This window comes from Podarcis raffonei, chromosome 8, assembly GCF_027172205.1.
Source record: "Podarcis raffonei isolate rPodRaf1 chromosome 8, rPodRaf1.pri, whole genome shotgun sequence".
Lineage (NCBI taxonomy): Eukaryota > Metazoa > Chordata > Lepidosauria > Squamata > Lacertidae > Podarcis > Podarcis raffonei.
The window spans coordinates 27,624,856-27,735,902 of record NC_070609.1 but is presented as its reverse complement, the minus strand read 5'-3'; the positions used below and the strand labels follow the sequence as shown (position 1 = coordinate 27,735,902).

Genomic DNA, 111,047 nt, shown 5'->3' with positions numbered 1-111,047 from the left:
AGCTGCTCCACTACCAGTTGGGTCAGGAGAGGCTGAGGTGGCCTCTGGGTCTAGTAACCCACTGACATCTCCCAAGTTGCAGAGACTCAGCTCTGAGAGAAGTACTTGCAGGAGGAGTGCTCACCTTCAGGCGAGACAGGGAGGTGAGTCACCGGGGGATCAGGACCAGCCGTTAGCCCAACAGAGATAAAAGGCTGTTGGACCCTGCCCAAGGTTGCGGGAGCAATATTGCTGTTTGCCAGAACCTGCCTGTAATCCTGTGCCTGACCTAGCCTGGTTTCCTGCCTTGTGACTTGCCTTGGCCCTGTTGGACTGACTCCTCGCAGAATCCTTGGATTCGGGACCGGACCAGGACTGCGTAGCTCAGGTTTACCTCCAGCCCAGTACAGTTGAGGTCCAGGTTTGGCTATAGGTGCAGTTGGTAAAAGGTATTTCTGAGCCTCCAGAGCTGGATTCAGACATACCCCCAAACTGCAAACCTGCTCCTTCAGGGGGAGTGCGAATGGGTGTATGAATTGCAGGTGTTACATGAAAATGTTGATTTTTTTCTGTGGTATAATGTATTTATGTTTATGTTCTTAAACATAAAAGCTTGGAGACCTTTTAGGTATCAAGCAACTAATAAGTCTAAATAATAAGGATTGCAATAACAACCACCTAGACTACCTTACAGGGTTGTTGTGAGGATAAAATGAGAGGGAAGACCCTTGAATGCCTTGGAGAAAGAGTGGGAGAAAGTGCAGATAAATAGCCTTACCAGAATGACTAGAAAAAGCCTGTGATGCTTCCCTTTCTTTGAAGGGACAGCTGAGCTAGTGTTATAGCTTGCTCAAAATACTAATTAGTATTGGGTTCTTTTAAAAAGAAAAAGAGCAAATCTGAAATTTCTTTGTACCTTAATTGAATCCCATTTCCTCTGATATGCTGCCTGATAAATGCCACAGAAGCATTGCGGCAAATCATCTTTAATAAGAAAGTGGGGGAGACCAGAGAAACTAATCCAATAAAGTTGAAAGGGAAGTCGACTCCCTCTTTTTATTTCCTCTCTCTGGCAGTTTGAGCAAAGCATTGTTTTAGGACTGTGTTGTCAGAAGGGAAAAAAATCTTCCTTTCCGCCACTTAGCAGCTTTTGACATCTCCTCTGCAGATTGAAAGGAAGCTTCTTGCATAATTATTGCAATTATTTTCCCTCTAAATTTAGGCGGGATGGCAATGAATGATGGCTCAAGAAGAAATGTAAGCTATACTTGGATAAGTGTGTTTTAATCTGTATTTGGAAGCGTGCTGGGTGTTTGGAAAGGTGACATGCATTTTGAAAATTGCTGCAGTTAGGTCAGGTTTGTCTGTTCTATTCTCATGTGAGAGCCATAATGATGGTGTGTGCGCACACTCACAAACACACACACACATTGGCTATGTCTAAATATATAAATGCTCAAGCTTACGCCTATATAATTTTGTATGTGATTGAGTGTTTGTTCCCCTAGGTGCTCTGGTTTTTGTTTTTGTTTTAATCACACATCAAATTTAACTGTAGAAGGCCTGTAGCTTAATGGAGAGAAAGAGAGAAAGGCCTCTGTTGCCAGCATTTTCCAAATGAATGCAGGTCTGCAGGTTTTTCTGGAATCTTCAGCTTTTGCTAAAGCAAATAAATAAATGTGATGGTAAGCTAAAACAGGCTTTTACTATCCAGCATTTCTGGTTTCCAAACTTGATAGCTTTATCCTACCAGTATTTTCTGCAGCAAACATTAAATATCTAGACACCACCTGTGCATTTTGGAGAGTTTATTGAGGTAGGGCTAGCAAAGGAAGATGTGTGAATACAAGTTTATGATATCTCTGCTTTACCTGCGTGCTGTGGGAAGCACTCTTGTGGTCTTCCGCTGGTGGTCCGGTGGCCTATCCCTATGTAAAAATATATGGTCTGAGAAGTAGGTCTGCAAAAGTGTGTTTGGAAGGGCTGGTGTAATGCTGACATGTCATCAAGGCAGGACCCCTTGGGGCAAATGTCCAGGGCCCCACTCAACAGAAGGAGCAGGAAAGCGCCCCCCCAAGCTGCTGAGTGAGGGGAGCCAATGGGTTTCAAACTCTGGGTGAGTTAGGGACTTCTTCTGCATGCGAAGACATTCATGCGAATGAAACCAATAGTGGGTCCAATGGTCAAGATGGCAGCAGAGGGAAGTGAGGGACAGATGGGGTTTGTCCACCTAGGAAGGTAGCCCATCGAAAAACAATGGTGAAGCATTAAACCATACCAGAAGAGAATTAAAATTACACCATTACAGCAACTCGTTGACATACATCAACATTTATTATCATCTGAAAGCATAAGTGACTTCTGCTTCCTTAAAGCCAATTTAACAAGATTTGCAGACCTATATGTTATATAATAATCTGTGCTGGTCAATATGAATAAAAAAAAAATACTTAGAGAGTTATTTCTAATCCCAGCCATAATGGGCAAGTGGCATTAGATCCTCGGGTCTGAATACAATTAGCATTCCAGTAAAAAGTTACCAGGTCCTCTACTTCAGGCATTTAACTAGGCAATGACTGCATTGCAAGAGCTTGGGCTAGATGACCCTTTGTGTCCCTTCCAACTCTACTATTCTATAATTCTATGATTCTAAGACTAACTAGCCATCCTACACCAAGCACCAAAAGGTCCCTTCAGCTCCATCAGCTGTAAGGGATTCAATTTACATCTGGTCAAAAGCCATCACACCTCATAGGAGCAAATAAATGTGAAATATGGAGGCAATTTCCCAGGAAGGACGGTGGCACCTCACTAGTATGATAGTATTGGAACAGCAGCCAGCCACAAATGTCATGGTGGTCCGATGCCACATGATGTCAGGTGTAAAGCAGGTAAAGATGGGCTTGGGTCTTAAAAGTTCCTCAGTCCTGTCTAAAATTACCTGACGGAGCTAGTGACAATGCTGTTCTCCTCTCCCCCCCCCCCCCATCACAATGTTGTGAGCTGTCCTAGAACAATGGTGGGTTTAAGCGATCTCAGTGACGTGTGTGAGGAAGGAAAGAAATAGGAGGAGAGCAACGGGAGTCCAGATTAGCTACAGATGAGGGAGGCGGTTAGAAAAAGGAGCCTCGTCAGTCTTTTTGCTATACGTCCACAGCGTGAGGCACGACATCAGCAGCCAGCCTCCGTCTCACGCTGTGATTCTCCACTGCCGCACTGTGGGACTTTGAGCATTTCACAAAGCAGCATTCACACAAAAGCAAAGCTTACGCACTGGAGAAGGACCCTTCTCCCCCGCCCCCGCTCCTTTTCGTCTTTTGTTAAATGGATGCATTCCTGGTCATGTGTCCTGCTCAAAGCCAGGACATTCCATCGACAGTTCATGTTGCAGTCTACCTGCCATGACCGGTCTGGACCACTAGTAGGGATGGACAGACCTGTCCTTGCTGGTTCTTTCAGCTTCTACTTCTTCCAAACTTAAGTTTAGTGGTCCACATTTCTGCAGCAATTTTCAGTTGCAAAGGGGCTTGGGATCCTTGGGATCAGGTGGCTAGATATTGCCTAGCCAGATGCCAAAGAGAAAACATGGTGCTCTGTTCTACTGGGATGCTCCACTATCTCTAGCCACTTATTGCTGAGAATAGAAATAACTCTCTCTTAAGTAAATACTTTTTTTCATATCTGGTCATATTCAACTTACCAAATATCCACACTTCCTCTTGTCCCACTGCTTTCCTCTGGGGAAAACTGCTCTTTAGTGCTCAGTTGGAGCAAATGGCAATCGGGTTTTGCTGTGTGTTCTGACTTAGAGCTAAAGAGTGGGTTTTCCCTGGGGAAAAAGTGGAGCAAGGGGGGGAAACCTATTGAACTCATGTTTTCTAGGCACAGTGTGGTTTTACTCACAGTAGACCCACTAAAATGAAGGAACATGACAAAAATAGGCCCATTAGTTCCAATGGAACTTACCTGAATACCACACATTGGCTGGAACAGATTATATGACTTATAGGACTTTCAAATTTGTTAAGGAGGTGGAGATGGCTTACCTTTTCAGATGATAATAAGTGTTGATATATGTCAATGAGATACTGTACTTGAGAGCTCTAGCAAGGGTTGCCAGGTCAGGAGCATTTCAAGGCCTAACCTGAGACCTAGGAGTGGCCCCTGGTGATGTCATGAAGGCAGGCCCTGGAGACGGAGGTTAATTGGGACAGCAGAGCAGAGGAGGGCAAACCCCACAAAATTGCTATAATTTGCAATCTCTGCTGGACTGAAGCTTGCAAGTTGCCTTCACAGTCTTCTTTTTAAAATTAGAGACATTCTTCCTCACTTGGAAATTCAAGGCCTCCTCCTGGAGGGGCCCAGGCAAACGCAAACCTAGAGACTTCAGGTTAGACCCGGAGTTCTGGCAACCTTAGTGCTATCTCCATTTCAACTAATGCCAAGGAGGCTGTGGAAATTCTGAACCACTGCCTGGGTGGATATGGTGAAGGGATGGATGGGGGTTACCAAGTTGAGGCTCAAGTCAGAGGTACCATTGTCCAGTCGATGGGTGAATTCAGCATGGAGAGTACAGCCTGTTCTGGACAGAGTTGCACTCTATCTGAAAGATCCAGTTCACAATTTAGGTGTGCTTCTGAAACCAACCACGTTTTTGGACGCCTGGGGGGGGGGGCTTCTGCAGCCAGCCATGCTTTTGCCCATCTTCAGCTGCTGATGCACAAACAGCTCCCCTTCCTGGAGTGCACAGATCTGGCCACAGTGCCTTGCTCACCTCCTGGCCAAGGAGAAGGGAGGGGAGGGAGGAAAAAATGGGCAGATGCTTCCTCCCATTGCTTTACTGCAGGGGTGGGAGATCCTTTGCAGCACAAGGGCTGCATTGCCTTCTGGGCATTTTTCCAGCGGCCAATGAATGGGAAATGTACAGTAGGCTTGTTTCTACACCCCACCCCCTCTATCCTCCATCCCTGTGGACTCCAGTCATTCAAATTTCAATGGCGCCATGCGCAATATTTGCCCCCCAGCAAATCTCTCACCTTCCATTCTGCTCAATTCACTACGTCATAGTTGCAACACCCCCCTAGGCTTGGCATCCAGTGCAGCAGATCTACCTCGGATCTAGGTGAGCAAAAGGTATGATCAGATTTCAAGGACACCTTCCAGCAAGGCAAAAACACCCAAGGAGGGTGCCATGCAGGGCAGGAGGGGGGGTGGCCTTGCGAGGGAGTACCCTGGGAAGAGTCCCAAGAGCCAGACAGAAAGACCTGAGTTATCTCCATGGCGACTTGAGTCTGATGAAGAGCTCTAGCAAACTTGAAAGCTTGCACACAATTTGGTGAGCCTGTGGTTGGTCTAATAAAAGTATCGCCCTAATGTTGGTTTTAATTTTTTCTTTTTATTTTCTTATGGGCCAACTTAGCTGAGTTTGCTGCTAAAGAAACAAACAGATTGTGAAGCCTCTGCAGTAGATATTTGTAGTATGTCGCTGCTACTAACCCTCAGTGCACCTTTAAGAAAGAAAAAAAAAAAGGAGGGGAAATATGTTTGAAGCTTCCAGTAATGTCACACACTTTGGGCTCTAGCTGTTGATGATCGTTACCTCGACAAGAAGCCACAGGCTGTAAATTCACACTTTCTCTCTCCTCCGGGGACAAGTGCTCATTGCTTCACCCCATGGACCTGAAACGGCAGTGGAATTTAATTTTTGAAAGACTTGTTATTCAAAACGTTGCCTGTGGATTAATAAAAGCATCAATTATTAAAACCCAGCAAATGCTCCCTGGTGGTTGTTTTTCTGCAAAGTTAATGTTTAAACGCAGAAGGTCGTTTGCAAGCTTAAGCAGAAATGTCCTTTTTTATTATTGCAGGCAGGCAGGAGACCCCTTTCCAATCTCCAGCTTGGTGCTTTTTCATTCACCCTTTTCCATAATAAACTCTGAGAAAGAGGGAAGTCCTCAACTGTGTGACTGCAAGGCTGCTTAAAGCCTCATGAGGAACAGTTGAAGGAGCTGGGTGTTTTTAGTCTGGTAAAGAGGAGACAGATATGCTAGCCATCCTCAAATATCTAAAGGACTTGCCACATGGAAGATGGAGCAAGCTTGTTTTATCCTGCTCCGGAGGCTAGGATCCAAACCAATGGATTCAAGTTACAAGAAAGAAGATTTTGACTAAAAGTCAGGAAGAACATTCTGACAAAAAGAGCTGTTTGATAGTGCAATAGACTCCCTCAGGAGGTGGTGGACTCCCCTTCCTTGGAGGTTTTTAAGCAGAGGATAGACGGCCTTCCAGGGATGCTTTAGCTGAGATTCCTGCATTGCAGGGACTTGGACTAGATAGATTATCATTGGGATGTCTTCCAGTCTTCCAGTTCTACAAGTCTATGATTCTATGATGTTAACTTGAGTCACTAACATAGTAATGGGGTAGATATTCAATTCCATTTGCATTTAAAAGCTTGTCAACCCAATTCACGCTTTCTGAAACAAGATATGAACTGCAACACAACTAGCCTTCAAAACTTGCACTTCTCCATATTATGCTGTCCAGCGAAGTCATGCATACAAAAATGCATAGACTGGGGTCTTGTGTGCATTAACATGCATATATTAGTGATGGTAACACCAAAAAATGCATTATATTAGGGGCAATTTTGTTGCAAAGATGTTATATTAGCCATAGGTCTTCAACCAGTGGGTCAGAACCCACAGCTGGGTCACGAGGCCATACCACATGGGTCTCAGCAAAGCTGTGTCACCAGGTTGGATTCCAGCTTAGGCTGACCTGACCAAAGGATAAGGCATTTCTGGATAAGGAAGTGCTCCTCTCATTAGAATTACCAATTTCCACGAGTGCTGCAGAGTCATTTTTTAATACAATGCATATTTCTGGCCAGCCACATGCTCATGCCTTTCTCTTGCCACATTGCAGGATCGGTTCTCATTTAGCAGTCATGCTAAGGTAACACTGTACAGTATATTGCTCTGTGGGTTGCCATTTTAGGATTAACAATGTGCATTATTTGCAATACGTATGCATCAAAAGTGAAAATTTGAAGTGTGTTCCACATTGTACTCTGGGAGTCAGAGGTGGGTCCTGGGTCCCATCCAGTTGAAAGCCACTCTATGAGGTAAAAACGCAGACAAAACTATGTATATTGAGATAAATTCACACTAAAATGCTGGTGGTTTTTTTAAAAGGAAAATCCCCAGAAGAGCAGCATACAGGTCAGTTTTCTTGTGAGGAGTAAATACTGGAGATTTACACATATTTTTTTAAAATGATAATAAACTTATTTTTAAAAGCATACATAGGACCATCTAAGACGAGCCCTGGTGGTGAATTGAGCCAAAGGCCCATCTATGCCATCATCCTGTTCTCATAGATGATATTTATTATTATTATTATTATTATTATTATTTATTTATTCCATTTATGAATCACTTCCAATAAAATATATTGAAGTGTTTTTCACACTAAAAACACCAATAACAAAACAAAAACTATTTCATATGTGAAAACCATCCCAAATCCATGACAGATACAGACTAGGATAAAGTTCTCCACTTAAAAGGCTTGTTGGGAAAGGAAGGTCTTTGACAGGTGCCGAAAAGACAGTAGAGATGACACCTGTCTGATATGTAACAACAGAGGAACCAGATGCCTATGAAAAGACTGCAAGCAGGACCTGAGTGCAATGGAGCTCTGGGCACTTGCAGTTTCCCAGCTACCGGCATTCTGAGGCATCCTAGCATCTGGATGGCCGCTATGAGAACAGAATGGGAGACTAAATGGGCTTTTCCACCTGAACCAGGCTACACAATAAATGTGAGAGAGAGGGAGATGGGTGTGCTATTTTTCATACCTAAACATCAGATTCAAATCCTTGGGCCATGCAGATGTTCTGTAGTAACACCTGGACAAAGCCTTTTTCTCCCCTCTCTTCTCCAATTTCCTAATGGTTCGCAAAGCACTACTTGCTTCTTCATGTTTTTTTATTATTATTTAAGGCCTTGCCAAAAGGTTAAAAGACATGAGCTATGTTCCACAGCTTCAGGTTTGTTTCAAAGCCTGTCAAGGGACTCAGAAAGTGCAGTGTCACATTCTCCAGATGTTGTTTGTTACAAAGAAATCTACACCTTCTGGTTGTAGCTGCTGCTGCAGCAGCATCAGCAGGGTAAAATCAAAAGAGAGGCCAGGAAAAACTAAAATACTGAGATAGAAGCTTCTGATGTCAAGTGAAACAATGGCTGCCTTTTGTAAAGCTTGCTTGCTTGCTAATGGCACCTGATGTTAGGCTGCTGGGGGGGGGGTGTGACAAAAAATAGCCAGCTCAAGAGGCTTAGTCAATGGCTTTTGAGAGCTGGAAGATGTTTGCTTTAATTAACAGTGATGGCTACCAGCTACCAGCAGTGGTGGTTGGGACTGGTAGGGCAGAAGGCCAGGAGACCAAACTCTTTTTAAAAAATACTCTTTAAAAACAACAACTGGGTTTTTAAAAAACCCTTTTTAATTGTTTAATTGTATATTTTAATTAAGGATGCTTTCATGGTACTGTGCATTTTGATGATGGATTGATTCTACGGTTGTAAAGCGCTTAGAAGCTATTTATCACATAAGCAGCATATAAATTAATAATAAATGGGTGAAATTCAATGCCATGCTAAAACAATTGTTCCTTCAGTGCAAGCATTTCTGCTTCCCACACTAAATGATTTTTCCTCTCCTCGCCCCCCACCATGCACTGTTTCTCGGGGTTCTCCTGACCCTCCAGAGCAGAACTGGGGGAGTTAAGCACCATTGCATTAACAGGACACATTGTGCTGGCTCCCTCTAGTCCAACTATTCAGTTGAATCTAGCCCCAATATTTATTATTACTACTACTACTACCTTCTTCTTTGGTGATCACTCGTAGCCGAGTAAGATTGTCTTCTGTGTGTCTGTGGAGGCCAATCTTGGATCCACACATCCTTCCACAGTGGGGACATAGGTTTCCGGGTGGAAGTTGATCATGGTGAGGGTTTGCCAAATGTGCCTCCCTCTTAGCTCGTTTCTCCCTTTCGTCCTGAGTTCGAGCGTCTTCAATGTCCATGGCACCTTTGGTAAAGTCTGTTCTCCAATTGGAGCGCTCGCAGGCCAGTGTTTCCCAATTGTTGGTGTTTATGCTACATTTTTTTAAAGATTTGCCTTGAAAGAGTCTTTAAACCTCTTTTGTTGACCACCAGCACTACGCTTTCCATTTTAAAGTTTGGAATAGAGTAGTTGCTTTGGAAGACGATAATCGGGCATCCAAACAACATGACCAGTTCACCAAAGTTAGCTGGTGTCCAGGATGGAAACATCTGTATTATTAATGGTAGTTGTAGTCCAGTCCTGGACTGGATTGGACTACTGCTACCAATAATACAGATGTTTCCATCCTGGACATCAGCTAACTTTGGTTGCCTCCAGATTCTCAGTACTTTGTGTGAGGGATTCAAAAGACATATTGAAACTTTAGGTTTGCCCCAAAAAAGTGGTTTAAAGTGAATTAAAGTGTTCTAAACACCAAGCAACAAATGATTATTATTACTATCATTTTAAAAGAACAATTTGTGGTAAGGAAGCTGATGGGGGAAATGTACTGAGAAGTGTGTATGGGAAGGCCTGTAAACACTGTGCAAGCAAGTCAGGATGAATGCCAATTGTCATATGACCTCCCCACAAACAGATCAGATCAAAGACTCAATAAAGACCAGATATTGTACAGGCCACTCCCCATTTACACGGGGATTATGGTCCAAGGCACCACGTGTTTAAGTGAAATTGTGTATACAATGGTACTTCGGTTTTCGAACATAATCCGGTCTGGAAGACCATTCGAGTTCCGAAGCATTCGAAAACCGAAGCATTTACTTCTGGAAAACTCAACATGGAAGCCGCGTGGCATGTTTGACTTCCGAAAAGCGTTTGAAAACCGAAGCAGTTACTTCCGGGTTTTCAGTGTTTGAAAACTGAAACGTGCAACTTCGGAGACGTTCGAAAACCGAGGTACCGCTGTATTTGAAACACCATTTTAAAAGCCTGCAAACAACCTGTTCTGCCCCTGCCCCGTACCTTTTTTTTGTGACTTTTGGGGTTCAGAGTGATGCGTGTGGTCACAGTCACACACATATCGGATGGGCCTAAAACGGTCGCTGCCTCTATATTCTCCATGTAAGCTTTGTGCAAGCAAATCATCATGATGCATGCTCCATGAATAAGTCATTTTAAGGAGCAGTTTATCACTTAGTTCATGATGGACCACCAGGAAGTCTTGCTATCCTGGTTACTGCTTTATTACTTTCCCTTTGTAAAATGTAACAAGGAACCCTAGCATATTTGCATCTGAAAGGAGCAATCTGAAGAACCCAAAGGGGTAGCAGCGGCTCAGAAAATTAGGCCTTGATAGGCTCACTCCTATGTTTTCTGGCACATCTACCACAACTTACCTGAGCTGAGGGGAGTGAGGAGAGGGGGGAGAACAATTTGCTTCCAGCTTCCTTAAGCCATGAATATTTCATACGACCCAGGTAAATCCCAGCAGTGGCCGCCTCCACATGTGTTCTGAGCACACATCGCATGAATGAAACCTGTATATTAATTATTAGGATGCAGCCCTCAGAAACAAATGGAATCAGAGGTTGCCATGGAAGCGCTGGCAGGGACAATATCGCCTCATTTGTAAAAATGCTTGAAATGTTCCAAGTACAAATTACTGCTCTTTATAATAAATGATATTATGCGCTAACAAAAAGTCCTCATCAGCTAGGGAGCAAAGGAAGGAGCTCAAAAGGGTAGGAACCAAGGAAGGTGGGGGCTGTTACAGTGAACCACGTAATAGTGAAGTTGACCTATAGGAAAAAAGAAACCCAGTGCTCTTCCACAGTTTCATAGAATCATAAAATTGTAGAGTTGAAAGCATAGCTGTCAACTTTCAGATTTGAAAATAAGGGATCAGCAGCCTCACCTGTCCTGGGGACAGTCTACGGGATATCTAACAATCTGGGATAGCAGTGGGAAACGGTGCTGGAATAAGGGAATTTCCCGCAAAAAAAGGGAAGGCTAACAGCTATGGTTGAAAGGGATCCAGAGGGTCATCTAGTCTTTGCCAGGTATTTGCTGAAGGTCCTCCACCAGCACCTCATTTTTTGCTAGTTATCAGAGATACTGAGACCATTTTTCATCTATTTAAGGTCAGGCCGAACTCTAGGTGGACTAGGGTCTAGTCCAGTGGAGGATGGTCCCTTAGGACAAATGAGGCACTGCCCCGCCAACTTCAGTCCAGCCTCAGCTAGCCTGCCCTTGCCTGCCTTCTTTCTTATAACCCCTCCTCCTCCTTAGAGTCAGTGTCCTAGTAGAACTCAATGGAAAGAAGGATGGGGACAAACCTAGAATTAGTTGTCTTTCCCTGCTACTGGCTCTGACTTCTGTGGGAATGTTCAGGGCGGCAGGAGAGGATATATTGTTTAATTATATCCTTCCCAACTTATGCTAACAAGTTCTACAATTTAGCAGAGTAACATTCCCCTTTTTAAATTTGCACAGCGGATAACGTCTTTGCCAGGCTTGCATAAGCCTCTAAAATAAGTTTCCTGGTAATCCCCTTTATTCCTTCTTAAAAGAATGGACATGACACAGACTTGTATAAAAGTATATAAAATAGTTTACTCACATTATGTTCACAGAAGGATCCCAGAGGGCAGACTTAGGTTACAGAATATATACACATGGAATCTATCCCATAAGGAGATAGTTCCTTTGTCCTTTTTATGATTCTATGATTCTATGATTCCTCTCTTGGCTGGAAGCCAAGAGAGCATCTCAGGCTAAGGAGATGTTGCTTCTTCGAGGAATGGAGACAGAGAGAGATGGCTGCCTCCCCTGTGCTATTTTGTTACCTGCACAGGTGAGGTGACACCCACCTCTGGTCACATGTAGAGGAAGTTTGTCCCAGCCCAGGAGGAAAAAGGAAGTTCTGACTGGCTGGTCCAGACACCCCCTTTTTATGTCCACTCTAGGAATGTTTCACACCCCACAACTCCTCCTCCTCGCCTTCCGTGCTACCAGCCGCAATGGGCGCAAGCTGCCATTTGTCCAGCCTGAAAGGGAAACCAAGATTGGTTCAGAATGTGGGCAGCGTAAAGAGCGAAGAGCCTTCCTACACCTGAATCCAGAGTGGTAAAGTAAGCACTTTCTTCCCTTCATTATCATTCTCTCCCCATCTTACTCTAAGTGCTAAACTATCAGCCCAAAGAACAGCATTTGCAGTTATTAACAGCAAGCCGTCAATCTCTTTTGCCACTGCAGCTGGCGCTAACCTCAATCCGTCTCTTTTGCACTCCCGCTGTCTTGCATCCTCACCTCCTGAGCGATCAGCATGGGGTGCTAATTTAAAGAGACACGAGGCAGATTGACATTGGCTAACACCAAAACAAAAAACAGGAGGAGGGATCAACACTACGGACAATCATTTTTTCATCCTCATTTCAAGATATTTTATAAACTTACAAATCAGTTTTTCTATACATTAAACAAGCAAAAACAATTGCAGCACCAAAAGCACTTTTTAAAAAAAAACTATAACAATAGTTAACTGTTTAGGGAGCATTCATTTTGATTGGTTTGTGGGGAGGTTATGTGATGTTGCATAACCCTGAAGAGCCACTGTCAGGAGGTAAATGCTAAGCCAAAGGTCTGATTTCGTACAACAGGGATGGGGAACCTAAACCTCTCCAGACAGGGTACACCGGCCCACCCATAATAATAACAATAAATTTTTATCTATACCCCACCCTCCCCGGCCAGAGCCGGGCTCAGGGCGGCTAACACCAGTAAAATTACAATAAAAACATAATAGGGGAGGGGGGAAATAAACAACTTAAAATACAGGTTAAAAATACAATTTAAAATGCAGCCTCATTTTAATAATAGCCCATAGATCAAAACCATAAGGGGAGGGAAACCTAAGGGTCAGGCTGAGTCCAGACCAAAGGCCAGGCGGAACAGCTCTGTCTTGCAGGCCCTGCAGAAAGATGTTAAGTCCCGCAGGGCCCTATTCTCTTGTGACAGAGCATTCCACCAAGTCGGGGCCCGTACTTAAAAGGCCCTGGCCCTTGTTGAGACCAATCTAACCACCTTGTGACTTGGGACCTCCAAAATGTTGTCATTTGTGGACCTTAAGGTCCTCCGTGGGGCATACCAGGAGAGGCGGTCCCATAGGTACGTGGGTCCTAGGCTGCAGAGGGCTTCAAAGGTCAAAACCAGCACCTTAAACCTGACCCTGTACTCCACCGGGAGTCAGTGCAGTTGGCAAAGCACTGGATGAATGTGATCCCATGGCAAGGACCCCGTAAGGAGCCTCGCCGCAGCATTCTGCACCCGCTGGAGTTTCTGGGTCAGCTTCAAGGGCAGCCCCGCGTAGAGCGAGTTACAATAATCAAACCTGGAGGTGACCGTTGCATGGATCACTGTGGCCAGATCAGGGCGAGAAAGGTACTGAAGCAGCCACCTTGGGTGGTGGAATCCTGTGGGGTGGACACCCGTCCCGCCTCTACTGCTGCTAGAGTTGCACAGCTGCAGCAACTTCTGGGAAGATTTGCAGCAATTGCATGCCACTGGTAAGCGACGCTTCAGGCAGGGGGCACCTTCCTGTTTCGCCTCAAGCAGCCACATTTACAGGAAGCACCAAGTATTTTTCACTGAATCCTTGGGCACACACAGCAGGAACCCCTGTAAAAATAATAGCATGCTGGTAACAATAGCTGCAAACTGCTGCAAAGAAAATGCATTAAGCATGATACTCTTGTGTGATATATTGCAGTAGTTTCCAACCTCTTTGGCAACCCATCGATTTCCTGTCACATGAATGTTGGACCTTAGGGTCTTCGGCAATTGTCAGTTTCATGCATTCTAACTGAAAGAATGCCTATTTTATAACCATTACTTGAGGCATCTAAGCAAAATTTACATAACTCCCCTATTAATGTGAAATTTGTTGCAATATTTATAGTACTTACGAAGCTATTCACAGTTTCAGTTATGGGAACGAAAGAACACCAACCATCTGACGGCAGCATATTCCTGTATATCGGAGGGGAGCTGTAAAAGTCACTCAGAACAACTCCCTGTATGAATACCTTATGATGAACTATCACCGCACCTGCTGTCAGCCAGCAGAAAGCAGCTCCCAAGGGTTCAAATGTTAGACTTGAGCCTTTCTGATGTTTGGTGGCAATTTGTAACAGATTCGATTGCAAGCTGTAAGTGGTATTCCTCAAGCTTGTTAAGGACTGAAAGCAATTATCTGGTGTTTACTTATAAGCCCGTGACCCACTTGCACAGGCCTTGTGACCCATTGTGGGTCATGAACCCACAGGCTGGAAAATGCTGATATATTGGGCACCTGACTCTCTGGGGGCAGCTAAGTTGCAAGGCTGCGAAGCAGCGAAAGAAATGGGGCTAGTCCTAAATCATTTCATGTTTTCTTTCTCCATTCACAACAGGCAAAGCCTCCAGTGACCCAGGATCTCAGCTGTGTAAAACCTGGAAAGGAAGGAGGTCACACAACATAAGGGCAGAACAGATGCTCTGCATGGAGGAAGGTCTCCAATTCAATCCCCAGCATCTTCCTGATGCACCTGGGGAAGGTCCCTGTCTGAAATCCTGGAGAGCAGCTGCCAGACACTGTAAACAACACTGAGTTTGGTGGACCAAGCATCATGGCTTGGTGTCATGGAGTTGTAGCTTGCCAGCATCTTGAGGACACCAGGTTGGGGAATCCTTATCTGCATGGACTGGCAGGGGCTCTCCAAGGTTTCAGTAACTTGACCAGCACTACCTGGAGATGCCAGGGATAGAACAGAGGACCTTTTGAATGGAATTTACCACTGAATTACAAGCACCTGCACCTTGTCAATCAGTCACATGCCTATATAAATGCATCCGCATGAGCAACAAGGCCTTATTTGGAGCACAGCCAGCCGTTCCATATGCTATAGCAGGTGAGATTTATTTTAACTGTTGATAACATATTGAGGAATATATATATATATATATATATATATATATATATATATATATTCTAGTGTATCTTTAACAAACATCTACTCAACTTTTAAATTAAAGTAAAAAGGTAAAGATAAAGGACTCCTGGACGGTTAAGTCCAGTCAAAGGTATGGTGAGGTATGGTGTTCATCTCGCTTTCAGGCCGAGGGAGCTGGCGTTTGTCCACAGACAGCTTTCCAGGTCATGTGGCCAGCATGAGTAAACCGCTTCTGGCGCAACGGGACACTGTGATGAGTGCTAGACTAAGGCTGGGGAGTCTGGGATTCAGATGTGTACAAAGCTTGGTGGGTGACCTTGGGCCAGTCACTATCCTTCAGCCTAGCCTACTTTGCAGGGTTGCTGTGAGGATAAAATGGAGGTGGGCGGGGGAGAGAGTTGTGAATGCTGCTTGGAGAAAGGATATAAAAATAGTAAATAAATAAAAAATAGAAGGTATGAAAGAAAAAAGAAAGAAAATGAGCACAGATGGCCACAAATTGACAAAGCACACTCCTCTCTGCCTGGCAGCCCAGGGGGCAGCTGACATGAAAGCAGTTGTTCCACAGATACATAGTTTGTCTGATAAATTGACTCGTAGCATCTAACAACAAGATGGGAACCATTTAACCGAACAGCAGGCAATACAGATTTCCTGGTACATTTTTGATGGATCTTTTTTAAAAAAATAATGAGGTTTGTAATAAAAAAAATAAAAATCCAAACAGCTCTTAGTATAATAAAGCTCTCTGGTTCACACCAGGTCCCTTTAAAAAAAGATTTCTTTTCTCCTACTATCAGCATGTTATTTCCTGACCTGCCGGCCAGTGACTGAAATGTAATGTTGCCTCTTCCATTTCCAGCTGAAAGAGGAAGTGGGAAAGCATGTCACTCTTCTAACTTCTTCAGCACTGTGCACTGTTGAAGGGAGAAAAAGATAGCCAGTCTCCAGCTCATGACAGTGAGTGGGAGGTCTCAGAGACTTCCTGAGCTCTGGAGAAAGACCTCAAGGCCCCTATGAGAACCATGGCTTAACACCATGTGTGAACTGGGCTCTCAACATTGCATAGATACCATACCCTTCAACATTTCTCCATTGAAAATAGCTGAATCATATTTAACAACAACAACAACAACAAATACCCTGCCCATCTGACTAAGTTGTCCCAGCCATGCTCGGCATCTTCCAACATATATAAAGGCATAATAAAACATTACAAAACTTCCCTGTACTGTACAGGGCTGCCTTCAGATGTCTTCTAAAGGTTGTATAGTTACTTATCTCCTTGGCTCAGACGGTTGCATAACTCCAACATTCTCTGATGAAAACAGGGGCATCATCCTAAGGAAAAGCGGGCGATTCCAGGATCAAATCAGAAACCAGGATGGCTTCTGTAAACCTGGGACTGTCTCTGGGACTGACACTTGGCAGGTCTGAGATACCGTGTATATGTTTGAAGTGAAAAGACCAGGATTCAAATCCCTGCCAGGCTATGAAGCCAAATTGCCAAACTTAAACCACTGGTTATCTCTCAGCCGAACCAACCATGCAGGGTTGTTGCGAAGCTCTGATGCCATACTCATGTGAAACAAATAAGGATTTAAATATTGTTAAGTTATATAAGCATCTGTCTCCAGCTACGAGAAGTAGATGAAAATGTCAGATTTGGTTTTTCTCTCTCTTTTTCCTTTTTAAAGCCCTCATGAAAATTCACCAGCAGTTTAACGCAACTTTCTGCATCCTTGTATGCAGTTTTAAACGATATACACATGTTTGCAAGCAATTTCTCCTAACATAATGCATTTATTGTCTGAAATAGATGCATTGTATTCCTCACTTCCCTCTCTCCAGTATGTGCATTTTCACACACTTTCTTTGGACAGCTGCATTGCAAAGATAAAAAAATAAACAAATGCAGAGGCATGCAAATCTCCAAGGATAGCCGTGTTTCATTTCACATATTGTTTCAGATGGTGCAAATTCGTTAGGTCCGCATTAAAATCTGAAACTAAACCTGTGGCTGTGGACTAATGGGTACTGAAGTCCCACAGCATCCAGAAACCCACAGGTTCTCTCCCTATGTCCTGCTCTTCTCCCTCTCCTGCTTATTTCAGTGGGGCTCATGAAAGACTCCTTCCCCGTGGATTGTGGCCCATGTTAATTAGCATGCGGCAATGGATGCCGTTTGGACCGTCTGCCTCCAGTGCCAGAACGCCACAGTCCAGCTCTGCGCATCCTGTTGGGATTTCTAACATTTCCTGATACTTGTTTTGTTGCTCAACTAAAAAGCCACAAGCGCTCTCAGCTCAACTGGGGGTGCCCATCACAGCTTGTTTGCAGATAAGAAAGGTTTGCGGATGTTTCCAGGCACTGGAGGCGGTTCTGAGGCTCTGTGCTTGCAAGATGAGAGGAGGAAGTTAGCTGTGTGTTGTCAAACATTTGGTCGTTGGAACTGACTCCCTTGGTTGAGATCTCTTTGTAGCAGCAGCCCTCCCCTCCCCCTTGGTTTATGCTCCTTGATGTCCTGGCACTTAAGATGTCTATGGGGATGCAACTGTGTCGATATGCCTTCCATTCTCAGCGGGCCTCCCTCTTCTGAAGGCCTTAAGATCATTCCCAACACAACGTCGGTTTTTTATAAACTCGAGGAGGACGAAGAGCAGGCATGCGGGACTGGATGATGTGCTCCCCCTCCCTGCAAACGGTCTGCAGCCATCATTTATCCACTCGCAGGACTGCCCGTCATTCAGCCACTAGCCAAAGATTTATCAAGTTCAGGCCCAAAGCCAGAAACATAATGTGGTGGTCACGCTGGGACATGCGAGGAGCTAATGCAGAAGGCCAGAACTGAAATACAGTGTGGTCTAATTTGTGTAAATATCTTTTTAAAAATATGCCCTTTTAAAATGTGGTTGGTTTTTTTTTATTGGGTTGTAGATTTTATTTTCATTATGTATTTTGTGGATTTATATTCTGATTTTATTCTGTGAACCGCCCTGAGACCTCTGGGTATAAGGCGGTACATAAATTCAAATAATAATAATAATAATAATAATAATAATAATACAGTAATAAATGGTATGGAGCAATTTGATACTAGCGTAATTGAAATAAAAAGGGTCTGGTGATATATTTGTTTATTTATTTTATATCCCACTTTTATTCCCAGAACCGGGACTCAAGAGGACTCACAATAAATAAAACAAGCATGGATAAAACACAGGTACCTAAAAACATATAAAAGATAAAAGAGTAGTTTAAAAGTAATTAAAATATAATAAAATGAAAATGATGTAAAAACAAATCTGTTGAGATGCATATATTAAAAATGGCAAGTACTATTAAAAGCTCTTTCCTTAAGAGCAATTATTGTTTTGTTTATTTAGTGATGGTCAGCTCCTGAATTTATATGTGGCTCATAGTGCAGTTATCAATCATATTGATAACTACAAATTCTCTCTCTCTCTCTCTCCCTCTCTCTCTCTCTCTCAATAAAACCTGCATAGAGAAATGCCTGTTTTAAGGGGAAATGCATATAAAATGTATATTTTAGAGGAAAGCATACAAAAATATGCATTTGAGGGGTGAAATGTATGCAAAATGCCTATTTTAGGAGAAAACACATTCAAAAATGCATATATTAGGAAAAATGCAATTTAAATGCAGATGTTCGATGCGGTTTTAAAAATATCCATGGAAAATAGGTTGGAGCAGACTCCAGGGATGAATGTGTGTGCAAGTGGCACAGAAGGAAAATAGGCTGATCTGTCCGTGCCTCAATTTCACATGCTGGCAAGATGCTTTTTAAATTGCCAGTAACAGATTGCAGGAGAATTATGCTTTTCCTAGCATGTCTTTAACCTAAAGAACAAACACCTACTTGACTTTTAAAATAGTGAAAGACCAGCAGTTTCTGACTAAATGAATATAGCACGAAGCAGATGGAGTAATCTGTTGAGGTGGAGGAGTGGCAGGGAGGACAACCTTGAGCTGGGAAACAAGCCCTGGTGAGAGACTAGGAATATTACAGACTTGACTCTAGTCATAGCCACATCATACTGCTTTGACAGTCACGGTTCCCACCCCCACCTCCCAAAGAATCCTGGGAACTGTAGTTTTACACACACCCAGCTGCAATTCCTAGAACCCTTAACAAACTACAGTTTCCAGGATTCTTTGAGGGAAGCTGTGTGCTTTAAATACGTGGCATGGGTGTAACCCCCTGTTTCCCTCTGTGAAACTCTGGGACATAAGTCTACAGTTATATACCTACTTACCAGAGAGTGAGACCCATGGGACTCTATAGGACTTACTTTTGAGTAGACATGTGCAGGAATGTAGTGCAAGCCAGCAGGCAAAGTTTTAATGGCATGGAGCTGCTCAACATGATGGTGATGATGGTGATAATATTTACGCTATATGCTGCCCATCTGACTGGGTTGCCCCAGCTGCTCTGGGTGGCTCCCAGCAAAATATTAAAAACACAATAAAACCTCAGACATAAAAAGCTTCCCTCTACAGGGCTGCCTTCATGTAGTTGCCTATGTGTTTGAAATCTGGTGAGAGGGCATTTCACAGGGTGGGCACCACTACTGAGAAGGCCATAAATCAGCTACTAGCTGCCCTACTTTACAGATGACCGCCCTCCATTTTGAAAAGCTGTGAGAGGACAGCCCTCCATTTGAAGGGCTGGCCAGTCCTCAAGAGGTCTGGAGGGTGGCAACACAAGAACGGGCCTTCTCTGCAGTGGCTCCCCGTCCTTGGAATCTCTTCCCAGGGAAGTTCGCCTGGTAATAATAATAATTTGGTGCCTTCATTATACACCTTTAGGTGCCAGGCAAAAACGTTCCTTTTTAACCAGGCCTTTGGTTGACCTGATCAACATCCCATACCCTTTTAAAACGTGGCTCTCTTTTTTTGGAGGGGTATTATTGGGTTGTTGCTTTTATTTTTATTTTATATACTGTGATTTTTTTATGTGAACTGCCCTGAGACCTCCAGGTATAGTGCGGTATATAAATTCAATCAATCAATCAATCAATAAGATAAAGAACCATAAGAAAGGAGAGCAGGCTCAGACATTTCTTGGGCCCCTGTTTTCACCTCCCCCATCCTGCTAGGACCCTTCCTCAGATTGTCCAGCTCCAGCTCCTTTATCTCCTCCCAATTCTCCTCAGGATCTGCCCATCCACTTCATGACATCCCCATAGAGTTCACGATGCCATGTTCCTAAGAAAATGAGCTTCCTGTGGTGGCTGAGTGGTAGAACGCATGCACAACCCGCAAATGGTCCCAGCTCCAATCCCCAGCATCTCCAAGTAGAGCTAAGAAGGACCTCTGCCTCAAACCCTGGAGACTGGCTGCCTGTCAGTGTGGGCAACAGTGACCTAGATGGACCTCAGTAGCTAGGGTTTCAAACAGTTGTTGAACTTTTGGGGGGGGGCAAAGGTTTTTTTTAGTTTTGCCTTAAGAAAAAATGCCAAAAATGACACTGCCGACGTGGGTTGCCATACGTCTGGATTTTCATGGACATGTTAGTGACTTCTGACCACACACTGCTTCATTCTGCAGTATTCCAGATATGTCTGGGAAATTCCAGACATATGGCAACCCTATCAATAGCATCGCTTTGTGTAAGACTGATTCCTATGTCCCAGGGTCACAACACTGGCAGTGAATGCTGGCACTTTGCTTGGGGCCCACTCAGACCTGAAGCTGGTCCTTCTTGCTTAGCTGGGGAAATTGGTAACCGAGAACGGCTTGCAGTGGGAGAGAGGCAGCGGAGGTGCTCCTCTTAACGAAGGTTAGATGCAGAGTACCAATTAGGTAATTGATGCCTGTGGATTGTTCACTGCAAAGAGCTCCAAGACAGGGGTTAATGCACTGGGTGAGCACGAGCACTTTATCCAATCCTGCTTCACACCTCGCAGGGCACTTAGAAACCACCCGTTGTCTCAGCCCCCTAAATCTGTCTTCCGGAGCCTGATCAGCACTTCTGATGGAGGGCGGGGAAAGAGGAAGGCTAAAGATTCAGGCTGTGAATACTCCATATATTTAAAGCATGTTGAAAGAACTGTAGTTTGCTAAGGGTGGTGGCCCCAGTCCAGACACAAGGATGCAGTCTGCCATGCCAACTTCAGCCAGCCAGTGAGCAGGGCACAGATTCAGGGGGAAAAGAGTCCCCCTTCGAGTCCTGGGGAGTCTTGGAGCAGCAGGGTCCCATGTATGGAACTTAATTCTGATCCAGGAGCTAGCAAGCTGTTAAAGTGTTATAAGAGTGCTTGAGATTTACATTGTAGATGTGACCCTAGCTTCGGGATCCAGCAAGAATAAAAAATCAGGTATTGAAAGCTTCTTGATAAAGGGCTCCTTCAGATGTCTTTGGAAGGTCGTATAATGGTTTATCTCCTGGACATGTGATGGGAGGGCGTTCCACAGGGTGGACGCAACTTCTGAGAAGGCCCTCCACCTGGTTCCCTGTAACCTCATTTCAGGGAAATGACCCGGAAGCTGTATGCCGGCTCCCTCGGCCAATAAAGCGAGATGAGCGCCGCAACCCCAGAGTCGGTCACGAATGGACCTAATGGTCAGGGGTCCCTTTACCTTTACCCCTGACTGCTAGGTCCAGGCGCGGACGACTCTGGGGTTGCGCGCTCATCTTGCTCTGTGGACCAAGGGAGCCGGCGTTTGTCCGCAGACAGCTTCCGGGTCATGTGGCCAGCATGACTAAGCTGCTTCTGGCGAACTAGAGCAGCAAACGGAAATGCCGTTTAGCTTCCCACCAGAGTGGTACCTATTTATCTACTTGCACTTTGATGTGCTTTCGAACTGCTAGGTGCGCAGGAGCTGGGACCGAACAACGGGAGCTCACCCCATCATGGGGATTCGAACTGCCAACCTTCTGATCAGTAAGCCCAAGGCTCTGTGGTTTAGACCACAGCGTCAACCGCTTCCCTTAGCGGGAAGATTATACACCAATAAACATTCATCCTAGTTTGCCTGTGGGATGTTGACACATCTTCCTGTTTATTATTCCTCACTTTTCAATGCATTTCCCTGTCACTTTCCTAATCGCGACAAGGTCTGTTTTTTCTTTAAAGTGGATTTGTTGCATTCAGGCAACAGGTTGCTTTAATCCACTTTTATTGTGCAGACCCACTTTTATTGTGCAGTCTTGGGGCGACTCACATTCTTGTTCCCTTCCTTCTCTTGACAAAACACCATCGTAAAAGGAATCCACCTCCCAGCGTGTCTCCAGCAGCAGGGTTGATTGGGCTTCTTTCATTAAGACATATCCCAATTTACATCTGATTAATTAAAACCTCCCACTTCTGGGAGCTTGCCCTTTGCAGGAGCCCTTTTCTTTATTAACCTTCTTTTGTTCCATTAATTGCAGGTGCAGACAAGGGAAGTGGAGGGGAGAGGAGAGGAGGGGGAGAGGGAGAAACAGGAAATAGAACTACCAGCAGCAGTAATAAAGGCTCTTTTTTTTCCTTTTTAATAAATACACCACCAGCTCCCACAGACAGTGCGAGAGAAATAATCTGCTTTCAACAGATTAAGGAGCTCTCAGACAACACAGGGAGGATGAGTTGATGGGCAGGTGGTTGTTCTTAGAAAAGACTCCTTCAGAGGTTTGGATTTAGTGTGAAGTGGAGAAGTTGTGTGTGTGTGATGGATTTACTAAGCGCCATGTATGAACAGCACACAACCGGAGCCAGCCAATCCCAAATTAAAGCCACAAATCAAAAACACATTTGCTGCTAGAGATGGCCGTGTGTTTTAGCCAGATTGGATTATTGTAATTATTACTCACTTCTGCAGTGTCATAAATATGGATGACCCTCAAAACATCCATGACAGGCCCCAAACAGTTGGTGTTCTCAAACAATCCCTTCCCACTTGCTGGAGGAAGGACAGATAGAGGCCGTGGGGCCAGGTTTGTCAGGTAGTCAGCCAATTTACACTCCCACTTTTAAAAACCTGTTGCCTCACTAGTCCCTTTCTGGGACCCCACATTTAAATTCTTCCCTGGTCTCCTACCTGGCCCTAGTAGGACCAACTTGGCCAGTTAGCCCTGATGATCATTTGATGTCTACTGACTGGGGGTTCCCCAAAATGACCCCTGGATTTTTGAATTTTATTGATATTGATGCTGCATTTATGTTGTGTTTTATGCTGTTTTTAAGTCACATTTTAATCAGTGTTTTATATTTGCTGTTAGCCGCCCTGAGCCCGGTTTTTAAACCGGGAAGGGCGGGGTATGAATGAACAATTATTATTATTATTATTATTATTATTATTATTATTATTATTACTATTTGGATGCTCATGTGGGCAGGAGCTCTGGTGTATATATGGAGCCCCTACATGTGCCAAGCCATGTTCATGGGCTTATCAGAAGGAGCAGCCTCACCAAGGCATTCAGAATTCTCAGTTTGACAATTGTCTTACTCTTGAGCAGTGATGGGTGATTCTGTCCATTTCAGTTTCTCTCAGCTTCTCTTTCTGTCCGTGGCTACTAACCATGATGGCAATGCTCTACCTGCACTGTTGGAGGCAGTGTGCTTCTAATTACCAGTTGCTGGAAACTGCAGAGTGCTGGTGAGCTCAGGTCCTCCTTATGGCCTTCCCAGAGGCATCTGGTTGGTTGCCATGAGAACAGGATGCTAGACAGGATGAGCCACTGGCCTGGTCCAGCATGTTCTTAACTACCTTCTCCACCGATTTGCGATTATTATTATTTTTAAGACCTCATGAAAATTCATCATTGTTTTAGTGTGCTTCTCCTAATCTACAGCAGTTTTGTCTGCAATTTTGTCTAACATCACTTCCAGGTGACTTGGAATGAGTCTGGAAACCAAGCCATATGAGGAATGGTTGAGGGAGTTGGGTCTGTTTAGCCTGGAGAGAAGCCTGAGAGGTGATATTATCACTATCTTCAAATTTTTGAAGGGCTGACACATGGAAGATGGAACTGCTCCAGAGGGTAGGCCCCAAACCAGTCAGGATTCAAATTGCAAGAAAGGAGCTACCGATTAACTATTAGGAAGAACTTTCTGTTGGTAAGAGCTGTTTGACAGTGGATGAGACTACCTTGGCAGGTGGTGGCCTCACCTTCACTGGAGGTTTTTGAACAGAGTTTGGATGGCTTTCTGTTACAGACTGAAGGGGGGTGGACCTTTGCGAACACCTTCTAGCCCTACAATTCTATGATACTACGACCTGTTTATTGAGCGTTCATTCTGACTTGTTTGTTGGGAGGTTATACAACATCACATCAATCAATTGTTATCTCACACTTCCCAGTGCATTTCATAGAATTGCAGAATTGGAAGGGGCTCTGAGGGTCATTTACCCATTATTTTTCTTTCTGCAAAAAAAAAAAAAAAAGTATGGTTCTTAATAGTGTGGAGGAGGGGAGCGGGTCTGTTGTGCAAGGGTGCCAAATCCACTTGTACCAAGTAACCTGAATTTGCCAGCTTGCAGCTGAATCCGTGCCAAATCCACTTGTACCGAGTAACCTGAATTTGCCAGCTTGCAGCTGAATCCCACCCACAAAATAACAATCGGGAAGTGCCCCTGGAAACATGCTAACCTACATCAGCTTCCTTAGATTAAAGCTGATCCATTTGTACTTTGCTGTTTTTCTCCCCAGGCCTGGTGATAGATCTGAAGAGACTTACTGAAAGATCTTTCAGGACGAAACAAGAAATTACAAAAAGATAATGTGTAGCATTACCCCATGCTCCTTTAAAAAATTTTTTTTAAAAAAACAAAACTGTTTCTGGAGGGGTGCATAGGAGCAGAAAAGCAGCAGGATGCTCAACCCTTACACCACCTGCTCATATTTGGTTCCAGATCCCTCCATCCCTTTCTCAGTATATGTTTTGCCCTCACCAACATTGAGCTATCGAATTCTGTACAAAACATCTATCCAGCCGGCTGCCCTTGAGTTGAGGAGCTAACGTCTCTTTCTATCCTAAATGTTTGTTCAAAGCAGTTATCTTTGACTTGACAAAGCTATCAATATCATCTCACTGTCAAGGGTCCTTGGAGGGTCGAAAACGGATAGATTTCCAAAGAGTTAGACTGATTTGGCCTGAGCAATACCAGGATGGTGGAAAACATGAGGACCTTGCTAAGCATAGTGCATGGCAGGCAGATAATGAGAGGCCTATAGCCATAGACACAGCACACGATGTGATTCCTTCATGCAGTTTTACTTCTCCTCAGACTCCTCCTGGCTTTCTCCACCAAAACAGGGCTAATGAAATGAGAGGAAGGCTTAGGGGAGCCCAGAAGTTTTACAAAAGTACAAAAACGCTTTTAAAAGTGTATTTTTAATGAATCTATACCTATATCTGTATCTATCTATGTGGCAGGTAAGGGCTTCCAAGGAACAGCTGGGAACTTAAAGTGATTGTTTCATTGCATAAGGGGTTCAGACAGTTGTGCAGGGCTGTTTAAAAGCCATTTTGTAAACAGCCCTGTGCTGCTCTTTGAACCTCCTGACAGATTCTACCACCATTTTATCTTGAATAATGCTCCACCTTCCAAATATATTTATGATACTTGAGGGGGGGAAATCCAAATGATTGTATCATATCCCCACTACTTAACGTGCAGCTCAACCCAACCCCATTGAAATGAAAGTAAGCCGTGCAAGGGTGCTAGTACTTTGGAACCCATTTCAGATCCTGCACATTCTTCAACAGATCCCTCCACATCAATGAGAGCTGGGAACTTGCTTGTTTTTTTAATGGTCAATAATCTAATCTCTGTGCCACACTGATGCTGACCAAAATATCATGCAAATAGAATCACAGCCACATTCAGGGCTCAGCAGCAGCAAGCAAAGCAGATCTCCTGAGCTAATGTGGGTTTGGCCACACTGGGAGGAGGGAACCTGGTACAGAGAGCAAACAACAATCTGGGCTTCTGAGTAAAGGAGATTATGAGGATTAAAAGAAGATGAAAAGGGATGTTTACAATTATTATTAGCTTCAAAGTCTTCCCAGCTAGAACAGCCGGCTGACGTCCATCTGTTGTTTTACATCCATGCGGCCTCAAAGGTTGAGAGCAGGCCAGCTGCACATGAAATTTAATGTTCTGTTACAACCTGGACTTTAAAATAAAAACAACACAATTTTCTCAACATAGGGCTATATCAGCAGCATTAGTGTGTATGTCAGGCCAGGCTGGCAAGTGTGTGAATGTGAGGTGCTGGTGGAGAAGGTTTGTCGTTGTTAACGTTAACACTATTCTTAAGAACAAATCGAGCAGTCAGTGCAACGGCTGCAAAAATAAAAACATACGTATAGCCATCGGTGTTGCAGAGTGTACGCATCAAGCTTAGTCATTCCTGAACAGCTTGTTGGGTGTGCGCGATTCACCTTCTGGCATATAAATTACAAGCTCACGTCATACAAATCGCACATGCAATTTAAACGCAAGTGTGAGAAGAAGGTCTCGGATCCAACGGAGCCCAGGGAAGAATGGAGGCTGTTGCGCAGATGCAAATGGAGGGACCTCTTGGCAGGATCTTCTGTGGCAGCCGCTCTGAGAAATGGCTGTGATTTTAAGAGCTTGCAAAAACTGAACTATAGTGCTGCTAATATTAGAAGGCTTGTTCTCCTCTTTGAAATTAATTCCATCAGCGCTTGCATTAGGAGCTCCATTTGCTGAAGCACCTCTCATCTGACCAGGACTTTATACTCCTCAGCCAGCATTTTAGAGAGGGATGGCAGGGGAGGGGCAGTATCTGAGACTAGAAAGGAAAGAGGGGAGAGTCAGATAGGGAGGAAGGTGGATGGGAACATAGGTCTATGAGTAAACCCGGCAGGAGTGGAGACCAGTCCACTAGGGCAAATTGGGCACTGCGTCACCAACCGTAGTCTGCTCTCACCTGCTTTGCCTATCATTGGTTCTGGTGCCACCCGTTGGGTGCCCTGTCTTCTGCCCTACCAGTCCCAGTGGGTTTTGCCTGAGGTTTTTTTGGGGGGTGAGGGGTGAGCATCACCAGTTTTTCTTCTGAGAAATGGATATTTTGGGATTCCCACAACAGTTCCTTAGATTTCCAAATGTGCCCCCAGGCCCCCAAAGGTTGTGCAACCCTAGTACAGTGCTTCCAAGTGCTCATAGAGATGTGCATTATCTAGCTGAAATTCTTATAACAGCCCTGCAAAGCAGGCACATCAATATCATCTACCCAGAAGGGGGATTGAGATAGCTGGGTAGGGACTGAGGCTGAGAGAGAGTGGCTTGCCTAACACCACCCATATCATAGGTGCTCAGTCTCTTAGCCACCAGCCTACACTAACTCTCTAATGAGTCATTTAAATGGGTCTACTCTGGGTAGAATTAGAATTGGATACAACCCACTGAGTCAGAAGCTGCAAAGGCTCCAGATAACGAGCCATGTCCACTTCAGGGCTCTGAGTTGACTGCAACTGAGGCTGTCAGAAAGGAGCACCCAGAGTGACCTCCCAGACCCCAGGGCCTAAAGGGCCAAAGACCGGACTTTCACAGGAACCTTCCCCTGAGGAGCCAAATGGGCACATGATCGGTCCAGTAGTAAAGGAAGCATACCAGAAGGGAGGCTATGGACAGAGGAGGAGTGCCCATCTTCAAGACCAGAGCACTGGCCCTTTAAGGATCTGACGTTCTCTACAAGGCTCCACCCCCTTTGGCGACAGAGGCATAAAAGGCCTCAGTCTGTGCCCCGCCTTTGTTGGAGTAAGTTGGTTGCATGGTGCTGTCTGTCGTGCTTGCAGCCTTGTGGCTGGCTCTGTGGGATCTGGCATTGGACTGGAATATGGTATGGGGGAATAGGAATATAGGGGGGATGCCTTATACTGGGTGAGGCTGTTTATCCATGTAGTCTAGCATTATCTCCTCACTCTCCAATGTCTCGCTTGCTTCTTGATCTGGAGGGCACCAGGTTGGGGCAGGCTAAAGTAGATCACAGCTTCCACCTGAGGTTGTGGTTGATGTTAATATGAAGTGACTCGCGCTGACTTCTGGCGGAACAAACTGATTGTTTGCGCCACAGAAAAGGATTAGAGAGCGTGAAGCATAGGAGAGACAGCTGGCAGACAACCAAAAAAAGGAGTCTCATTCATGATTTGGAGGCAATGGTCTAGGAAGGTGCAAGAGGTGCCAGCATCAGGGCAAGATGGGGGCAGAAAGCAGGAACCCCAGTCAGCAGAATGGGCAGAGAGGGCCCCAGAGCGACAGGTGTGGTTGACCACATTTTGAAGTTGGTGGAGGAATACATGTTGCTATCTAGAGAGTAAAGGTTAAAGGTAAAGGACCCCTGGATAGTTAAGTCCAGTCAAAGGCGACTGTGGGGTGTGGTGCTCATCTCACTTCAGGCCGAAAGAGCCAGCGTTTTTCCACATATACACATGCACACACTGATTAGACTGATAGCCTAGAGTCTAGAATTACCTAACTGCATCATTGGGTGTAAGTTATTTTTAATGGTGAAAGAGTGAAAGAAGACAGTTGTGCAAAATTTCTAGGGATAGGCAGATTCTCTCCCTCCCCCCCAATTCTGTTTCTCTGTTTTTTTTACTAGCAGCAGGGGGGGGGGATTTGACTTAGTTTGTATATAAAAGCAAACTTACCTAATTCACACTTTCCAAAATAATATGTTAACCAGAACCAGGCTGTCCTTCAAAATTCATGGGGGGGGGGTTTTACAGTCAAGTGGTATATAAATTTATTAGAGAAATAAATAAATAATAAAACTGGAATGTTTGAAGGATGGTGTTTCCAGACTGTGTCACTATTTTGGTTGGGATTCAATCACATACTGGCAAGTTCAAGCTGCACAAATTAAAGTTTATCTGGTATTTTTGCAATAAGGAAAGTGATGGGAACATGAAGTAGAAAGTGCTGGACAATATTTGCTTGATCCAGCATGGTCTAACGTCCCTGCCAACAAAGCAGAATAAATAAACAGCCAGAAATTGTCTAACTTCCCCATAACCTTTCTGCAAATAAATTGGGATGAATACTCAACAAACAGAAAGGCAACTTTGGACACCCCACTTACTGCTGGCATTCTTCAGCAGATATTTGCTGAACAAATTAAATATTTCAAATCAGAAATGAATGAAATAAGGAATGAAATTGAATCAGAGATGAATGAAATGGAAAACGGAATCAGAAATGACACAGAGGTTCGAGATGACAAAGAACTGGCAGGACTGAGAGATGAAACTATGGCAAAACTAGAAGGAACAACTGATGAAATGGAAGAGCCCACTATGCAATTGTATGGAGAGATGAAGCAACTAAGTGATAAAGCTGAGATTTTGGAAAACAAAAATGAAGTTATAAATGGAGAGATGGAGAGATACCTGGATAATCAGACATTAATGGAACTGAGAGAGAAAGACTTCTACCTATGATTTGGAGTAATCCCAGGGGATGAAGCTATTAAATCGCTGGCATTCTTTTGGGAAAAAGAATGGGAGAAACACAAGTCAAGGAGTCAATACTAGATAGGGCTGGGACAACATGGCAAATACAACAGAAAGTGTAAACTGAGTGTGGACCACTGCATACATCATAATAAAAGGATTATGGAATATTATCTCAAAATATGATCACAGCAGAGAAACTCTTATTTGCGCAAAGAGGGAAAGGTTTACCATTATTTAATATGGATGTATGGTTGCTGAAACTGTTGGAGGCAAAGTTGATACGTTTAATTAGAGAAAAATCAATAATATTAATTGGGAACCACCTTCGGAATTCTTGTGTGTAAAGAAAAACTGACACATGATATTTGGGTTTGAAGAGTGAAAAAATACTGGTTTGTAGAAAGTAGAATAGTTGGCTGTTATCGTGGAACGAATGTTTTGAATAATTCTTATGTAACTGACAGCCAGAGAACCGGAAGCTCTTTTTCTTTTCTTTTTCTTGCTTTTTTCTTCCTTTCCTTTCCTTTCCCCCTTATACATGCTTCTCTCTCTCTCTCTTCTTTTTCTGCTTTTGTTTTTATATAGATTTGAGTCCGTCCCCCCTCTTGTTGCATTATAAAAAAAATTATGAGAGGAAATAAAAAGGTTATCTGGAAGCTCTGCTACCTGGAATCCATTTTCAAAATATATTGGAGCACGCAAGCAGCTGTTGGACATGGAAATGTGTTCCTTACTCTTTGGGGTTTCATGAAATGAGAAATTTTAAAAATAGGAATAAAGGATGGTTAAACCTTAGTTATGTTCAGTAAAAGAAAAGGCAAATCAGACTTCTGTAACTTCAAGCTACCTTGGTGAATTTGTAGGTGGGAAGGCGGGACTCACCTGCAATCATTGTCACTTCCCTGATAAATACAGCTGCAATAAAGACAGCCTCTCCAACTGCTGAAGTTTTAGACATTGATCCAACACTGTCACACCTCCTTGGTATTCTAAATATAGGAAAGGGGTGGGCACAACTTAGGGCAGTAAGTTTCTACAATCTCTCGGTATGCGTAGTAGACCAAACCATCTGTTCTTCGCTTTCCGCTCATTCTAGACCTAAGTAATGGGGGTGGTGTCTCTGCCTCCTGAGAGGTGGAATAACCCCCCTTCTGGGAAGTCAGAGCTGCTCCCAGCAGCTGACAGTACCAGGATGGGCAGCGTGACAGGTGCCATGGAAGTGGCAGAGAGAGGCTGCGACAGATGTGGAGAGGGAGGTGGAGCATGTGACTCTCATCATGGAGACCCGCCCAATCCTGGCAGAGGCCCCCACATCCCGCTTGAGCCCTTCACCGGGTCCTCAGCAAACCCTCCATCTGCATTGCCCAGATTTGGCCACCCCACGGCAGTGTTTTTCCTCGGTGCTTTTCTGAGTGGGGCTGGTGTTTATAAAGCTGGCTGGTGCAGAAGATGGCTGCCAAGAGAGCAAAGGAGTGTGTGATTGAGTCTCCATTGAAGGCTTTCCCTGGAGAGACTTCGCTTCCCACTTAGCTTCCTCTGAGAAAATTGAACTCTGAGGCTTGTAGTCATTACAGATCCCACGGCACCCCTTGTAATAGTTGCTCTTGTGGCCTCTCTCCCTGCCACCCTGGCTGGTATGCTCTCAGTAATTGAACTGGGCCTAATCCTGCCCATCTCTCCTTGGTGCCCCCCTCCTGGATCCTCTCCATACTGATGGATGTTGATTGCATCAGCACCAGTTCCTCCTATGATTATCTCTTGCTGTTATCGCAGCCTGCTTGCGCTCAGACAAAGGCTCCCCAGTGGGCAGAAATATATAAAAAGCTGAGACCAAAGTAAGAAATTCAATTGTAAACTGTTATGTAGTGATAGCAAATATAACCTTCCACTGGTTTCTCAACCCCAGCTGAGTCAAGCAGTATATATGGAAGGATTATAAAGTTGGATTTTATATTGGGTCACAACAGCAGGCCATTAAATAGATGGGGGCAAAATAATAAATCAAGGTGTGTAGTGTGTTTTTATAAAAAAATCCACTCAGGCTTATAACAGAAGTGTATGAGCTGCTTTGAGGAGAACTAAGATCAGGCGGGTGGCGATACCTGAGCTAGCCAGAGTACAAAATGGGAAACAGGGTGGTTTAAACAAAGAGATTTGGTCCAGGGCTGACTGTACCATGTGAAGCTGGTGTTCCTGCTTTTCAATAATAGATTCAGATTCCTTTCTTTGTTTCCAGTCCTTAGACCATTACAAAACAAATTTTAACAATATAAATGTAATACAAAGTAGCAGAAATGGGAATTAACTCAGACACAAATAAACTCCAACATGAACAAACTTAGAATGCTAAATTTCCTAGGCAGCCAGATCTTCACCGGGTGTGTGAAAGTCATAGTCGTGCATAGTGCTGGAGCCATGCTGGCTTGCTTAGAATGTGTGCCGGGGCAATTGCAATATTCCCAGGTTGATGATTTCCAGCTTTTGCTTGGCAGTTGCTTACAACTGAGTCCTGAGTCCCAAATCCACACCATACATTTAAGCCCATGGCTTCCCCTCAAAGAATGCTGGGAAGTGTAGTTTATACCTCTAGAGCTACAATTCCTAGCACCCTTACCAAACTACCATTCCCAGGATTCTTTGGTGGAAGCCATGCGCTTTAGATATATGGTGTGAATTTTTTTGGGGGGGGGAGCTCCTCTGGGGCAGGGGATGTGGCCCTCCAAATGCTGTTGGACTACAATTCCTATCATTGTTGAGCCCCAGCCATGATGCCTGGGACCGATGGGACCTGGGAGTCCAGCATTATCCAGAGGGTTCTCCATCCCTGCTCTAGGGCAGTGCCGGCTCTATCACTTGGTTCTTCCATGCAATTGGAATATGGGCTGGACTTCCTGGGGGCTGGATTTCCTACTTCTCTCCTTAGAGCTATAAACAGCCCTGGCAGCTTCAGAGCACAATGAGGGCAAGCTCCCCTGCCCACTATGGTTGTGTTTTGGCTGAGTGTGGGGATGTGTGATGCTGTCCTAGGGTGAGAGTGCAGGATAATTGGGAGATTCCCAGCTTCCACTGTCAAACTTGGAACCTGAAGTCTCCCCAGAGTGGTTAGATTTAAAGGTTTTATTTAAGAATTCAGCTGGGTGTCCCAGCATGGGCCCACCTTCAGGCTACAAAGTCATGAGTCACAGCACACAGCTCTAAGACACATGCCTAAGCAGGAGCTAAGGCGCTGTTCCAACAATTGGCATGCCACCTGCGCTCTCCTTTTGAAAGTATTTGAGTGGTACATATTCCAAGTCACAGGGCCAGGCAAACCAGCAGGCACTCCTCCGTGTAGGCTGAGTGTGCAAAGCCTGTGTGTGTCGGCACAGTTGCACCTGTGCCCTTGGAGTCAGAGTCGGTGGGGGCCAGTTCACTGTCATGCACCCCCCCAGCACCTGTCCCAATAAAGTTGGCTCCTCGTCGGCAGGGGGAGCCACATGAGCCACTGCAATTGACAATGACATAACTCTTGGCATATCTGATTACACACAGGGGGGGGGCAGTTTCCTTGGCAACCTGTTCAGCCCTTTCCTGGGATCCATGTCTCTACTACCCAGGTTGCTGCCCACCCACCCCCAGATCAGACTCCTCTTGGGGGGTTCCTGATCCCCAAATCCCAGTCTGCTGGGACCTTCCCCTGGGTCAGACTTCTCCCACTCCTCCTCGCCATCTGACCAGCCTCTCCACAGGGCTCACGACATGTAGAAATCGTAGGGCACTGTCTCTTCCCGGCCTAATATGCTCAGAATATTCTCCTTCTCCAGCCCTTGGTAGTGTTTTGTATACCTTCACATAGTTGCTTTTTAAAATGCTAATCGGTGCTCGTGGGGAGAGGCTGGAGGGGGACAGCCTTGATTGATTTCTGCTCTCTCCAGGCCTGTTGTCGTGTCTTTGTCACGGTCTCCCAACCTCAAACTGCTCTGACACGATGGAGAAATATGTTCTGCTGCACCCACACACCATTAGCGCTGGAGCTGGCATATTCAATATGGTCAGGAGAGAAGTAAACATCCAGGGAAGAAAGGATGCTCTCAAAAGCAATGTGGCACAACAAGGCGAGGGAGCAGGATTTAGTCCGAATCTGGAAGGTTAGGCAGTTCGGAGTGAAATGTTTCAGGTCAGACAGGTGGCCCTCCTTCAGGGCAATTTCAGAGGTGGGGAGTCTCAGGCCGGCAAGCTGAATGTGGCCCCCCAGGACTCTTTCTACAGCCTTTGGAACTCTCCCCAGGCCACGCCCTTCATTGGTCCTGCTTCACATCTGGGGTGCTTTTGCCGGGTTGGAATAATCCTTGAGCTCAAATAATGCCAGCCGGCTTGGCTGGATGGAGAATAGAGAGAGGTTTGTGCCTGCATAGATAACAGCCTATTGTCCAAAGGTAACAAGCCAAAGCTTTTGCTTCTGGCGCTGCCCACCCCTGGCATGTGGCCCTCAGAAGGTTGTTCAGAAAGGAATGCGGCCCTTACCCCGGAAACCTTCCCCCGCCTCCTGCATTTAATAAGCAGAGCAGAGGAGTTTTTACTCAGAGCTCACCTGTTGTTGTTGTTTTCTGAGCTTGGATTAAATCTGTTTCTGCAGCCTTCTACTTGTGCCATACAAGGGAGGGGGGATGAAAAACAATACTGATGGTGGCAGCATCAGTACATTTTTTGGGGGGGGAATATCAACAAGAGAAGAAACAGCGCAGCTGAGGCTCATCCTCCGGAGGCGGGGGTGGGTGGAAAAAACCCACACAAAACCTCTGAAGCATCAAGTACATGGCGCACACCTTGAAGCGAGCTAAAAGGTCACAGGTGAGTTGGCAGCAGGAAGAGCCCCGAAGAGCTGATGGATGCTGTGGGAGCTGTGGGTGCCACCGAGGTGGCAGGCGGCATTGCTTGCTATTCTTTCTGACCAGTGGCCAGTTTTGTCAAACATCTGCAGGAGAAAAGGGGGAGCTGGGAAAAGAGAGGCAGAGGCAGGCGCAGAGAGAAGCAACGGCTCGAAAAGAATCAAAGCACCTGCTGTCCAAGTAAAGAGGGAGATGATATATTTAGCTAATGATGAGGCCAAAACACATAAAACTGCATAAGGGGAGGTGAAAACGGGGGAGAGTCAGGGGAGTATAAATCACGGCTACACAAACCGCCCACTGCATGGAGATTGTTTCTCTGCTGCTCCTCACAATCAGTCTGGACGTGGTCAGCTGCTGGCAGCCACAAAATGGCCGGCAGTGGTAATCAGCTGGTGATGTTTTGTTTGTTCCCAGACATCCATGAAACCAGCTGGGAAAGTCCGGTGCACGGAATCGTAGGCGGCCAGTGTTGTTGTGACCTAGAGAAACAATATCGACTTCGTTACGAGTGAGCAGGCTCTCCGTCTGCCAGATGCTATTCCACAATGGTGCTCTGGAAAGCTCTGAAATACAGCATGGGCAGCTATTTTTTTTTTTTTTGATTTTCTGAGGCAGCCCTTCTGAAACAGTGCAGCTCCACACAGGAGCGTGGACAGGTCTGGTTCGAGGTTGGTTCTGTTTTTTGCTGCTTTGGGGCATCTCAAGGTAAGTTAAGATCTTGCCTCACAAGTGGCTGGTGCCCATGGACACTGGCGGGAGGAAAGCAGAGAGACCAACAGTAGGGGCAGCCAGAGCTCAATGAGAGGCAGAGCCAACTCATTTTAGTTTTGTCCCCATCTTCCCTACTGAGTTCCCATGCCCTCCAACATCTTGAATCCCAAAACCTGGATGTGTGTCTTCCCATTCATGCAAGTCACATGACCTGTGTGAGAACACAGAACCCCAAAGACGTGCTTTTTCGGGGCCATGCTTGCACAGCACCCCAAAATGCATGTTTTGGCGAGCTGTGTGAAATCACCCAAAATAGTCCCTGTCAGTGCTTTTTTTCTGGGGGCACACATACCCCTAAACATTTTGTGAATCTAAGTTTGGCCTCAACGAGGGGCAGCATTTCAATATGAGTAGGAAAATGAGAGTACCCCCTAAACATTATTTGGGGGGGGAAGCACTGGTCCCTGTGCTCTTGCATGAGAAAACAGGATGGCCCATTTTCCCTGGAACATTTGGGGTCTATGCAGTGCTTTTTCTTCCTAAAAAAATGTTTAGGGGTACTGTCATTTTCCTACTCATATTGAAAAACTGCCCCTCAATGAGGCCAAACTTAGATTCACAAAATGTTTAGGGGTACGCGTACTCCTACGCACCCCCAGAAAAAGCACTGGGTCTATGAGTTCCCTTTCCCCACCCCTGCCCTTTTAGTTGTGCTGATGTTATGCCCCCAAAGCACTTTGTCAAAATTCCAAAAGCGTCACAGGCCCCAAAAGGTTAGCAACCCTTGCCCTAGAGATTGATATGAAATAGCTGTTAGAGCAATTAAGCTGTGTTCCTCCAGCTAAGCACAACCTGTATATTTGTAAATGAATGTAAATATTACAAAATACCAATGAACAGCCAGTGACTTCCAGAGAGAACCAAACTCCCTGAGATAGGTGCTATCTGGCAAGATGACCAGCCTAGCTTGCTAGAGTGCGCTTTGTCAAGGTGTGATGAAGCCTTGACCCCTCCTCTGTCAGAAACAGGTAAGCCAGGTATTTTATGGGCACAAGGCAGAATGCACATACTTAACACATTTCCAGTGCTAAACTTTTAACAAGGAGTTTTATCATGCCTGGAAGTTTTATTTGTTTAATTTAATTAACGTTCTACTCTCCCATCTCAGCCAGTAATGAATCCTCAAGGCAATTAACAGTGCTATATTGGGAGTCAAACGCACACACTGTTCAAGTTATTAAATAAATCAAACCCAGTCTTAAATCCTAAAGCCAGCATTTAACAGTGGCACTGTACTACTGTGTTTCTTAGTCTTTATTCCCCCTTCTGGTCGTTTATATGAAAGTGTGGTTTATATATGAACAAAAAAAGATAATAGTAAAAAAGTTTCTGGCACGCCCCTATTGCCCAACAATACCTGACTGAGCCATCCCTAACTGCCTGGCAGGACAAAACTGTTTAACTGAGATCTTTCTTGAAACCATTTAATCTGACAAGATTCCCCAAAAGAACATAAGGGGAGAGAGACTTTGGGCTGGCCATCAGGCAATGGATTTTTCCACCTCTGTCTCTGCCTCCACCCTCCAGCCCTAGAAACCTTTTCCAGACCATGACTTTAAGAACAGCAGAAGCAGCTGGGGAGAGAGAAGAGGATTCAGGGATATATATATATATATATATATATATATATATATATATATATATATATATATGAATTGTATGTCCAAAGGACTCAGCTATACAACTACAAATAAAACATTTTAAGTGTGTCATAAAGTGCAATATACAAATTGAACACTAGATGGCGATGGTGAGCTATGGCAAATTCAATATATTTTTTAAAAAGCATTTTCACAGCGGTTTTTTTATATGTGTCTAGATCCCACCTTTGTTTCTCAGTTTGATCCTGTTACATGGTTTTGTATGTATTGCGGTATTTTATGCATTGTGATTTGCTTTTATTTTTACTGATCACAGTTTAGTAATTATTTAGTGTACTTGTTAAGAGTTACTTTCCGTTTAATTATTATTTGCTGATATTTAATTTTATTGTGTATTATTATATTCTAATAGATTGCTGAACATTATTTGATATAAGTTGTATATTTTAGAGTTATGTTTTACTATGACTTTTTTGTATTAGAATAGTCATAGAATTGTGCAGTTGGAAGGGACCATGAAAGTCATCTAGCCCAACCCTCTGCAATGCAGGAATCTTTTGCTTGAACCCACAACCCGAGATTAAGAATCTCGTGCCCTACTGACTTATTGTTATAAGGTGTGTGATCTTTGTTGTATACCGGTATTTTGTTGTTTCTACAGCTTGCAAACCACCTTGTGAATAGTAATATAGAAAGGCGGCATACAAATTAAAAGTGAAATGAAATGAAATCAGAAGAATTGGCTGGATCAGGCCAAAGGCCCCCCCTAGCACAACACTGCCCTCACAGTGCCCACCTAGATGCCCATGAGATGCCCACTTTGAGTAAGTACCATATTTTTCCATCTATAAGACGCCCCCATGTATAAGACATCCCCTATTTTGGGGGATTCAGATTTAAGAAAATGGGGGGAGATGTATCCGTGTATAAGACGCCTGCTAATTATTGACATTATTTTTTAGGGGGGGGGAACCTAGTCTTATACACGGAAAATACGGTACTTTCTTTCAACATTCAGCTTCATTGGAAGTCCACAAGTTCTAACATTACAGGGGAGAAAAACTTACCTCTAACCACTTGCTCCCTGAGTGGGGAGACTGTAGCAGTCTCTCACTGCTCCCTCCCCACAGGTAATCTGTCGGGGGAGGGGCTGCCGTGGTGCCCCGGGGGGGCGGGGTAGGTGCGGGCTCCTTGCTTGGACCACCTGCAAACTTGGTGTCTGGCCTGCTGAAAGATGTATTGTTGCAGATGTTTTTTTTGTGAACAGCAGCCCCCATCCTCAGATGCAAGGTTTATTTCTTGCATGCATTTTTATACTGCCCTTGTGTCGCATTCGCAGGGTGGTTTACAGAAAGGATGTAAATGCAAAATAGAAATAAAATAAAAGCCACAACTTCTTTTTTTGCTTCAGCAGCACAGAACAGACAGCAGGATCAAAAACACACCTATAAAGCTCAGGAAAATTTTAAAAAAGACATTTCCATGGCACGGACAGAATAATACCTTAGATGCCAGGCAGACGTTTCTAGCGGGGGCAGCATTCCACAGCTCTGGCACGACTAGGGCTGCCATACATCCTGATTTTCCAGGACATGTCCTGGAATTTGCCTCTGAAAATGGCGTCCTGGATTGTTTTTCAGAAATTGGGCAAATGTCCTGGAAAATGCCTTAAAAAGCTCCAAAACTCAAAAATTCTTGTAGCTTTTACTAAAAAGGGGGGGATTGTCTAAAAAAGCAACAACTTCCAGGTTTTCCTTAAAAAAGCTTGACAATGGGGGGGTCCTTTTTACTTTTTGAAATATGGCAACTCTAGGCACTACCACTGAGAAGTCTCCCTCTCCAGTATCCACAGTATCATCTTGGGTGGCACATGTAGGAGTTCTTCCACTGAAGATCTTGATGTGTCAGACGGTGTGTGTGGAGATAGCCAGGTCTTCAAGCACCCTGGTCATAATACTTGAAGGGGAATTGGAAGCTGACTAGGATCCACTGCAATGGCATAGCACATGCATAATGGGGTCATTAATGCCCAGTCCCAATTAGCAGCCACATTCTGCACTAACTGCAATTTTGCCACACTCTTAAAGGACAGTACATTGCAGCCATCTACCCTGGAGGCTTCTAGATAATGGATTACTGAACCATGGCTGTCAGTGTTCTCCTCAGTAAATGGATCTCTCTCTCTCTCTCTCTCTCTCTCTCTCTCTCTCTCTCTCTCTCTCTGTACACACACACAGAGCGAAAACAACAATCACACCCTTAATAGTAGGGCCAAAAGGTTGCAAAATATGAGAGGCAGTAGCAGACTTATGTGACATTTCTTTGTTGAGACCAAATAAGAACAGAATGACCTATCCAAAATCTAGTGTGCAACATTTTTGTTTAGCCACTACCTTATGAGGGAACAGTGTGTTGTGCTTACAGCTGGGGATAGATTTGAACAACACACACACACACACACACACACACACACACACATTCATTTTCATATAAAATAGGACCATTTATTCTAGTTTCCTCCTTCCTAAGCAGCCCTTAGTGTGCAACCTGGTACGTTTTGCTCCTAGCAGGGTCTAATCTAATTAAGTCTGCCGGATGCACCACCTGCATTCCAGCTAACTGCAGCCTGGAGGGCGTCAATATTTTCCCTCTTCTCTCTCCCATTTTGTTTAAAATCCAGCCTCAAATGGTTGTTGTGAGGACAAAAGGGGGCAGGAGACGAGTGGGGGTTGCATCCACACCATACATTTAAAGCACTGCTCACAGAGTTACAAAATCCAGCGCCCTTAAATTACACTTCCCGTGATTCTTTGTGGTAAGCCATGGCAGCTGAAAGTATTATAAGAGGGCTTTAAATGTATGGTGTCACTGTGACCTGTAGAGTCATGTATGGCAGCTTCATCTCCTTGGGACAAAGGCAAGATATACAAGGAGCAAACCTATTCTGGAGAATTCTGGTGCAGGTTTTTGGGGGTTTTTTTAGGATGTGCTCCCCAAAGCTCACACAATACTAGGACTCAGTCTTGGTGAAAAGAAAAAAAAAGATTACCAAAACATAAGAGCTTCCTGGATCAGGCCAGTGGTCTATCTAATCCAGCATCCTGTTCTCACGGCGGCCAACTAGATACCTATAGGAAACCCGCAAAAGCCATCTCCCTTCAGTGGTTTCCAGCAACTGGCATTCAGAAGCATTACTGGCTCCAGTGGTGTAGCTAGCGGCTTGGGCGGGCAGGGGGCGTGGAATCCCAGTGCCCGAGCCACTCCAGCACCCTGCAGGCCCGCGTTGCTTGCAGGGAGTCTGCCCGCTGCCTCCCTCTCAGCTGCCGTTTCCCAGGAGAGATGTGTGGCTCGGGCCCTGCACTGCAGGCCCCGCAGTAAGTGCCGGCCCTGTGGTGTGGCGCCCAGTGTGCCCCACTCCCCTAGCTACTGAACGTGGAAGCAGCATAACCATCATGGGCAATAGCCATGGATAGCCTTATCCTTCATGAGTTTATCCAATCTTCTTTTAAAGCCACCCAAGTGGGTGACCATCACTGCTTCCTGAGGGAGGGAGTTCCACAGTTTAACTATGTACTTTATCTGTCCTGAATCCTCTTAACATTGAACTTCCTTGGATGCCCAAAAGTTTTAGTGTTATGAAAGAGGGAGGGGGGAAATTCCCCTATGTACTTTCTCAGTGCGATGCATCATTTTATAAATTTCTATCTTGTCGCCTCTTATTCGCCCTTGTTCTAAAGTAAAGAGTGCCAAATGCTGCAGCCTTTCCTCATCGGAGAGTCACTCCATCTCTATATAATAGTTATATTGTATGAATGTCTTAAAGGAGTTGAACTTCAGAAATATATTCAGAAAATGGACCATTAGCAGTAGCCCAGGCTATGTCAGGAATGGAAAAACCAGATCCTCCTACAGAAACCTGAATAAGAAGAATTGGGAGTACAGCTTACACATGATTAAATTGACAAGTACGCTATGGGTCTGAAAGAGTTGGCAAAAAGAAGTTTATTGAGAAACGGAGTGTATTCCTGTTGTACTGGAACAACAAAGTGGAAGCCGCAATTAATCTGCACACATTATTAGGTGAAATATAGATTGAAGTAGCATAAGTCTAGAAAAATTATACACGATAGGATATTGAATATTGTTGCACACCACCCCAATCTCCCAGTGGTGCAAGATGAGGCACAGCAGAGACTGCAGTATCTTTATGGTTTATTTACACATATCTACAACTTGAGTCAACAATGAAGGTTTTCACAGCATTAACATTCCCAAAGGGTCTTGCTTCTCCCATAGTCACAACCTTGGATTCAAGCAGAAATCAAGAATTGCTCTGTGTCTTCCAAGTTCCCAGCCTGCTGCTTCTGGCTTCCAGCTCACATATCTCAACTCTCAACTCTGGCCTTTGTTTTTCTAACTACAGTACCAGCAAGTTGAAGGAAGGGGGACCCACCCATTTTACATCTGCCACAGACCTACTTCCAGCTAGCCTGGCTATTCCAGGAATTTGAATCCTTGCTTGGATTTTAACACTTGCTGGATCCAGAAATTAAAAGGCTCTCGGCCTACTGCCTATTCCCGCCCTCCCCAACTCATAACACTGTTATTTTATATAGGGATTATCTCTTATATTCTTGATTAATGTTTTACTCATTTCCAAAGGCTCAAATATTGTCCCTAAGAATGAAGTGTTAAGGGCAATTAATGCATCAAATTAATGCAGTAAATATGGTAAAATGGACTGGAAACAACCTTTTGTTGTATTGTGTACATAGCAACAGATGCAATTTATGGCAAAGGTACAAATTATCTTCAGGCTTTTTGTCGGAATTTTATTAAACTTTCCGAATACAATTTTACCATTAGAGGCATTCTCATGAATGCAAAACTTGCTCGGGATGTTGTAATATTTTTTGGTACTTTGTGATATTTTTCGGGGCATTTGGATAGCCGCCTCGCCCGCACCGACCCAGCTTTTTAGTCACCACTGCGGTGCTGCTTTAACGGATGAAGTGGAAAAGAAACCCGCCGCCTCGCTGACACCCTGCGAGAATCCAGCGGGGCAGAGTAGGCCCAACTCCGCGCGCGCCCACGCTGTGCGCGTTTCGCTCAGCTGCTGGCAACGCTGTTATTACAGGCACGGGAGCAGCGGAAGTTTCGAAAAGGCGGCCATCTGCCCTGGGATGATGACAGGAGCGGCCACAGGTTGCGAGAAGGCCCCGGAGAGCGAAGATCGCCTGTTGGACCTGTTCCCGCCCCCTCCCTCCTCTCCGAGCTGGCGCAGCAGGCCCGGCGCGAGAGATGCCTTTCCCCGCCTGGCACCGGCGCGCGGCTGCTTTGCGCGTCAGCTGGCAATGCCCTCTTAACCCCGAGAGAGAGAGAGGTCTCTGGCTGCATCCGGGCCGCCTCCCTCGCTCGCCCCCCCCCCGCGATCTTCATCCCTCGCCTCCCTCCGGCGAAGGAGGAGCGAGCCGGGCAGGAAGGAGGGGCGAGCCGGGCCGCGCGCGCAGAGGGAAAGGGGAAAGAAAAGTTTTCAGAGAGTTTCTGGAGGCGGTTCCAAAGCCCCGAGCGCGTCGTCGTCGTCGTCCGGGCGGCCTCGGCACCTTATCCAGCGCGCATGGACGCCCTCAAATCCGCCGGACGGGCCATAATCCGGAGCCCCAGCATCGCCAAGCAGAGCTGGAGCAGCGGCAGGCATAAAAGTAAGTCCGCGGGAAGGCAAGCGGGCGCGCGCCCCCGTCGCCTCCGCTTCGGATCTCTCAGCCCACAGCTCTCCAAGAGAGAGGGGTTTCTCGGAGAGGGAGAGTGGGCTGCTGCGCCGATCGCCCTGGTCTGGTCTGGGGGTGCTCCGGGGGGTCCCCTGATTCTGGGCTGGAGCGCGCGAGGTGCATCGGGGCAGGATTATAAGGAGCCGGGGTCACTTCAGGGGCAGGGGCTCCTTTTGTGTAGGGACGGGAGAGGCAGGAAAGAGAAGCGTACGTGACCAGGAGAGCGGCTGCAGCGTCCGGCAGAAGTTTTTGATGACAGGCGGACAAAATCTACACACACACACACGGAGACATAAGTACTCATACCGCCATTGGAACACTCTCTCTCTCTCTCTCTCTCTCTCTCTCTCTTTCCCCCTCCCCCCTCTTAAATGAGCCGGCTCTTTTTAAAAATGGTTGCACTAGTCTTACTTGTTTTTGTAAGTTGCCTAAAGTTTTAATAGAAGCTGCACGATGCTTTGCAAAAATATCACAGTCCATCTACGCAAGGCTAAGGAGCAACCTAAGAGACCTAGGAACGTCGGAAGCTGCCACCTACCGAGTCAGATCACAGACCCCTCTAGTTCAGGATTGTCCAAGTTGACTGACAGCGGCTCAGCCGGGTTTCAGACGGGGTCCTTCCCAGCCCCACCCGGAGATGCCATTGGGGCGACTTACTGCATGCAAAATAGATGTTCTACCACCACTGAGCTGCTTCTCTTCCCCAACTGAAAAGTTGGAGAGGGAGAGATCAGGGTCAGAGAAACAAAATAAAAGAGACAATCCTATATGCAAATCTCATTGAACTCTGCAGACTTACTCTGCTTCTCAATAGAAGTGGGCTGTAAGGCAAATTTCTCTGGAAGTTCTGATGAAATATTAGAGAACTGTTCAGAATAGAGATGTAGCCTTCTGGATGTTCTGGGACTCCATTTCCCATCAGCCTCAGCCAGCATGGCCAGTGGCAATGGACAACAACATCTGGAGAATAACACCTCGCTCACTTCTGGTTTCAAAGAGGAAACTATCAAGAAATCACAAAGCACTGCTCCGCTAAGGAAGCAGCATTTTAAAATATTATATGATTCTCATGCCCTGCTGCAGGGGTGGGTTACCCTTATCAAGGGCCATATTCCCTCAGAGGTAATCTGTCAGGGACCAACATGTCAGTGGTGGGTGGAGGGAGAGCTGTTGTACTCTTAAAGTACAATGCATACTGATGCGCAATAATAATGAACAGTGTGCAATATAGAGCACCCAATTCTACCCCATCCAGGTTTCTTAGCCAGTTCACAGCTGCTTCTGTCTAAAGCAATGAATTATAGGAAATGAAGTTTGTGAAGAGTGCTGAGAGTTGTTGAGTTATTCCCTCAAAGAATTCTGGGGACTGTCGTTTGTTAAGGCTTGCTGGGAACTGTGACTCTTTCAGGGGTGAACTACAGTGTCCAGAAATATTTGAAGGAAATTATTTGTGTTTTGAGTGTGCTTAAAGGTATGGTGTGTGATTTTTTTTTTTAACGAATAGTGTGTATGTGGTTGTAGTTACTGGGTGCTCCCAGAACATTCACTCTTCCCCTCTCCCCCAAATTCTGATGGAATATTAATTAGTGGGTGGGCTGCTGATGGTATGTTTTGAGCCCTATTTGGGGGTTCACCTCTGCCAAATGATTGTAATCATCTTGTTTCCCAGAGATACTGAACAGCAACAGTCAGGATGGACAAGACTGGGCTATATAGACAAATTGTTCAACTTGGTATAAGTCAGCTTCTTATGTTACTTCGTATACCAGGGATGGAGATGCTCTAGATGTTCTTGGACTTTGACTCCTATCAGCCACAGCTAACATGGCCAATGGTCAGGGAGGATGGGTGTTGTAGTCTAGCAATGTCAGGCTGGGAGGGAGGAGTACTTGCTTCTTCATCTCTGCACTTGAATATGGAGTAGAGAGCATGGCAAATGCTATGATGATGATAATAGCTGCTGCTGTTTTTCAACTTTCTTGTTGTTAGAGGTCAAACTGTCATGACAGGGAATGCTTTATTTGCAGTCATGAATGAGGGCATACAGTGGTACCTCAGGTTACAAACGCTTCAGGTTACAAACACTTTGGGTTACAAACTCCGCTAACCCAGAAGTAGTACCTCGGATTGAGAACTTTGCCCCAGGATGAGAATGGAAATTGCGGGGCGGCAGCGGGAGGCCTCATTAGTGAAAGCGCTCCTCAGGTTAAGAACGGTTTCGGGTTAAGAACGGACCTCTGGAACGAATTAAGTTCGTAACCCGAGGTACCACTGTATATGGCCTGGGGTTCATCATATCTGGTCTATACAGATCAAAATCCCCGAATAGAGCTACTTAAATAATGTGATTTGGAGAAGTGTCTTCTGTACTCAGTTTTTGGGAACTGGCATATTCCTAACATTTCAAGGGACGTTGGGTTGTGCCTGCATCTGCTGGTCAGGTATGGTAGTGGTGGTGATTCAGAGCTGCATTTCCCTAATTGTTTCTGGGCTCAGTCACAGACACTGGATATGTTTATGCAGTCAATTATGAATAGCTTTGACCAAATTAACTTTTTTATTTGAAGAAATATAAATATTTTCATGCTTCAGTTTCCCAGTGAGTTGAAAGTGGAAATCATAAACATTCCTGTCTTCCCTGCCATTTGTTCCACCTGACAAGTGATAATGAAATGGCCATGAGGAAAGGGCTGTAGCTCAGCGGTAGAGCATCTGCTTTGCATGCAGAAAGTCCCTGGTTTGATCCCCGGGATCTCCAGGCAGGGCTAGGAAAGATCTGAACCCTTCTTGAGCTGTTGATTGTCAGTGCAGGCAATACTAGGTAGACCAATGGTCTGATTCAGTATAAGGTAGATTCTGATGTTCCTAACATTAAGATTAAAATTAAATTGACTCTTCTTCTTTGTGATAGTAATGATGACCCGAGCCATCTAACAGGGGTGCTAATTCTTTTTTCTACAAGTGCGGGTCTGCAGCCAATTGTTGTGGCATGGGGTCCTCCACCTGTTTGGGATGATGGCCAGCCTTCCGGCCACGCCCTGTCTTCAGATGCTCCATTCACCTCCCTCCTTTTTCCATTTCCTCCTCTAACAACCTGCCAGAATTCCGCGCACTCTTAAGAATGCTCAGTCTTCATTTGGGGGTTTTCCTGCCTCCATTTTTGGGGTGGGATACTTCTGCAAACGTTTGAGTTCCCTAAGCCCGTTGGTGCCATTTCGGCTATAAAATGAACCATACGCAGAGAATGACTTCGCTATCGCTATGTAGGATTACCGGTAATTACTCTTTTCTGTTCCAAAAACAAATATGCTAGTTGTGTGTGGTGCCTGATTCCGCTTGTGCCGTTGTGTGTCCATAAGGCGTGTTGCATTTGAAAGCCTATTTAAACCACTCCTTTCCTTGCTGTCACAATTTTTCCTAGAATAGAACACCCATAATGACACCTATAGCATATATTTTAAATGCCTGCAATATACAGCACTGCCTGTTAGGTGCAGGGGATGTCTTTCCATTACTGGTAAAGATAGCATAGTAAGCCCCTTGAAATAACAGCAGCAACAAGCAGCAGCAAAACCTTTCAGCAAACCTTTTTATCATTCTGGATAAAATGTCACTCGACTAACTTATTTTTGGGTGGTCCCTATGTGGAAGATTGTGCATGATCCCTCCTTCCCCTTTATACAAAATGACTGCTGCAGAATAAAATCTGGGTGTGACTTGATGGTTCAACTAGTGCTTCCTACCTCCCTTCAAAGGCATAATTCTTACAAACAATACAAAGTAAGTTTGTGACTGGGCTGCACCATCTGAGACAGCAGATGGGGACTCAGGTGATGGAAGGCAGCCCCATCTCTTCCATGCAGATAAAGAACTAGGCGCCAGGGATGAGGGTTATGTCCTAGCTTTCATCATGACCTGCTGGTTTTCTGCAAGTAAGGAATGTGAGTGCTTGGAGGAGTTTTCAGTTGTGTGAGCCTCCCCCCCCCCCGCCCCACAGTCTTAAGTGGGGCAGCCCATTGACAGCTTAGCTGTCTCTTTTGCTCTTCAATGTCATTCACAAATTGATCGCAATTTGCTGCCACCCTCCTTGATGCTTGCCACTTTTTTTTCCTTAAAAAAAAAAGAGTGACCCCTTGCAATTTGGAATTCACATACTCTGCTGAAACAATAAGAGTGTGCTTATCTTTAAAAAGTGCTTTAGAATGTCCAAGTTTCTTAAGAAGATTGATCTGAATCCATCTAGCCCAGCAAATTCGTTTCAAGCAGTGGCTAGCTGTGTGCTCCTGGGAAGTTTACAAGCAGGACCTGAAGTTGTTTCTCCTCCTTCAGTAGCTGATTTGCAGAGGGACAGGCCACAGAATATTGCCATGCCTAGCGCTCCTGTTCACAGTTCCAAGTCAGCAAATCATGCCCTTCTGCACAATACTCCATTCCATTTTCTTAGCCATCCAGTTTTCCATTTCCCTGACTCTACAGGTCAGTACCTTCCAGTAGCCTTTGTAATCATTACAACAGATAGGGCAATATTAGTTAGCAGCCTTACTCCAGATCTGGGGGAAGGGATAACTCTGTAGGCATTCATTTTTAGATAGGGTTAGGGACTTGTGAGTACCAGGTAATCTATCCGGAATTCTCGGAAACCACCAGTTTGCAATCAACCACCGACCAATCTCCTCCTGAACCCCTAGCAATAGTGAGCCATCTATTGTGAGGCAGAGAGAGGCTTGCCATTTCCAAACAAGTCTCTGGTCTGAATGCTTCCGTTTTCTTCCTCCTGCCTAAGGAAGTGGAGAGGGTTGGGGAGCCAAATCTGTACTCCATTGCTTCCAGGTCAGTAGAGTAGATCAGTGGTTCCTAACCTGGGAGCCATGAAGTTATCAACCCCCTGCTGCCTCCTTTCCCAGGCACTTTATATCAGTTTCTGGGGGGAAGGGGGGAATTATTCACCTCTGCTGCTACCTACAAGCTAAAAGGAGTTGAGCGGCTGTTTCAAAGAGCACTTTGCAGCTTTAAGTCAACCTGTTCGCAGGTTGGGGCAAAACCGCCCTTTGAAGCAGTATCCCCCTCTCTTTTAAACAAGTGGATAGGGCATAGGGGGACTCCCCTGCCCTTGTTGCTCAGATATTTGATGGAAGTGTGCTGTCTCAAAGCCCTTTACAAAAGGCCTTTTTGAAGCACTTTGTCTCCTCCTTTAAACATCAATGTCTGAAGGAGGAGGCTGCCTCAGATACCACTTTTGCACACCCCCTCTGATTTTGATGCTCAGATGGGAGCAGAAGGGGGTGGGGGGTAAAAAGGAATTGGGAACCATTGTAGATCCCGGGAAGGGATTGCCAATTTTTTGCAGCTGAACAGTAGGCAGTGAACCAAAGGGAAAAGCCTGTAATCTAGGCAAGATTTGAATTGGGGATTTTCTCATTTGCAGCTCAGTCTCTTAGCCACTGTGTTATGGAGTGGCCTTTTTTGTGTGTGTCATAGTCAGTTTATTTACATACCACATTTCCCACAAATACGTCTGTGCTTAAAGCAATTTACAGCAAAAAAACACAAACACACACAGTCTAGGCACAGGAGTACAATAATAATAAAAAAGTATAATATTACAACACTAAACACTCTGACAAAAAAAGCAGAAAAAGTCGTGGAATACAAAAATATAGTGTTTTATACAGAATAGAGTGCTCAACTTTGAAATGACTTTGAATTCTCTGTCACCCCTATTATTTTGCTACAGAATTTATTTTTTTAACTAAGCAACTAAGCAAGGCAAAAATACCTCTTTTCCATGGCAGAAATATATTGGTGAAACCACTCACCTTGTTTGTCGCTAACAGTACCCCAATTGGGTGGAAAGCACCCAAGTTGGGAGAAGTGTATCAAAGAAATGAATTTCCTGAGTCATATTACATCCCATAACTTTACAAGCTTCTAGAAGGTCACTGGTAATTGTTTCATAGTTTTTGGCCTTAATATTTCCAAGAAAATTTGTAACGATGGATTTAAATGCTTTCCACAGTCTGCCTTCAACTTCATTGAACCTATCATCAAATATATCGTCTTCCATTATTTCCCTGATTTGTGGGTCCACAATTATCCCTTCCTTGAAGGGAAAGGAAAAGTAATCCCTTCCAGTGGTTCATTGGCAATATTAGTTTGATCTGGTATTAATGCTTGACGTTGTGGCCAATGTTTCTAAACATAATGATGTGCTCCAGCTTAGCTGTCCCACTCAGAAAGAAAACAGTATTTTGTGTATCCCTCTTGTAAACCAAGGAGGAATGCAATAACTTTCAGAACATTGCAGATGTGCCAAGCATAGTTATTAAAATGAATGTGTTCTGGAAGAAATCATATGCTGTCATACAATTTATGGATGGCATAAGCTACACAGGAGGGTATCTATTGCCAAAGTGGAGCAACACTGCTTTCAAACTGAGTTTGGAGGAATAAATGGACAAACACCCATTGTCCAGATTATGCTGTTGTCCCAATGCTTCCAATTAGGTAAAGGTAAAGGGACCCCTGACAGTTAAGTCCAGTTGCGGATGACTCTGGGGTTGTGGCACTCATCTCGCTTTATTGGCCAAGGGAGCCGGCATACAGCTTCCGGGTCATGTGGCCAGCATGACTAAGCCGCTTCGGGCGAACCAGAGCAGCGCACGGAAACGCGGTTTACTTTCCCACCGGAGCAGTACCTATTTATCTACTTGCACTTCATGCTTTCGAACTGCTAGGTTGGCAGGAGCAGGGACCGAGCAATGGGAGCTCACTCCATCGCAGGGATTCGAACTGCCAACCTTCTGGTCGGCAAGCCCTAGGCTCTGTCCCGTCATTTTCTGACATAAGATTTTTTTGTGGAGGAGATTTCATCCTTGTGATCTTGTGGATAAAAGCCTTTGACAGATTAAGATTATGAACAAGACCATTCAGCTCACCTTGAGCTATCAAATGGGGTTCTGTTGAAGAACCAGGTCCTTCAAATATGTTGTCAAATTGTTCTCCACGTTGAGCTTCCTCATCAGATGCAGGATTTTCATATTTGGTGTCATCCACCCCACAGCAAAATCCCAAAATTCTGGTGGCCTTCATATTGGGAGCTCATGATATGTTCAGCAAACTCCATTCTGTGAGATCCATCTTTTAGCCAGGCTCTGTGGGCTCCATGATGTGTCTTCATCTCCTATCTTAATACCACAATAAAGTTTGTTTGCCAATTGCACAAGTGGGAGGAAATTTTGCTTCTGAGTTTTAAGTGATAATTCTCTTAATAAACATAGTGGAAACTGATCAATTAACATACTGCCATGGTATTCTAGAAACATGAGGACAATCAAAGTACTTCAAAAGTAAGTATTTCGCCTACACAACACAATTACTAGGTACTAGAGAACTGAATGAAACCTAATGAAAACTAATCACTTAACATCTGAATACTTTAGCATATGTATGCAACTCACAGCATCAATATAAACAAGTATTGACATGTTCTAGCTAGTTGCAAGCAGTATTAGATACAGCAGCTTACAGAGCAACACACAGGGGGTGCCATCTATGCAGTAATTATGGGTGATAGACAAATTATGTTCTTATATTCAGTGCTAGTTTTCTAGAAAAAGAGGTCCCTGAACTCACCATGAACACCTCCCTTGTTCTCTTATAGTGGCAACGACTCCTATCTGAGAGGTGCTGGAACTGAGTTCAAGTGAGTTCCGGCTAAAAAAGCCCTGTATATATTCCTTATAAAAATACATATGTAACACCTAAAAGAATCCATGCCACAAAATTTCTGTTTTCCTGTGAAATTAACAATTCATATAAACTGCATCAAAATTTAAGGTAGCCGGAAGCTCACCAATATGTCTAATAACTTCACATTCAAATGTAACCTCAAACCTTATCATTTTTACATCAACCTTTCTCCCAAAGCATGTTTCAAAACCTCTTTCTAATAAAGAAAAGCCACCCTGTAATGTAATTTAAGATAATTTATAATCCACTGTGCTAAAAAACAAAAAAATAGCACTTGGAGCTGGTAAAAAAACGGAGAATTACTGTTTATGAAGGGTTGTTGCCTGAATTTCCTCCTTTTCCTGCTCTCTCTCCTCCCACCCCACCCCCCTTTTTTTGCATTGTGTATTAGTTTCTCTGCCAGCAGGCTTACAATCTGTCTTGTGCTCTTTTAATTTAAAACACCACCACCACCATATTTGCAGAGTACCTAGAAAACCTCTTTGTAAATCTGGGATGAATTGCTGCATCTGATCTGGGATACACCAAAGATGTGACTTCATCTGTCCCAGGCCGCTGGATTGTTCAGCTGTGTGATCCCACAGCTTCACTGGAACCTCTAAGTTTCCCAAAAAGGGCCATGCTGTTCTCCCCCTCACCCATGTTGCAATGCCTTTTAGGCAAAAAGAACTTAAAAAACCACCCCCTCTGTATTAAAAGGTGAGAATGGAGTGCAAATTACTCAGCTGGCTGTTTATTGAGTGGCCTCATTACCCAGCTGGCCCTTGGTGTCAGAGCAATGGGATGTGTTAATTTAAGTACACATACTTAGATCCGCCAGCCTGGGGCTTAGGAGTGTGTGATGCATAGCCAGCCCTTGACTAATGGCCTTGCCCGCCCCCCATGAAAAACCACAAGGCTGTGTTTTGCTTTGCATCTCTTCTGAAAGTGGGTCTGATGTTCTCGAGATTAAAATCTGGCCATCAATTGTACTATACCCAAGGTCTTTTGTCTTCCCACACATCTTGACGTGGCATTGTGATTTGCAAATCTTAATGGGAAACAGCCTTACTAGAAAAATTAACCAATAAACTGAAACTGACACGGGGACAAATAGAAGAAGACGCCTTCACCCCGGTATGGCTCCCCTTTATCACATACACAGCCCAGCAAGACAACGACAAAAATCCACCAACAGCATACAAATCAATATGGCTAACCTGATCCAAAACACCCACCCACCCCACTCACACATGAAAACAAAGACCACCACAGCCGACCACAAATGAACACCCTAGGCCAACCCCAACCTCTCTCACCACCAAAGGAACACAAGTGAACAGCAGAGAACCTTCACAAGCAACACTGACAAAACCCCCCACATATATTAAGTAAAATAGAAACATCGCCACCCAACCCCACTCATCTCTACCTCTTTCCCCCTTTTCTTCCTAATGTCTCGACAAATGAAACCAATTTGTAAAAAATGTTAGGTGGGGGGGGGAGACATTGCACATACTTTTGTAAATCAAGAATTCTTTTAATAAAAATACATTAAAAAAATAAAATGGTGTGCCACAAACCAGGAAACTGGCTGTCCTTCTGTTTCATAGAATTTTTGAGAGCTGGAAGGAGGCACAGAGATCATCCAGTCTTCCCCCAACCCTGCTCATTGCAGGTTCTACCCTGCAGGATGCAGTGACATGAATAAACATGATGATGTTATTATAAGCTTATTGAGGGGTTAATGAACTAAGCAAGTTATTTATCACATTTGTTCTCATGTCGACCTTCCAAGAAGTGCAGTGTGATGTACACAGTGTTCTCAAATTGCGTGTGCTCAACAGCCTTGTGAGGTAGGTTTTGATTAGGCCAGGAGATAATAGTGTCTTGTGCAAGGTCACCAAGTGTGGCAAAGTGGGAGGTATCAGTGGCCTTGATTCCTTTATGTCTTATTACTACATCTCCTGTGCATTCTGAGATAGCGATTTCCGTCATAGAATTGTAGAGTTGGAAGGGACCAAGAGGGTAATCTAGTCCAAACCCTTGCAATTCAGGAATCTCAACTGAAGCATCCCTGACAGATAGCCATCCAATCTCTGCTGTAAAATGTCCAATGAAAGAGAGTCCACCATTGGTTCGGGTCCTACCCTCCAGAGCAGGAGAAAACATGTTTGCTCCATCTTCCATGTAGCAGCCCTTTAGATATTTGAAGATGGCTATCCTAGTTCCCCCTCAGTCTCCTCTTATCCAGGCTGAGCATACCCAACTCCCTCAACCGTTCTTCATAAGGCTTGGTTTCCAGACCCTTGATCATCTTGGTTGCCCTCCTCTGCACACCTTCCAACTTATCAACATCCTTCTTAAATTTTGGTGCCCATAACTGGACACAGGACTCCAGGTATGGTCTGATCAAGGCAGAATAGAGTGGTACTATTACTTCCCTTGAATGTTTTGCCCGTTTTTACCATTTCTTATTCTAGAAGACATGCAACTCAGAGAGGAGATACCTTCTTTGCTGTATTGGTTTCTGATGGTAAAGGAGCATGCTGAGTTTCACAGAATCCTAAGCCAAATTTGGCCTTACCAGGCCATTTTTCAAAAACGACTACTGCCTGCCCCACACCAGACATCATATGCGGGGCTGATAGAGATGCAGTTGGATTGGTTTCTCAAACAGCTGATCCCCGCAGAGGGCAGTCTTGAAACTGAAGTGCATCATTTAATGCAGGCATAGGCAAACTCGGCCCTCCAGATGTTTTGGGACTACAGCTCCCATGATCCCTAACTAGCAGGACCAGTGGTCAGGGATGATGGGAGTTGTAGTCCCAAAACATCTGGAGGGCCAAGTTTGCCTATGCCTGATTTAATGTGTCACTTTCTGCCCCAGTGGACCAGCTTTGACAGATGAGTGGGACTATCCACTTTTCAACCACCTGACATAATAGGATGTCATATGAATTGCAAGTGGCTGGTTCCACACACCTGTCAAAGTTGTCTTGTGGTGTGTGTGAGGGGGAGATAAATATCTCACCTGCCAGGCCAAAGCGTTTATCTATTCTGGATTTTACAGATTTAAAAAGTTGCCATCGCCCCATTTACAAAGAGAGCAAAGACTTGATTTTTTTAATATAATGTGAAAGTAGCACAGACCAAGATTTATCTACTACATATGGGGAATACACCCTTGTCTCTTTCTGCCCACCTTGCTTTAAAGCAAGGTGGTATTTTAATGTATGCTCTGAGTCAAAGACGATGTGGCAGTGAGACAGCTTCTGACCTCACCCTCTGTGGTCTACAGAGTCTTTTGAGGCGCCACGGCTTGGTTCCAGTTGAAGGGTGCAGTTCTAGTGTAAAGTGGGCTGTACCCACAGAATGACAGTAGCTAGAGGTGGCTGTGTCTGGCCTCTTGTGGATTAGGACTTCCCTCTGAATTTTCAGCATTCACTTAACTAGTTCTTAAGCAGCTACTGTATAAGGTTTGGGGGAGCGCAGAATGTAATAGGTTCATACAGCCAATCTGTAACATTTGACATATCAGGCTGTTTGAAATTTATATTCTGGCTCTGCTGCTGTGATTTTCACCAGCACCTTTAGGCTACAGGCCTACATCTAACCAGCTGTTCTGCACCTGTAGCTTCTTCCAGCAGAAGCCCCGAGGAGGACAACATTGAGTGTTCTAATGTTACACGACAGTAGCTGGTCCAAATTATCAACATTAGCTGGGGAGAGATTTTGGGGTGGGAGAAACTACATTCTGTAGCTCTCAGTGAATGGTTTTAAATCTCTTATGAAGAGGAGTTTTTGTGAGCTTGCCAGCTGTTTTCCTGCCAAAAAATATTCCCACCCAGATTACCCGGAGCTCATTCTTGGCAGGCAGGTAAGATCAAAAGGCTTGACTCTGCAATAGTCCTTGGATGAGGCAGATCACGTTGGGCCTAATAAAGGATTAAGGCTCTTGTAAGAGAGTTTTGAAATTACAGGATTGCATCTGGTGTGCTTGTGTCAGCATTTAACAAAAGACTTGGTCTCATTTTAAAGTAGGAATTCAGTTTAGTTGTCTGTAAGGATGAGGGAGAAAAAAATGTTCAGTGTTCCCATTTTAATGCAAACCTACCTCGTTTGCGCTTCCTGAAGAGATGTGGAAATTGGAATGATGCAACTATCGTTTGGAATTCACACTGCTTCAAATTTTTCTACACAGTTCTTCTGGTGAAACACATACAGTTGGGGGAAGTGTGCAAGCAAAACTAGTGCATATCCATGAAAATAATGTAGAAAAAATACATTGTATTAATGTAGATGACTTGCAATAATGTGCATGTTAGGAGAAATGCACAAAAAGTGTATGGCTTTTCATGCAGCCTTTTAAAAAATGCACAAAATGTGTAAGGCTTTTCATGCAGCCCTTTAAAAAAAAGTTTGCAAACTGATGTGGAAATGGGGCATATTTGGGGGTAAACATGACAGCTAAGAATGTGAATTTATTTAAAGATAATTATGAAAAAACTTGGACAGAAGTGAAAAAAGATCTGGAGATTTGGTCAAATTTGAAGCTTTCCTTGTTAGGTCAAATTGCGGCTATAAAAATGAATGTATTGCCAAGAATGTTGTTTTTGTTCCAAGCATTGCAAATAATGGATAAGACGGATTGTTTCAAGAAGTGGCAAAAAGATATATCTAAATTTGTCTGGCAGGGCAAGAAGCCCAGAATAAAATTTAAGATATTAACGGATGCAAAGGAAAGGGGGGGATTTGCCCTGCCAGACTTTAAACTTTACTATGAAGCGGCAGCATTCTGCTGGCTAAGAGACTGGCTACTTCTTGAGAATACAGATATCTTGGATCTAGAAGGTTTTAATAATACCTTTGGGTGGCATGCATATTTGTGGTATGACAAGGTTAAAGCACACAAAGGTTTTAAAAACCATATTGTCAGAAAAGCACTACTTAATGTCTGGACTAGATATAAAGATTTGTTGGAAAACAAAACCCCAAGGTGGTTGTCGCCAATGGAAGCTAAGGCAGTTAAAAAGTTAAATATGGAGTTTAAATGGCCAAGATATTGGGAAATTCTGGAAAGGGAAGGGGACAGATTGAGATTGCAGAGTTTTGAGAAATTAAAAGGGAAAGTGAGAGATTGGCTTCACTATCATCAAATAAATGAAGTGTTTAAAATGGACAGTAAAATTGGCTTCCAGGTGGAAAAATCAAAATTGGAGACTGAACTGTTAGAATCCAGCACTAGAAATTTGTCAAAAATGTATAATTTGCTGCTGAAATGGAATACACAGGATGAAACGGTTAAATCAAGTATGATTAAATGGGCTCAGGACATTGGTCATAACATTATGTTTGCTGACTGGGAGAAGTTATGGACCACCGGGATGAAATTTACGGCATGTAATGCCTTAAGAGAAAATATTATGAAGATGATCTATAGGTGGTACATAACCCCAGTCAAGCTTGCAAAGATTTACCATTTGCCTGACAATAAATGTTGGAAATGTAAGGAAAAGGAAGGCACATTCTTTCACCTCTGGTGGACATGCCCGAAGATTAAGGCATTCTGGGAAATGATCTATAATGAACTGAAAAAGGTATTTAAATATACCTTCCCTAAGAAACCAGAGGCCTTTCTCTTGGGTATTGTCGGCCAAGGGGTGTTAACGACGGATATAACTTTTTTTATGTATGCTACAACAGCAGCAAGAATACTCATTGCAAAGTACTGGAAGACACAAGATCTACCCACCCTGGAAGAATGGCAGATGAAGGTGATTGACTACATGGGCCTGGCAGAGATGACGAGCAGAATTTGAAACCAGGGAAGAGAAGCAGCGGAAGAAGAATGGAAAAAAATTAAGGACTATTTAAAGAAATATTATAAAATTAATGAAAGTTAAAATGATGTTGGATTAGAAAATAAATGGTTACTATTGGTAATGGATAAGATAAGGAGAATAAGTAAGATCAAACTAAGTTAAAATAAGGGAAGATTTGCTGAATAAACGATTAGAAATTGGAATACAGAAAAGGGAGGCATGAGGAAGTCGGAGAAGTAAGGTATAAGAAAATAAGATCTGAAATTGTACTTGTTTTTTTGTTTGTTTGTTGTATTTATTGTATTGTATTGTTTTGTTTTGTTTTTGTTGTTATAAAAAAAACCCTTTAATAAAAAATTATTAAAAAAAAAAGGAAATGGGACAGACTTGAGTTTAAGATTGAGGAAAATGAGAAACCGAGCAGAAATGAAATAGGCAGGTTTGCCGATCCCTGGCTGTATATACTTTCAGGGTCAGGCTCAATCTCACATGCTGAATAATAATTAGAACATTCTGGTCTTCTGCAAGAAGAAAAACGTCACGGAATCGTCCAATGTCTGAGAACACAAAATAAGGGCAATAAGCTTGGTTCATGTTATAATTTTCCCATAGGCTTGAGAATAAAGGACGGGCACAAGAGGGCTGAAGCTTGGGGCAGAATTTACTGAAAGTGATTTGGGGTGTTTGTTTGTGTATGCGTTTCTTTAAAAATATGCTTTTACAGAGATGGGATGGAAACAAAACCTGAAGCAAGAGCTGTGTTTAAGTGTGCCCTAGGGTTGGAAACTCTTTATGGCTTATCAAATGGCATTTTAAGGCCTTAAGCTCGCAAAATGGCCTAACTGCTGAGCAAACAATAATTGAACCAAAACAGCTCTGTTGATAGAAACAAAGATGTGTGGGGTAAATTTTAACTGGCCTTGTGTGATACTGCTGCATAATTGCAAGCTGACCTTTAAAGGAAGGCCTAGCAATGTTTATCCATTACAGCCCTTAAATCTTCACTTTCACTGTGGAGAGACTTTGGGGTGGGGGGAGCTTGCAGGGAGACAAGGGTGCAATATAAGGAATCTTCCTCATTTAACATGCCAGGCTGTTCCTTATCTTGCAACCTTTTGTTCTTTCGAGTCCTCCAGGTTTTGTTTAAAAAGTTTCCAGTCTCATTTTAGGTACCTGTGGTTTCCATTCTTCCGTCCCCCCACCTCGATGAGCCTTGAATGAGCTTCGGCAGCACTAGTGAGCTGGACAATGAGCAGTGGTCCTGCTCTGATCAGCAGAGGTGCCCCAACGTGCTGGGGCACGGTTCTGAACGAGCCCCACTGACAAATGGGCATTGTGCAAGAATTGCTTTTTCTACACAGGAGAACCTCCCAGTGGATTGTGCCCAGTGTTAGCTAGAGGGAAAGGATCTCAATTTGACTTTCTACCTCGGGGTGGTTTTAAGCAAGTACAGTGATACCTCGGGTTAAGTACTTAATTCATTCCGGAGGTCCGTTCTTAACCTGAAACTATTCTTAACCTGAAGCACCACTTTAGCTAATGGGGCCTCCCACTACCGCCGGAGCATGATTTCTGTTCTCATCCTGAAGCAAAGTTCTTAACCCGAGGTACTATTTCTGGGTTAGCGGAGTCTGTAACCTGAAGTGTATGTAACCTGAAGCGTATGTAACCCGAGGTACCACTGTACATTCATAGAATGAGTTGGAAGGGACTGCCAAGGGTCCCCCTGCAATGCAGAAATCTTTTCCCTAGCATGGAGCCCGAACCCACGACCCTGAGATTAAAAGTGTCATGCTCTATTGACTGAGGCCTTCTCTTGATATGCAGCAGATCAGCCTTCCCCAACTGGGGACAACCAGTAGAATGAAGGAGTTGACAGAATGTGTTATACCAGGCCCAAATTCATACCATGCATTTAAAGAACTATGATACCACTTTAAACAATCATGGCTTCCCCCAAAGAATTCTGGGAGATGTAGTTTGTTAAGGGTGCTGAGAGTTGCAAGGAGACCCCCTATTCCTGTCCCAGAGCTACAGTGTGGTTTAACAATCATCCCATTTTAATAACAAACCCCGCTTCACAGGGAACTCTGGAAATTGTAGCTCTGGTGCCCTTAGAAAATTGCAGCGCCCAGAATTATCTGGGCAAAGCTGTGGCAGTTCAAAGTGGTGTCATAGAGCTTTAAAGGTGTGGTGTTAGGGTGGTCTGGGGGCTTCAGGTGAGCTTTCTTTTTTAGTGCTTCTCTTTGTGAGATTTTTTAAAAACACTCTGCCTATCGAATACTAGTGCTCAGGGAGGCAGCTGAGCTAGAATCCTTGCCTGATAATGCTAGCTTGTTCACTTGTGTGAATTGTTCTTTCCCCCCTCTTTGTGGGAAGGAATGCAGTTATATCATTCCCTACATGCACTCTGAAATGGCACAGTCTGCCATTTCACCTCAGGATTCCCTCACCTTATTCTCTTGCGCAGGTGGACCAGGTAGCACAACAGAGCTTAAATGGGCTGGTAGCCATGGGCCACTCTATGCTTCACTTGCTGCTGTGCATCTCTAGGCTATTATCACTAAGCAGGCAGGAAGGATATTCTTCAAATTCCTGTCTTGAAGGGTTCCATGTGGATGGGGGGCAGCTGTGGCAGAGCCGTCTTTCCCATAGGGCTTAGTGGTTCGTTGCGCTAGGGCCGCCATCTGCGCTTTAAGATCAAGGCTGCCATCTTGGGCTAATGTCTTGGGTGTACATAAAGAAGGGGAGGCCAGAGTGCTTCAGTTCCATTTCCTCACTAACTGTCTTGAGTCATTTCAGGACATTGTGTTTCTCTGGGGCTGCAAAATTCTTCCCACCGCAGAGAACAACCCTGTTCTTGTTTATAAAGATCATTTAAACCAAGACTTAAAGAGGAGATGGAATCAGGAGCCCCTGATCTTGCCAGCGGTCACTGACTCTCTCTGTCTCTCTCTCAACTTCCTTCAGCCTCTTGTTATGCATGCAAACAAATTGCAGGCTGGAGCAATTTGGGTTCTTGCTACATCAGGATAACTGACATAACCCTACATTTTTGAGTTGGGGGAATGGATGTGCAGTTCTCTCCCCCCCCCCCTTTCTCTTGGCTCTCTTTCTCCCAGTTGAAAGGTTGCCAAAGCATGTGTGTCTCATTAGCGTTTTCCTCTCTTAAGACAGAACTTACTTAACCTACTGCATGAACTTGCTAATATTTCTGCCACACACAAAACAGACGTTTGAGAGGCACGTCTTCAAAGAAAAAAAGAGGAAGACGTTCTGGTGAATAGCTGCTTCTTGGAATGCTTAGCAATATCCAGACACGTCTGTGAAGTGTGTCCCACCTGGAGAGTTAGCATGCAGATGGAAGCCAGTTGATCTTTTTTTCTGGATGTTGCAGCTTAAGGAAATGTAGCTCCAAAGAGCCTACTTTACCGTATTTTTCTAGACCAGCTTTGGGACTGATGCAAGTTGTAGTACCCGATGTCTGGAGGGCATCAGGCTCAGGAATGCTGTTCTAGACTTCACTCTTCCAGCCCTTTTGTTTTAAAATTTCCCCATGACCAAGATTCCAAAATACTTTCCCTTAATATTCCAAACCTTATTTGCCCTCTTCAAAGCATTGACAAGCAGCCAATCAGCAACCAGGTGCCTGCAACCCCACTTTGGCATATTTACCTGCCCCACCCACACCTGAAGTCAAGCTATATACATTGAGAAACAAAGAGATAGAGGAGTGATCATTTGTCTGGGAATGGCACCCTCTGATCAGGCAGTCTCCATAAACACCCATTGTTCCCAGGACTTTCTGCAATCGTGCGGTGGTAGATAATAATGCACTCTGCAGCTCCTTTGGAGCACTTTTGTCTGTGCTTGCTTTGTATAGTCACAGTTGAGCCCTGGAATTGCAGACAGGTGCTGTGGCTGACTCCTGGTGTGCCTGGGCTTAAGTTGAGCCCTATCCCAGCTGTTAGCTCAGAAGTGGTTATTCCTTGTTGTATAGGGAGGGTAGCCCCTGAAATCTACTTTTCTTGAGTGTAAACGTAAACTAAGAATGGTTGCAGACTGTCTTTTGCTCTTAAGTCACTTGCTGAACAGATGTGGGCCAGTTGTGTGGCTTTTAAACTGTTTATTATTTGCAACTTCCGGGGTGGCGCCATCGGAAAATGGCTGATTCCCCTTAAACGGAGGGGACTGGCTCCGCGGAAACTGGGGTTCTTACCGCTACGGCGCAGCGGGGACCCTTAAAAACCACAGGCGGGTGAAGCCTGTGGCCGTGGGACTCGGCGGGCACCTTTTTGAGGCCCCCCAAACGGCAAAGGAGCCCAGTTTTGGGTCCCGGAGCTGAGCGGGGAAGTGGCGCTGTGCTGTGAGTCGTCTGCTTGTTCCGTGGAGCGAAGCCGCTAAGCCGTTGCCGGAGAGCGCTGCCTTCTTCCTTGAAAATTGACACCAAGACCAACGATCCGTGAGTAGGTTAATTCAACAATTAAAGGAATTGACTTGAAAGATTTGGCACCGAAGGCGGAGAGGTATAAAAAGGAAGTCTGCCTCCCATTTTTGTAAAGAAGTAAAGCAATGAATTTGTAAGCAGGAATTTTAAAGGACGTCGTTAAAGTTTACAATCCGAACATCAAACAAGTTTCAGCCCCCCTCTGATGCAGGGTGAGGAGGGGGGAAAGATTTGAACAGTTTTTCCCTGTAAAAAGAGAGAGAGAAAGCAGCTAAATCCACTGCTCAAACCCCTGAGACCGGTTGCTGTGAACTGCAAATAATATTGCTTTGGGACGTGTGTTGTCGCTGAAAGTACTTCTTCCTTGCAACAACTAACTCTGCATTTGAGGATACAATTAAGATACAATTTTATTGACTGGTTTCTCCTGATTTTAAAGTAACATTTAACAAACAAATTGAAACAAAAAAAACGTCCTTTAGAGACTGGGGGATGAAACGGAAAGTAAGTGACTTTAACAACATTATTGACTGTTGCTAACATTGTGTCCCCCTAGAGGAACTTTGAATTTGCTGCAACTGCAGCTGGATTAAGGGAATTTTCCATTTCAAAATAAGCTTTGTCTCTGAGTGTGTGACTGACCTTGACAGACTCTGACTCTGATTTTGAATGTGTGACTGACCTTGGCTTTTATTTGGAGGTTATGGCTGATGAGAAAGACAAATTAGAGTCTCAACAAGCAACCAGATCTGGGAAAGTATTGCGTACAGATATTGGACTGCAAAGGAGAGGTTCTGTACCCAGTTCCTCTGGCTTGCCAACAACAACCCCACTGGCACAATCTAAACCTAAAGGTATGGCTGCTGCTGATGCCTTGGCTCAGGCTCTGAGTAAAATAAATGAGTCTTTGGACAAAATAAGTAGACAACTTGCCGAGGCATCGAATAAAATCGATCAGAACACCACAAGTATTAATCAAAACACCACAAGTATCAATAATTTGGGTCAGAAAGTAAATACTAATACTGAGACTATCCAGAGATTAGTTCAGGAATCATCTTCAATACGAAAGACAGCTGATGAGGCAAAAGAAATTGCAACCTACACAGCCACTGTGGTAGAAGAGAAGATACCACCAATACATAGACAACTACAGGATCACAAATCAACTCTTTCTATGATTGAACTGAGAGAGAAACAGACAAATTTAAGGGTCAGAGCGGTCCCTGAATTGGAGAAAAATAATTTGATTGAATTCCTTACAAAGGAATTTGCAGACTTTTGGAATCCAGATTTAGAGAAGGACAGTTTCAAGATAGTGAGTGCTTTCAGACTTGGGAAAGGAGGGAGAAAGAACAAAGTAAGAGACTGATTACCCTTCGAACAAAAGAGGAGAGAGATAAAATTTGGAGTCTGCACTTTCAGAAAACCTTGGTAATACATCAGTCAAGAGTGGAGTTAATCAAGGATATTCCGAAACATCTTCTGGACCTTAGGCCCAATTATAAAGACTTGACTGCACTGCTGAGAAGTAACGGAATCCTCTTTAGGTGGGAATTCCCTCAAGGTCTGTCTTTCAGTTATAAAGGCAAGAAGATAAGAATAAAATCAGAGGACGACAAAACAAAATTTTGGAGAGACCACGGAGAAGACCTGCAGAAGAAAGCTGAAGGAGAGCTAAGAACACTTGTAAGCAAAACCTTGGATATACCAGATCTCCCTCCAGAATTAAAAGAGCGGTTGAAGAAGGTGATACCACCAACAGAACAGGAACAGGCACTGGGTGCAGTTGGAGGAGAAGCATAGTACCTACATCATGGCTCTGCAACTACTAAGTTGGAATTGTAATGGTCTAAACTCCCCTCAGAAGAGGAGATCTGTGTTTCATTTATTAAAAAAGGAGCAATTGGATTTGATTTGTCTACAAGAAACCCATATAACAAGATTACACAGGAAATTATTGGTTATCAAAAGACTTGGTCAGGAGTTTATTTCATCGGACAAAGTGAAAAAAAGAGGAGTTGTCATATATGCAAAAGAAAGATTGCAACCGAAATTTATATTTAAAGATGACCAAGGAAGAATTGTGGCAGTCGAAATTCAAATACAGGGAGAGAAATTCTTGATAGTAGGTGTTTATGCTCCAAATGAGGGGAAATCTGAATTTTTTAAAAGGTTGCATGAGACCCTGATGGACTATATGGATTACAATGTCGTTTTGCTGGGAGACATGAATGGAGTGGTATCTACACATATGGATAAAGCACAAAAACAGGTAGTCACCAAGGATGGTAGACTACCGAAGACCTTTTTTGAGATGACAGACAACTTGGATCTAGTGGACATTTGGAGAATAAAGAACCCCTTGGCTAAGGAGGGAACCTTCTTTTCTGAAGCCAAAATGACATGGACTAGAATTGACCAAATTTGGGTAACTAGAGGAATGGCCCCAAAGATTAAGAAAGTGGAAATCTGCCCTAAAACCTGCTCTGACCATAATGCTGTTAAGATGGAGATGAAATTAATATTAACTGGCTCCTTCAGATGGAGGATGAATGACACCTTGTTTAGAGATGAAGAAGTTTTAAAGAAGGCCCAAAAAACCTTGAGAGACTACTTTGAGATAAATATGAATACTGATGTGGAAAAAAGAGTAATCTGGGATGCTAGTAAGGCGGTTATGAGAGGGTTCTTCATGCAACAGAATGCACTAAAAAAGAGAATCCAGAATGAGAAGAGGGAAAATTTTTTGGAGAAAATAAAGGAAGGCGAAAAAAAATTGAGAGCTAAACCCAAGTCGCAGGAGATTTTGAGAGAAATAAAGTTATACCAAGTGGAACTCATGAAAATGATGAATCAAGAGATTGAATGGAAAATTAAACAAATGAGACAAAAGACATTTGAGTCAGCTAACAAGTGTGGGAAACTCTTGGCTTGGCAAATGAAAAAAAGACAAAAACAAAACACAATTACAAACTTAGAAGTGGAAGGAAGGAATATACAGAACCCAGCTGAGATCAGAAATTGCTTCCAGAGGTATTTTAAACAACTATATACACAAGGGCCACAGAGAGAAATTGATTTAGACCAATTTTTGAAGAAAAATGGGCTACAAAAAATCTCTCGGGAAAATAAATTAATGTTGAGTGATAAAATAACCGAACAGGAGATAGAAGGTGCCATCCAGAATATGCAATTGGGTAAATCTCCAGGACCGGATGGACCGACTTCTAGATATTACAGGTCTTTGAAGGAATGGCTAGTGCAACCTTTGAAAGAAGTCTGCAATGAGATAATGCAGGGGAGAGTGGCACCAGAGTCGTGGAAGGAAGCATATATCACACTTGTACCGAAAACAGAGACTGAAAAGACTCAGCTCAAGAACTACCGTCCCATATCGCTGCTTAATGTGGATTATAAAATTTTTGCAGACATTTTAGCAAAAAGACTTAAAAAAGTGTTGGTGGAAGAGATACATAAAGACCAAGCAGGTTTTCTCCCAGGAAGACATCTCTCTGATAATGTGAGAAATATAATTAACATTATAGAGAAATTGCAAGAGAATATAAATACTAAGGCGGTTTTGATATTTGTGGATGTGGAGAAAGCCTTTGACAATATTTCTTGGACTTTTATGAAAAAAAACTTACAGGGTATGGGGGTAGGCCAAGGTTTTGAAAATGGTATAAGTGCAATATATTCAGAACAAAAGGCAAAATTAATTGTGAACAATGTGGTGACGGAAGAATTTAAAATAGAAAAAGGGACACGACAAGGTTGCCCAATTTCCCCATTGCTTTTTATATCGGTTCTGGAGGTTTTACTGAATATGATCAGAAGGGACCAGTTGGTTAAAGGTATACAGGTCGGAGATAGACAGTACAAACTGAGAGCATTTGCAGATGACTTAGTATTGACTTTACAGGAGCCAGAATCTAGTGCTAAAAGGGTTTTAGAACTGATTCAAGAATTTGGTCAGGTCGCTGCGTTTAAACTGAACAAGTCAAAAACCAAGGTTTTAGAGAAAAACTTAACACAAACTGAGAGAGAGAGGTTTCATAATATGACAGGTTTAACAGTGGTCAAGAAAGTTAAATACCTGGGGATCAATATGACAGCAAAAAATGGGAATTTATTTAAAGATAACTATGAAAAATGCTGGGGCGAAGTGAAAAAAGATCTAGAAATTTGGTCAAATTTGAAACTTTCTTTGCTGGGCCGTATCGCAGCTATAAAAATGAATGTATTGCCGAGAATGCTGTTTTTGTTTCAGGCATTGCAAATTGTGGACAAGATGGATTGTTTCAAGAAGTGGCAGAGAGATATTTCAAGATTTGTCTGGCAGGGCAAGAAGCCTAGAATAAAATTTAAAATATTAATGGATGCAAAGGAAAGAGGCGGATTTGCCCTGCCAGACCTTAAACTTTATTATGAATCAGCAGCTTTTTGCTGGTTGAAAGAATGGCTACTTCTTGAAAACACAGACATTTTGGATTTGGAAGGTTTTAATAATGTATTTGGATGGCATGCATATCTGTGGTATGATAAGGTCAAAGCGCATAAAGCATTTAAAAACCATATTGTTAGGAAAGCATTGTTTAATGTTTGGATAAGGTATAAAGATCTATTGGAAAATAAAACCCCAAGGTGGCTGTCACCGATGGAAGCGAAAGCTCAGAAAAAGCTCAATAAATGGCTAAATGGCTGAAATATTGGGAAATTTTGGAACAAGATGGAGATAGATTAAAATTGCAGAGTTTTGAGAAACTAAAGAATAAAGTGCGAGATTGGCTCCATTATTATCAGATAATGGAGGCATATAATCTGGACAAGAAAATTGGCTTCCAGGTGGAAAAATCAAAATTAGAGACAGAACTGCTAGAACCCAAAATTAAGAATTTGTCAAAGATGTATAACTTGCTGTTGAAATGGAATACTCAGGATGAAACGGTTAAATCTGCTATGATTAAATGGGCACAAGATGTTGGACATGACATAATGTTTGCTGACTGGGAACAGTTGTGGACCACAGGTATGAAATTCACGGCATGTAATGCCTTAAGAGAGAATATTATGAAAATGATTTATAGGTGGTACATGACCTCGGTCAAGCTTGCAAAAATTTATCATTTGCCCGATAATAAATGTTGGAAATGTAAAGGAAATGAAGGCACATTCTTTCACCTTTGATGGACGTGCCCAAGGATTAAGGCTTTCTGGGAGACGATATATAATGAATTGATAAAAGGTATTTAAATATACCTTCTTGAAGAAACCAGAGGCCTTTCTTCTGGGCATAGTTGACCAATCGGTGTTAAAGAAGGACAGAACTTTCTTTATGTATGTCACAACAGCAACAAGAATACTTATCGCAAAATATTGGAAGACACAAGATCTGCCCACCCTGGAAGAATGGCAGATGAAGGTGATGGACTATATGGAATTAGCGGAAATGACCGGCAGGATCCGAGATCAGGGGGAAGAGTCAGTGGAAGAAGATTGGAAGAAATTTAAAGATTATTTACAGAGACATTGTAAAATTAATGAACTTTAGAATAATGTTGGATTAAAATTAAGAGGTTTCTAGCTGTAATGGGTTAAAAGAATATGAAAAAATGGGTTTATAAAAGTAAAACTTCAAGATCACAACAATTTAAGAATAAAGATTTGGGTAGAATAAAGAGGGAAACAAATTGCTGAGCAAATAAACTGAATTGGAATACAAAAAAGAGAGGTATGAGGGGGTCCAAGAAACAAGTAAATGAAAAATAATGTGATGGAAAGATTGATTGTTTTTAACAATTTTTATTCTGTATTTTTTCTTTTTTCTTTTTTTGTTTGTTTTATTTTTTGTAATGTAAAAATCTTAATAAAAATCTTATAAAAAAATAAAAAATAAACTGTTTATTATTTGTGTATTATAGTGCAGAGGCCAAAACTCATTGGCAGCACACATGCTCTGCGTGTATAAAGGTCCAAGTTCAATCAACAGCACTTCCATGGCTTCTGTGTAACAAGAATTGGATACTGCCAGTGGCAGTGTACTTATAGTTTTTGCTATTGTTATGCAATCCATAGATGTGGGTGAGAAATTCAGTTTGGGTTGCATTTTAATGCAAAGCTATCTAATTCTCATTTTCCCAAAGCACAGATTGAAACGAATTTTGCATTTCTCAGAATCTTGCAGTTCTCCAAGCCAAAAATGTGAATCTTTTGGGTAACTGTGCATAAGTATTTATGTTTGTGAAAATAACGTGCAAATGTTAGGAGAAATTGGTTGCAAATAGATGTATTAGGCAAACATTGTTTATTAAGAGATTTACATTGGGAGAAATATAGAAAGAGAAATGTGGACTAAAATGCTGGTGCATTTTCATTAAGTTAAAAAAATATATATCACAAACATACCCAGAAATGGGAGAAATTAACAATGACAGATTCTTCCATTCTTAGCCACCAGTGAACCTTATGCTTTATACATGGGTAAAGGTAAAGGGACCCCTGACCTTTAGGTCCTGTCGCAGATTACTGGGGTTGCAGCACTCATCTCGCTTTACTGGCCGAGGGAGCCAGCGTTTGTCCGCAGTCAGCTTCCGGGTCATGTGGCCAGCATGACTAAGCCGCTTTTAGCGAACCAGAGTAGCGCACGGAAACACATTTACCTTCCCGCCGGAGCGGTACCTATTTATCTACTTGCACTTTGAGGTGCTTTCGAACTGCTAGGTTGGCAGGAGCAGGGACTAAGCAATGGGAGCTCACTGCCAACCTTCTGATCGGCAAGCCCTAGGCTCCGTGGTTTAGACTTTATATCTATATGCTTTATATATAGGAATGGCCAAAAGATAAATAATGGGATTTGCTGGTGGTTTTCTGGGTGCTTTGTAGTATGGTGGCTATAGCATTAAAATAAAATCTTTTTACGGTAATTGTAAAAAAAATCCTTGGCCTTGTGATATCAGCCTCAGTGTTTCTCACCTGTGCAATATGAGTACTAATTACTTGTATCTAGCCTGACATTTTGTACAGCTCTGCTGGCCAGTTTTAGAGTTCTGTGTTGGATTCTCTGATTTATAGTAACCCAGTTATAGGTTTTAAGGTCATCCCACACAAATCTTTTAGCTTGGCAGCACCTACACTTTGGAACTCATTGCCTATTGACAACATACAGGACCCTTTACTGTACTATTTCCAATGCCTGCTTAAATCATATTTCTTTAGGTGACAATACGTAGGCATGTAAAATTACTATTATTAGCTACCCAGAGTGGCCAGGGCAACCCACTCAGATGGGTGAGGTGCAAATAATAAAATTATTGTTATTAGTCGAAGTTTTGATATCTTTTTGGCTTATTGCCGATTCTGATTATCTTTGGAATGTTCTTAAATACCTGTTTTTAGCTGTCTTCTATTGAGAACTTGTTATGTATTTTTTGTATACCACTTAAAGGTTTTATTGCAATCCAGTGGTATATAAAAATCTTAAAATAAATAAATCCCAGTATTTGGCTTATAGGGTAAAGTAGTTAACTAGCTTTTCTGAGCCACCATGTAGTCCGCTAGTTCCAGCTGATGAATTTTGGGGCTTCTAGTCTTTTGTTTTGATAGTAGATTCAGTAAAGCCTGTAATCTGCCCTTCAGGTGGTTAGGTCCCTGCCCTGGAAGCTTACAGGAGATATCAACAAGGGCAAATACAAATGCAGTTGCAGAAGTTGTCACCTTAAACAAAGAAATGTAGTAATTGATTGGTGAGGTGAGCCATTGTTTTGACAAAGGGTGGATTTGCAGATTGGAGAAAGTGTTAAAAAACTGCTTTGGCCCCATAACAACCTGGTGAAGGAGGTTGTTCTTATTGCCGTTTTATAGGGGATCGGGAGAATGTCAGGGCTTGAGAAATGCTTCAAGCTGAGTCTGTGACATTGGTGGTATTTGAACCTGGCACCCTCTGGCCTTTGCTGGCTGCCTCCCAGAGATAATGAGGGTATTAGCCACCTATTCCAATGACTCCCTCTGCTTTCGGTGCCCTTGCCTTCCTTGCTGGGTTCACAGTTGAGGGACTTGGAAACGCTAGACACTAATCATCCCTGCACCCCTCGGAGGTCCAGGTCTTCTGTATTCATGTCTTTGCACCAAAGGGTTGAGTGGAAGAGGAACGAGGCGGAAAGGTTAAGTGGCTTTTGCGAAGCTGGTAGAAACTGTCAAAGCAGGGATCGGAAGGAGGGGCTCCCAGCTCCTGGCTCGTTCCTGTCCAGCCTACACAGCCTCGCATGCTTGCAAAGTGCTTTTCGAGCTAGCAGGGTGGGATGGGGGGGGCGTTGCTGAGCTGTTTGCAGCCTTGTAGAAGGTCACACGCTCAAATGCTCTTTATTCGTACAGCTTGCCACTTAAGACACGCCAGCTGCATCAGGCCAATAGCCCATCTAGCGGCCAGCTAGATCCCTGTGGGGAGCCCACAACCTGGGCTTGAGCTTAGTGGCATGTAGCCCATTTGCAGTTCCCAGTAACTGGTATTGGAGGGAAAGCATAGCCATCATGGCTACTAGCTCAGCCACTTTGCTCCTGTCCTGGCTGGTCCTTTTTGCTGCTGCAGCACACTAAGGCAAGGTTTGGCTTAGCATGTAGCCCATCCTTAACTTGTAGTTGACCTCTCTCTTTGCAAACCACGAGCTGCACTCAAAAACTACCGGTATCCTTGGCTACAGGTCGTGTTTGGAGAGGCAGTGGCTTAAAAAGAACAGAGTTAAGGAAAAGCATTCATTTGTCAACTGATTTTTAATACTGCATTCCAAAAAGTATGCTGGAACTCACTTATCTTTGAAACATTCAGACAGCTAGGTTCACCTTTGGTTGTGGAGAAAATGGAAATGGTGTTAATCACACCATCTGTACCCCCTTTCTTGGCCCATTAGAAAAATGACAACGATCACTATCACTTGATGCGGTGCAAGCAAAGCACTGTCTTCTGCAGTGAGGCAGCAGGGTGCAAACAAAACGATTCATTAGTTTGATGGCTTTGCCCTCATCCTTTCAATGCATGTTTAAGCACTAAGGGACAATTCTAGTTGGTAGTAAGTAACTGAGCATGAAACAAGAAGGTAGAGATTATATCTAGAATGGGTTACACAATTATATTAAAAAGGGAAATGCTGTTTTAAAAACTTAGAGAATTTTCTGCTGGTTCAAACTGAGCAATACAAGCAATATGTTTTTTGTTGATTTTTTGTGTGTTGGTAGCCATACTGTAATAAAATAGATCCTTAATCAATTTAAGGATTCGCCACAAGGCTCAACGGGTGACCTGCTGGGACCAGCTGTTACTGTTTATCAGGCTGACCTGCCTTGCAGGGTTGTTGAGAGAGCTGGGCTGTATGGTTGAAATACGGTAAATCTCAGTGGAACTGAGCAGTAAATTGGATTCTATTAATCTGAGTGGTTTGTTACGTTGCCGTGTTAACATCTAAACATGTCTCCTGCTTGACCCAACAATCACGTGACCCCTGACCTGCCTCTCTGTGAAGCATTCTATCTGGAAATGTAATTTAGTAAGTGTGAACATTAATTTTGCAGACTGATACTTAAAAAACAACAAGAAGTTAATGTGCTTCTCTTTGTCAATACCAGCTGTTCTCTCCACTAAGCTTTAACTGAATGTACTGGTACGTATTGAAACTCTGCCCTTGTGGGTAAAAGCTCTGCCTCCATCTATAGCAGGTGGGATCCTTTTTCACCCCAAGGGCCACACTCCCTTCTGGGGCCACATGCCATTGGAGGGCGGGGCCAGAGGCAAAAGTAGGTGGAGCAATAATTGTCAACATTACCTTTCTACAGTACTCTAGTTCCACTATGACTTATGGCCTTAGTTTATCTGCTCAATCTGCCCACACAGCTGCATGACCTCACTGTATTGTGTAGTGCAGGCAGAGCTTACTGGTGAAAGTGCACAAAGTCGTGTTTATTACATTATGTAATGCGTGTTCACTCTGTTAAAGTAACTCCAGGTTCATGCTGTTTCTCTACCCTACCCCATCCCAGATCTGTCCACTTTGGCAGAGAAAGCTATAAAAGGCATAAAAACAAGACTTTGCATACTGCATTTGAACCCCCAAGCAGAAAAATCTCAATTCAGTATCGGCTGCAGAATTCTCCATCTTGAGAATCTTATTTTTAAAAGGCAAGTTTATAGCCCTTATGGCTGCAGAAGATGGTATTTAAAGTGAGTGCGGGAAGAAATTTCTGTGTGGGCTTCTGTTCTTCCGAATAAGTAGTAGGAGCAGAATAAATAATGCACACTAAGCTGTATGCAGATGTGCATGGCTTTTGCATAATCCACACAGGCTGCAAAATTCAACTTTGCAGAACTTGGATTTTATATGTTTTCTGGACAGTGTGTGAACAGCCCTGCTTCTGAGGACATTTCTGCGTGTCCACATTTGACTCCTGAAGGACTAATTTTGTATTACGGCATAAGCTTTTCTGGACTTGAATCCAAAAGAATTCAAATCCATTAAGTTTAATCCTCCGTTGCAGATACAGATACATATGTTGTAAGCAGTGAGGCCAGAAAGAAATGAAATGTAAGAAGCACAGTGAGTCTTTACAGCAGCCGTGATCGGTGATGCAAGAGTTTGGCAATCCTGAGTTGATTAACATCTAGTGTGAAAGGAAGCCATTGTCTCTATTTAGACACAAAAGACGGGTAGAACACCTGTAAGCTGTAAGCGTAATCAAGAGGCTGTTGCTAAGAGTATAATGGGAGGAAGTTGTTCCTAAGGGCACACATTAGTTCAAAATGAGGCATGGTAAACTAATTGCCCTTTAGTGCCACATTATGCTCACAATCTGGCCATTTTTATACATTATGCAGAAGCAAATCAGAGGTTCCCAGGAGGGATGTAAGAAGGCATTCTTTTCCATTCCTCCCTGCATTTGTTGCATGCACCATTGTTTCCCTTCCGCTGCGGTTAAACTTTAACCAAAAACTACATTATTCATCTCATTGTCCGCTGTGGTGAAATGAAATTAAATACGCAAACTGCATTGCCATTATGTTAACTTTACGCCATTCATTTCCACACACAGGAAATGCAATGCTAATGTGGGGAAAACACAATCAGTTATGTATCATTTGTGGACCAAAAGCAGCAGCAACAGTGAATACAAGTCATATTTGCTGGATCGATTTCTGTTCCAGACATGGGACGAATTAGCGAACATCAGCAATTTCTGTAAAACTTTCAATAAATTATAATTTTTTTAAAAGGCCGAATAAATGATAATAAAGAGTTATTAGGTTGCAGTCCTATACACCAGGTATGTGGGGGGCTGGTAGCCCTCAGATGTTGCGGGACTATGACTCCGTTATCTGCTGGCCATTCTGGCTGATGTTGATAAGACTCCCAATTCCCATCTGGAGGGCTATAGGTTCCCTTCTCCGACTATACACTCTTTCCTCCTAAATCCAGTTGAAGTCACATGACAGTTTCTGAGTGCATTGATTAGTGTTGGTGCACATTTACATAGAGGCGAATGGGGAGACACTACTGAAAACCTAAAGCAGAACTGCTTGTTTGAAGCAGCTGGAGAAAATCAGGCAAGCCCAGTAAGCTTGCCTGTTTTGTGTGAGGTAAGTCCAACCGCTCGCTGCAGTTTTAGTGTGCCACATTATTGCACGCAGTGCCTTCCTCCTGAGTCATCCTGCATATTTCCCCCCTGACTAATTCTGCTTTGCAATTAGGTGGCATAATTATGAGTCATGTAGGATTACCTTGCAGGGTGTGTTGAGCTTTAAGGGGCTGGTTGTTGCTTGCTCATTTTAAAACAGACGCCTTCTTATTCTTCACAGGTGGGAATTGGTCATAGCATATTCTGCTCCTTCAATAAAACACACACCTTGATATGGAATCCGATCGTAGAAGCTGCTCTTGTTGTTCAAAGCTTGAGAATTTGGACAAATGTATCTTGGTCAAAGCTGCCTCTCTTAAGTCCTCCTCTCTGTTCTTATGAAATCACTCTTTTTGCCCGAGTTGTCAAGCATTGTTGTTCACAACTCCTCAGTAGAAACGCATTGATATGTGCTGGAATGACAAAAGGTCAAGGGTTCTGGGCATTGCTGAGATGCCAAAGTAATTGTTTCTGGCGTGGGCTGGAAGTTCCTTGATAAAATTGTAAGAAATGGGCTTGTTTTATTTCTGAAATTTTCTAAAAGCACGCTTTTGTGTAAAGCATAGATCATAGCTGTCAACTTACAGATTTGAAAATAAGGTGCCAGCAGCCTCAAAAATAAGGGATCAGCAGCCAAAATAAGGGATGTTCAACTTCTGAGCCCCTCCAAGCCAAAGGCAGAAAAACCAGCCAGCAGCCAAACGAAGCCTCAAGCGGTGGTTCCCACAGCGCAGCAACCCGGCAAAGGGGATGCAGCAAGGAAAACCACCGTCACCACTCTGCTGGGAAGTGCTGAGCAAAGGCGAGTCCCCAGGCAACGCGGCCGATTTGATTGGCACAAGGCATGCAAGCTCCACCCCCCAGTCGTTCTCAGACTCCTTATTGGGTGAGCAACGCAGCCAAGCAACACAGTTGGCGCCTCCCTCCTCCCTGGCTGGCAGGGAAGGAGGGAGAGGAGCTGCTTCCTTTGAAACCCGGGAAATTTAAGGGACATCATCAATAAGGGACAGCAGCGGGACACAGCGCTGGGATAAGGGACTTTCCCACCAAATAAGGGACAGTTGACAGCTATGGCATGGATCCCAGGGCAGTATAATTAAAAATAAAGAAATCAAACATCAGTACAATCAAAGCAGAATTAAATCTTAGGAATAATATACCCAAAACTATACAACCAGCTAAGACAATACAGTAAATACATAAAACGCTGCTAACCCAGAAACGAAAATAAGCAAGCTGTCCAAAACAGCGGGTTGGCAATTCTTAAACATGGCCAAAGTATTAACATTTAAGTAGCAAGGCTATGTCTTAACTAGAGTTGAGCTGAAAATTTATGCAGTTTTTTAAAAAAATCCCCTGGCCTTTCTCTATCAATGAATGAGAAAAGAAATGGATAGGTTTTTTAAATCAAAGGGGAGAGAAAATATCGGTGAAAATCTCATGTCTTGGGCTGCAGGGCTTTCTTGACTTTTGAGGTTTTTGGCAGTGTCCTTTCCTTCACTTTGCAAATCATCTCACATCTGGAGGGCTACCAGTTCCCCACATACCTGGTGTACAGGATTGCAACCTAACATCTCTTTATTATTATTTATTCGGCCTTTCATCTGCACTCTGCAACCATTTTGGGTTCCTGCACTTCAGTTAAAGCCCAAGAGAAAGGTACCATAACGTAACCCATGATTAACTCCATTGGGTTGGATTACTGCAATGCACTCTATTTGGGACTTCCCTTGAGAGTGAGACCTCTCTGCATATTATACTTGTGCCTGGAGATTTGCTCTGGTTGCCCATTTGCTCAGGTTCAAGGTGCTGGTGTATGAAGCCCTTTACGGCTTGGGACTAGTTCACTTGCAGAACTGGCACTGTTATACATGCCACATAATGAAATGAATGTTTTAGTGCTGCAACACCTTCATCTTGGAACTCCCTGCCTATTGATTTCAAGCACACACCTTCCTTATCTTCTTCTCAGGCCCTGCTTAAAACAGTTCTGTTTAGGCAAGCCTAGACAGACATGTAGAAGTTACATGAGCTTTATCTCTTTTTGGCTACTTTTGAATGTTTTTTGATACTTGTTTTTAACTCCCCCGCCCAAGAATATTAATATTTTATTTCATATTTTTGTAAGCCACTTAGAAGCTTTCTTGCAAACAGGCAGTATACAAATTTTGTTAAATGAAATAGTAACTCCTCCCATAGGGCTTTTTCACACAGGAAGTCTGAGCAGCTGGGGAGGCTGAAGGAATGCTAGGGAAATCTTTCTGAAGGAAAGGAAAACACAAACACTATCTTTGACCACCTTGTGATGATGATAAGATGAGCTCCAAACCCTACGCTGACCCTAAATTTCTCAGTGCCCTGAGAACAAAATGCTTTTCACAGTGTAAGAAAATGTTTGAGAAATGGGGGGGGGGGGGCAGATTTTGCTAGTCCTTCTCCTCCTCTTACCTTGTATCTGGACCTTCCTTTTCGAAATCAATAGCTGCTTGTGTTTCGTTTTAGATCCCGCCTTTTTCTTATTGTGGGGGAGGGGGCGCTACCTGGCGCAGCTGCTGGAAACAGGAGAAACCGCATACAGTTACCTTCTCAGTTTCCACTAGAAGGTTTGCAGGGAGAGTGTGTCCCTGAGGCCTTTCTGAGCAAACAAAAAAACCTCTTCTCCCTTTTGCTTGTTGGCATCAAATGATAGCCTGAACTGGTGCCTAATTTTAGCCTCTTGTCTCCTGCTTGGGTCTCGTTTTGCGATATCCTTCCTGCAGTTTTTTTAGAATGGAGCTTTACTTACTGCAATTCATTGTGGCTGGGCTAGAGCTCAGTGGAGATAAATCTGTATTGTGTAGACTTCCTGTCAGGAGGGGGGGGGTGGTTCATGTGTTTGGAGGCATTTCCTGGTACTTTTGAGCAGGGAAGCGAAGGAATTGGGGGGGGGAAATTTCATGTGAACTTGAGTCTCGCCCATTGTCCCTTACTTTTTGACAGGGATGGAGCTCAGGCCAGAATTATTATTTATTACTGTTTTAGACTGCCAACCCGATATCTCTGGTGACAAATAGCTTACAATCACCAAATTCCTTTAAAATATGGTTTTAGTTGCAAACGTTCATTATTTGGGGCTGTACAGGGTTTTCCTCAGCTTTGTATTTTATGTTATTGAGTTATGTTCTACTCTCTTTCAGTGCTTGGTATTAGTGTTTATTTTATTGATTTGTTTTTTGGCTACTCCTTCTTCTTCTTCTACATATTATTTTAGACTGTCTCCTGTAACCCACTTAGAGGTCTTTTTGTTCTAGTAAGAGTTGTCTGCTAGCAAACAGAACTACATTTCCCAGGAATCTTTGGGGGAAGCCATGGCTGTTTAATATTATACTGTATTGCTTTAAATGCATGGTGCAGAGGGCTCCCCTGCCAAAAATCTCTCTCACTCCCCCTCCTGCCCAGTGCTTTAGTAGTGCATACCTATGCACGGTGACAGCAAGCACGTAGACAGGATCAGAAAGAAGAGCTTGTAAAAAATAAATTGCTGGCTGTGCATCCTTCTAGCCCTGGCAACTAGCCAAGAGGGTAGTACTTCTGGCTGGGTGACATCACTAGACACTACACAGGCCTTGAGGTTGTGAAAAGCTAATGAAGAGGAGAGCCTGCTTAAGCCTGTGCACAGATGGTTTGTCTTTTTGATAACTGGTTTGGAAGTGGGCAGGGGATTTGAGGCTGCTCAGTTATTGTGGGAGAGGGTAGAAGCAAGTGCACAAATCATGCTGTGCAGCAGGTCGTTCCTGCCCTGTGAAATGTGAGAGTTCCTCTTGAGCTTTGTATCCCGAGGTTGACTGGGTAGGCTCAGGCTTGGGGTTATAGTTTCTGCTTTCTAGTTGGTACAGGCAACTCCCCATTTACGTGGGGGTTACGTTCCGAGGCACAACATGTTTAAGTTAAATCACATATATCCCGAACATTGTTGAAAAAGCCTGCAAACACCACAATCACTCCCTCCAAACCTCCTTGCTCAAACTCCAACTCTCCACAGGCCTCAAAGGTTGGTGCAAGAGCTGCTGGGATTGCACTTGCAAAGGCTCGTGGGATTGCTTGACACTGTTTTCATGCCATTTTTGCTGTTTTGCACTCTTTTGGGTCTGTTTTTGCTCCTTTTGTGCCACTTCCAGGTTTGCGGTGATGCACATGTTTGTGGTCATGCATGCCTTGAATGTGCACAAATGGAAAGTTGCCTGTATGTGACTCTGAAGACTGTGCTCTAAACCAGCTTCAGAGCAGGGTTGGGAAAACTTCCCCACCCCATCGCCAGGCCCAGGGCGGCTTTTCCTCTTGAGTGACTTTCTGGAGGCTGCATACCAGCAAATGGGTGGGCCAAAGCAAAAATATGGTCTGAGGCCGGAGCAGCAAGTAGATAGATGCAGAATTATACTTGCTGGTGTCTTTAGTGTTGCTACCCCATGTGGTGAACCACTGAACTTTCAGGTGGAAGCTTTCTTATTGGAGAACCTTCCCAGCAGCCTCTGCCCATTGAGTCACAGGACTGTAGAGTTGGAAAGGACCATGAGTGATTGCAAAGTATTGGAAGACACAAGATTTACCCAACCTGGAAGAGTGGCAGATGAAGGTGATGGACTATATGGAACTGGCGGAAATGACTGGCAGAATCCGAGACCAGGGAGAAGAGTTGGTGGAAGAAGATTGGAAGAAATTTAAAGACTATCTACAGAAATATTGTAAAATTAATGAATGTTAAAATGATGATTGGATTGAATAGGGGGTATTAGCAACAAAGTTAATAAGAATATGCAAAAATGAATTGATAATGGATGAAAATATAGAGTTATAATATGTTAAGATATAGAGTTAAGATAAATGAAAGAGGGTAAGGATTTGCTGATTTGATTACTTAAATGGGAATACAAAAAGGGGAGGTGTGAGGAGGTCAAGGAAACAAGCTAATGAGCATAAAGTTATAAAAAATGGATCTGTTTTTAATTTTCTTTTACCTATTCGTTTTTTGTACGTTGTATTTTTATTTGTATGTCTTCTTTTTTATGTACTTTTTTAGGTTTTCTTTTTTGTTGTTCTTTTCATATGTTCTTTTTTGTATTTTGTAAACTGATGTTTTTGTAAAATTCCAATAAATATTATATATATAAAAAAGGAAAGGACCATGAGGGTCATCTAGTCCTATCCCCAGCTGTCCATTGGATTTTCCTGAGCAGGAAGGAGTATAAAGGCCTTCCTTTTCCAGCTGTGTTTGCTGGAGCAACAAAGTCAACTTGAGCTGGGAACTGTAGTTTGCTAAGGGTGCTGAGAGTTGTTAGGAGACTCCCTAGCCACAGTCCCATAATTCTCTGGGAAGAGGGATTGGCTGTTAAACCACTCTGGGAATTGTAGGGGGGAAGGGGTGGAGGAATTGTGTAGTTTTATTCACTGCTGGGCAGTTATCACTGGTTACTAGTCATGATGGTTGTATATGACCTCCAGTAGCAGATGGAGGCCGTATGCCTCTGAAAAGCAGCTGTTGAGAGATCAGAAGTGGGAGAGTGCCATTTCTCTCATGTCCTACTTATGGGCTTCCTGTAGACATCTGCTTGGCCACTGTGAGAACAGGATGCTGCACTAGATGGGGCCATTGGCATGATCTCATAGGGCTCTTGTTGTTTTATCTTCTGGGACAATTCCTGCCTACCCCTGCCAACTTCAAAGGTGGGAGGAAGACCAGTTGCCTATCACATTTGCCAGAGCACAGTAAAACCCTTGAAGCCTGAATGCAGCTATACTCTCTCTCCTTTCACCACCACACTCTCAAGGCACCCTGCCTTAAGCCCTGTTCTTGATGAGCCATTATGGGCTGTGAAGTGGGAGGCTGGCCAGCTGAGCCATCCAGTGCAGTCCAGCAGGATGTTCCAGTAATTTTGTTGCTCAGCTCTTGTGCGTTGATGGAAGCTTGCTCAGAAAAAAAATACCTGCCGATTGTGCCCCATGTTAATTAGTACAAATGAGACAGCTGTTAGTTCGTTTGCGGGGGAGGGGGTCAATCTATAATGAAGCATAACACCTTCACATTTCTTGGCCCAGCCATGCATATTATCCTTAGGAATTTGTTCCAACTAGCATATATTGAGGAAGTCTGTTGCTCTTTCATTCCCATGCTATAACTTTGGCCGGCACTGAGAAGCCTTATGAGTACAGGAGTTAACAGAATGCATCCCCAGCCTTTGCATGAACCATTGATGACTCACAGGGCAGTCTTCAAAAAAGAAATTATACGCAACCTCTGGGTTTTTATTCCATATTTCCAGCAGCGCAAAACCAATTAAGGGGTCGTTTTTCCTTCCTCCACAAGCCTTTTAACAGAAGGGGTTGCTAAAGCATCCCCACTTGTTTGAAAAATGCAACACAGAACAAGAAGTTTTAATTATTATTTTTTATAAAAAAAATTTTTAATCCCACCTGTCCTGAGTACAACCAGTTGTTATGAAACCCGAAACATCAAGTCAAGTGTCCCAGGTTGAGGGGGAGGGCAGTTGGGGCATATCCCTTCTATCCAATCATTTAATGTTTCGTACCAGGTACCCTTAAACAATAAACCTTCTTAATTCCACAGAGCTCCCGGAAAACTGGACCGACACCAGAGAAACCTTATTGGAGGGTATGCTCTTCAACCTGAAGTACCTGGGCATGACACTCGTCGAGCAACCCAAAGGTGAAGAGCTATCCGCTGCTGCTGTCAAAAGAATTGTAGCTACGGTGAGCTTCCCTTTACTTCATACCCTCACACCCCCAAATGTCCTCCGTTATGCCTAGGCTAGAAGCGTAGCAGCCATAGCAGTATATGTGCAGCTTCCATAGCTCTGTCCTGTTGAATCCAGAGCAGCGCTTGAAAGCTGAGTTTTTGGCTCTATCTCCCATTCAAACTTAAGATAGGTTTGAAAGTTTACTAGAAATGTTGATGACTTGTGCTTTTGTTTTTGTAATTCTTTGGAGGATCTCAGATGGGGGCTCTGTTTCTGTGGTCAAGTGAAGGGTGTTAGCAGGTTTGGAAAACCCCCAAAATTCACAAAAGTACAAAACATATTTTAAGGAAATTTTTGAACTAGGGGTACAGAGGGGGAACCCCAAACAAGTGCTCAGTGGGCATGGAATTCTGGTTAGATGTTGGGAGGGGTGGAAAAATGAGGAGGGAGGGAAATAGGATGGAGCGACTAGACGTCTGAACAGCAGCACTTTGCACTGCAACTTTCTGCTACAGATCCTACGTGTTAACACTTCAATTCGGCCTATAGCCATGCACTCTAAACTTATGTTCAAGAACAGTAGGGAAACTCGTTCAAGTGACATTAAAAACCATTAAAATTCAGTTCATAAAACAGAAAGCAGTTCATAAAATGCATAAAATGCTTTGCAATTATAGGAAATTAGCCAACATAAAAGTGGCCTGATTTATAGCAAGTTACTAAAAACTTGCTTGAATAAAGGAGGCTTTGCATATCTTGCTAAAAATCTGTAGAGTTATACTTGGGCGGGTTTCTTGTGGCAGTGGATTGGGGTGGTAGCTAGCAAAGATCCTGATGTTTGTCCCCATCAAATGAAGAAAGAGGAAGAATATCTTAAGCAGGGGCCCATCTGATGACCCTTTATCCATAGGAGGGCTCCCATGAGGTGTGGAGGTGTTTTATGGGGCCAAATAAACCGCTACGTGATATATTTGAATTTTATTGTTTTGTATGCTTCATTCAATTTGTTTTCCTTGAATTAGAATTAGTATGAATCGTGACATCATGAAGCCTCATTTAACCTCTGCAGTTTTCAAAATTCGCAAAAGAGTTTCTAGGCCACGGATGAACCTGCGGCTCCCTGGGTATTTTTGTTGGTCTCCAGTTCCCACCAACCCCAGCAAACATGGTCAGTGGTTGGGAAGTTGACGTCCAACAAAACTGGTAGGGCCACAGGCCCCTCACGCTCCTGTTCTAGGCCATATGAAAGGCTACCTCTCATGTGTTACCTGCTCCTGCAGCTCAGCTATGTGCTGTGACTTGCATATATTCTCCTGGTGGATAGGAGGAGAAAAGCTCATTGTTTGCAAAACCAAACCCCTTGGTTTGTAAACCAGGGTGTTTTCATATTAGAGAAAGAAATAAGAATATGCTGAAGAAATGAGAACCTGCAGCCAAATGTTTCATTGCAGAGCGTCCCTGTTCAGTGCCTTCCTGCACGATACTCTGTTCTCTTCCTCTTCTCACAAGGTTTACTGAAGAGGAGCAAAATGGTGGAAAAAAATATTTGCAGGTTTGGGGGCTGTTTCCAAGTAACAACATCTGCCTGTTATTCCTGTACATAGTTAATATGTGACTTTTAGATAAGTTGATTTATCTCCACCAGACCCATGAAACACGTTGAATGTTTTCTTTCCCAAGGCAAAAGCAAGTGGCAGAAAGCTCCGGAAAGTAACTCTAAAAGTGTCTCCCAGAGGGATAATCCTCAGTGACAGTGTAACAAACGAGGCAATCGAAAACATCTCAATATACAGGTACGTTCCAATTGTAGTTTTTAAAGACACAGAGTAAGTATTTAAGGCACGGTGGTAAAACTGTGATACTGGCAGATGCAAGGAGCATGGCTTTCTCAGTGGTGGCCCCACACCTCTCAGATTCCCTTGCCAGGTTAATAGATACGTTCTCTGTGAAGAGTGTTTATCCACCACTTTACACACATCCCTCCAAAAGATACTCTAGACTGTGTACTGAGTGGGGCCATTGCTATACAAGTTGAGACCCCCTTTTTGAATTCCCCTGAACTTGCCCCTATCCCCACTTTCCTTAGGCTTCACCAGTCTCCTATTATAATAGGCTCACCGCTTGGACTTCTCATTCCATCCACTCCTGTGCTTCTCTCAGCTTTCCTCTTTCTGATTCCTCACCAGGCCCATGCTTCCCGCTCAGTCTTCCTGCAAAGACTTACACAGGCACAGCAGCCTCCTCCTCACAGCCTCATTGTTATGTGCAAATGCAGCCACACAGTCCCCTAGCACCTTAAAGACTCATATGCTGTGGAAAAGAGCCGCACGTCATCAGATGCGTTACCCCCAGTTGAAAGGTGTGTGTATGTTTATAGGCAGCCCTGTATAGGGATGTTTTTAATGTTTGATGTTTCACTGTGGTTTTATCATTTTGCCTCTACATAATAATCATAGAATTGTAGAGTTGGAAGGGATCTTGAGGATCATCTAGTCCAGCCCCCTGCAATACAGGAATATGCAACTGCTACAATACAGGGATTGAACCTGCAACCTTGGCATTATCGGTGCTGTGCTTTAACCAGCTGAGCTATCCTTCTAATTTGTTGGAAGCTGCCCAGAGTGGCTGGGGCAACCCAGTCAGATGGGCAGCATATAAATTTATTTGTTTATTTAGGCTGCAAAGGTAGTGGGGGTAAAGAAGTAAAGAGTGGGTTCAGATAGCATGAAATGCAAAAATTACAATTTGTGATAATTCAATTGAAGCTTAAACGTACGCTGATAAACATTGCAGCCGTTCCCAACAGCACTTATTTGGTGATGACTCAGTCATCTTAGCTTTGCTGAGCTAATTAGCGCCTGCAGCGGGACAGGAAGCCATCGCTGTGATCATCCCCAAATGAATAGAATCAAATGTCTTGATAAGTTCTCATTCTGCAGCTTCATGCTGTAGCCTCCTTTTGAAATCCCCTTTGCAGGAGAATTGAAACCAGTGGTGGCTGGTAGGCAGAAGGCAGAAAGGTCAACAGTTGGTGGAGCCAAAGCCAAGGAGAGTCAGAGCCAAATAATTCTTGTTTGCTCCACATCCTCCTCTCTGCTGAGTTCTATAATGGCAACGCTGAGAGTAAGGAGGAGGAGGCTGACAGCCAGGGCCACCCTGGGACTGGATTTAAGTAAGAAAGCAGGTGGGAGCTGTCAGAGGCCTTCAGCAGTTTCCGGGAAGCTCGGTCATTAGTTGAAAGTAGTTCTGGGTGACGTCTGTGGCCTTCTTCTTCATAGCCTCTTGCGTACACTGTGTGGAAAAAATCATTAATTTCAGAGGCTACCAGGAGTGGTATTTTACTCCTAAAGATGAATAAAGTTTGTAGATGTCACTTAGGAGGGCCCCTCTGGAACCCGTTTTTCCAAAAACACACTAATTTTTTGCTTGCTGAATGGATTTCAGAGTCTCTACTGCTGTTACAAAAACCAGCATTTAACAGCTTAAAAAAACCAATTACAGGGAAAGAGGGAAAACATAAGTGCCTCTTATAAAAACAAAGCACTGTGAAGCTCCATGTAGGACAAATGTAGGCCACACCGGAGCACAACAAGACACTTAATGCAATGTAAATTAATTTTGAATGTATTTTAAACCCTGGAAAACTCAACTGGTAGATCAGGCACTGCTTTCCTCAAGAGGAACAGCCCCTTGCTCATGACAAAGGGATGCTTGGTACAGCTTTGTGCTATGGGACAGCCATTTGAGGGTACAGTTTTGGGGCCAACGTCACTAGTATTTTTATGATTAATTTATCACTCTTGCACCATCAATATGCATGGTGCATTGCAGAATACAAGAAAACATAGGAAGCTGGTTCACTCACAATGCCAAGCTGTAGTTTTTCAACAAACCACAAGTTGTTACACAGATGACTAAACCAAACCATGGGTTTTTTCTTCACAATCCTGTCGGATATGGACATCATTCTGCACAATGGTCAGCAAGGCCAGTTTCTCTGTCACGCTGCTTATCTATGAATGCCCTTCCAAGAAGAGGTGCAATACCCACAGCTGTTTTTGTAAGACAATCCTCTGCAACCTCCTGCCTATGAGAGGTGTTTTGGACTTCATTGCCATTACCCCTGCCAGTGGCTAGGTTTTCTGGATGCTGGTGTCCAACAAAATCTGGAGGGCACCAGATTGGGGAATGCTGTTAGAAAGACATCCCTCAGGCACCAGCCGTTATTGGCTTGTAGAGTTCAAAGCTGTTTTTCACCCAGTCCAAGGGAGCGTCATCCTGCCAAAAGGGATGTTCCTCAGCTCATGGGCTGAGCGCCTGCCGTCATGCTGCTTTAATGATGCTTGAACCTGTGAGAGTTTGAGGATGATCTTCGCAGGCAGCGTTTTCTCAACACCTTTCCATCAGTTTCTCTTTATCATTTGTAGCCAAGGACCACAGAGAATTGGGGGACAGCGCTGGGCTTTGGAGGAAGTGTCAAAACGCATTTGCAGTCCCAAGATGTGCAAGCTGAACTTGTCTCTTCATCTAGTGGACAGCTCACTTCTGAGTTGTCCTGAAACTTAAGTGCGCTCTGACACAGTGCTGCTGAATAAATAAATGACAGACTATATACCCCCAGGACAAGATTTATCCTCTCCTCCTGAGAAAGGTCATCAGATCTTCATCAGGCTTGGTGTGGGGGGAAAGATAATTCAAGATGCACTGACTATGCTGCTTTGAACTGCTGCTCCCTGCAAGTGATGAGTGATTTTCCGCTTCAAGTCATGTTCTTCTGTTGCAAAACTTGGGGTGAATGCATGTGCGCTCCTTCGGGCATTTCAACCTGGCCTCTCCCCAGGTCACACACCCTCCCGAGCCTCATTCCTCACTAGGCCTGATTTGAGTCCTCCTTGTGTGTTTTTGGCACACTCATTGCTATGCCCTCTTTTGCCTCTAGCAAAACTCTGAGGTTCAAGAACATAGGAAGCTGCCTTATACTGAGTCAAACCCTTGGCCATTTAGCTCAGTACAGTCGTACCTTGGATCTCAAAATGCCTTGGCTCCTGAACAATCAAAACCTGGAAGTAAGTGTTCCGATTTTTGAACGATTTTTCAGAAGCCGAATGTCAGGCGTGGCTTCCGATTGGCTGCAGGAACTTCCCGCAGCCAATCAGAAGCTGTGCTTTGGTTTCCGAATGTTTTGGAAATCGAACGGACTTCTGGAACAGATTCTGTTAGACTTCCAAGGTATGACTGTATTGTCTATGTTGACGGGCAATGGCTTTCCAGGGTTTCAGGCAAGGTTTTCTCACAACCACACCTGGAGATTCCAGGGATTGAACCTGGGACCTTTGCATGTAAAGCAGATGCTCCACTAAGGCTATGGCCCTTCCCAACTAAGAGCTTAGGGCTGATGGGAATTGTAGTTGAAAACATCAGTAAGACACCAGGTTGGTGGAGGCTGGTCTGTCCTTAGTAGCAGTGGCTCTGCAGGATTTCAGACAAGGGACTTTCCCAGCCCTTCCTGGAGATACCAGAAATTCCACATGGGGTCTTTCTACCATTGAGCTACAGCTCTTCCCCAACTCAGAAGGGAGCTCTCCACTTAGATTGGAAATGTGTTTGAAGCTTCCCTTCCTACCAACCCCAGCCTTGCTCCCCACCTGTCTGTGGTCCTTGGCTACAAGCAAGAACAGCAGTTGGTAGAAATGTGCTGAGACGCCTGATGAAGACCTGGTAGCCTTTCTTAGGCAGGGAGAATGAAGCCTACATCTTGCCCTGGGGATTTATAGCCGGCCATTTTTAAATACAAAGTGGCCCATTTTTAGGCTTTTGTATAATCAGGACATTGATGGGTGGGTGGGGGGCAATAACTGCTAAGGAGTAGTTGGCTGCTCCAAGCACCTGGCATGCACATCACTCACTCCCATATTGGTGGGCAGATAGGGTGGCCCCTCCTGGCGTGATGCCCATGCTGGCCTTCAGCTTCTCTAACAGAATGGGGTGGGCACATTGCAGAAGAGCAAGAGTTGGCAGGATTTCCTGAGCTCAAAGTACTCTTCCCCACCCCCGCACACTCTCCTGTTTTAAAAATGGAAGCACTCCTTAGAAAGCAGAGCTTTTGGGAAGATGGATGAGTATTTGTTTTTCTGCATTTCCCTAGCGTTATAAGATCTCAGCCTGGAAAATTGCATTCTCTCTGCTTTGATCTGATAAGCAAACTCTATGAATCTGTGCATGGTGTGTGCCTGAAACTTTCATTTGTTTCTCTTATTTGTAAGGCAAAGCCTCACAATATAAGTGCTGTGCTGTTTGGTGCAAAGCACATAGGTTTATATTAGAATTCAGCATCCTATCAGCTTCTGTTTTTGTTTTTTAGTTTCTAGGCTTTATGGTGAAAATATTAGCTGTGAAGTAAGTGGCCAGGGACTGATCATCTCAGAAACTACTGTGGGGAGGCTGAGTTGGATTTCCAGTATTGTGGGTGCTTTATATCTGCCTGGGATAGCTCAGTTGGTGGAGCATAAGACTCTTAATCTCAAGGTCGGGGGTTTCTCTTGCCTACAGGGAAACATTGGGCACAGCTGAGAGAGATTAACCCCAAAAATGTTGTGGTTGCTCAGGTACCCATGGCACTCTATTGTTAGTGCCACTGACCAGGGGCTGCTCAGTCAGGGCTTCAACCCTGTAAGGAGGCAAGACAATCCAAGAGTCCCATTGGGAAGCAGGGCTCCTCTTCTAATGTTCCTGGCTTCTCCCTCTCTCACTTCATACGCTGTTCCTTCAAAGAACCTAGTTCTAAACCATGTAGAGCAGGTATGGCCTTTAGCCAGATTTCATGTGGTGCCAAGGAGGCAGAAATGGTGAGAAAGTGGGTGAAAGAAAGAGACAAGATGTTGGGAGAAAAGAGGATGGCCCCAGGCTCTTTGGTCTTCAGCCCCACCTCCTGCTGGTGTGTGGCCCCTGACAGATTACCTCTGAGGGAATGTAACCCCAGACAGAAAAAGGATTGCTCTCCCCTGCTGTGGGGCTTTAAAGGCTATTAAAAGGTAAAGGTACCCCTGCCCGTACGGGTCAGTCTTGCCAGACTCTGGGGTTGTGCGCCCATCTCACTCAAGAGGCCGGGGGCCAGCGCTGTCCGGAGACACTTCCGGGTCACGTGGCCAGTGTGACATCGCTGCTCTGGCGAGCCAGAGCCGCACACGGAAACGCCGTTTACCTTCCCGCTAGAAAGTGGTCCCTATTTATCTACTTGCACCCGGGGGTGCTTTCGAACTGCTAGGTTGGCAGGCGCTGGGACCGAGCAGCGGGAGCGCACCCCGCCACGGGGATTCGAACCACTGACCTTTCGATCGGCAAGCCCTAGGCGCTGAGGCTTTTACCCACAGCGCCACCCGCTATTAGCAGCTCTTTAAATTGGGCCCAGAAGCAAGGTGCTCTGAGCACCTGGCCCCTACAAACAGTTTTGATGTGTGCTAGGATGTCTTCAGAATCTCACACACCCTTCTCCCGCTTACGTCTCTACATTTGAAGGCCTGCTTCAAATGCCATCTAAGGTGTGCCAGCTGGGACCTTTTTGGTTGTGCACCCAATGTTTTGGAATGCTCTCTCTGAAGGGGAGGTATCAACCTGCCTCAATTGCTGCCTGCGTTCTGACAGGCAGTGAAAACCCTTGACCTTTTCTGAAAAGCACCGGCAGATTGATATATACTGCTGCCCACACTGCTGTGCTTTGCCACTGAGAGTTTGGTTGGGTTGGTTTCACTGTTTAATTGTGTGTGTGTGTGTCCCCAATTGTTTTATTTCTCTGTTGTGTATTTTACACTGTATTAAACAGTATTGCTAATTTCTCCTGTGGGGACTTTTTTGACAGAGGGTAAGGTAGAAACAATTTTAATAAAATTATTATTTAGTGTTTTTACCTCGCCTTCCTTATCAGTCAATCAAAGCTTATTTGAGAGTAAAAACACAATCAGGCATGAAAATCAATGCCGTCGGAAAACAATGCAAAGCCATAGGGTTGTCTCCAGTGCTAGTCGTACTCAGAGGAGACCCATTTAAATTAATAGACATGACTACTGTAGGTTCCTTAATTTTAATGAGTCTGCTTAAGCAGAACTTAGTTTGGCACAAGAGCACTCTTGTCTCTTGAGGTTTGCTGCAACTCATTCTACAGTTTTAAGATGCCTGCTGTAGATAGACAGACAGACAGAAATGCAAATATATCCATTGTGGAATATAAGTGTAGTAAGGCAGTAAATATGAACAAGTTACACGTGTAGATATAGCTTTTACATTTTGCTGGTCTTATAGCTTTCAATTGTTCTATGTATACTACTTAATGATTTTTTTGACCGATGGCTTTATAAACAAATAAAAATAATTGATAGTCCATATTTACCATGTGACAGGTCTGAAAGCTTTCTGTGAAATGTTTCTTTATAAATGTGGCATGTTCAGGCTCATAAGTCCACAAAAGAGAATTAGGGCTCTTCCTCTTTAGCAGCCTAGATCTTGGTTTCTAACAAGAAAAGTTTTCTTCCCTTTCCCATGATACAAGAACTTGGGCCCATCCACTAAAGTTGAAAGATTCCTGAGAGACAAGAGAGACACTTCTTCACACAGCACATAGGCCACATTTATGCCATACATTTAAAACTCTCACTGATTGGCAGGCGGGTGTAGTTAGGGGAAATGGCCTTTCAAGCTAAATTGGACCCCCTGGTAGGCCAGAGGTCCCTGCCCCTGCCTTATCCTATCCTTCACCAACCTGGTGCCCCCCCCCCCGATACCTCGTACTGCAACTCCCATCAGCCTGAGTCAGTTTGGAGACACTTTTGTAAGACCCCTTGCATGCGTGGTTTGCCGAATTTTACAGAGCTAGAACTTGTGGTGTTGGAGGAAGGGAGGCCTGGGTGCAGAGTGCAACCCCCCCCCTTAAAAAAATAATAATGTGTTTTTAATGTCTTGTTTTGCCAATGTTCACAGGATATCCTACTGCACAGCAGACAAAGTGCATGACAAGGTGTTTGCCTATATCGCACAGAGCCAGCACAATGAGAACCTGGAGTGCCACGCTTTCCTCTGCACCAAACGGAAAATGGTCAGTATTGTGTTTTAATAGCTGGTTGAGCAATGCATGCAATTCTTTGCGGTGAGGTGACAAGGGTGGGGTGATGGAAGCACCTCTTGCGGGCACAGCTTGTACAAGGGTGCAGAAGGAACACCAAAGGTAATGTAAGACCAGCAGGCTTTCAGATTATGTTTAAGAGTAACCTGGGGTTCCTCAGAAGCTTATCCAAAACCCCTGAGTGTGAAGTTCTGCTGTGGGGTGGATAAGCTTTAAATGCGCAGTGGCTCACCTGAACCACACTGACAGATTAGTGATGGGTCACTTGGCAGAATCAATAGCATGGTTTGTAGCAGTAGATTGGCGCTTGAACCCATAAGGAGGAGAAGACAAAACCTTGACAGATGTGAATCTGACCTATGTCTGCCTATCTGTCTAAATCAGAGGTGGATGATGTCATCCTCTCCAGATGCTGGAACTCCTAACTCGCCCCAGCCCCAGCCAGTACAACCAAATAGCGAGGTATGGTGGGAGTTGTAGTTCAGCACCACATAGGCTGTCCCTGATCTAAACCAATAAAGACATATTAAGGATATTGGACCTAGAGCAAATAAAACTGAAGGTGCCTTCTGTTGTTTTTCCTGGTATCATCAGCATCCCCATGTCTAAAAGCTGTCAAATTCTGCAAGTGTGCTGTGACAGGTATATGTGAATCATCAAGAAAAGACTCGGTGCAGATAGAAACCCTGCATGTTTGCTAGAGAGGTGGGATGCAAACACTGCAAATAAGTCAACCTTGCATGTGGTCCTTGCACCTGGTTCCGCATTCATTATGTTCTATTTGGAGAACAGCCATAGCCGCATGCATGTTTGCATGGAGACAATCTCAGATTCAATCTGTGGCTTCTCCAGGCGGCCGGGGGGGGGAGGGGAGGGTTCAGGCCTGGATCTCCCATCCTTTTCTTTCTTTCCTTTAAACTTAAAGAAAAAACACTCATTGCTTACAAGGTGGCTGAGCACATTTTAAATTACAGGGCTAGTGAGACCCTGGCCACCCAGCATCTTAATATTTCCAGAGATGTCTATACAAAAAAAATAGTATGCGCAAATTTGTGTCATGGGCCTGAGCCCAGTAAGCCTTTCAGTTTACTTACTTACCGTATTTTTCCATGTATAAGACTAGGTTCCACCCCTAAAAATAATGTCAAAAATTTGGGGCTGCCTTATACACAGGGGCCATCTCACTCCATTTTCTTAAATTGGAGTCCCCCAGAATAGGGGGTGTCTTATACATGGGGTTGTCTTATAGACGGAACGGTACTTACTTACTTACTTACTTACTTACTTACTTATTTACTGATTGCATTTATATCCCACCTTTATCTCAAGGAGCTCAAAGTGCCATATATGGTTCTCCCCCCATCTCATTTTATCCCCACAACAACCCGGTGCGGGAGGGTAGGCTGAGAGGTGACAGGCCTGGGGTCAACCAGTGAGCTTTGAGGCCGAGTGGGGATTTGAACCCTGGTCTCCCAGGTCCTAGTCTGACACCCTAACCATTGTGCCGCACTGGCTTCTTCAGTGGGTGGGGCGTTTTAATCCCACCTTTTAAAAATACAAATGTGTTTTAGATCCTTCTGTGCTTTGTTTTATGCTGGCTTTAAGGTATATTAGTTATTTGTTGTTGTAAATTGCTTTTAAGTTACATCAGTAAACAAAAGCAACTAATAAGTTCAATAAATAATAATAGTACCTATCAACACCCCTTTTTGCAGTTGGCACTTAATTTCTGTTGCAGAGCCTAGGTGGAGAAAAAGCATTAAAAATGAACCCTCAATGTGGGAGTGTTTAAAGAGGAGAACTGGTGGATAGTGGAAGGGTTTGCCCAACCCCAGGTGCTTTGAACTACAACTCCCAACTGCTGTGCCGGCTGGGGCTGATGGGAGTTGTAGTCCGAAGTATCAAGGGGGCACCTGGTTGACAAAGGCTGGGTTAAGCAGGTGCCTCCCAGTCTCTGATGCTTCCCTAAAAAATTGCCACACCAAAATCCTCTTAATGACGACTTCAGTCTTCAGTGTCATTTCTTAAATGACCTTGTAAACTTTTGATGCAGAAAGAACAACAAAGTTCTTCTCTCTCTCCCCATGCACAAAAATATGTGACATTATAGAAATATGGGGAGAGGGTGCAGAGACCTTGATTGTATGTCTTAGTTTCCCCATCTCTGTCATATAATTAGTCTATATTTTTAGCGGCTGGGCAATTCTCACCCGTATCTGGGTCTATTAAACTTGATTTGAATGTGACAGCCGAAATTGTAAACAGCTGTGAGGAGCTTCATACTTAATTACCATATTTAAGGAGCGGGTTTTTGTTTTTGTTGTTTGTTCTTCTTTACCCATCATAAGAAGAAGAAGAAGAAATGTTTTCCTCTTCCACCAAAGATATAAATGGCTCAGTCTTTCAAATGAGATTTGGCACAGATACAAGTTTTGTCCATCTCCTAACTTGCTGCTCCCCTGTGGCAAGTAAAACTTGCCTGCAGGCCACCCTGCCGTAAGATTTGTAAATTGGGAAGGGAGGTGGTAATTCCAAGCTGTTGGTGAGTCCTGGGTCAGGACCAAACATACATGCATATACTGGTTGCCATTTTGTTTCTGGGTCCAGTTCAGGGCCTTCACATTAGTGTTTAAAGCCCTCAGTGACTTTAAGTCCCAAGCGGGTGGCGCTGTGGGTTAAACCACAGAGCCTAGGGCTTGCCGATCAGAAGGTCGGCAGTTCAAATCCCTGCAACAAGGTGAGCTCCCATTGTTCAGTCCCTGCTCCTGCCAACCTAGCAGTTCGAAAGCACTTCAAAATGCAAGTAGATAAATAGGTACCGCTCTGGCGGGAAGGTAAACGGCGTTTCCGTGCGCTGCTCTGGTTCGCCAGAAGTGGCTTAGTCATGCTGGCCACATGACCTGGAAGCTGTACGCCGGCTCCCTCGGCCAATAAAGCGAGATGAGCACCACAACCCCTGAGTCATCTGCGACTGGACCTAACGGTCAGGGGTCCCTTTACCTTTATCTGTCTACTTGCCTGCAGACCCTCTGCTGGTCCCTCTCCCCATCGTCACCCCCCTCTGCAAGTTGCAGAGTGATTCTCTGGAGTCCTCTGTACTGGGAATGGGCATTTTCTGTCAATTTCAGTTTTTCTGAATTGGTTACTTTTCCAATCATTCGTTTTATTCTCCCCATTTCCACATGAGCAGGTACTATTTTTACCAGTGTTTTGCTGCAATTTTCTCCTATTTACATGCTTGTATGCAATCTTCCCTAATGCACATGTTTTTGCAAAGTAATATAGTGCATTTTGTATGTTGTTGTTTCACAGATATCTGCATTTTTATGCACGCCTTGCCCTACCTAGTCTGTGCATTTTTATACACGTGACCTAGGCAGAGCATCACATTGCAGGACACAGAAAAGTGGAGATTTTGAAGGATGGCTGTGTTTACGCTTGTGTATTGCTTCAGCAAAGTGTGAATTAGATAGGTGTGCCATTAAGTGTGAACTGAGTCAGTTTCCTCTTCCAGCGCCATGCCATGCTCACTGTCATCTGAGTGATGGTCTCTCTGAACGACCATCCTCTCTATCTTGTGCCCTGTCATGGGGGTGGCTACCTTATTGGTCTCCTCTCACTTAAGTTGGTGGAGTGAAATTCTTGTGCCAGGGCTGGAGGTATTGATAAGGAAGTGGCTATGGATTGACAGGGTGCAGGATATGACACACATGGGCTTCACCCACCCCCATTGCCTGAGGCAGCTTTAGAGGAGTGTCACTGGTTTGGTCACACTGGGCGTGCAGCCTCAGGGACACTGCAACTATAATTTAGAAAGGAGCACGAGAGGCAAGGGGCACCGAATTTTGGGGTTGCACAGGGCGCTGCTGAAATTTGAGACCCCAAGGGTTCCCACCCTGTATCTGCACTGGCAGAACAGCTCCACTGACAGTGCGTTCCTCTGATGTTTGCAACATGTCTGGCCTTCCGCTTGCATAGCGGGGCTTCCCTCAAATCCTCTCTCTCTCTCTCTCTCTCTCTCTCTCTCTCTCTCACACACACACACACACACACACACACACACACACACCACAGCTCACAAATTTCAAGTAATGACGTGTGCCTCAGTTGATTAAATGCCAAAGTCTTTATTGTTGGTTTTATTACTGTGGCGTGCACCCACTATCTGTGCTTTCCGGAAACAATTGAATGCATTTTTATTTTGACAAGCTTTTTCAGCAGGGTGCCATTGGTGCTTGTTTTGTTTTGTTTAAAATCTGTATTTAGTTGTGTTCGGTAATGCACTTTAAACTATTTTTAGCTGTTTCCAAAAATATATAGCAGATGTTAATTTTAGGGTGCACTCTGCTCTGATATTTTTCTCGATTTCAGCGGTATAGAAGTTTTGGTATAGCATGTTTCAATCAATGAGATAGCTTCAGCACTGAGAAGACTTGTGCAGCTACAGCTCCTTTTGATTTTGGTATTTTTAAAGACACATTTTGTGTAAGGAATTCAGTCCTTCCGTTTCAAGTGCAGGGTGAGTCAGTAACACCCCTCTCTGCATGCGCACACACAGAATTTTAGCCCAAGTCCTGCTGCATCCTGCCATTGCAGAGTCCCCACTGACATGGCTAAACTGGTCTGTAAGCACACGTGTGGTTGAGAAATCCAGAGGACCACTTTAGTATGGGCTTGTTCAGTCTGGCTCTCAGCCCTCATCTCTCCCCCCACCCCCCAAGAAAAAGTCATTACAGATTGAATATAAGCACCCCCAAACGAGTGTCTGAACTCATTCTCTGAGTTCTGCAGCTGCCTCTCTCCATAACAGTGGGCGCCGCTGCTGGCATCAATATTGAATTAAGTCTTGAATGGTGGCATGGGACTTGTAGAGCTGTAGAATGAGGAACGAGTTCCTGGTTTAACATCTCTCAGCTGCGCGGAACCTCCAAATGATTTAAATCTACATGAAGAACTGTCTATTAATACACCGTTATAATCGCTGTTGTATCTTCTTCTTCTCCCAGGCTCAAGCCGTCACCCTCACAGTTGCTCAGGCGTTCAAAGTAGCATTTGAATTTTGGCAGGCGTCCAAGGAAGGTGAGTGTGGGAACTTACATCTGCCTCTCGCTACCTTTTAGGCACAGCCCAGCCTTCCCTAACCTGATGCTCTCCAGATGTTTTGCTTCCATCATCCCTTACTGTTGGCCATGCTCCCTGGGGCTGATGGGAGTTGGAGTTTGACAACATCTGGAGGACACAAGGTTGCAGAAGGCTGATATATCCAGAAAATGTGTAGCTGGTGTATTTTGTGTGTGTGTGTGCGCACGTGCGCCTTTTGTTGTTGTTGTTTGACTTTTTCCCTAGGAGCAAAATGGTCTTTTTATCCCTCCACTTTTAAAAATCAAACAAACAAAAAAACCACCAACCAAGGCTCAGTCAATAAAATTTCAGATTACTTCAGAAAGGGTGAAATTTCAGAAAGGGTGGCACATGCTTGTTTATTTATTAAGTTGCTTTTCCACAGTTTTTACGGTATATCCTGCTTGATTGTTAAAAAAAGTGATTTACAAAAGGATAAAACAATGAAATTATCAGTAAAGATCTGTTAAAAACAACCATTTGAAACATTCAGAAGTAATTAGCATCAGCTAAAAAACACATTAAACTACACAACAGCATTCTACATATCTGGTTAGATTTGCCTAAATAAAAATGTTTTCCCAATTGGGAACCCCTGAGGACATTTGAGGACAGATATTCCTGGTCTAGGAATTTTGGGTCAAGGGTGGCAGATCTCATTTAGCTTCCCGGTACTTCATAGCACTGTCCTGAGGGAACTTTTCAGGGAATCTCACCATGTGCTACCATCTCCTGCGCCTGGGTTTAAAGTCTCATGCCTCCCTACTCATCTGCTGTTATCCAGAGGTCTCTTCCCTTAAATTATACCAGCAACCATTGCCTTCCTTGCTTTTATGCCTAAAATGGCCTCCCAGAACACTGATGCAATGCCACTTCACTCTTCCCTCCTCAAAGCCCATTTTCCCCACCCATGTATTTTTCTTAACCCCAATATTTGATCCCTAATGGAAAGAAAGGCGTGAAACAGATGTCTTCCCTGTCAGGCACGACTCACACATTTTTCTGCTACATCTTTTCTCCTTCACTTCTCTACTGAGATGCATGTCTGTCTTTGCAGCATTGATCTGCATGCATACACACACTCATGCACACGATGCTTCAGGCAGGTTTTTGGCGGAGCTTCTTAACTTTTTTTTCTCAGGCACCCAGCATGTTTAACTATTTAAATAAGCATTTGTGCCTCTCTCTCTCTCTCTTTTTTTAATTTTCAAAACTTTACTATGAAGTTAAAATTATAGCCTGGTAAGAGATTTAGAATAAAAACAGAAAGGAAAAGAATGGAGGGTGGGGGGGGACTTCTAAAAAACAAAAACAGCTTTCACAGACATTACCACGTAAAATAAAATACATTTTCAAGGGACTACACTATAAATTAGATGCTACAACAGAAACTAACCTGATACAGAGAGAAGACAAAACAAATGTTATGAGTACCAGATAAAAGCCATATTTCACCCGGACTAGCTATTCCCTTGATTGGCCTGCCATATGAGTAACAAATAGCCACCAAATGGAGACACCCTGCACCCTGCACCCTTTGGCTGCACCCTGGGATACCCTTTGTTTATGAATCAGTTTCTCAGAAATGGCAATATACATGACTATATTAAACAAAAAAAGGAAAAACCCAAGTATTCCTTCCAGCCCTGTGAAATTTGTGTCTCTCTCTTTTTAAATAGAAAAGCCTATTCTTTACATATTAGTACATATATAATATTTACACATCGTTCTGCCCGGACACTCAGGTCCAGCTCCGAGGCACTTCTGGCAGTTCCCTCACTGTGAGAAGCAAAGTTACAGAGAACCAGGCAGAGGGCCTTCTCGGTAGTGGCGCCCACCCTGTGGAATGCCCTCCCACAACTATCTGACTTTTAGAAGACATCTGAAGGCAGCCCTGTTTAGGGAAGTTTTTAATGACCAATGTTTTAATGTATTTTTAATCTCTTGTTGGAAGCCGCCCAGAGTGGCTGGGAAAACCCAGCCAGATGGGTGGGGTATAAGTAATAAATTGTTGTTGTTGTTGTTGTTGTTGTTGTTGTTGTTGTTGTTGTTGTTGTTGTTGTTGTTATATTTATTTATTTAACTTTCACTCTTGAAGGTGACTTTGTGATTGTCACAAGGGCCAGCCAATCAGTGTTCTGCACCATCAGTCTTTCCTTGAAACAGGTGCCAGTAGCTCCGAGGTTCAGTTAACTTTTGAAATGTATGCATCTCTGACCTACGTACAGTACCTGTAATTGCATTTACTCTCATTCACCTTTCACCCCTCCCCATTCTCTATGTTTCTTATAGTCGCCTGACTTGCAGAAACTTACCAAGTGGTGCTCCTTCCATTTCCTTCATCTCTCTGCCAGCAGAAGTTTCCCTTGTTTCCCCTTCTTATTCCGGCCCTTCTGAGGAGCCTGACAGTTGGCAACCCAACCCCTCTGCCTCTCCTCCCCTCGCCTGAAATCTAGTTTGCAAAGGCCATTTGGGCAGAGGACTGTTTCTGGCTTATGGGAGCCTGTAAAGCACCGGGTATATTGTTAGTGCTGTATAAACTGTATTATATGAACACAGAAAGCTGCCTTAGGATGCGTCATCTAGCTCAGTGCTGTCTGCTCTTACTGGTAGCAGCTCTCCAGGATTAGCTCTCCTTTTATCAGCCCTGTGACCTGAGAGCCTTTCAACTGGAAGCATGGGGATTTGAATCCAGGATCTCCTGCATGCCAAACACTAGCTGGGCCACTGAGCCACCACCTACAAAGCCACATTATAGTATGCTTCAGTGGGGGAATAACTCCCTTTTCTCTCTCTAATAGAAGCACATGGGTGGTTGCCTAGCAACCACCCTGGCCTAAGGATAAGGAGACATGTGGCTCTCCAGCTGTTGTCCAGCTATTGGTGTCCCTAACCATTAGCCATGCTGGCTGAGGTGGATGGGAGTCCATAAAAACCTGAAGGGTGCTAGAAGGAGCAAGGCGGGTGGTTGCTAGGCAACCTCCCCTCCCAAGTGTTTCCCACCATTCTCATCCATCACCGCCATCTCACACAGGCTCTGAAGAAATGCTGGGCCTTCTAGTCCTGGCCAGCTGTGTGGTGCCAGTGGAGGATATGTTGATAAAGAGAAACCATCTGTCCTTTTGTCAGCGATGGCCTGGTTAGCGCAGCTGCAAGCAAGATCGGCAGCTTTCCAGGCAGGCTGTAGGCTTGATTGGGTGGCCTTCCCAAGTCTTGGGGTCATGCCAGTATGAAAAGGCCCTCCTTGTCGCCTGCACATGTTCAGCAATTTGGCACTGGCAAAAGGTTGGTTGCAGGGAGAGAGATTTTGTTCCCTGGAAACCCCTTTCTCCACTTCGCTGCCCTCCACACATTTCCATGCCTAAGGTAGACGACAAGCAGTGCCCGTCTGCCCACCAGGAAGCCCAGACCTCTGCAAATCGAATCTCCTCCTGCCAGACATTTACAACAGCCTCATCCTTGTAAGAGCTCTCTCCGGTATTCAGTTTGCTTTTGGAGGCTGGGGTTAGACCATTGGCACCTGGGAGTTGGGGACTGGTGTACATTATCTCCCTTAATTAGATCTTAATTTATTTTAACTGTGGCCTCATTTGTGTTTTATGTGCTGTTCAGCCACCCTGGCCAAAAGGCAGGATAAAAATATGAATTGAAATAATGCATCTCTAGCTCTCGAGGCCTTGAGATAGCACAGTCAAGCAACATGAATAAGGTCCTAGATTCCAGTCATGTAGAGATCCATTTCCATGCAGGAAAGGGCTTGTACTCTATCAGTTGAAATGTTTTTTTTTTCTTATGCCAGGTGATCAAGTGTGCCATTTGTGTTCAGATCACCATCTGCTGCAGCCACCTCCTCACAGCTGCTCTGGACTGCTCATTCTCCCCCCCCCCCTCCTAGTGCTCATTTAATTTCCCCCCAATGCCCTCAAGGTAGGAATGCTCTGGGGCATTGTGGGAAATTAAAATAGCAGTCCCACAATGCCCTGGAGTCAAGCTGTGGCAGGGGCACTGTGGGAAATTTCAGTTGTTGTGTTCAGAGCATGGGCATAGCCAGGATTTTTGTTGTGGGGGGAGGACTTTGTTAGGGGGGGCAGAGCTGACGTGATTGGTCAGTTAAGTAGTTCTATTGCTTTATTTGATGGGGGGCAGCTGCCCCCCCCAATGACTACACCCATGATTCAGAGGACCATTTTTGCAGGGAAAGCTCCCCTCAGGGGCTAGAGCCAGGGGAGGCATTGGTTCAGATAAATGTTTATCATATGCGACTGGAATTCTTAAATCCCTGCGCTGGCTTCCACTGGTGTAGCTATGTTATTGAATAACTATATTATTAAATCCAGCCCGCTATTCTTATTATTTCTCTGTTAGGTACTTCGAGTCTCTCCAGAGAATAAATAAGGCAATAAAGGGTTTTTTAATGAAAAAAAATCCTAACAGAGAAAGCCACGCCACTTAAACCTTGGAGCCAAACTCTGCCTCTTGCCAGCCCAGTCAGTGTACTTGTGCTAGAAATTGTGCCTCCGATACTGCCGCTCATTTGCTCTGTACTTACATTAGAACTGAAGAGGATGTTGTAAAGCGGGCGGTGGGGGGGGGCCTTTTACAGCCTGGGTATGCTGGGTAGCTTTCCAAGGGCCCCATCCCAGTGGTGGATGGGGCCAGAGGGGAAAGTGAGCAGAGCAAGAAGAAGTGTAAATTTAACCTTTTGGTATAGTAGGCTACGTTTCTACACACACTCACATACCCCTCTTTGGCCTCCACCCAGACAAGCAAGCGACATTGTCAGAGCTGAACAACACATTCCGGCCAGACAAAAGCACTTAAGGAGGATGTGAAGCAGGGCCAGTAGGGGGCATGGCCTGCAGAGCATCCCAAGAGCCAGATAAAGAGACCTAAAGGGGCTGCATTCAGCCTACAGGCCAGAGGCCCCTCACCCCATTGCATGCAAGGTGTGGAAGCAGCTTCGTGGCTTGTTAGAGAAATCAGCCTTTAAAACTTAGCCACAAACTAAACGGTGTATTTGTCTGTCTTGTGTCCCCACCACAGAAAAGCGGGAAAAGGCCATCTCGGAAGGAGAAAGCACCAGCAGTCCAAGTTTGGATAGTTCTGCCTCATCAAAAGGATGTAAGTGGCTAAAGAAACAGATTCTGTTCAAAGGAAATGTGGGGTGAAATTGCCTGTCTTGTGTACCATGCCAGTCTGTTGGTCCGTCTTGCCCAGTACCTGCAGCCTCCCTCCAGGGTCTTCAGCTGCTGAGATCCCATACGGCATCTGCTCTGCATGCAGAAGGTCCTAGGCTTAGTGTGGTTAGAATGGGGGATACCCTTCCAGAGTTAACACTAGATACATTACTTCTGGTAAATGAGCCACCATAGTTGCTAGAGGGCCGTGAAAAATTGTGTCCTGGGCTTTTTAGACTCGTCGGCCCATGTACTATTTGAAACCAAAGGGGTGCATTGGTTGCCAGATTTGAAATATATTGGCATTATTTTCAACTCTCCTATCCTGCTAATAGTGTTTTCTGCTCCTCCCCTTTTGTCACTTAGTCCAAATTGGGCTCTTCATTGCCAGCAGTCCTCCCCAAACACTCAAAGGTTCCCCCCCTTTTTTCTTTTTTAAATGAATTGATTTTAGAATGTTGTGTTACTTTTATTGTTGTTAGCCGCTCTGAGCCCGGCTTCGGCTGGGGAGGGCGGGATATAAATAAATTATTATTATTATTATTATTATTATTATTATTATTATTATTAAATTCTGGAAAAATTGAGATTTCTCCAAGCCTGCTAAAACCTCCTGGTGCCTGGGTGGTACCTTTTTAGCTGCATAAGGAACAGCACTCACAGTCCAAACACTGAAGATAGAGACAGTTATGAACTGTTCCTTTCTTAAGGGCCCTCTCTTGCACACATACACAAATGTTCACCATACAAGTCTTGCAGAAACTAAAGAGAGGGTGTGGGTGGGTACAGTTCCATCTCTGGTTGTCAGTGGTCTCTAGTAACTGAAAATCCTTCCCCCGCTCCTGGAGACACTCAGATTCAGGTGCATGTCATGTATACAGATGTCACTGACCCCCTGATTGAAATCCATCAAGGACTTAGCAGTCCTTTTGACCTCTGCGACTCCTCCATCATGCATCCTACGTGCCTGTTATTCCTCAGGGAGGCGAAAGGAAGGGGGAGGGAGGGAGGCAGCCTTCCACACTCCTGCAAGCAGCTTTCTGAAAACCGCTCCCAGGGACCCATTAAAACTCTTAGCGGTCTGGATTGTGCAGCTTGCAAAAATGGGGTCATGCCTTCCGAGTATTGTTTTTAAGCTATATCCTCCTTGCAATTGTCTGGTGGCAAGGGCTATCTTCTAAAGCTTGCGTGGCACAAATAGCCTCAAATGAACTGGCGGGGCAGGGAAGGGGGGGCAAAGAGGGGACAGCCTGTCTTCTTCCCCTCCTGGCGGGTGAGATGCTGCAAAGCGGCACTGAGGAAGTCATCCATAAAAGGGGCTCCCGTCCAAAGCGGCTGCGTCGTATTGATCCGCATGTATATTTGATAGGGAAGAAATCCTCTTTAACATCCACTCCATTCCAAAAATGCCTCTCAGGGTAGCACAGATATAAGTCGACGAAATGGCTGGCTCTGAAGGGCTGGATAAACTTTCCATGCCCAGAATCTTTAAATCTGACCTCTGCTTTGGCTTTGTCCAATATCTTTGAATCTGGAGTTTGGGTTTTTTGTGGGTCTTTCAGCCGATTTCAAAGTAGTTAACCTGCCTCTTGACAGATGCGGATGTTGCTGAAACTTTGGTTACAGGTGCCTTCTGAGGTTCTGAAGGAAGGTCTGCAGCTCTGCTGCTTGCTCTGCATGCCAAAGGCCACCCCCCCAGCTTATTTTATTAATTTATTATTACATTTATACCCCACCTTTCCTCCAAGGAGCTTGAGGTGATGTGTGTGGTTCTCTTCCTCTCCATTTTTATCCTCACAACAACCCTGGAAAACCCACTCTTTGGCAGTAAATCAGAACCAAGAGCAATCCACGGAAAATCCATTGCCATTTGCTCCAATGCAGTGCTATACCACAGGTTTTTCCAGGGACAAATGGAACTGCGAATGAGCCCAAAGACTTTTCTCCTTACCTTCATGCAGCACATAGATAAACTATGGAATTCAAGTGATGGTCATCAACTTGGATGGCTTTGAAAGAGCCATATCCTCCATGAATCCTATCAATGGCTATGTTCTGCCTTCCAATGCCGGACGCAATACGCCTGTTAATGCAAGGGACTCACAAGCAGGGCAAGTTGCTTTTGTGCTCAGGTCCTGCTTCTGGGCTTCCCATCAGAGTCTGGTTGGTCACCATAACAAACAGGATGCTGGACTAGATGGGCCTTTGGTCTGACCACAGGCTTTCCTTATGTTCCTGTTGTGTGCACCTCACACCGAGATTAAGCTAGCACAGAAGAACTTTCCTAGTGAGTCACGTCACAGGCAAGACACATCTGCCTCTTTCTCACTCTGCCATCCTTAATGGCACCCAAAATCTGCCAGCTGACATCTCCCCCTCAGCTTGACTCCTCATGGAGGAGCCCGCAGATGAATTGGTGCCCCGCAGCCTGTCTCCAAAAACTCCCAACTCCTGTGCATCGTATTTCTGCAATTCAAATATATGCTTATTGGAAAGAGAGAGAAAACAGAAAAGTAGGACATACTGCCAGTGGAATGCAAAGATGTGTTTTCCTAAAAGGTCCTGCAGGAATTTTCATTCATTGGAAAAGCTGAAGGATCTTAAATCGAAGCAGGATAGACTGGAAAGGAGTACTGTGTTGTGCTCGGGGCAGAGTATAACATGGGATCAATGTGGTTGCTCTGCAGTGGGAGTGGAGGATGATGCTTTTCTGGCTGAAGAGGATGAAATAAATATCATGCCATAGGCCATTAGGACTCCATCTCAGAGCCTGGTTTTAATACTGCTTCCTAGAGCTTGTGAAGTAGTAGTAACAGAGTTATCTCTGACCATTTGCAGAGTGCCTGTATCTCTCTCCAGTGACAAGCCATGCTCAGTCTGTTCCCTCAAAAACACACAAACAGGCCACTTCCACACCATACATTTAAAGCACTGTCAGACTACTTTAACAGTCGTGGCTTCCCCCAAAGCATCCTGGGAATTGTAGTTTGTTAAGGTGCTGAGAGTTGTTAGGAGACCCTTGTTCCCCTCACATAACTTCAATTCCCTGAGTTCCCAAGGAAGAGGGATTAATTGTTAAACCACTCAGGGACAAGAAAATCTTAACATTTCAAAAGTTATTAAAAAACCAAATACGTACATGTCGGTGCTAAAAGGGCAGCCCCCACTCATATGTCAGAGGGCCCAAACAGCTTGGTGGCAGCTCCTCCTTATAAAGCTGCTGGGATGCAGCAGGTAGAACATGTTGCCCCTAGATGGTTCCAAACAATCTCTCCCCGATAGCCCCATAATCAAGTGGTATATAAATTTTCTAAAGACCGACTGATGAATCCAAGAGGATGTTGCTATTAGAGGCCATACATGATGGAGAGGAATCCTCTAAATCAGGTGTGGAGAACCTTTGGCCCTCCCATTCTTACTGGACTACAAATTCCACTATCCCTGACCATTGGCCATGCTGGCTGGGGCTGGTGGGAGTTGGAGTCCACCAACACCTGGAGACCCAAAGGTTCTCCTACCCTGCTTACAAACCTTCTCTCTCCTACGCCTCATCTCCTTTAATTCCCCCTTTCATTTCTGTCCACCTGCAGCGGTCACCACAGGGAACCTGTTAGACCTAGAGAATGTTGCTAAAACTCCCTTGACTGTCAATGCAAATTCCACGCAGTCAGACGGAAGCATCTTTGGGCCACATTCATCCGAAAACAACAACGTCATGTGGGTAAGTGTGTCGAGCACTCATACTACAATCTTGGTAAAATGTGCAGGAGGCAGAATTCAAGTGTTACTGTGAGGAGGAATGAGGAAGCTTTGGCTTGCAGTTTAGATTAACTGCAGTTTAAGGTTCAGACAAAGCCCTAAACTGTGGTAAATGTTAACTGTGGTTTGTTGAAACAAGCAATTTCATAAGCCATCAAACTATACATCATATTAAGCCACAGTTTCTTGGGTCAGAAGACCCGACAAGCTATGATTAATCAGAAGCTTCCCGGCTCCTCCTTGTCAGGAGGAGGAAAGGAGTGTGAGAGCCCGCTGCTCATTCTCATAATGAGCATAGTTAATATGACATCTGCCTGGTGGCATTTATCTTTCTCCTGGCGGCAATGTAACACAAAGATGCAGGGGAAACAGAGTGATAGATAAGCAAGGGACATTGGCAGGGTGCACTAGTCCTGGGATAAATAGGGTGTATGTTTGCATGTGGAGAAAGAGAAGATGAAGAATGGATGGAAGAATGAATGGCATGTATGAAAGAAAGAATGAACTGGATAAATGAGGTATGTGTGTATAGATGAAGCTTGTGGTGTCTGTGTATGAGATAAAGGATAAATGGATGAAGAAGGGAAGAGAGAGGGGGCAAGGGGATGGGAGGGAGAGAAGGGGGTCTTTCTTTGCACTTCTGGCTTTGGCCCCACCCATAGCCAACTGTGACACTGCCCCCCATGGGACTGCAACCCCTGACCACTTTTCCTTGAGGGAACACGGTCCCCAACTTCAAAAAGTTTGCCCTTCTGGTCCACACTGATAGGCAGCAGCTCTCCAGAGATGCACCTGGAGGAGAGGCTCTTTCCTCGGGCCACCTGGTGATCCCAGGGATTGAACCTGGGAAGTATAGTGTGTGTGTCTTCCCTTGTTTTGTTTAAACATCAGAAAATGAAGCCGTCCTCTGTCAGCTGGGGTTTTCAGACTTTCTCCCTGAAGGGAAAGCCTTTTTCACTTTGGCCTATTTGCCAAAGGACCCCTTCAGCAGACAGTGATGCCGATGAGTCTGGAGATTGTCCTCGGGATCTATTCATGGGGGCTGCAGGCCAACACTAATTGGTTTTGCATCAATGCCGGAAGAGCATTGTAGACCCAGAGGTGGGCAGAAGGTACATTGGGATTGGCTGAAAGAGCATTGGATGTTTTCCAGTAGTTGGGCAAGGAATTTTGATCCCCCAAAGTATAGGAGCAGCAGGACTGTTATACCTCAAGGGTATACCGCCTCTCCCCATGTGAACCAACCTGGACCCTGTGATCATCCTCCTTCGTGTGCCTCCCCCATGAGAGGTCCAGAGGGTGGCAACACAAGAACAGGCCTTTTCTGCAGTGGTTCCCTGTTTGTGGAATGCTGTCCCTAGGGAGGCTTGCCTGGTGCCTTCATTACATATCTTTAGGCGTCAAGTGAAAATGTTACTTTATAACCAGGTCTTCAGCTGATTAACATTCTATGCCCTTTTAAATGTATTTATAGGAGAGGGGGTTATTGGTTTGCTCTTGTTTTTATTACGTATTTTGTGTTCCCATTTTGTATTTTTATGTTGAGAACTGCCCTGCGATCTTCAGACGAAGGGAGGTATACAAATTTAATAAAAAATAACAAAAACTTCCCACTGAGGTTACCTGATTTTGATCATTTTATTTCATTCATAAAAGATTTCTTACCTACTCTTCATAATGATCCATGGAGGGTTACAACAGTATACAGATATATAAAGAGATATAAGAACAAGTGAAACCATTCCAGATAGAACAGACTGGACTAAGTCTCCAAGGCACCCCCAGGTCCCTCAGAACATTTTTCAAACTACTGCTTTTTATAGTCATTGTCGTCGTCGTCCCCCTTATACACACACCTCTTCTTTTTTAAGAAATTGCAAATAAAATGCAAAATCCACCCTGTAATGCTTGCCTGCTAGCTGGGAGCTGGGTAACTGTCATTTCAGATTGGTCTAATTTTCCTCCCCCTTCTCTTTATAACAAAGGCAATGGACGACGGACTGGATGAAGCTTTTTCAAGGTAATTTTCTTAATTTGTTTCACGAGTGTCTTTCCACCAGGGGACTGCCCAGGAAACAGACTTGATTAGTGACTGCTCTTTAAAAAAAAAAAAATCATTTTAATGTTTCTAATCGAAATTGTCTGCTGTGCTCTGACCCTTTCAGAGGTGCTCTGTTTGCCTAATTGAACGATGGGATTTGCAGCCGCCTGGATAAGTCAAATATTTTGATAACTTCTTAGGGCAGGAGCTAATTTGTGCATAAGGTGGGGAATTAAACTCCCTAAATGATGTAGCCCTGGCTAGAAGATGTTTGCCGTATGCATGAGCAGAGGTAGCAAATTGAAGGCGCAGTATTTCAGATCCCCACCTTCAGGCAGAGGGGTACCTCTGGACCCTTGGCAAGGAGCTCTATCAGCAATTCCTCCCATCAAAAAAAGAATCCCTTTACCACAGTAGCCACATTAGAAATCACAACACTTTACGTGACCCACGTCCAGGGTGAGGGCGAGGCAAGGAGGAAGGGAGAAAAATATTGCACGCCTTTGTGCTGCAGTAGAAGAACAAGAAGCTTCTTCCATGTTTGATTTCACCCCAATAGCGGCAGTGCATCACCAGATGCATAAACGTCAGACACTTCATAGTCTGATAGGTGATTTTTGCACCCCCAGAAATGGAGGAGGAGGAGGAATTTGGCCCACTGGCTGGTTTCTTAAAGGATGGGATGCAGGGACTGCTAGCTACCACTTCTTCTGGTGACCCTTGCCCACCCTCCAGAGGTCCTCAGCGGCTGCTCCAAAATCATTCCTGTAAATTGTCTGGAGCGGGATTATCAAAATGGCGCCCTTGGTGTCTTCTCCACAAACCTCTGAGCCTCCCTCTCACTGCTCATTTGGTCATGAGGTGGTGAGGGTGGCTACATTTTTGTCCCTTGAAAAGTACATAGAGCTGATGGAAGAAGTTGGAAGAGGGACACTCTTCCAGCTCTATGTCTTGTCCAAGACTCTGATGAATTCTGTTGGATCCAGCTTTTATCCAGATACCTTGAGAAAACAGTGTGTGAGTGTGTCTGTATGTGTACATGCTCTCTCTCTCTCTCTCTCTCTCTCTCTCTCGCTGTCTGTCTGTCTCTCAGACATGGTGTGTGTGATCTGGTGGCAAAGGGAGAAGTGACCACAGCACTTGCTCAAAATTCCAAATATGACCACAGGCCTAAAATGTTTGGCGGTCCCTGAGCTGACTCAGTGTATGGCAGCTTCCTCTGGCTCTGTGTCCCGTATGCATGGCCACATCGGCAGGGTGTTTTCACAAGTGATGTTAAAAGCACTTGCTAGAACTTCCCGGGTGTCATTTCTGAATGTGGAGTGATGTGCAGAGATTCTCCTCCTGACGTAGGGAAGCAGGGCAACCTGGTGCCACTCAGCAAAACAACAGCAGTAACAACCAAGCGCCTTAAAAGTTAGGTGCGTAATAAAATAAATAAATACGTAATTAGAGCCTGGCTGCTGGATGAAACCAAAGGCTCATTCTAGTCTAGACTCTTATTCTCGGAGAGGCCAGCCAGATGCCTGTGGGAAACACACAAGCAGGGCATGAGCACAACAGTTCTCTCCCCACTTCTGATCCCCAACAACTGGTATTCAGAAGCATTGCTGCGTCCGAAAGTGGAGGTAGGAGCTGTTGACAGCTTTATCCTCCTTGATACAAAACCCTAAACATGAAGTTTTGCATTGTACTCAGGAGCTAAGGTCCAAAATCTCAGGGATCAGGTTCATTAAAAACCACAATGCACGATTAATGCAACCCTTAAAATGTAAAGCCTCATTTAAATGCAGCACTGCAAGCAGCTGACCACCAATAAGGCTGAAACAGTGCAAAGTATTTATTATTATTTTTAAGATGAAGCATTGAACTCGGAGCTTTACTAATGCAGAAGTAACGAAATGTGCATGTTTGTCATTTTTATGAACACATTTGGGCAAGGTTGTCAGCGTACAGTGTTCTCTGCAGAAAAAGAGACAGCCCTGGTTGCCGGATGGTGCTGGTTCTCCTCTGTGGTGCAACTTGAGAGGGGCACAGAAGATGAATCCAAACAGAACAAGTTACTAGCAGGGACGAGACCCTCTGGCCTGTGGGAAGGGGGAAATGTGGCCCTCCAGGCCTCCCTACCTGGCCCTTGGGAGCCTCCCCAAGTCACCTTAGACAAAATTCCCTCTCCTCAGTCCATACCCCTCACTCACATAGCTTCAAGTCTTTTTGTCTGGAGGGGATGTGGAGAGTGAGAATGCCTCTTTTTGTCTGGATGGAGAGGGGTGTGTGTAGAAGCCTCTGACTTTTGCAGGGCTGGAATGTAGCCTGCTGTACAAAGGCAAGAGTTGCATTTCTTGCTCCTTCTCCTTTTTGCCTCTGCCCGTGCTTACCCCTGGCTTACAGCCCCTAGAAGGTTGCTCTGAGTGAAAAAATGCAGAACCTCTGGAAGAGGTTCCCCAACCCTTGTGGGAGAGCAACCCCCCCCCAAATCTCCCAGCTCAAAGAGCAGACAGAAATTCACTAGATGCTAAAACGTCTCAGAATTTTCCGACATTTTTTTTAAAAAATGATTTAATTGTAAAGGGTGTATGGTGATATGCTGTGGCTTCTATTGAATCTGAGTTGTGCTGTCTTCTGCCCTGAATGTAGCCTGAAATACTGATCCCTAGGAGCAGGGAGTGGTTCTTTCCTCTCCTTACATGCATGGCTCTATGGGGAGATGGCTGTCTCCTGCTCCTTCTCCTCTACCCACCCACCTCCATCTTCATAACAGCCAAGGGGTAGAAATTCAATTCAGTTCACATTTAAAGGCAAGCCTGCCTGCTTGGCACTTTCAGAAAACCATACAGAAACCAAAACACAGCCGTGCTTCAAAATTCCCATTTCTCAAAATTTTGCAATTCTGTTCTCCAGCTAAGTAATGTGTACAGAAAATGCATAAACCAGGAACATACGGAGCAGACTTTATACTAAGCCAACTGTGCATCTACCTCAGTATTGTCCACACTGACCAGCAGCAGTTCTGCAGCGTAAAGTGTGTCCCAAAATTAATAGGTTGGTGAAGATGACATACAAAAATGCATTATATTAGGGAAGTTGTATTTGCAATTCTATGTATGTTAGGGGAAATCGCATAGCAAAACATCTGTGCATTAGGAGAAAGGTGCCCCGATAAGCAGATCATTTTTATGAGGCCTTTTTGGGGGGCAGGGAATGGGGGAGGCAAACTGATTTGGAAATGTGAACTGAAGCCTGGAAAAACGAGAAACAAAAGCCTGAATCATCAGATTTGCTCATCCCTACATGGGTCATTCAGTGATTGAAACTCCCCACTTTGGAGAAAAGGGCTTAAAAGCAGCCACAGGTTCCTCAGCCACAGCCATCAGGTTGTAGTGCCAGGGATAACTCTTCCCTGTACCATTTCTATGACAGAAGCCTGCTAATAGCAACACCTTCTTGCCTTCTCCATAGCTAACAGCAGCCAGCAAAAGGGAGGGCGATTTTAAGTGAAACCCCTAAACTGCAGCATCCTAAGTGTAACAGTCTATCTGGCCCAGTCTGCAACCAGTCTTTCTACTTCCCACATACTCAGTGTTTGCATGAGAAGGTTAACAGAACAGTGCTGCAATTAAGTAATCCTAATGGATATGCAAGTAGAACTTCCAGTGTGTGTGTGTGTGTGTGTGCGTGTGCGTGTGTGTGTGTGTGTGTGTGTGTAATCTCCCTTGCCCCGAAATTTCTGGTGATGCCAGCAGACGCTGAACAGTTGGGATTGCTGCTGCCATTTCCAATCCCTTTGCCACTGTGCTGCTGTCCTGAGGAGTTAAGATTCCTGATCTCGTCTCCAGAAACATCGAGTGCTGCCATGAGCAACTGGAATTTAATGCAGACAGTGCTGGAGAGACGTTGTGGCGGCCTGTCCATACAAATCGCCCCGCAGGGAGGCAAATTGAGACTTTCCAATGTGGCACTTCATGTATATATATATTTGCTGCTGCTGCTTTTGGTCAGTGTGGCCTTTTCCCTGTGAGATGTGGCCTCAGCTAATGATGTGTCAAGTTCCTGCTAGAGTGAGTGGTCTGTGCGTGGGTATAGCCTAGCAGGGAGTACCTGGCATTGCTTGGGAATTCAAAGAACACACCCACCCCCCGTGTGAATTTTAAATAAATAGGGTAATTTGTGAGTTTGGGAACTGTGCATACACACAAAGACATACATGGCTCATTGCATTCAACAACATCCAAACATCCAACCAGATTGCCCTGGGATGCCTGCAAATGCAACAGCACCTCTTCTGTCTTGGACTTGGCAGAAACTGGTATTTAGAGACATACTGCAAAAGGTCCATCCGGTTTTTACCACTGCCAGTTACCGTATTTTTTGCACCATAACACTCACTTTTTTCCTCCTAGAAAGTAAGGGGAAATGTCTGTGCGTGTTATGGAGGGAATGCCTACGGGTGGCATGCCTACGGATTTTCCTCCTCTAAAAACTACGTGCGTGTTATGGTCAGGTGCGTGTTATAGAGCAAAAAATACGGTAGATGCCTCTGGGAACATGGGTGTAGCCAGGATTTTTGTTGGGGTGCACAGACCTTTTGTTAGCTGGGCAGACCTTTTGTGTGGGTGGGGAACCTCAGCTATGTATTTTTATTTATTTTTATTGATTGGGGGGGCAGCTGCCCCTCCCTGCCCCCCCGGCTACACCCAGGTCTGGGAAGCACACCAGCTTAGATAGCAGCAGGCTTCCCCCATGGTTCCTTCCAAACACAGAGGTTCCCGTTACCTGTCATCATCACCACATTTTGTGGCAGAGAAGTCCGTAAGTTGGTTCTTCTGGATAGAAACCAGAAGGGACCTGCAACCAACACCAGATTTTCCCTTTGGTATCCACTCTTGAGAACAGAGCATTTTAGAGCTAGTTATCTGACCAAACTCTCGCCAGTTTCCTTAAGAAATGCCTTTATTGAACTGCATTTCCAAGTGATGCCCACTCATTCTTGGATGCGTTGCTACAACAAGGTTCCATATGCAGACAGACTTTGTATTTCTGATCAACCTCAGGTGGAAGACATCACTCATTTTCCATTAGCCTTCTAACCCCTTACATAGAGACCAAATAGATCGCTTTCTGAACCTTTGTTCACACCAACAAGCAGGTACACCCCAGCAGAAATAGTTCGGTTTCTTTTGAGTGACAATAATAGCTTTGTAGGAAACAGTGACCCTCTGTGCACTAGCTGGGGGGGGGGAGGAAAAAGGGCTTCGATAAAGTTGCTATAAATCATTGTTGCACGATCAAAGCCTAACCTGCCTCACAGACCTGTTGTAAGGATAAAATGGGACTACGGGGCAGAACCATGCATGCCACTTTGAGCACCTTGGAGGAAAGGCAGGATATTAATGTAATAAATGACAGAAAAGACTACACCACTTTATACTGGAGAGGGAGGACTCATGTTTTTGGAATTCTGCTCTGTGTTGAAACACTCCGCGTCAATAGGATATCAGGAGGACCAGCATGCAAATGCCTGCATTAGAACCTTTCTCCCTGAAGAGCTGGCTTTCTGCTTTCAGGGTTGCCTACTCCCTACCCTGGGGAGGAGAGGGACATTCAGAAGTAACCCTCACTTTAGTCAGAAGTGGTCCACCCTCCTTTACCATACCTGTTGACACTTTTCTCACTCCCCGCTTCCCATGGTGCTGTTTCTGGTGGTGGTCCTTCATACACAACTCTCTCCAGGTCCCTTCACAGGGTTTCTTCTTCTTCCTCTTTCAGACTGGCACAATCTCGAACTAACCCCCAAGACCTCGACATTGGCTTGACTGCACAAGATATCCAAAGCGCCGAAATCCTCTCTCCTGTTGACTGGGACAAAGTAGATTCCTCTACAGTGGCGGGGAAAGACGACCACCTCTTTGGGTTCTGACGTCTTCTCTCTCTCTTTCCTTTTCTCCTGACCAGCTTTTCAAGTTACATAACCACTGAGAACTTGATGCACTGCATTCTGAGTGATTTTTTTAACCGGAGGGTTTTCCTTAAGAAGGGTGGGTGAGGCAAACATCTGATCCAGATGGATGCTATAATGTCACCATATAACTCTTTAGACCAAAGCTTTAGATACTTTAATAATCTTTATATATAAAAATAAATATATGTATAAATATATTTCTTTTTTTAAAAAAAAATTCTTTGCTTTTTATGTAAATGATGAGATACTCCTGAGCATATTTATTCAAGAACCCCTTCAGTTTACATACATTATGGAAATTAAGTGACATTGTCTAACTTAACATTACAGTATTAGACTGCTTTTCCCATTGGAATACTCGTAGTAAACTGTGATAGCATCAGCTGTGTCTTGTGAGGTGGGTGCCAGCGGTGCAACATCAAAGTGATCTGAGTTACTTTTTCTAGAAGAGAAGCAGCCCAACAAGGAAGGAGGTTGCTCTGGGGCAGATACAGCGAGGCAGAGTTGGCTTTCTGGCTGGTTCAAGCAGCGAAGGTTACTATGGGTTACGTGATGCTGCATTAGGTGGGGAAATGGCAGGCTGTGGTTCTCTAGCCCTTTTCTCTATGACTTGCTGGCTCCTCCCACAGGCATGTTGGTGCCAACCCACAGCTGCTGAGTGGACAGAGCCTAGCCAGATGCTTTTAATAAGCATCAGTAGGGTTGTTTTGGTACTAATGGCACACAGGCTGAAGCAGCTGCCTAATCTGTGGACCAGAACTATTGAAACTGCCCTACTGATCCATGAAATCAAACCTGTTTGATGCCTAGGCCCTTTTCAGATGCTGTGGAGAAGGGAAGTCATGAGCCACATGGGGCAGGGCCATGTGTAAATGCTTGGAGAGGCATGCTCTGCCTCTTCTCTTGTTTCCCACACAGCAGGGGCCACACCGCTGATAGTAACTTCCACCTCTAGGCAGCCACCAGCCTGGTTTCATTGTACCTCGGCTTAGCAAGAGAGGACC

General features: G+C 44.3%; 1 protein-coding gene across 1 annotated transcript; it reads left to right on the top strand.

Moving 5' to 3' along the window:
* The first annotated feature begins 42,052 nt into the window (after positions 1-42,052).
* On the top strand, positions 42,053-110,246 carry LDLRAP1 (low density lipoprotein receptor adaptor protein 1). The gene is made up of 9 exons (XM_053398742.1): positions 42,053-42,419; positions 78,745-78,887; positions 80,555-80,667; positions 87,845-87,959; positions 92,993-93,065; positions 98,151-98,228; positions 101,875-102,005; positions 104,029-104,063; positions 109,851-110,246. The coding sequence occupies exons 1-9, from the start codon at positions 42,335-42,337 to the stop codon at positions 109,999-110,001; spliced, it is 924 nt and encodes a 307-aa protein (XP_053254717.1). The 5' UTR covers positions 42,053-42,334; the 3' UTR covers positions 110,002-110,246.
* Positions 110,247-111,047: the final 801 nt, after the last annotated feature.

Coding starts and splice junctions, on each gene's coding strand:
- LDLRAP1 (XM_053398742.1), top strand. CDS start 42,335: ATGGACGCCCTCAAATCCGCCGGACGGGCCATAATCCGGAGCCCCAGC. Junction 42,420..78,744: donor GAGCAGCGGCAGGCATAAAA/GTAAGTCCGCGG, acceptor TTAATTCCACAG/AGCTCCCGGAAAACTGGACC. Junction 78,888..80,554: donor TCAAAAGAATTGTAGCTACG/GTGAGCTTCCCT, acceptor TTCTTTCCCAAG/GCAAAAGCAAGTGGCAGAAA.